At 37.5% G+C, this 144179-nt stretch overlaps 8 protein-coding genes across 28 annotated transcripts in view; 5 read left to right on the plus strand and 3 right to left on the minus strand.

Annotated features, from left to right (window-relative positions):
* tcf12 (transcription factor 12) overlaps positions 1–4013 on the minus strand; it is a 118664-nt gene extending 114651 nt beyond the window's left edge. The window contains exons 1-3 of one of the 5 annotated variants that reach the window (XM_081359012.1): positions 3745–4013; positions 2736–2828; positions 1434–1506 (exon numbers count right to left, since the gene is read on the minus strand). In XM_081359012.1, the coding sequence (XP_081215138.1) occupies positions 1434–1506; positions 2736–2807 (145 nt within the window). In that variant the 5' untranslated portion in view covers positions 2808–2828; positions 3745–4013. Of the gene's footprint in view, positions 1–1433; positions 1507–2735; positions 2879–3744 lie in introns of those variants that run through there. The other 4 variants (XM_081359011.1, XM_081359014.1, XM_081359013.1 and 1 more) reach the window with 4 other exon arrangements.
* A 1473-nt stretch (positions 4014–5486) lies between these two features.
* Positions 5487–23626, plus strand: znf280d (zinc finger protein 280D). Of its 2 annotated transcripts, none has more exons than XM_081354782.1 (18): positions 5487–6062; positions 6675–6840; positions 6932–7158; positions 7434–7536; positions 10722–10949; positions 11646–11693; positions 11792–11877; positions 12971–13197; positions 15230–15387; positions 15991–16091; positions 16169–16315; positions 16888–17022; positions 17169–17380; positions 17782–17922; positions 18009–18071; positions 18179–18297; positions 18388–18415; positions 22559–23626. In XM_081354782.1, exons 2-18 carry the CDS (start codon positions 6675–6677, stop codon positions 22995–22997), a joined length of 2628 nt encoding a protein of 875 aa, XP_081210908.1. In that variant the 5' UTR covers positions 5487–6062; the 3' UTR covers positions 22998–23626. The 2 variants fall into 2 exon arrangements, with proteins under 2 accessions (XP_081210908.1, XP_081210907.1); XM_081354781.1 differs by having other exon boundaries at positions 5937–6062; positions 10719–10949.
* Positions 23627–25450: 1824 nt separating this feature from the next.
* Positions 25451–30173, plus strand: mtfmt (mitochondrial methionyl-tRNA formyltransferase). Of its 2 annotated transcripts, none has more exons than XM_081359594.1 (9): positions 25451–25950; positions 26048–26248; positions 26387–26509; positions 26612–26714; positions 27788–27863; positions 27991–28082; positions 28172–28250; positions 28924–29000; positions 29801–30173. In XM_081359594.1, the coding sequence occupies exons 1-9, from the start codon at positions 25751–25753 to the stop codon at positions 29996–29998; spliced, it is 1149 nt and encodes a 382-aa protein (XP_081215720.1). In that variant the 5' UTR covers positions 25451–25750; the 3' UTR covers positions 29999–30173. The 2 variants fall into 2 exon arrangements, with proteins under 2 accessions (XP_081215720.1, XP_081215721.1); XM_081359595.1 differs by having other exon boundaries at positions 25893–25963; positions 26062–26248.
* Positions 30174–30624: 451 nt separating this feature from the next.
* Positions 30625–64996, plus strand: ppip5k1a (diphosphoinositol pentakisphosphate kinase 1a). 7 transcript variants are annotated; one of them, XM_081359227.1, is made up of 31 exons: positions 30625–30728; positions 35956–36439; positions 37419–37614; positions 38593–38683; positions 38800–38885; positions 39362–39516; positions 41230–41331; positions 41483–41644; positions 41775–41896; positions 42029–42130; positions 42312–42398; positions 42492–42567; positions 45149–45258; positions 45808–45893; positions 45981–46106; positions 48611–48732; positions 48825–49007; positions 49118–49259; positions 49373–49596; positions 51660–51787; positions 51883–51997; positions 52738–52845; positions 53010–53123; positions 53257–53397; positions 53544–53637; positions 54482–54607; positions 58852–58911; positions 59491–59670; positions 61521–61658; positions 61812–61925; positions 62565–64996. In XM_081359227.1, exons 2-31 carry the CDS (start codon positions 36290–36292, stop codon positions 63140–63142), a joined length of 4218 nt encoding a protein of 1405 aa, XP_081215353.1. In that variant the 5' UTR covers positions 30625–30728; positions 35956–36289; the 3' UTR covers positions 63143–64996. The 7 variants fall into 7 exon arrangements, with proteins under 7 accessions (XP_081215353.1, XP_081215351.1, XP_081215354.1 ...); XM_081359225.1 differs by having other exon boundaries at positions 45808–46106; XM_081359228.1 differs by lacking the exon at positions 58852–58911.
* Positions 64997–67395: 2399 nt separating this feature from the next.
* On the minus strand, positions 67396–78485 carry map1aa (microtubule-associated protein 1Aa). The gene is made up of 5 exons (XM_081350176.1): positions 78350–78485; positions 71220–78228; positions 70882–71114; positions 70481–70677; positions 67396–68087 (listed from the first exon to the last, which is right to left on the minus strand). Exons 2-4 carry the CDS (start codon positions 78076–78078, stop codon positions 70522–70524), a joined length of 7248 nt encoding a protein of 2415 aa, XP_081206302.1. The 5' UTR covers positions 78079–78228; positions 78350–78485; the 3' UTR covers positions 67396–68087; positions 70481–70521.
* A 22207-nt stretch (positions 78486–100692) lies between these two features.
* Positions 100693–133026, plus strand: tp53bp1 (tumor protein p53 binding protein, 1). 9 transcript variants are annotated; one of them, XM_081359885.1, is made up of 29 exons: positions 100723–100852; positions 104103–104240; positions 104332–104410; positions 104496–104577; positions 104677–104738; positions 105158–105271; positions 105380–105434; positions 105718–105878; positions 105980–106106; positions 106269–106357; positions 106437–106636; positions 107009–108296; positions 108397–108513; positions 108662–108862; positions 111126–111192; positions 111447–111530; positions 119194–119485; positions 119592–119651; positions 119840–119989; positions 121156–121376; positions 121647–121793; positions 122075–122463; positions 126103–126294; positions 127177–127359; positions 127922–128110; positions 129886–129980; positions 130063–130259; positions 131202–131338; positions 132749–133026. In XM_081359885.1, exons 5-29 carry the CDS (start codon positions 104693–104695, stop codon positions 132928–132930), a joined length of 4983 nt encoding a protein of 1660 aa, XP_081216011.1. In that variant the 5' UTR covers positions 100723–100852; positions 104103–104240; positions 104332–104410; positions 104496–104577; positions 104677–104692; the 3' UTR covers positions 132931–133026. The 9 variants fall into 9 exon arrangements, with proteins under 9 accessions (XP_081216013.1, XP_081216011.1, XP_081216006.1 ...); XM_081359880.1 differs by lacking the exon at positions 100723–100852 and adding an exon at positions 102242–102719 and having other exon boundaries at positions 104035–104240; XM_081359879.1 differs by lacking the exon at positions 100723–100852 and adding an exon at positions 102584–102719 and having other exon boundaries at positions 104035–104240; positions 105380–105485.
* Position 133027: 1 nt separating this feature from the next.
* On the minus strand, positions 133028–142399 carry tubgcp4 (tubulin gamma complex component 4). The gene is made up of 18 exons (XM_081359888.1): positions 142202–142399; positions 141740–141868; positions 141526–141648; positions 141388–141441; positions 140830–140886; positions 140651–140730; positions 140353–140554; positions 138340–138505; positions 138129–138253; positions 136075–136125; positions 135889–135994; positions 135686–135793; positions 135452–135596; positions 135189–135366; positions 134140–134274; positions 133941–134057; positions 133379–133518; positions 133028–133301 (listed from the first exon to the last, which is right to left on the minus strand). The coding sequence occupies exons 1-18, from the start codon at positions 142277–142279 to the stop codon at positions 133289–133291; spliced, it is 2007 nt and encodes a 668-aa protein (XP_081216014.1). The 5' UTR covers positions 142280–142399; the 3' UTR covers positions 133028–133288.
* The window catches only part of cdkn2aip (CDKN2A interacting protein), a 4920-nt gene continuing 3127 nt past the window's right edge, over positions 142387–144179 (plus strand). Inside the window, exons 1-2 of the mRNA XM_081359889.1 lie at positions 142387–142516; positions 143032–143278. Of these exons, the coding sequence (XP_081216015.1) occupies positions 143034–143278 (245 nt within the window). The 5' untranslated portion in view covers positions 142387–142516; positions 143032–143033. The remainder of the gene's footprint in view (positions 142517–143031; positions 143279–144179) is intronic.

The raw sequence follows: 144179 nt of genomic DNA on the forward strand, positions 1-144179 counted from the left end.
TTCATTAGCCACTATAGAGAAATAGCAAGAAAAGTAACAAAACAGTAAAAATGCTTGTGCTAAAACCAGTGTGTTTATACTCAAGACAATACATTAAAATAATATGGTAAGAAATAGCAGTTTGCAATATTAAAGCATTATAAGAAGCTAAAAATAACTGGAAGCGGATGACACTGGAAGCCAGAAACACTCAATTAACAAATGCTTTTACGTTAAAAAGAAGGTGTATATTTCACATGATATAGTTCACCTGATAATCAGGAATGCCAAGTTATATTGAATTATCTAGCATATAGATGGATACAGCAAAATGGCTTCTCTGAAGCTTCACAAACACAGATCTCTGACAGTGCTTGAAATAACCCCACAGCGTTTCCAATCCATCTCTGAAACACTGCTGTTGAGTAAGTTGTGTCAGGAGCAACAAACAAACAAGAGATGTTTTTATCCCTTAAAAAACATCACAGCACATCAGAGCCAAAGACTGATTACAAGATCACATGTACGTAAACTTTTCATTTATTAAAAGGTTTACAAAAGCATCTTGCAGTCTCGGCTGTGCTGCTATTCAGTAATCCACTAAAAGTGTGTCCTCGATAGCAGCGGAGTGTAACAAGGGCTCTGCTTTGTTGCTTTACATAAAACAGGCATTGAGATTGAATAATGCTTGATTGTTTCCTCCTTCTACGGCACATTAGACAATAGATGATCTTTACAGCAACGTTTAGTCACCTATGACAGGATATATATATATATATATATATATATATATATATATATATATATATATATATATATATATATATATATATATAAACAGACTATCACATACATGCATCTGAACCTATAGAAAAGCTAGTGATCTGTCTGCTTAACTGTGTATACACACACACATACATATATATATATACAGTTCACTTATATAAGTTAGCTGCTCTATAAAGGATTAAAACAACTGAGCACTTAGTTTGGTAATGTGTGTAGGAGGCTGAAGAAGATATCACACTCATAAGAAACTAAGAAAAAAAAAAACACGTTTTGGTCAGCTTCAATTTTAGACAGAACTGCGTTTCACCTTTCATTCACAAGACGGTCAGAATTTAATGTGGAGTCCAAGGAGACAAAAACAAAAATCTATGCAATTTTAAAAAAGCAAAACACTGAACTACCAGCCATGACAAGTTAACAACAGTGGTGCCTTTCATTTCAGTGTAATTATAACAGTGGATGTATCTGATTTCAAAGACCATTACTGAACCCTTCTCTTACCTGCTTCTTATTAATCAAGACAAATCAAAATCAAAAACACCTTGGGATGAAATTCATCCCTATAATCAACAGCAACAAGACTTTACTGAGATTCAAGAGGAGGTGACTGGACAGTGTGAGAGGAAGACAATCTTTCATTAAAGGATTTCCACGGGAAGTCCTACCTGATGTGCTGAACTGGCTGCTCCCAAGAGTGGTCGGCCTGTTTTTCCCACTGTTTACAGGTGGAGAAAACATCTATGGGAAGACACATAAAAATGAAGTGGTACTAAAATTGCACAGAGTGTTTCATGTTTTAATGAATAAAGAATTTTATAGAATATTAAATATTTTATTGATCCCAAAGTAGCAATGTAATTCATGTGCAAATAACTAAGAGAATGTGTGCATATATATATATATATATATATATATATATATATATATATATATATATATGTGTATGTGTGTGTGTTTATGCATGTATGTGTATATATATATATATATATATATGTGTGTGTGTGCGTGTATGCATGCATGTATATATGAAGTGTTCAGATGCAAAAGCCTCTAAGTGTGCCATCTGAAATTTTCTTCTAGAATGATCATTTTTATCAAGCATTTATATTTAAGTTCAGTAATTTCACTTAAATGACAATCAATAGGTAATTGTCATTCCCATTTAAGTGAAATTACTGAACTTAAATAAACGAGCTTGATAAAAATTATCATTCTAGAAGAAAATTTCAGATGGCACTTAGAGGCTTTTGCATCTGAACTCTTCATACATGCATGCATACACATACACACACACACACACACACACACACACACACACACACACACACACATATATATATATATATATATATATATATATATATATGTATGTATGTATGTATGTATGTATAGTGGTTGACCGATATATCCCAAAGCCGATATATCGGCTGTGCATTTGTAGCCTGCATAAACACGTTATTACTGCGAGTGACGGTCGGTCCGTGCGAAGTGAGTGAATGCGAACGAGTCATATTCATGTCGTTTTCACTGTGTGCTGTATGTAAAAATAGTGTTACCTTGTCTTTATATGAAAAAAAATGATTACCATTGCGCACGAAATTACCAGATGGCTGAAGTTGCCCTGTTACAGTGTTTACTTCCTTTTTATTCACATATTCATATATTTTTAAACAATTACTTTATTTATGAAAAATACTGTAATATGATTGCAGATTCAAGAAGTTGCCATCTAAAGTATAAGCATGTTTATTTTAAGGATTTGTTTTCTAATTTATTTTTTAATTTATTAAAGTATATGCAAAAACTTGTAAAAAGTTGATTTTTATTTAATTTGGTGAAAAATAAAAATATAGGCTTTAGCTATATATAAAAAAAGTAATACTTGATATCTAATCATGCATATCTTAGAAGTGAGTGACTGAACGAATGGCAAAAGTTAGAAGTAAAATCATTGCTGAGTGTCTTACCGCGCTAAAATCCAGCAGATCACTCAGCTCCTTATCCGTCCCGATAGCGGCAATCCGCTGCTGAGGGTTCATCCTTACGATCCTTTACTAAATCTACAAAACACAAACATCATTCCCCTCAATCTGAGAGCCTGATGTGTGCTGAAGCTTCATGCTAGCCAGCACAGCTTATGCAAATGACATCGGTGAACATCCGCAGCTTGACATTTGCTAAACATCCCCACCTCCAGTCTTTAGCTTAACTTTGCGCTCTTCCAACGCCTTGGTACCAGGGCAATCGAAGGACCTGGTTGTCCTTGAATAAAACCCTATGTGTTATTCAAATAAATAGTAATAAAAAGCTCCTGAAGAGAGTCCCAAGCCCTCCTTTCCCCAGCTTCGTATATTGACAGCTTTAGACGAGGTTACGGCATTTCTGCCTGTTAATAATAGCAAGCGCGTGACATGAGGTGACACGGTGAAAAGAGGTTATATTTTAATGTAATAGAGCAGGCCTGATAAGGTTTATAGGATGACCAAACGTGGACATGTTGAGAAAGACGCTGCTCGATGGTGTCACACGCACAGAGAGAGAGAGACACACACACACATGGACCCGCAGCATCATTTTTCAACTGCATGCGTTTGATTCCTCAATGTAACTGTTAGCTATCAAAAGTCACGAGCTCATAATGAACGCACACGCGCTGTCAAAACATCTGCCGATACACACTTTTGTTGTTGTTGTGTTAAAGGAGAATGGTTACTTTACAAACAACGCTGCTGGCTGCTGTTGTTGTTTGCAAATTGCCAGTTACCTATTCATAATAATGGTGCGACCATGAAAAGATAAAGCGAAAATCGACCATAAGCACTAATTTTAACACGGACAATTAACAGCGCGATGTCAAGCTGAAGTGTTTAAGCGAATGCCGACCCCGTTCCCTTCATATCAGCTCCCGTTTTTTCTGCTATTCCAACTTCTTTCACCCAGTCCAAAACCCCTCGGAAAGTCTGTGCAATATTTTACCTTTTCTGCTGTCAAAATTCCAACTAGGGCGATCGGGTGTGCCGATGACGGCGAAGGTTTCCTTGTTTCGGGTCGGAAAGATAATGAAATCGGTATCTTTTGCGATTAAATTTGGCAAATATCCACTATGTAACTTGCGAGTTTCCCTTAGGCAGACATTTTTGCTTGGCGATAACCGAATCACAACAATGACGCTCGAAATTGTATCCTTCCACCAGAGCCGTAGACTTGAGCGTTCTTCAGCGGTGCGGATGAATATCGTGTGTGGCGAATCATACAACCTTGCTAGGGGAGTAAAGGACCACTGGAGCACCTCCTAAATTCAGTTTGGTTTACCACACAACTCCCTTTACATAAATGTCGGCTTTGTTTGGTGTGTGTATTATTAGTATTAGGAGAAATTGAGTATATTTGAAGCATGGAATACATAATTCCAGCTGCATTAAGTCAAGTGTTTCTGCAGGAAAAAGTGCAGCACACATGCTGAGGAGACCGTTTGAACTTGTGCTCACTTTTCCAAAACTATCTCGACATAGGGACATTCCCCCCTTTTAAACCTTATATAACTAGACCTAACTTTGATCACCACACTTTTTTTCTTCTATTCTTCATCATCTGAATTGGAATTCTATATGTGCCACAGCAGGCACAAGAACAACACAGTCAGCCACAATACAGGACTGGAACATCAAGAATAGGCTAGAGCAACAACATACGAAACTTATAAATAATACTGCAAGTGCAAAATATAGTATATAGCGTATATATGTTTGTTTCTGTTAAGTAGCCTATGATAAGTTATGATGTGACAAGTTATGGTCACATAGTTATGGTCACAAATTATAAAAAGTATGATTGTTTGCATTTTTATTGCTGTTTTTGTTGTTATTATTCATTTTTGGACTAGTGTGTTTTCTCAAATAGATTCTAAATAACTCTAATACTCTAATTTTCATTTTTAAAAATAAATTAATCTGCATACAATTTTTCCAACCATAATTGACTATTTAATACTGTTGTTTACATGTGAGAAGAAGAGGCATATTCAATCTGAGTAAATATGTAAAATGAAAAAACAGTCTTTCTGAGTTGAAGAGTAGCCTAATTAAACACTATAGAAAATGTGCTGTAAAACAAACAGCAACTCACTGCAAATAAATGGCAGATTCCTCAGTACTAACAGTGCATGACTTGAACTACGATAAATTATGATAGCTGTTTGTATGCTCTAAATTACAATGTGTTTAATATTTATTGCAAAATAATAATGGGATATTCACTGATATGCCTATCCAAAATATTGATATTGAGTAAAACTAGAAAGTATAGGCTACTTCATAAAGAACAGAGAACAGGGGGAAATTGTTTACGTCATTACGTACATCCAAACATTAACCAATTTTAATCAAGTTCATTCACAGATATTTAACTTTCAAGAAACTACTAAAAGAATGTCAGACCAATTGCCTATCCAGAACAAAAGGTGCACAGAGTTTGTCACTAAGCCGGAACAGCTTACTGTTGAGCTGTTTTTTTTTTGTTTTGTTTTTTTTTTTGTTTGTTTTTTTGGATCACCATCAAAAAAAAACAAAAAAAAAAAACTCAATTTCTTCTTAACTTTCTGAATGAAAGAACGAGATGTAGCCTATCATCTGTTGGTGATGATGACATTCATTGTTTATAAAGGGCATGCGTCCTCCTAGCCCATCACAATACTCATAGTGCCACCTGTTGGTCAAAACAAACAGAAGCGAGACAAGACTATAAAAGTTGCTATAGTAAAATTGAACTCTTACTTAATTATATTATCTTTATGATTCTGTTAAATCACCGTTTATTTGCTTCAAACTACTGTGTACGACACTTTTCTGACGTTATTCTAACATTAGTTGTTTTTAATGTAACATCCATTCGTTTCCTTGAAATATTTCGAAACTTTATTGTTAATTTTAGGATAACGTATCACGTTGCAAGTCTTAAAATCTAAAACTTACTCAAAGAACATGTTCATGTAGCCTAATAGCCTATACGTACGGCGAATGTCTTTGTTTTGGCCTAGTTTATATCGTCTGACTCATTCATGTAGTTGATATAGTTTAATTTCTTCTCAGCACACAATAACTTAATGTTCTGTATTTTTAATCTAAGACATTTCGAAGAGTTGAAAAAAGTCTAGGTTCTGTGGGAGACGTGAGCCTCTCGGTTTCTCAACAATAGCCCCTCTGATTTCCCATGAGTCTCTGCGCTTCATGCCGCGGTGAGCGTGTCTGTCTGAATCAACACTGATGTTGTTAGTACATTTTTCGAGATTTTAAAAGGTAAGTTTGAGTTTCGTTTTTTAATCTGCAATGTTTGCTTCTGTGTTATCATAAACCCAGTGAACATTTCCTGTGTGGCTTGCTGTTTCTCTATGCAGCCGCTTGCTATTTGTCTTGCTTTTAGCCTGTTAGCATCCAGACAGCCGACGACTTGCTTGCTAACAGATTTCTGAATAATGTGCTAAATAGAAAGTCTACGTGTGAACGTCTCTGATGTTTTAGCATTTGTGCACTTATTTCTTGATTGCATTTTGATTTTTAGTAATATCTGGGAGTGAAATTTTGGAAATCTGAATTAGCATTTTAGCCGGTCTGTGTCCGCAGTAACAGTCGATAACAATATCGTGCCTGCTAGAGGTGGATTACAGGTTTTGCACCACTATAATTGGGAATCTAAACTTTAAATTAATTAAGTTTAGATAACTATAGTCTGTGTGCAGCAAAGATAAATTGGTTTAACTCATAGCGTCTTAGTATTAGGCTCCTGGATTCTCAAGCATTAGCTGAGGTGTAATTGTGAATGTGCTGGTATGTTATAATGTATTTTGTCGGGAGTTGATGTGATTACGTTAACCACATAACATTGCCCTGATAATCTTTATTTCTTCTCAGATGTCTGAGCTGTTTATGGAATGTGAAGAGGAGGAGTTGGAGCCATGGCAGAAGGCAGTACCCGAAACCAATCTAATAGATCTGGTTGATGATGATGAGGATGATGATGAACCAATATTTGTCGGTGAAATCTGTAGCTCCAAGCCTGCGGCCAGTACAAGACCAGGTACAGCTCAATTTTGGGCATACTGACATGGACACCTCTGATCTGGTCTTGTCCTTGAGATGTTTAGCATTGTGTTCCTTGTGATCTTCAGGTGCTGTTAACCAACAGAACCAGCGAAATGTCCCGGTTCAAAACCCCTCGATGGTGGCAGCATCACAAAAGACTCCCCAAACCCTGCCGAACCCTGCAATGGTGGCTACAGGTCATACACTCATGGTCAGAGGCTCAGCCCCATCAGGTGGCAACCCCATCCTCATCCCTCTCAACACAACTCTAGGACCTCAAACAGCCCCTCAACCCATCATCATTAACAATCAGGTAACTCTTTGCTGATTTTTCTCAGGTAAAATCTATAATCTAAATCGATGATTTGCGCTGGACAAATGCTAAGCACAATTATAGAGTTGCTTTTATTCCATAGTAGCTGTAGGCTTCCACTCACTGAAGTTCATTTTTAGCAAATATTAATAATCATTCATGAATTTGAATTTATTGATGTGTTTTCATAGATTGGGCTGTTTGATCAGGATACTGAATCTTTCTTTATTTTTTTAAATCATTTCATTTTCATATGATCATTATCACTTTACCAGGGTTACATTGTGGCGTCACCACAGAATCTCAACAGCAACACCTCGTTCATCAGTTCTTTGGGGTCACAGTATCCACCAGGAACCACTTTCACTGTTGTGCCAGGTATAAATGTGTTTGTGTAGTTGTTTCTTTCACTCTACACTACTTGGGGGAGGGGGGGGGGACTCGTTTTTTTTTTTTTTGTGATATTGAAATTGGTGATCCAATTTATGAAAATCTATTATACAATATCACAAAAAAACAAATACTAGCATAACGAACATAAAATGTGACCAAATAATATAATTACAAGCATTAAGACAATTAAATTATAATAGAACAAAGACGCAAATAATCCTACCTGAAAAACTTAAAGCCCTAGATGGGCCTATAGAATCCATACATAAATTGTAATCAAATGTACAAAAAACAGTGCATAGTCTTCACTGTGTAAATTAAATGTAAATTTATTCTTATTAAAGTTACAAAAGTGATTCAGTCAAGGTCAATTGTTTGATTAAAGGCACACTATGCAAGATTTGTACCTTAATATAACAGCTTTGAAATCATATCGATGGTAAACAAACTCGTTGTAGGGCAATGCAGGTTTGAGCGGTGGCGCCCCGACAAATCTCGTGAGAATCATGACTTGCTTTACAGCACGACGTCACGTACGTACAACACATGAAGCAGCCTCTGTGGAAGACACACACATTTCAGACGTGAATCATGGCAGAGTCGACGAAGAAAATGAATAAAGCTGGGTCGGAAGAGTCAAGTAAAAAAAAAAACGACGGCTCTGCGTGAGTGGTATTTACAACAGTAACGTTAAATACAAGTACTCTATAGCGACTCTAGGGGTCGCTGTTTGAGAAAAACGGAAACTGCATAGTGTGCCTTTAAGATTGACACAGACAACAGCAGCCTAATATTCCTGCTGTCTGTCATTAATGTAATATACTGAAAAGCATGCATTTTCTTTCTCACCTGTTAACTTAAGACTTACTTGCAAAGATTGACATTTTGACATGTAAGTGTGTGTATTTGACCTTTCTAGCCCAATTAGGTGCCAAAAAGATGTCCGTTAAAAGGGTTAGTTCACCCAAAAGTGAAAATTCTGTCATTAATTACTCATCCTTATGTCGTTCCAAACCCGTAAGACTTTCATATATTTTTCAGAACACAAATCTTTTTGATGAAAACTGAGAGATTTATGTCCCTCCATTGACAGCTACGCAGTACTGTCACTACGCAGCAACTATCACTTGGATGCTTCAAAAAGTTCATGAAGAGCAGGGCTCAAAATTAACTTTTTTTAGTTGGTAGCACTCCCAACTTCAAAAAGTTAGGAGCACCCACTGAAAATGGAGCACCACAACAAAAATGTATATATTAAAAGATTTCTTTTATTTAAAAATAACACCACGTTTTGTAGAAAAATGAAAACGGTAGTGATGCACCAATCATGATTTTTCATGGCCGATTCAGGTTTTTTTTTTTACACGCAAATTTTTCAGTTCTGATACAGGTTGTCGTGTTTTTTTGTTTTTGTTTTTTAAAGAAAAAAAATGTTTATTTGCTCTAAAACATCTGTAGCCATTTGAAATTAGAGGCAACCACTGCAATCCATGAGCAGTTGTTTTTTATTTAAATTATATTGCATAATGTCAAGACTTAGAGCAAATACAGAATGGTCTGACTTTACCCTTGTGAAATTGTTACATAAGACACACCTGCACAAAACTTTACCAGACGGACTAAATTAAAGTCCCCATGAAATCAAAATTGACCCTATTTACTTTGTTAGCGCATATTACTAGTCTTGTGGTGAACAATTAATCCGTGCAAGAAAATATTAAAAAAAAAAAAAAATTTTTACCATGGTAATCTTTAATCAAAATCTGAAAATGCCCCTCCCCTCTGCATTGGAGGACCTTCTCTGATGACGTAGGTTTGAGGAATTGGTTTGGGCAACGCTTAACCACTCCCCTCAAACCGTTAGTATGCTATGAGCAGAGATGGAGAGGAGGAGCGCTAGAGTAAAACCCTGCCCTCTGTTCAATAATCCTTTTCACTGGGAAATACGTCATAACACTGGAGAAAAGTCGTTTGCAACTTCCGGTTCACGGGGACTTTAAAATGAAAATTCACTCTCTGACAGCAGGTGGCGCTTATGGAAAAGAAGCGCTACAGCGTTTATTTGGGTACTGCTGTAAACAAAGCAGTTGTGCTCAAGCACTACTTTATATGTAGATAAGAGGAAAAGAAAATGCCATCAAAACTATTCTGAAGACAGTCAGTTCACTTCAGAGATCTATTCATATAAACCCCCAGCCCAATTTAATATTATTATTTTTCTACCTATATTTCAAGCATTACAAACAGTGATCTTGCTGTGCCTGGTATTTTCTCTGTAGCGCGTCTGCGCTCTCTTTGTGTCCGTCTTCAGCGTGTCCCATCTCTGGCCTCTGTTAACGTCCTGTTAATAGACTTTGTATTATTTTGGTTTAGTTTTACGATCTCTTTCTGAACGTTTTGAAGCGTCAAAGTGGTAGTTGCGTAGCTGTCTATGGAGGGACAGAAAGCTCATTAAAATTGCATTAAAATATCTTCATTTGTATTCTGAAGATGAACAAATGTCTTTTTGTCTTTTGCATTTTAATTTTTGGGTGAACTAACCCTTTAATGATTTTGAAAAGGGTCTCTGACCTTAAATGTGATATTGGCCACATTTAAAAACAATGTGAACAGCCTCACAAAGATATCAGATCTGAGCATTAAATCAGAATTGAGCACTAAAAGTGATGATACACAGGGCAACTTTTTGAGCAATGTTGCTGTCATCGGGCAACCAGATGAGACACAGGGCCCACGACCAATCTAAATGATCCAGATAGAAATTTCTTGCCCATTTTCAATGGGAAAGTGCCCAAGCAACAATTGCTCGTCAAGATTACCCAGCAACATTGCTCAAAAAGTTGCCCTGTGTATCATCACCTTAAGGCTTGCTGTGTGAATGTAGCCGTATGCTCACCAAGATAAGAAATTGTTTGAAATATTGTGAAATTTGATTACAGTTTAAAATCTGTTTTCTATTTGAATATATTTTAAGATGTAATTTTGTGATGGTAATGCTGAAGTTTCAGCATCATCATTACTCCAGTCTTCAGTGAAACATTTCTTATTCTCAATGTTGAAAACAGTTGTGCTGCTTAATATTTTATGTGTGGAAACTGTGATACATTCAGAATGCTAATGAGGTGAATTGGTATGTGATTCTTTATTTTGTGTGTTTGTTTCCCAAGCAGCAGGTCAGCAGATAGTTTCACAGGTCAGTGCTGCACCAAAGCCAGGGGTAATTCACAGGCCTCAAGTGCAGCTCATCCAGGACAATGTGGTGACCTTGTCCAACGTACAAGCCCCAGCTAACCTTTCTTCTCAATCCCACACTACTTCAGTCTCTCAAAACACACCAGCCATCACCCCAATACTAGTTAAACAAAAAACGTTATCCCTGCAACCTGTGAACAGCAGAGGTAAGCCTGTGTGTTTGTCTGTCTGTGTGTTTGTCTGTCTGTGTGTTTGTCTGTCTGTGTGTTTGTCTGTCTGTGTGTTTGTCTGTCTGTGTGTTTGTCTGTCTGTGTGTTTGTCTGTCTGTGTGTTTGTCTGTCTGTGTGTTTGTCTGTCTGTGTGTTTGTCTGTCTGTGTGTTTGTCTGTCTGTGTGTTTTTCTGTCTGTGTGTTTGTCTGTCTGTGTGTTTGTCTGTCTGTGTGTTTTTCTGTCTGTGTGTTTTTCTGTCTGTGTGTTTGTCTGTCTGTGTGTTTGTCTGTCTGTGTGTTTGTCTGTCTGTGTGTTTGTCTGTCTGTGTCTGTTTGGAATACCGCTGTAAAAAGTTTTTCTAATGTCCTCTATCAGTGTTTCTTGGTTAGTGTTTTATTTATCAAAGTAAAAGGTTGTAACCAAGGTTTGAAATTACCATCCACCCTCCGTAACTTTTGGATGATTGAGCCACTGCAATTAAAAGTAACAACAAAATGGGATTTATTTGTTTTCCATGCACAATTCATTAAAAATACACCAAAAACAAAGAAAATTCAGAGGCCTTTTTAGGGGGTTTTTTGAAAGAGGAAGGTTGTGTGTGACAGGTTGTGTGTAGGAATTTTTTTTTTTTTTTTTTTTTTTTGGAGGATCGAAGCTTGACAGGATAGACATTTGTTTTTTATGACCCACAGATAATGGAACAAGGATAAATGACACCAACAACAGTGTGTCCAAAGGAGGTAAGCTTGACATAGATGGGTTTTTAGCCATTATGTATTACAGGATTTTCAGAAGCAACAATCTTTTCATCTTTTAATCTTTTTTCCTTCTTTGACAGCTGGAGAAAATGATTTTTCCTTCAGAAAGAAATGTCCCAGGTGTCAAAATATGTTTGGCTTTCAGCTTTTAAAAAGTCACATGAAGGTTGGTTTACCATCTTCTTTTGTTTCCTGTATTAACACCAGCTTTGAGTTAAATCAGGCTGAGCTACATCTAAATATTAACAACCGATTATGACATAGTTCACCCAAAAATGAAAATTGTCATCACCCTCATATCTTTCCAAATCCATAAGACGTTTGTTCATCTTTGGAACACAAATTAAGATATCTCTATGATTTTTCATCCATTAAAATGCCATTTAATCAACGATTTCAATATCCAAAAAGTTTATCATAAAAGTAATCCATATGAATGGAGCAGTTTAATCCAAGTGTTCTGACGAGACAAACACTTTATTTAATGAAGAGATTTAATTTAGGCTTTTATTCACATATAAACATTTGATCAATGCACATACATAGCGCTCATCAAATATGGTAAACAGAAGCTAAACCGTAGTTGCTTGATGTACAAGAACAAATAAAGCATGCATGTTTGAGCCTCTGATGACTGATTACATAGGAAAATTAAAAATGGCACCTAATATCAAATGTAGAGACAGATATACTTTATTGATCCCTCAAAGGAAATGCAGTGGGTGTTGGGTAAGGTACTCTAAAAAAGTAATTAATTACTAGCTACTTTTTTACGTCTTCAATGGTGTAATTAGATTAATGTACTGATTACTCTCTAAAAAGTATGCATTACTTTACTAATTACTTTCTAAATCCCATATCATCCTCGACCAGTTGAACAATACAAGGATAGACATAAAACTGTTCTTAATTCTATCAAATAAATAATATAAAAAAAAATTGCATAGATTAGTATTGAACTCACCAAAGTTTTTCAAGGGAGGTTACTTTAAAAACATACATTTTAACATTAGACGTTAAATTTTGATGTTATATCCATTATTATTTTACAGATAACTGTTTTATAGTCTATACAGTATTTAATGTTATTACATTTGAAGTAACTGTAAATAAATTACAAAAATAAGAGTAGTCCCTTACTTTATTGCAAGGGAAAATGAATTAAATTACAGTAATTAAATAATTTAGTAATTGATTACAACCAACACTATATGCAGTATTGAGACGTTATGACACTCTCCTTCCCCCCTTTTCTTCAGCTGTGCTGCCCTGAATTGTTGGATTCTGTGTTCCCCTCAACATCGAAGCCTGACAAACAAGCCAACTCACCGAAAGTCATTGAGACTGACAAAGGCAAAATGATCATGCTGGTTTCAGACTTCTACTATGGGAAATGTGAAGGGGATTCATCTCTGATTTCCAAGTTCAAGTCCAACACCACATTCAAATGCAACAGCTGTTTGAAAATGCTCAAGAACAATATAAGGTACTTGTTTGAATGTTAAAATAAAATAAAAACACCCATTATAACACCATTACATGTTATTGAAGAACCATCTGTAATCAGTCAGTGGCCAAGTCTGGTGCTGAGATGGTTGAACCTCTATAGACCTTAGTCCCGGTAGATGATATTTAATTTGTCACGCATGAAAACGTTTCAAGAAATCCTACGTTTTTTAAATCTGATTTCTTTGTATAATTGTTTTGGTCTGTGAGGGAACAATGTGACGCATGCGGCTTAGAGGGAACATTGCCCATGAGAGTCATTAGCTACAGGAGCCCAGAGATGGAGAGAGCAATAGTTGGAGAGAGAGGGAGAGACGGGGGGGAATCAGCCATTCTCAGACCCCATCACTGGATTCCCACTCAGATGGATGACATTATCAGACCCCCGTTCCCTCTAGGGGCCCCAGATGAATAATGGAAGGCAGTTTGGCTGCTATAAGAACTGTTCTTGTGATTAAATAACTTTACTCAGCCACGGCGTGAGAAAAGCCTCAGTAAGCTCCTTTTAATGGGGAGACGCGTTTGCAGCGCACCCCAAGTTCTGGCGGCGGGGGTCACAGTTCAGCCGTATAAAAATCCCTATTAGGGGAGCTGAGGTTGCAGAACGCGCTGACTGAAAAATTGGCTGCTCAACGTCAGGGCGCCAATGGCAGAGTGGAGAGAGGCAGCCTGAACAACACATCATTAAATAAAGAAGCAGAGCAGTATAATTGCTGGTATTATAATGGCTATTATGCACAGTTAGAACGTGAACTTTAAGTAGAATATTTGCTCATTTGTCTCTCGAAAACCCTTGGGAGCTCAAATGCTTCTTGAGTACACACGCACAGGCCTCGCACTGTTTAAAGGTGACTTTTAATAGCGTATGTTTGTAATTTGGCTAATTATATTTAACTGTGCATGAGTTTTATTTTGTATTCCCAATGGCGCTGAACATTAGCTACTTTAACTTTGGCATTTTCCCTTCCCTTCAGACGTATTTGATGAATTACGGTTTATGATGAGTGGATAGTTCATGTACTGCTCATTTGTATCTTTTAAATCCAGTGTAATCTGTAGACAAAGCTGGAATATGACCTGTTTCAAAAATAGGATGAGAACTTCGGTTGCAACATCTGAAACGGCATGTTTCGCGGAGGATGTAATGGGCCTATTTTTAGATGCTTTTTGAAAAAGCAAAAGGAAACTCCACTCCTGAGAGAGCAGACACTTTTGTGGTGGTTTACCTGTTTGAATGTTGTACATCTGTTTGACATTCACTTCCTTGCACATCAAAGGCTTTCCTGTTTAGTCGTCACACCTTTGTCAACGGCGGTCCCGCTTGTCAGACTGAGTTCTCCCCAGACAGCAGCTGTTTGTGGAGCAGGGCATTTACCCTAAAGAGTGTCATTAATGTCACAGGTTGCAGGTGTACCCAATGCCTTCTCACTCTTACTGTCTCTTGAGGCATCCTGCAAGCCAATTGTGGTTGCGAGTGTCACGCCTAGTGACTTTTTTTTTTTTTTTTTTTCAGAAATCTCTGCACACACACTTAGAATAAGAATGGAAGAGAGGTGACATACTTAATTGAAACTTGAAAGAAACAGTGTTGGACCATAATAGACTGAATTGGGTTTTATTTCATTGTTTGACTTTACTCCGTGAATGTGATTGTATATCTACAAGCTGTAGCTTCAGTTATTTTATTAGTCATTTAATGAGAGAACCATTAAACAATCACCATCCATAAACTGCATTTGCGGTATGTTGCTTGTGTTCGCTGAGCAAAATGCCAGGGTCATTGCCACTGTCAGTGATAATTTTCAATGTGTCAGAAGTTGCAGGGTTGACAGGACCAATAATTTAGCTGGGAGTTGGTCACCCGCTGAGAGATGTGGCCCTCTGATTCTTCAACGGCAATGTAAATCAAGGCCAGAGCTGAAAATCAGCTAGTAGGATTCTTTTATCTGGACCTCTCTCTTTGTAATGCCATCCTTTGCTCCTTGTCATCTGTTCTTTTCCCTCTCACTCAGGTTCATGAACCACATGAAACATCACCTGGAGTTGGAGAAGCAGAACAGTGAGAGCTGGGAGAGTCACACTACATGTCAGCACTGTTACCGGCAATATTCAACTCCCTTTCAACTACAGTGCCACATTGAGAGCGCCCACAGTCCCTTTGAGTCCACCAGTAAGTCACAACACTTTTAAGTGTTTTCCTTGTTAAGTTGGTGGTTCTTGGCCAGAATAAAGGCCAGTTCATATATCACAGATAAAGATAACATTTATAAGTATATTAGTATCCACACACCAACGCAAAGTGATTTCATTGAGAGCAGTCATCTGTGACGTTATAATAGTTGTGGTGTGGCTTTTCCTATTCTCATGGAATTAAGATTATGATTATTGAAACTTTGTGATCAGGCCTTAAGCCACAAAGTGGACCAGCCTGGCAATATGAGAGAAGGAAGTACTAGTCGTTTAGCTAACACTTGTGCTACAAAATGACATTTCTCCATCATTCTCTATTGCTGAATGAGAATGATAAAAACATAAAACAACAATTTCACACCAAATGTAGTATTTTGCACTAACAAAGCTATAAAAAAAACTACTTTCAAAAATCACATGTCACATAATTATTTTAAACCTTGAGTAGGAACTTTCCTGGAGGACTTGAGGTTAGGTTAAAATAGTCATTTAATGGTGTAATTGAAATGAGAATTTCACCAGAGGGGAATACTTTGATGGTTTTGATATATTTTAAGTGTAGTGATATCTTTTCTTTCCCCAGCCAACTGTAAAATATGTGAATTGGCTTTTGAGACGGAGCAAGTGCTTCTAGAGCACATGAGGGACAATCACAAACCTGGAGAGATGCCCTATGCCTGTCAGGTAAAGCTTCATCATTGCTCTTGTGTAATTTGTATTTCGAATACTTGGTTCTCACTTTGTTTTTGCTCTCTTTGAAGGTTTGTAACTACAGGTCCTCCTTCTTCTCTGATGTGGATAACCATTTCCGCACAGTTCATGAAAACACTAAAGACCTGCTTTGTCCCTTTTGCCTGAAAGTCCTTCGCAGTGGCCATATGTATATGCAACACTACATGAGACATCAAGTGAGTGTATAACCTCATATGTATGCTTCTATTTGCGTTTTGTATGGATATGGAAATGGATTTATTGCCTCCTTGTTTAATAATTTTTAAACCAAAGAGTGTGTGTATGAGTCTTTTTGACATCATCTGTCTCTTTGTCTGTGTATTTGGAGCTTGAGACTTCACTGACCTGAAGTCAGCACAATGTGCAACTCATTTGTGTGCTGCCCCATTGGCTCTCACTCTAAGGTTGGATTGATTTGGTTGTCTGCCGAACAACTTGGTGCAATATATAACAGGCTGACAGTAGCAGCCTACTCTATTCACCTTCCCTGTTTTTTCCCTTATGGGCTTCTCCCAGGCAACAGCAATACAGATTAACCACGAGTATTCGGCCAAGAGCAAGATTTGTAACCAAAACAATAGTACACCAAAAAAAAGTGCAATATTTTTACATGGTGTATAACCTTCAGAAAATTCTGATAGAATTTTTTAGCAATAAATCACATCAAAATTAAATTGACAATTTAATTCTTGAATGTAACTTAACACTTAACGTTTTATGTTCCGTGTTCTTTTATTGTATTTTCTAGAAAAAGGGGATTCAAAGATGTGGGAAGTGCAGATTAAATTTCCTCACCTACAAGGAAAAAGTGGAACACAAAACACACTTCCATAGAACCTATAGGAAGCCAAGAAACCTTGAAGGATTGCCTCCAGGAACCAAGGTCTGCTTGAAACCAAATCTTTTAAAATCGAAAGTTAAATAACTATAATATAGACTGTATAACATAAACAACATAGGCTAATCACAAATGATCTGGGATTATACTTTTCATTAGTCCTTCTCATTAGCATTATTTTATCTTTTTAGGTGACAATTCGGGCCTCAGTTTCTGGTGCACCAATGTGTTCTGATGTTTCAAGCAAATCCTACATCATACCCACAAGTCCTGAAACGGCCAAACAACCTGTCAGAACACCAGCAAACACAACCAAACCAAACTTAAATGGAGGAAGGGCAAAGACCACAAGCCAATTCAGCTTTAACCGAACCGTCCACAATAATGAGCTTAAACGTTTGAAGTGAGGATTCTTTAGCACAAAGTATACTTCAGTTTCAACACAAGCTCACGTCAATGCAGACAACAACTACAATATTGTTCAGTCTCTTCCATTTCTTAATTGAATGTGAAACAATGGTCCCGGCCAGTGTTGCCATCTTGTGGACCAACTATTTAGTGCAAAAAAAAATGAAGTCACATGCAAGATTAGAAAATGTGTGAACCGAAAAATCATGTACATACATGAACACTATGCTGATAATGAAATTTACGGCACGCGCACATACGCATACCCTAGCGTACTCGTAGCAACGGAAGTATAATAAATGTGTTATACGAAAATAGTCACAGCCTATATGTATGTTATGTATATGTTATGTTATATGTATGTAAAGTATGTTAATGAGTATTTATTCTTCACAGACTTCCAAGAGGAGGAAATAAGTGTGTCGAGTGTCTCTCAGAGGTTATGGACCCTTACGTTCATTATCCTTTATCGCTGAGGTGCACTATATGCAAGTTTAGATCAAGTTGCCAGAAGGCCTTCAGACAGCATATGGTCAGGTAAGGGGAAAACATGGTTGGATGAATGAACAATTCCAAATGAATGTGATCAGATCTTTAGCAGGTCTTTACCTTCTCAACTGCAGGTTTCACAGCATTTCTTCAAAAGTACGGTTTGGCAAAGCGAGGAAGGCTCCACGTGGTTTGCGGTACGTTTTGATCTATTTATATCACAGTTTACTGTGATGGAGGGGTTTATTTGTATTATGAACTTTGCTGAAAGTGAAGTGTTTTTTTGTTTGTTTTTTTGTTCAAGGAGTCTAACACTGGTGTGTCTCAAGTGTGACTTTCTGGCAGATGCCTCTGGCGCTGACCAGATGACCGAACATTTGCTCAGCAGGCCAAACCACTCCTGCCAGGTCATCATGGAGCCAGGTATGGCGCTCGACCCTCAACTCGCTGCAGAAATATTCTCTTTGTGATGTCAGATTGTCTTACTTGCATGCTATTTTCATTTCTTTATAGTTGCCAATGGAGGATCAGAAATAAACAGGTGAGAAAGTTGTTTGTATTATCAGCTGTTTATTGATATTAGTATTGTTTTTCAGTTGTTTATGGCATGTAATTAAGATGCATTACATTTTAAGGAATTCAAAATCTTGATTATTTTTAAAGCTTGTCCATTCAACCTTCTATAAACCACTCGCATATGCGACCAAATCGACTAAAAAATGTCTTTGATTAGCCAATGGCTTGTAAATTGTATAATTACAGTAGCCTGTAATTGAGTTAGAGGCAAAAAATAAGTTTAGTGCAAATATCATTTTTATTGTCTGCTGAGCTTTACGCACCGTCGCTTGGCTGAGAGTGCCCTGTCGCTTTCCCTCACACACACACACGCACTCACCATGAGAGAAAGAGAGCATATGCAGGGCTTGTTGACTGAACTGTCACTGTCCCGATCGGACCAGTGCTACGTCGTCATGAAAGTTGTATCATTTGCACACATTTTTAAGCGTGCATTTTTGTGCACAAACTGCACATCCGAAGTGCGCGCCCAGAAAGGTGCATCTTGACAGCACGTGAATACGGAATTAAGCTCTCTTTAAGGTCTTGTGACAACTTCACACAAAATTATGTCAAAATGCCCGTATTGGCAAGTATCCTAGTAAACATAGTCGTTTATTACTTAAGTGAACGTAAACAGTCGAGAAAGTGAACGCACTAGTACAGTATCGGTTTATTGGATCTGTGCATTGTCTTAGTGACAGCTGTTTTATTGTTAAAGGTGAACTAAGTAACTTTTACCTTAACCGAACAGCTTGGAATACTTGTATGACATTTTTCGGGTTGAATGGTGGTCGTCTCGCACCCCCCAAGCGCCTGTGAGCCGAAAAACCACCCTTGCAACTTTGGGCCGGATGTATCACGTGATATCAGGTCTCGCGATGTTACGAATTGCTTTACGGCAAAAAAATCTGCTAAAATTCTGTCATTGCGCTCCCTCACGCTATTCGAACCCGAATGAAGAAGACGTTTTAAAGAATGTCCCATCTGCTTTGATGTCGTTGATCTATAGCCTCTGGTATCTGAGAGTCGCCAATGAGTTTTTCGACAGTGTTGTCAAATATCTATTCCGAAGCTGTGGGGGGAGCTCTAGAGAGAAACCTGCGAGCAAAAAGCGAGAATACAGCGAAGAAATTCCCGAAACTGCATAGCCCTGCCAGAGAATGTCTAATAAGGCGAGAAGTTTCACTCTCAGTAAACTTCCGGCTTCTGAACTGGTTGCAGTTCCACTCTGGCTCCATATGAGGGCGCTCACAGGACGAGTGCAGAATGAATGGAGGTCTATGGCGCTATACACATCAAAATCCACTTTTCTCAGGATATAATTTTTTGTCTAGTAATATGAATGTTGTATTCGAAAGGGGATGCAAAGAAATTACATATTGCTGGGTGTTAGATTTTTTAGAGTCACTTATTTGCTTTAAAAAGTCTTATAAAGTGTCAATGACGTCATACACATCGTACGACCAGAGATACTGCTTCACGGCAATCCTTCAGTCACTCTGGTGCTTTCGCGCTCTGCACTTTCTTTTCTCTCGAGGCATCGACAACACAGCTGACACAGGTAAATACGCGTGCTAGAAGAGTTTTTGTTTTGTTTGTTTGTGGTCCCGCTGCGGATGACACGATGCCATCAAGCGGTATCTCTGGTCGTAATCAGTCCTTCACTGACCAATCAGCGTTCATTAGCAGAATGCTAGCGTGTTATGGGCAACAACAACTCAACCTGTAAGAAATCGAAAGGACATAAGTACTCGTTCATTCAACTTTCGACCTAAAACCCATGTTGAACTTGCAAAACCTACAATCAAATCTGAGATTTCTCAACCGCAATCGGATGAAAGAGACACATTTAGCCGTCTAGCCCCATAGACTCCCATTCATTTTGCACTCATGGACGTTCCACCAGAGTGGAACTACAACCAAAATTCGGTACAATAGGACTTAATAGGGAGTGGGAAGGCTCTCCGTAGACGGGCTGTTGCCCTGCTTTAACCAAACTACAGACTCGTTGCAAAAAATCACTCAAGGCTCTTGACTGAATAACTTTTTTTAACTGTAATAAGGATTCATCTATATTTAATTTAGACAGTGAAGACTATGCAGTGTTATTTTACATTTAAATACTAATCTAACTACCTGTAAAACCTGAAAAGCACTGCTTTTTTAATTAGCACCTTTGTTCTATTGTTTATTTATACTTATTAGATCATTTGTTCTTATTTGATTACAGACTGTTTACTTGACTTTAATAGTGTTTGAAATTTCTATTTTATACTTCTATATATATTATGTTAAATTTTTACATTCTTCTTGCATTCCATGTAAAAAGTCTGGCAACTAAAATAAAAAATATACTAGCCAGTGACGACTCGAGCTTCAGTGCGTCCGTAGAGGGTTGCCGTTTTAAAAAGTTAGTGGTGTTTTTCTCAACGTTCTTATGCTCTAATTGTTATACGCATGATGTATTGGTGTACAATGACACCGTATGCTTATTTGTATTTTTGTTAAATGTAGAGGTTAGAGCTGTGAAAAGAGGAGAGTAAAAATAGACTGGGAAGTGTAGCTTGCCTGATTGAGACAAATTACCTTTTCTGATGAAACAGGGGTATGAATACAGACCCCCCTGACCTATGAATTGTTTAGAAATATCATTTATTATAAAAAATTATCTCTATTTTTTCATTGGTGTAATTGGGATGCCTATTAAGTGGTATCCGGGTGAGCTTACTTAAATTTAAATAGGAGTTTTGCTGTTAATTAAAGCTGAAGAACACATTGTTATATTCACACAGATAAATTCTTATAAGTGACTGTGAAAGGGAAGTGGGAGAATATATGTTTTAAAAAAAAAATTCTGTCTCTTTCTAATGGAAAAGAATCAATTTCAAAACGGAAGAATCACTTAGTCATTACTTAGACATAAATAAGTCTTTAAAACCCAGTGTAGTTTGGTCAGTTGAGTGTATGACTTAATTTAATGATTTCTGTCATTAACATTTTTCCTCCCAAAATATATATAAAAAAGAATTTGGTTGCTCCCAGTTCTCATTTCTGTTATGCCAGGGAAATAAATTTAATACTGTAATGCAAAGGGGAATTTTTTTTTTTTCATTGCACTGACAGTCTAATGAGAATCACAATTGAGAATTATGGGAATTACAAATAACAAATAAAGGGATACTCCGCTTTTTTTGGAAATAGGCTCATTTTACAACTCCCCCAGAGTTAAACAGTTGAGTTTTACCGTTTTCGAATCCATTCAGCCGAACTCCGGGTCTGGCGGTACCACTTTTAGCATAGCTTAGCATAGATCATTGAATCAGACAAGACCATTAGCATCTCTCTCACCTGAAAATAGGTCTATGGGTCTAATAGGTTAGACAAACTTAGTCCCGGTCACTTTGGAAGTTACCGAGCTGGGGACTATTTTCAGGCGCTGCGTCATATCATTACGCCTGCTGGACTCATGGTACGGCAGCAAAGTTTTTTGATTATTACGCAGGAATAAGAGTATAGTTCCTAGCCATATCAGCCTAGAAAATCGCAACTTTTCATTTTCCGTCCGTCTTAGTACACGATGTAACTACAGAAGAGTCAAGTTTTAAATAGGAAAAATATCGAAACTCTTTGGTCATTTTTTTTAGAGAGATGCTAATGGTCTTGTCTGATTCAATGATGTATGCTAAGCTATGCTAAAAGTGGTACCGCCAGACCCGGAGTTCGGCTGAATGGATTTGAAAACGGTAAAACTCAACTGTTTAACTCTGGGGGAGTTGTAAAATGAGCCTATTTCCATAAAAAGTGGAATATCCCTTTAAAAAAGAAAACCTTCAAATGAATTGCAGTAATAAAAATGTAGGGGATAACCGTCATGAAAATTTCACAAAAGCTACAAATCTTACAAATGATCCTAAAATCATTCTTAATTGTATTAATACAATATTTATTTTTTTTCTGAATTTTGTGGTGAATTATGATCGTTTTGTGGCCCTCTTTATTGTAACTAAAAAACTGATAATATTTTGTATCAGTCAGGTGATATTACAGCTCATAATTCTTAATGGAGCATTGCCACTCTGTTCATGTTCCTGTGCTTTTCTGTTTTTTTTTGCACCTCATAATTCAGGTCACTGGAAACCCACGATGACTCCAAACAACTCCTTCCCATTAAATCAGATACTGAGGCTATAGATGAGACCGAACCCATTGAGATCAGTGATGTACAAGCTATACCAAACGAGGACAACGTAACGGAGGATGCGTCAGAGGTTCTTGGAGCTGACAAAAGTGAACCAGACGAGGTGAAGGATGACGAGAAAGGGGCCACGCTCGATGTGTCAGAGGAGGAATCCCCCAAGAGCCTTTCCCCTCACTCACCCACTAAGGCTCCCGTCAGCCCCATTTCTGCCCTCCCAGGTGAAGGTGGCATAACCCCCACTGATTTCCTTTGTAAAACGGATGGAATTGATTCTGTTAACACAGACTCGCAACTGGAACCTCTCACTCCTTCCAAGGTCCTTGAGGACGATGCCACCGAGAACCCGCAAGTGGAAATGGATGGTTAACTGCAACAAACAAGACTGAGAATCCCCTGAAACAGCGCAAGACTCTAGACGCAGCAGAGTTTCTCGCTGACTCGCTCTCCATCTCCCCCTTTTTTTTATATAAAATATGCATTAATAGGAACTTTTTTTTTTCCTGGACCCAAAATAAGGTGAAATCAATACTGTGCTAAACCATGACTTTGAAATCTTATACTGTACGAGTACAATATTACTGTACTTAGGATTGTAAAGAAGCGCCCTCTAGATTGAAACTGAGTTGTGAAGGCAGCAATGTGAATGTTCTTCTCTACATATGATTTTTTTTTTTTAGTCCTTCTGTCCGCAGTTGTGGTGTCCATTTGGACTCTACAGATGATCACGCAAAACAGAGACACAAAACTAATGAACTTGGAGCTGATTCCCACATCTGCCTTTCCAAAGGACAAACAAGTTCAGCAATTTATCAGTATACTGTATTTAGGAATTATAAAAATGCGTCCTGATATTTTTTTTTAGACTGTGTTTGTGTATTGTTATATGTACTTGATCTGGATAGGACTCTGCATTGGGAACCATTTCTCCTATTGATTGAGACTGAAAACATTGTAGAAATTAATTTGTCTTAATCGGTATTAAACTTTTATAACATATTCACTAGAGTTCTGCTATGATTCACAGTATTATCTCAGCCTTTCTACTGGAGACAATTTCTTGTTTTCTCGTAAGGGCTTGATTTGGTGAAGAGCACCCTCTTGTGGATTCATGCTATGTAATTCAATAAACAATAGTGATGAGAAGACTCGTTGATGCGAATCGGTTCTTTTGAAGTCCTTTCCAAAGAACCGGTCAAAAAAAGATTCAGTGATTCTTTGATCTCGTGCGCTCTGTTCGAGTCCATATTACAGGTTTTTTGTTTTGTTTTTACCGTCCTTGATCCTCGCTATTATTGTATGTTTTCGGATATCTCTTTTATTTAAAACTGAGAGGTAGAAGCTAAGTGAAACATACAAAATGTGCAGTGCTGGGGAGGCTCTCCCCTATTCCTAAAATGTACCCTTAACCACATGTAGGCGCATTTTGTTCCCAGAGTACGTTTTTTTTTTACCTAAATATAATTTTCAGTGTTGTTTAAACAACACAGAAGCTGTTTAAGTACCCATTGAAGTTTTGTTGTTTTTATTATGATAGCTATTATTATTATCCTTTTCTATAAGTTAGTGTGCTCCAAAACAATAAATGACAAAACTACGTTTAGAAGATACATGCATTCAGTATTTACATCCTTCATCAATACGGATAAACAATTTTTATGACATAATTCATTGGTTCATTCTCACCCAAACTTCTTGTATCAGTCAGAAATACGAGTCATGGCACCGCTTTTCGGTTGTGGCTGTGGGTGTCCCCATCAGTTCGGTTCGGTTCGATCGTTCAGACCGGTTTTGTGAACCGATTCATCAAAAAGATCCCATTTAAAAACAAAACGCATTTTCACCTCACCGTTGTTAAAAAATAATAATTAATAAAAACAACACCATTGTTGTTTTTTGGAACAATAGAATATTGTTTACATAAATCATTATTTTTTGAACGATGGTATTTAAATAACATCTATTGTTAATCAACTGATGGATGATGGATCAGCTGGAACTTTCCAGAAAATGTTATTTTGGAGCTTCGTAAAATGAATATAATGTTGTATTAATTCAATGCCATTCCTAGTGGTACAAAAACTATATTGAAAGGAGTGCAAACCTATAGTACTATTTCTTTGTAACACTTCTATTTCAATTGAAGGTATTTTAATTACTGATGACAAATTATTCAATAACCACTTTGTTCGCAATCATATTAACAGAAAATCTATTCCAGCTCTTCTTTCAAATGGATGGCGTTATATAAAGTTAATTGGAGTCTGAAACAAATATCTATTAACAAACAATATAAAATAAGTCACATTTAAAATATTACATAAATGCTACACTAGTAATTTAAAACATTGAAAATAAATTCACTTTCTGTGATGTAGAAGAGGCTATTGTACATCTTTTTTGTGAATGTGTTTGAGTTAAAGCATTTTTAAACAATTTATGTGGCTATTAAAAAAAATTATTAACACCTTTAATAATTTTTGTCTTTATCACAACTACAATTCTCATAATTCAGTTGTTAATCTGATCATGATACTTGGCTATTTTTTTTATTCACAAATGCAATTTTTGGGGTAAGATCCCGCTACTGTTGACTATAATTCCTATTTTTGTCTTTTTATGTATTTTTTTATTGTTCCTGTTACGTATTTCATTTTCATTTTGGGGCATTAATAAATAAAACGCTCATCACGAAAGAACAATAACAACTTTATATACACAGTCTGTTTTTTTTTTTTTATTTTGAAGTACAAAAAAATCGCTAGTTACGCAAATGTTGTAATTAAAATAGCTTTCATAAACGCACAATATGTCTTTTTACATGGAAAACCGTAGCGGAAATGACGTTAACGTCAACATGGCGACGCACACATACGCCTGTGGTGTGTACATGTAGCGCTTTACAGTAACCTTGTAACTGTCATCTACTGGTTTGCGAAAACGTATTAGTATTATAAACATAATTAGGACACGTTATTGTGGGAAATGTCAACACTATCTCGACTGAAGGTGGCATTAAATGTTAGAATGACTCTGCGTGCTTATCCGTAGAGGAGTGATGGTTTCGTATTTTGCTAGCTGTTAAAGATATGTTTAGTCATTTATGAAAACTTATATCAGAGTATGTGGAGCCTAAACTATTTAAAAGTCATTGATCGGGGACGTTTGCTGTCTCAAGGGCTTTGTAGCAACTGCATCACACGTCTTAGAAACGAGTCTTTTGTAACTCAAATACAATCTGCTTCAAAACCACCCTGGAGAGTATTGTTTTTTGGAAGTGATGATTTTGCACTGGAATCATTGAAACGGCTTCATGTGTCTCGGTAATGATGTCCAGTTTTTTTTTTTATTGCATTGCTATTTTTGCTAATAACCATATTTCATTATTTATGTTATTAGTTTGCTTTTCTTTTTTTTTAGAGATGACTCAAAAGCTGAAATCATAGATTCACTTGAGGTGGTGACGCTGTCCAGAGATACTCCAGTCAGAAAGTACGCAGAGCAGAACAGACTTCCACTTCACCAATGGCCAGATGTGGACTTCAGCGCCCAGTTTGATGTTGGTGTGGTGGTGTCATTTGGCTGTTTAATCAAGGAGAACGTCATCAATAAAATGCCACAGTAAGTAATGAGAATTCAGGGAAAGCGCATGACTTAATCGAATGGTTGGATTGTCTGTAGTCATTGTGTGCTGTTTTAACAGCATGATCTAACCTCATAAAACATGATAATTTATGATTGTTGTTGTTTTTTCCTCAGTGGGATCCTGAATGTGCACCCTAGTCTGTTGCCACGCTGGCGGGGACCTGCTCCAGTCTTTCATACGATTTTACATGGTGACAGTGTCACAGGAGTGACTATCATGCAAATAAGACCAAAGAGGTAAATACCATGTGCAATAATTGTTCATGGCAGGACAAATATGAAAGTTACATAAAAGATGCTTAATATTTCTTGTATTTTATGGCTTTTATTTCATATCAGATTTGATGTGGGCCCTATTCTTCAGCAAGAGCTGTATGAGATTCCAAAGAACTGCACTGCGGATGAGCTTGGAGCTACCTTGGCGGTTGTGGGCTCCAGAATGGTAATTTCCACCGCTTAACGTGTTTTAGTTTCCGTAATTAAAAATATCTTGTGTTTGTAGTATATAGTAGAAGTATAATTTGTGTTCATCAAGATTAAAAATATCTTTACTCAGCAAAGACCCAATAAATTGATCAAAAGTGACAGTAAATACATTTATAATGCTACAAAAAAATTCTACAAAATGCTGTTCTTTTGAACTTTCTATTCATCAAACAATTCTGAAAAGAGCAAATCAGCATATTAAAATGATTTTTGAAGGATCATGTCATGTGACTCTGAAGACTGGAGTAATGGCTATTACGAATGTTGCTCTGCCATCACAAAATTACATTTTACAATATATTCAAATTGCAAACATATGTGACCCTGGACCACAAAAACCAGTCACATGGGTCAATTTTCTGAAATTGAGATGTATACATCATCTGAAAGTTGAATAAATAAGCTTTCCATTGATGTATGGTTTGTTAGGATAGGACAATATTTGGTTGAGATACAACTATAAAAAAAAAAAAAAAACGAAACATTGAGAAAATCGCCTTTAAAGTTGTCCATTTATGTTCGCGATTGTGCTGCATTCACTCACAAAAATAAATGTTTTATATATTTACAGTAGGAAATTTACAAAATATCTTCATATTTTTGGCATAAAAGAAAAATCGATAAATTTGACCCATACAATGTATTGTTGGCCATTGCCACAAACATACCTGTGTGACGTCATGTGACCCAGGGTCACATATTTTAAATTGTAATAATATTTCACAATATTGTCTGTTGATTACTGTATTTATGATTAATTATATTCAGCCTTGGTGAGCATACGTGACTTATTTCAGACCCAAAACTTTTGAACGGTAGTGTACATTGCATTCATATATCAGTTTTTGCATTTCCGTGGAAACAACTCTGCTAGCTTTATGCTCTACTGTTTGAGCTGCAGGAATGATAAACTTATGTACAATTTGCCATGAGATTTGGTTATTCACTCTGCTTTTGCAACAATAACACTGTTTGGCATTGATTCACATAAATACTTTTAAAACTTCGGTCTCATATTTAAATCAACAGTTGATGGACACTCTAAAACATCTTCCAGAGAGGATAGCAAACAGAAAGGAGCAACCTAAGGAGGGGGCGTCGTTTGGTAAGTGTGTTTAAAAGGCAATGTCCAAAACTGAGCGTCAGCAAATTCTAAAGCACTAAGATCACTGTGTGAGTAATGTTAAATCAAATGAAATGCATGAAACAACCATCTATATTACTGTCCTTAGCCCCCAAAATCAGTTCCAGAATGGCCTGGATAATATGGGAAGAGCACAGCTGTGACTACATTGATCGGCTGTTTCGAGCTATTGGATATCGGGTAGGATTAAAGAGATCCTAAGAAACATATACATTTACATCAGTTGCTTTAATAAACGTTAAATAGTTTTTTTTTTTTTCCTCTATCAGATTCCTTTGAAAACAATGTGGATGGGCAATCCCGTCAAACTTCTAGACTTTGTTGGCAAATGCAACGTGTTATTTACAGGTAACCAGAGTTGCTTATTTGATGATTTTGTAGTCTTGGCCGTGACTGTGCGTTTTCACACCTGGCTCGTTTAGAGGTTTTGTTTTGGAAATATGGCACGTTTTCTCCCTTATTTCGGTTCGTTTAGGTATATGCTGTATGGACACGACAGTTGCATTCAGATACGCACTAAAATAATTGGTCCAGGATTGTCTGAATGAGTTGGTCTTGGCCAGATTGAAAACTCTGGAGCGGTTCTCTTGTGGTGAGAAAGCAATCTAACCCATCAGACCAACAAACCAAGTTGTATAATAATTACTTTTTGCAATTGAAAACCAAGAACCTCTTCGTCTTAAAATGTCATTGTTCTCCTCCAAAACAGCTGTACTGTTTACAATTTATGTAATTTAATTTATATGTATCTTGATGGATGAACACTATGAGCATAATTCCAGAACATGAACAGGTGCACTTACACCAATGAAAGGTTTTACGCACATGTGACTTGCACGAACACATTTTGGGTACGCTGTTGCCTTCCAAAATCGAAATTAAACCAAGGAGATAATGAGAGATTGTAGCAATTTAAGTCTCTGTTTCGGAACAAAGCAAACAATCTACAGGTTTGAAAATGCCATAACTAACTGGAAAGAGTAATGTAAGGGATCACACTTTCTTTCACCTTTCTTTGCAGCTGCTCCATGTTTATCTGCAGTACCAGGGTCTGTCCATTATCAGAAAGAATCCAATATCCTACTCGTTCGCTGCAAGGTATGCACACTGAGTTTGGAAATGTTACTACACACACACTCACACACACACACACACACACACACACACACACACACACACACACACACACACACACACACACACACACACACACACACACACAAACATACACACAGGTGTCCACTGGCACAGAAGAAATACACTTAAAGTGCCCCTATTATGGTTTTTCGCATATTCCCTTTCATGCAGTGTGTAATATAGCTGTTTGTGAATGTAAACGTTCTGCAAAGTTGTAAAGTTGAAAGTGCACACTAAATAAATTTGTCTCCCAAAAGAAAGAATCGACTCTGAACTGCCAATGCAAGTCGTTTTTCATTCGAATCCTACTGCTTTACGGTTCTACGTCACTAGAAGATTAATTTGCATAATGCCCTCTTATGTTGTACGTTGCCCACCTGCGAACAACTTGCCCTCAAATGTCATTTTAGTTAACACACGGGGGATTCGCAAAAGCTTTGCTCTAGAAAGATGGGTCAGTACCCAGTTTATTTGGACCAGCTTGCTCCTCAGAATCACAACCAAAGTTTTTTTTAATCTAATATATGTATTATTTCAACCCATTTCCAATTGCATTGGTTTTAGCTTTAGTTAACAACTTGACCAGCCCTCAAATGTCATTTTAGTTAACACACGCGTGATCACACAATCAATCGTTATATCAAAAGAACAGTGTAACCATTCAACCAGGCATAGGTTTGCCCACATTTACTGTAAGGTTGACATTATTTAACAATTAGCACTATGTTGTCTGTCTGTCTTTTTCTCCACATCATTTTTAGGATGGCTGGGTTGGATTCAAAGCTGTAAACTTCAAGAAAAGACTGTCAGCATCAGATTTTTTTAATGGATATCTACATCAGAGCGTGCTGAGGAAATCTCCCTCCTCAAACACCTGTCTGTTCCAGAGTTATAAAGACACTCGTTTGTCAGGAGGACAGGACAATAATATGCTTCTGCAGAATAACACTTCACTTTGAAGCGTGGCTCGATTGCAATCACGGAATGAATAATCACATATAAACAACACTGTAATGTCATTGAAAACATTTTTGTCTGTTTTAAGACAATGTTGTATTTAGTAATTGGCTGTATGTTTGCTGGTCGTGACGTGAACGAATGTGAATACAATAAAGTTATTTTTGAGATGTTAAATTGAATGGTTGTTCTAATTGATTCATATTCACTGACCAGCTACACAATAATTTTATGATAGTTTTTGATCTAAAATACTAGATAGAAGATATTTTGAATAATTATCGTAACCAGATAGTTGACGGTCACTATTGACTTCCATATAGTAGGAAAAAAAATATACTATGGAAGTCAATGGCTACCGTCAACCTTCTGGTTACCGACATTCTTAAAAATAACTTATTTTGTGTTCAACAAATGAAAGAAACTCATAGAGGTTTGGAACAACTTGAGGGTGAGTAAATGATGACAGAATGTAAAAAAAAAAAAAATTGGGCGAACTATCCCTATTCCAAAACTTAAGGCGCAGTAAAGTCCCGCTGCTGCCACCACGTAAGTCCCGCCCTTTTATCGCCTCACAAGTAAAGCAACGGAGGTCTGTTTGCAAATCCTGCTCTCTCATTGGCTGAAAGCATTTGTTTATTTTTGCGTCCGAAGTAAAGTTCGGTTTCATTTACAACCTGTCAAATCCGAGGACAGCTGTGAAACCATCAACACCGCCTCGCATTTCACGTAGTAAGTCATCACTGGAAAATGCAGTTTATGTCCGCATTATTGCATGAAACTAAAGAGCTTTAATGTAGCCGAAAATTAGCTTCCTTTGTCATTCAATTTTCACAATAGCTGAAGAAAAGTGTCTTGTTTACGTTGAGCTAACGAATAGCCGTGTTGCTAGCTAGCGAGCCCACACAACCTACTTACGTCTTCTCTTACATATTTATAAATGGAAACCTGTAAGAAATTATATAAAGTGTATTTCTCCCCCGTTGTTCTGTTTGGGGTTTCATTACGCTGTAATTCTATGTTATGTTATGTTTGTTCGCTCATGTCATTTTAATGGGAAATTCATTGCAATGTTCATTGGTATACAGCTTTGAAACCGTTACCTAGTAACCTGATACGTAGACTGGGCTGTCACCGTTATACATGTGTAATACTATGTTTTCAGATATTAGCCAAACACGCTTTACATGTGTAATGTGAAATTCCATAGACTTTGACCTTCCCCATAAACCGATCAACATACGTGTAACCTAGTAATCAATAGTTGTAGATAGCATATAGGATGTGTTCTGTAGAAAAAACAGCTTATGCAGAGCTTATGGCCAAGTTATGTTAGAATTCCTCAAGCAATTGAACAGGTGTAGGCTAAATAGGGGATTTTGAGCGTCTAATACTTCTGACCGTCTAATACGTTGCGCAGCTGATGGATAATCGTGTTAAGTATGGAACCAGCTTTACCCAAAATAAAATGTATGGCAAGAATGGATTCAAACTGGACAATCGATTCATTTATATTCCCAAGTATCTTGATGCATGCCTCTGGAAAATTGGAAGCTTTTTCAAACTATTCTGAATCTTGTAGTCTTGAAGTGTGTTGTTATGAGGTTTCCTGCACATTTATTGTACTTATTAGATCTAACTATTTTACAGGATTATTCAACTGGTCAGAATTGTTCAGGCTTGCTACCACCTTCATCATGTTACCTAGGCTAGTTGATTCAGTTAAAAAATGTATGACTTGACAGCATTTCAGTCAAATGAGATTGGGGTGTGGGGGTGTCTCTTTAACCAATTTAAAGATTATTTTATATTATTCAGTGTAGATGTTTGTCAGTCAGCTGACGTGAAGGGTTGATTTTGCAGTGTGGTTGGTTACAGTGGCACAAATGTATTTAAAATATCTGAGAACAGAGCTCTGTGGTTAGTCTGGACTGAAGAATCTGCTGACGTGAGGGCAGGAGCTGTAACATGATAATTAAGCAATATGACACAGGCAGAAGTGCTGTTGTTTTGAATATTTAAAAAATCCAGTTCATATATGAGTCAAAACCTGCTAATGGGTAGTTAAATGTAACCAATCAGAGAGGCGGTATTAACATTAAAGCTACACTGTGTAGGATTTTCTCCCATCTAGCGGTGAAATTGTTTATGACTACCAACTGAATATTACTTTCCAGCCCCTCCCATTCCGAGGGCGTTTTAACTCCTACGGTGGCCGTATTATTTCAAATCTGCCGGCAGTCGCGAGTAATCTCCCCCTCGCATTCGTCACGGTGCCACTGAGTGTAAAAACGCGAAAGGCGAAGCTTGAATTTCCAGGTATGTCCCTCTTTGGCTAATGTATTTTCAAGATGGAGGCGCAACATGGCTGCCGCCATTCGAGCGACTCGCTCGTATGTATTCTAAATGGCAGATTCTACGCTTACGAGAATACTTGATTAGTTGGTAGAAGTAATTACACATTAATGAGCACATACAATTTTGAAAGACCAAAATGTTTTTTTGCTAAGAATCAACTTAAAAAATTACACAGTGTAGCTTTAAGTGGCATGGCATCTTATGCACAGAAGCCATTGGCACATATGATTATACATATTGGCCGCTATGATTAGTGGCACATCCGGTGACACATCCGGTTGTCAATGTCACGTGCCACTAAAACTTATGACAAGTGCCGATGGATTGCGTCATGTGCCACTGACGTTAGGCTTGTTCGACTTGAACAGGTGTTGTGCCGAATTTCGACCCCCGCCAAATTATTACCCCCGTAGTATTGGTAGGTTTAGGATTAGTTGTGGGGGAGGGGTTAGGATTAGGGGTGGGGTTAGGATTAGGCAATCAGGTACTGACTTCAATGAGGGGGGTAATAATTTGTCAGGGGGTCGAAATTCGGCACAACACCGGTTCAAGTCGAACAAAGCTATTGTTACAGATCATGTTACAGTATGTTGTAGCATCTCCAATTACCTATAGTGACACATGTCGCTGTCTGCTGGAGCATTATGTAAATGGTGTAGTTTACGCTCTTAACGGCAGAATGACATTTACTTGTTTTTGCTACCGTCAATTAAAGTGATCATATCTCTTCGGAAGACTTGGATTAAACCGCTCTACTCATATTAGGGCTGTGCAGTGCAACATATGTCGCACATGTTGCTAAACAAATGTTTTGGGCGATGAATAAATTTACCACAGTAGCACGCCTGCGATACAATTGTATAAGACCGAGCTGCTTGTTTTTGTGTTTGTGTATGAGGTTTATCTAGGGCTGCACGCAGGGGCGTAGTTTGTGGGGGGGTTGGGGGGGAGATAACCCCCTCAATATTTAAATCTATGCATTACAACCCCCCCCAATATTTATACCACGATCACATGAAAAATATGCAGACCCAAACTTCAACCCCCCCAATGTTCAAACCAAATCTACGCCCTTGGCTGCACGATTAACCGAAATTAAACCGTAAGGCTGTAATTGTTTAAATAAAGAAATATATGCACAGCGTGTTTCATGGTGAAAGGGCAGCACTAGGATCAGAGCGGATCGATAAATATTCTTTATTCTTATGAAAATACCCAAAATGTCTAGAAGAACACAGATAAACCATATGTTGCCGCAATTGTATGTTTAATGTCTTCATGTATTGTCTGTCAAAACGTCTCTGTCTGCGTTTTATTCAGCTGCTGCTGCAGCAATAGCTGGATGCCTTTGTCCATAAAAAGGATTTCCTGGAATGTCATAAGTTTTATGACTTTATGGTCTGTGGCCGGTTGCATAAAATGCTTAGACTAATCATCATTAGTTAGTCATGAAATTTTTTTCTTCGAAACCCAGGTCTTAACTTTTTAATTCAGAATCTGAAAAGTTAGACTGATTATCCCTAATTAACTGCTTGTTCCACAGCAGGGGTTCAATCTTCAGCTGGCTGGCAGGAGCTGACACTGGCATGTCACGTGACCTGGCTGGCAGCTGCCAGTCTTATTCTGGCATATCACGTGATCTGTCAGTGGCTGGCTAGCTGTCTGGCACTCTGCCTTTGGGAAGTTTCAGAAACCATTGATTTTTAGCAGTTCTGTGTTCCTTCCTCTCTAGCTCATTTATTAGCCTATGCATCTGTTGATATGATTATGTTCTTTTGCATGATTGGCGTTTTAGAGAATTTTATCCCAATTAAACCAGTCAAATGGCCGTGATCAGACTGGCAGCTTACTGACGCTTTGCTGGACGCTCAATCTAGTCACCCGCGGATGAACTGCGAGTACAATGCATTGTCTGTCACTCTTGCTGTAAGAAAATGCTCAAAACAATGACAAAGATTCATGTTATTGGGATTATTCATGTTTTAATAAGCCACTCGGCATCTACATTATTACACAACTTTTTACACAACGATTAAAATCGTCACAACTCGTGACAGTGTCAATACAAATTAGATTAATTTCCTTAGAATGAGAGGCAGGCAACAGTAACGACAGTAAGCAACCAGTCGTGATCAGGGCCATTTGACTGCTTTAATTGGGATAAAATTATCTAAAACATCAATAAATCTAAAGAATAAATGCATGAGATTACATTCATAACAAGAAAACAATGTATTTCCTTACAGCGAGAGTGACAGACAACGCGTTCTACTCGCAGTTCAGCCACGCTGACTGGAGCGCCCAGCAAAGCGTCAGTAAGCTGCCAGTCTGATCACGGCCATTTGACTGGTTTAATTTTGGATACAATTCTCTAAAACGCCAATCATGCAAAAGAACATAATCATATCAACAGATGCATAATAAATGAGCTAGAGAGGGAGGAATACAAAACACAAAAACTGCTAAAAATCAATGGTTTCTGAAACTTGCCAAAGGCAGACTGCCAGACAACTAGCCAGCTCCTGCCAGCCAGCTGAAGATTGAACCCCCACTCGCTTGTTGGTCAGACTAGTTCTTAAGACAGTCTTAAGTGAGTGTTTATGTTTATTTATGCAACTGGCCCTGGGTTGGTTTCACGGACAGGGTTTAGATCAAACCAGGATTAGGCCTTTGTTCAATTAGGACATTTAAGTAGCTTTTTTAAACATGCCTTTGAAAAATAACATTACTGGTGTGCATCTTGAGACAAAACAATGGCACTGACATATTTTAAGATACGTCATTGCAAGTTGCTTTCAGTTCAGACAGTTCAAACATGCATTTTATTCTAGGACTAGCTTAAGCCTTGTCTGTGAAACCAGGCATGTGAGTCTCATTTGTGGACTTTCTGTGCGAGGGTGCCCTCCGGCAATGAGTATGAATGAAACAGGCATTACATTACTGTGTACTCACTGATTATAAAAACACCTTATTTTGGGTAAAAAAAATAGTAAAGAAAGAAATGATGTGCGAATCCATACGTTTTCTCAAATGTAGAGAAGTGTACATTGTAGTTTTTTCTCTCTTGGTGGATGCATTAGATTTCCTGACAAAAATGTAGAAATTACCGTCACAGATTTTTATCATTACAGTAATTTTATATTTATAAAAAAACCTTAGACCTTTCTTATGATTTATAGTTATAGGCCCCCTACGTGTTAACAGGTCACTCTGTAGTTTTCTGTAAAATAAAGGTTTTCTGTGAAATATAATGATAATAATCATTATTATTATTCTATTATATTTATTCTTAAATACTCTTATTTTGTAGTATTTTATTGCATTTTGTTTTTACTTGTGGTTGTTTTCAGAGATGATAACAGATGTTTTCTACTTGTTCTATAATTGTGCCAAAAAAAAAGTATATCAGAATTTTAATTTTCGGGTGAACTATCCCTGTAATTGAATAAGGTGACCATCATACAATCGACTTTGAGCTAATACAAACATCAGCTCTCTCACAGAGATTTAATGTGTGCACCAAATGACTGGATCACTTATTGATCAAGCCTGTTTGTTTGTTTGTTTGTTTGTTTGTTTGTTTGTTTGTTTATTTTTGTAGGAAAGAAGATGCTGTATTTCATAAGCATGGAGACACATAAAGAAAGATCCCTTCTCAAAGATCTCTGAAAAACATCAACATTAGGAAGAATGAATTTGTGTTATCAGTCCATCACTTCACATCCTTCCCTATAACTATTTACGTGCATTTTGGCAGGCCTCATTCAGCCTCCCCTCCACCTCATTAACTCACACTCACACACTCTGCCGGTGACACCACCACTGCTCCTGCAGGCTGGGGACGGAGCTGGTCTGGCCACGCACCCCTCCAGCTCTGCGTGTTGGCGTGAGATGGCGCGGCAGGAAGCAGAGGGTCGCTGCTGCTGTGGACTGTAATGTCAGAGCCCAGCAGCCCCGGTGAGAGCCAGCGCAGCGCTCCCAGATTCTTCGTGGGCTGCGCGGAGGATGAGAGCGAAGGCCTGGACGACTACGCCAGCATGAGGACAGACATGGATCTGTACGAAGACGACCTGGAGGATGATTCGGTACGGATGGTTTTCAACTGGTCTAATGGAGAGGTTTTGCCTTCATGTACCTGGGGATTTAATAGTTTGAGAACAAAAGCATATTTTCTATGTAACATTAAAGACTTCTTTGAAGACTCTTAGCCATAGAAGCAGGAATTATGGTAGCAACACATCGGACATCAAATATTTGATCTTTGGTTCCCCATTACCAACTGAAATAAAATGTAGACTAGAGTTTACTGAAAGTATCCCTTTTTTAAGATGTTACCACATGTACATGCTTATCTGAGGACATTTTTCAGATTTTTGCCCCAAAACTTGGGTTTTCTTTTTGTGTGAAGAATTATGAAAGTGTTATTTTTCTTATCTCATTTCTTATTTTGCACCATCTCAGTTACCAGTTTTACTTTTTATTCTGAAGCGGAAACATGCTTCCATGTCCACCTTATTTTGCAACGCAAAAAGTTAGCTATTCTTTTCGAATGTGCAAGTATGGGGTTGGTTGGAATTTTTTATTTTTTTTTATTTTTTTTTAGAGTTCTCTTATACTCACCAAGGCTTCATTTATCAAAAATATAGAAACAACTGTAATATTATAAAATATCATTATAATTTAAAATAACTTGGGGGTTTGGAATAGAAATTAAGTTAATGCATCCTTTAGATCAAGTTAAAGCATCCTTGCTGAATAATGTATACATTTCTTTAAAACATTTTTTATTTTTACAGTTTGAACTGCTTCCTTTTACCACATTAAGTTTATTGCTTGAGATGCCTAATTCTTTTTTTTATAATTTTAAACATTTTATGTTTTAGTATTTTACATATTTGTATATTTCAGAGGTTTTTTTGTTTTTCAGTATGTTTCAAGTAATTCCTGTAATTATTTATGAACTTTTGAAAACAATTTAGTTTTTTTCTATCGTCAGTAGTACATATAACGAAGTATGTTTAGGTAGATGTATATCTCATTTAAATCCTTGTTTTGTTTTTTTAGCCTCCAGAGTGTCAGATCGTGGTGGGGATTTGCTGTATGATGAAGAAATCTAAGTCCAAACCCATGACTCAGATCTTGGAACGTCTTTGCAAGTTTGAGTACATCACAGTGGTCATCTTTCCAGAGGACGTCATACTCAATGAGCCGGTGGAAAAGTGGCCACTCTGTGACTGCCTGATCTCATTTCACTCTAAAGGTATGTTTTGTGTCTGTGCCCTTTTGAGCTGGTTGTAGATAAGGTTTCTCTTGAAGTATCAAAGGGACGGTTCGGAGTAATTTCAACCTAGGGTCCTTTGCACCATGACCTCGAGCCAAACATCCCCCCAGAAGCTTTTTTTCCATTGGTCGAACATTATTAAAGTTAGAGCTTATTTAGAGATATCAGCCGAATGGCTTAGTGTAGGCGCTAATGGATCCAAGGTTGTATCTCGTAAATTACCCCACTAATAAAGCCCAGAATGGTACCAAACTTATACAGAAGTACAAGTAGGTTATGTACTCATACAACGAGGCATTGGAAAGTTTGTAAGTACATCAGGAGTTTATTTAAATAACACTTGCCTGATGGCTTATGCTACCGCTACCGGGGTAATTCACGAGATACGTCCTTGGATCCATTAGCGCCTGCACTAAGCCATTCGGCTGATATCTCTAAATAAGCTCTAACTTTAATAATGTTCGACCAAGGGAAAAAAAGCTTCTGGTGGGGTGTTTGGCTCGAGGTCATGGTGCAAAGGACCCTAGGTTGAAATTACTCCGAACCGTCCCTTTAACCACTCAATGAAGCAACTTTTTCTGGGGTCTCCTGTTAAGTTACCTAACGTTATTGCATCATTAGCTAATCTAATGAGACCAAAAATGTGCGGTCACTAGTGAATTTTTGCATACAAAAAGCTCTGTTGTCAATACAAAAAATGTGCGATCACATTAGCAAATTTTTGCATACAAAAAGGTCCTTTTAGATCATTAATTCCTATTAAATTGACTGGAATCTGCCCACAAAAAATAGCAAAACATCAGAAATTGTGACCACATCTTAAGTCTATTTCTTTGGTATATAAATATACCTGATAAACAGTCTACACATTTGTTTACCAGTGTGTTGTGTCTTTGACAAGTCATTTTTATATTCGCATGCCCATAATGCCTACAGTAATATTTTCTCTTGAATTAGGATTCCCCCTGGATAAGGCAGTGAGTTACGCAAAGCTCCGTAACCCGCTGCTCATCAATGATCTTAATATGCAGTATTACATACAGGATAGGTATAACCATATTTTTCATTAACCACAGTTTTGCATATCTCATATTTGCATACATTTCAGCATCCTGTATTATACCCGAATAAGGCTTTTTATGTCCTTTGTTAATAATATTTTAGGAGGGAGGTGTATCGTATCCTGCAGGAGGAGGGGATAGATCTGCCACGCTATGCCGTTTTAAACCGTGACCCTGACAAACCTGATGGTCAGTCAAAGCTTTTTTTTTGAGGATCTAAAGTTTTGTTTTCCTGATATCTTTTTAAAGAGTTATCTTTTGTTATTTGCTTGCTTATTTCTTCATGATCCAACAGTGAAGTAGAAATATTAGCAAAGTGTCCTGCTTTGTCTCTGCACTGATTTATTTTAGTCTCTGAGTAAATATAGTCCCTCATGTAGAGCAATTTTAAGTGTTTCACAGGCCAAGGATACAAATATTGCTCTGAAGTCCATGATGTGACCATCTGGCATCCACTGAGCCGTTATGTTCTTGGCAGCTATGACAGTTCCCTGAGGACCTGAATAAATTTATTCTGCTCTAAAACAAATGACACTCAAAGTGCTATATTTACCCAGCTATAAATCCACATTACAGTCCTGTCTCAGATGATGACTGTGTTATCTGTCGATCTGCTCAGATATTGTTTCTATTCACTGGAACTTTTCTTTCCTGTTTTGACACAGAGTGTAACCTGGTTGAGGGAGAAGACCAAGTTGAAGTTAACGGCGAAGTCTTTCTAAAACCATTCGTAGAGAAGCCTGTTTCTGCCGAGGACCATAATGTGTACATCTATTACCCAACTTCAGCTGGGGGAGGCAGCCAACGCCTCTTCAGGAAGGTCTTTTTGCAGTGGCTGCCTATTATCTATTCCATAGAGCTTGAGCTGCATCCGCTCAGTCATACAAGCACAGCAAACGGAGAAGAACATGCTGACATTTGTTTTAGCCTTCCCCGTCAGCTGTGTTAAAAAAAGACATAATTGCAGAGTTTATCCTACAGTCTATGTTGGGGAGCAACTAGTAACACTACTCAGTTTGTTTTAGTAGCTCATTTATTCATTCATTTAAAACAACTGATTTACCAAGCAGAGTTATAGCGTGCTGCAGGAAAGTCCTAAAACCTGGAAACGAGTCAGCATTATTTTAACTTCCAGTTCCATTGTCCTGAAGTCAATGGGTTTTTGGTTAAATGCCTAAATTAAGGTTTGTGGTTAACACAAGCTTGGATATTTTCACGTTTTATTTTACAACATAATATATCAGTATGCAATATAGCACCTTTTGTGATTTTGTTTTTAAGCTTTTATGTATTCTTTTACCCTTTTACGTATCTTGAAAAAGGCAGAATATTATCATGCTGAACAGGAAAACCCATCTACTGATTGGTCAGCTTTTACAGCCTCATTGTGGTTATATTTGCGATCTTATCTACTATAACTACTATAGCTCAAATTTGAAATAAATGAAAAGTGATGGCTTTGAAGTTGTGTGACTGTGGTGTTATATAATTATAGCCTACCTGTAGCTTTTTACTTTTGGCAAATATATTTAGGTGTCAAAATTCATAAAAGTAATTTGGGAATATTATCTTGATTAACAAAGCGTTTAAGAATCATAAACTTTTGTTGGTAACAGAGCTTATTTTCTAAAGCTAATAGAACAACCCTTTTGGCTTTTTGCTTAGGAAACCGAATAACGCTAATTTATGAGTTGGCCAACAAAATTACATCATCCCTGGAGCACTCTTGCCCTGTAGTTGTCCCTGAATTTTACATATTCTTTTTTGTTGCAAATTAAATGGTTAAAGCTTAAGTGTTTAACTACTTTATTATCCCAGTTAAATACGCTGGGATATTTATAAGCAAGCCACCTGCATGTTAACTCCCTGAAAAGTTTTACAGTGTGGCTCTATCAAAACCTCACTCTGTTTTTTGAGCATCTCGACCAGCCTGACACAGTAACACTGGCCCAGCTAATGCCATGAGTTTGGGACAGAACAATCTGTTTTTTCAACCAATACCAGATGGGGGAATGTTCATGAACCTTATTGAAAAGCAACTACTTCATTTGGTATCACTAGTGTCACAAAAATTACACTTTACTTCAGCTTTAAATTCAGATGTTTATTTGGTTCAGTTATATAAATCGGGCTGTATTTTAGTTTTATCAATTGTATTTAATATAAATGTATGTGTTTGAGTTTGTTACTGTTACCTTAATTGTGATGCTCATTGTGTTGCCAATTAAATACTGCTGTCTTTTAAATAAATTGTATATTCTTGTAAATTAAAACAAAAACGCCCCTCAAAATAGCTTAAATACTAGTTATTGTTTTGTAACTTGTAGTGTATAGTTTTGTAACTTTACTGGAGTTTATTTTCTTAGAATTATGAGCAGCTTTTAACTTTGTTAGCTATGTTCAAAGTAGTTTTACTAGAACTGCCTACAGTGATATAAACTATAGTTTAATAGAAAAACTGTGTACAAAACTGTTAATATGTTGCACGATGGCAAAATTGTAACATTTGAGTGTGAATGTGTCTCTGTTTCAGATTGGGAGCAGAAGTAGTGTTTACTCTCCAGAGAGCAGTGTGAGGAAAACTGGCTCCTATATCTATGAAGAGTTCATGCCAACCGATGGAACAGATGTGAAGGTGCTAAATAATTTACCTTCTTTTCTACTCAGCATTACCCTGTTGCTCTTGATCTATATAGAGCATAGTTCTGCTTTCTTGTGTGTTTGTTTCATTTGTACATTTTTAGAGAAGCAGCAACATTCTTTTGTGCGTGTTTGTTTTGTTACAGGTGTACACAGTTGGGCCAGATTACGCTCACGCAGAAGCTCGCAAGTCCCCTGCACTTGACGGGAAAGTTGAGCGAGACAGTGAAGGCAAAGAAATCCGCTACCCAGTCATGCTCACTGCCATGGAGAAGCTTGTGGCCCGTAAAGTGTGTTTGGCATTCAAGGTCAGCTGCTCGTTTCTTGGTTTCAAGAATGAAATTATGAATGTACAAGAAAGAATTTGCAGACTGAAAATGTTTCAAGGGTTTAACCTGTTCATGCTGATTTTGTTCTCAAATACTTTTTACACTGTAGCAAACAGTGTGTGGATTCGACCTCCTCCGAGCCAACGGCCACTCGTATGTGTGTGATGTCAATGGATTTAGCTTTGTGAAGAATTCCATGAAATACTATGACGACTGTGCTAAGATCCTGGGGTAAAGCCTAATGAGATTAAGATAAAGATCTTTATCATCAGATAAAGATTCAAAATCTTTGTATTTCAAACATATTAACATATAGTTGCAAAATTGCACAACAGGATGAGTTTGGCTTGTTCTTTCTTTCAGAAATATTGTGATGAGGGAGCTGGCTCCTCAGTTCCAGATCCCGTGGTCCATACCTACAGAGGCAGAGGACATTCCTATTGTACCCACTACATCAGGCACCATGTGCGTATCACATGCTACACTTATATCTTGCCATTTGACTTGACAGTAAAATTCATCTTTCCACTTGATTTTTTTATTTTTTTTGGTCTAATGCAACAACATTCATATATTTTTAAGGTGTCCACTCTTAAGTTAACTATTATGATATTGCATCAAAATGACTTTTTTTCTTCTTCGCTAGGATGGAGCTGCGCTGCGTAATAGCTGTGATCCGTCATGGAGATCGTACACCAAAGCAGAAGATGAAGATGGAAGTGCGGAATCCCATGTGTGTTCTTGCCACCTGCTTAATAGACTTAATCACTTAAAGCATTACTGATATCAAAATGGCAAAAATATGGTGCTTTTTCCTTTCTTCTAGGTTTTTTGAGCTTTTTGAGAAATATGGTGGATATAAAACGGGCAAGCTGAAGCTAAAGAAACCCAAACAACTCCAGGTAACAATTTTTATTTATTCATTTAAAAAAAAATATATACATTTATTAAACATGTTCTAACTTTAAAACAGAAACACTCAATCACAATAAAAAATCTGCTGAAGTAATAATGAGCACATTTATCCTAGGTCACTAAAAGTAAAAAATTTATAAATAAGATAATAAAGTAAAAATAAATAAATACACTAAATACATAACTGCAGTGCAATACAAGTTTAAAACCATTATGTTCTCACTTGGGGCACATGAATGGGAAAACCCTTCTGCAGAATAGTTGACACTATAAAACTGGACTGGCTGACCATTAACTAGACAATTTGAATATTAATTCCATCAACATCTTGTGCCATCCCGATATAGTCAAAGTCTTGTCACTTGTCCAAATGTTTTTCCTAGCTGCAAAAGATTTTACAGTCTTTTTTTCTTTTGATAAAATCGAAGCTTTATCAGGCAAACCAAGAATCAAAAATAAAGGCTCCAATACCAACTCCTCAAATATATTACTCATTTCAGAAACTATCTTGGCCCAATATATCCCTGGTAACAATTTTGTAAATTCTTTTATTATTATTATTATAGATTTTATTTTTTATATTTTGGTTGAATTTGTCAACCTTATTACATTCTCAACCTTATTGACCCCCTAGAACTTATTAATTTATGGGCACTAGAACTTATCGTAATCTATGGGCACTGCTGTTTTCTGTAAATTAAAAAAATAAACTAAAATAATCATAATTAAAAATAAAATAATTGCATTGTGAAAATTCTAAGAATTACATAATTTCACTCTTATTCCTAAACTTAAGAATAAGTGTGATTCATAAAGGTTCCTAAGTGTCAAGACTAGGTCTCAGCTCCTAAATTATTTAAGAGTGCTGGAGAGGTATCCTAACCTAATTAGGAGTAACAAGACGGCAGCAGAGAGGAGAAGGCCACGCACCTTTCAACAAAAATATTATGTATGGGAGTTAAATAAAGACGGAGTTGATCATCAAGATATTCTTTTTGTAACTAACCTTTAAGAAATTTTATAGCAATGAAATGAAATTAAATGAAAGTAATAATTACATTTTTGGCGACTGGAAAAATGCAGCAGTGCAGATGACTCTGAGCTCATCATTCCACAGTAAGCAGGGTCTGAAATAGCACTATTGTGAAACTGACCACACCAAACATACAGTAGTGGCCAAAAGTGATGTGCTTTTACAATTCAGATTGTTTCAAACCAGATTTACATTGATTACAAAAAAGTTAGTTTTGGCTGTACAGCAGCTCTAGAAGAAAATAGTGTCATTGTCCAGCTTAAGTACGTTCAGTGTTGATTAATTTCCATTGTAAAAATCATCAGTAATCTATCTATTTATTTATTTATTTATTTCTATTTATTCACTCTAGAGAAAACAGTCATGTCATCGTCCAGCTCAGTTCAGTTCTCAGACAATGGTGTCAATGCAGGCAGATCAATAATATTGTTGACAAAAAAGGACAAACTACAGCTGCAGGTTTTAGAAAAACTAAAAAGCTCACAGGAGAAGATCATACATTGTCTGCAACATAGTCAGTTATTAATATTTCATTCTCCTCTCTTGTTTTTTCATGTGTCCATAATTTCTTTGTATGATAGCCTGGCTAAAAAATATTTCTACAGTTTGACAGTTATGTCTTCATTTTGGCCACTCATTGACTTTCCAACTGATCTTCAAATCTTGCAGCAAAATCAAGCCACTTTTATGAGGATTGCAAGCTTCCCTGAGTTGTTGAATCCACTGATGGAACTCATGTTTGCATCATTGCTCCAACTGTAAATCAGCAGACATCTATCAATAGAAAAGGATTCTACAGCATCAATGCTAATTTGCGATAATTTTGCACAATGCAAAACAATTTTTTAAAAATAAATTTAAGTATTAAAGTTTCCATGTCTTAATTAAATGATTTTATTATAATTACATTAAATGATTAGTGTCATGCTGCGGTGACCTCACCCTTGCAGGCAAACTATTGGCTTATAAAGTGGTTGAGGGCAGCCATTTTGAGTTGACATCATTGTAGTCCTTAGTTCACAGCACTTAAGTGCCACTTCAGTCAGCACTTAAGAATCAGTCTTCGACTTTACTGAAAGTTGCTTTTAGCTTCTTTATAAAAGTGTCCTACTCTTAGAGAAGTCCTACTTTTTACTAAGAATTTTTTGACACTTTGACACAGACTATTCTCAAGAGCATTTCTTAGAAGTTTTATACATACGGGCCCAGGTCTACAATCAAACTTTTAAAATTAGACTTGCTCATATATTGAGGTTTTCCAAGACTCTGGGAATCCTGGTGCTTCAAAGGGGGGAAAAAAGGGTTTTGAGGGGGTAAATTAAAATAAGAAACACGATTTTGGCTCATTTTAAACTTATTTCAATACCTGTTTTTTAATACCTTATTTGACATAATTTTAAGTCATCTTGAGGCCCCCTTGGAAGTTTGCTGAGCCCTCATAGTGGGCCCCTGGCCCGCTGTTTGAGAACAACTCATTTAAACCTTGAATTTATTGTTAAAACCTGCTGTGCTACTCCATATCTGTGTTTCCACAGGAAGTTCTGGACATTACTAGGACACTCTTGGCAGATATAGGACAGCATACTGACTGTGAAGTTGAAGAGAAGAAGTCCAAGCTTGAACAACTGAAGACCGTTCTAGAAATGTACGTTAATGTAAGATGTTAACTGGGCCATGCAAACTGGCACACTTGCAGTCTTCCTTGGTGGCCTCCTTTTAAGTCTTTTGACACGACATATTTTCCAGACACAAGCTTTACTAGCTCGGGTGTTATATAAAACAATACGTTAATTTCCATCATATTCTTAACAGATGCTTTCTTTAAGAAAAATACAATAATATTTCTAGTGTATTAAAAGAGATATATATGTAACATGTCTTAAAGGAGATTCAGTTGAAGGATGTTGTAAATGAACACTATGTTCAGTGATATTCCCAACATGCAGTATTTTTAGAATCTCAGTATTAAGTTTTGTCCTATGACACAATGAAATCGCAGTGTCCCCTTTCACAACTCTTGACAAGCATCACTCATAGATGCACTGGATGGATTTCTGAGCAGCTGTTCTGGCAGGTGCTTCTGGCTATGTTAATATAGATGTCAGTCAAGAACAGGGAAGTGGAAAGTAAACTTCTTTGGGGCCTGTAGATACCCTAATTACATTGTCCCTGATCTGTTCTATTTTTTTTACAGGTATGGTCATTTCTCTGGAATCAATAGGAAAGTGCAGCTAACCTACCTTCCTCATGGACAGCCCAAAACATCCAGTGAGGAGGAAGGTACGAGGATTGTTGATCAAGAAACTCAGTTGTGTTTGGCTTTAATCATGTCATGCATTGTGGTGCTGCTGTTTGTGTTTTGTGCAGATACCCGTAAGGAAGGCGCCTCTATACTGCTGGTGCTGAAGTGGGGGGGGGAGCTGACTCCAGCAGGCAGAGTTCAGGCTGAAGAACTCGGCAGGGCTTTCCGCTGCATGTATCCTGGAGGTCAAGGTGGAAAAAAACAACCTCCTGTTTGTCTGTCACTTAGGAGCCCTATTTTAACGATCTAAGCCAGGGGTCGGCAACCTATGGCAGCCGTGCCAACACTGGCATGCTGAGGGTTAATCGCTGGCACTTGAGCAAAAGTGAGAGAGATGTATGTATTTCATTCAGATAAAGTACCTCGTACCTGCATACAGATCTGCATTTTGAGGTAATCATTCCTCATAGTAACACAGCTTGTTATATTAAGGTAGGAGTTATATATACTATTAAAGTGTAAGAATTAAAATAATAAAAAGCGTGCCGCGCGACCACTACGCATCACCTGCACACAAGTTACTGACTGACAGCTTTGCAGCTTGTCCCGTTATACATAGTCAATGCTATAAATTCAGTATAGATATTCAGTATTGAGTCCTTATTAAATATTCCACACACATCGAAATGAATGTGTTGCATTGTGGTAACATCGTTCATGTGTACCTGGTCACTTCATGTGTTTTTTCTGATTGGATAGCTCCCATTAATTAAAAGACTGAAAGAGAGATTTTTTTTTTTCGCATTCCAGATGAAACTGGACAAACTGCATCTGGTTGTTGAAGCTACAAATGTAGATTTTACTCGTCCTAAAATGGCAAAAAATAAACATGCGATAGAGTTTTATAACGGCTCCCGGTATCCAGATATGACAGCACTGCAGCAGTGTTGCCGCAGAGAAGTAGTTGAGCATCTTTTCAGCAAGCCTACGTGCAAACTGCCACAAATGAAACAAAGTTTAAATGACAATTTTCTTTACTTTAGACCAGGTTTCAGTTGCCTCAAAATAACAACGTACCAACAATGCGCCTGAACACACCTTGTTTTCAGACCAGCACACAAATGGGCGCAAATGCATTTGCTATTTAAACAGCGTGGCGCAGGACACGTTGAAAATGATAACTGCGTCGGCTGAAACTAGCAAAAGACACTTGCGTCGCGCCTGGCACTGCGTTGGTGTGTTTGATCAGTGTTGAGAACCCCTTTAGATGTTATTTTTCTAGAGTCCACAAATCTGATGCTTTCAGCACCTTATTACACCTTTCTAATCCAACATTATACCTAAATCTAACTGATTAACATTCATATTAATGACGGTGACTCAATATCGGATGACATTTTCAGTCATTCAGTCATCTACAAACATTATATAATGGTTAATAAATCAGTACTTGGTGAACTTTCAAATATGAATATATTAACCATAGTTAAATAACTGACTTACAGTTGAGTAATGAATAATTAAACTAAAATGTAATGCACATAGAGTGCTGCAAAGTCCTAAAACCAGGAAATGATCATTTAGGAACTTTAGGAACTTTCATTGTCCAGAGGTCAATGGACTTTTTGGTTTTTGGTTAAATGTCTGTGGTTAACACAAGCTCAGGATTTGTTTCACATTTTATTCTATGACATAAAAATACTATATCAGTTATACCCCACTCGTGAATTCTTCTAGCTTTTATGTATCTTGAAAAAGGCAGTTGATGTCATGCAACTGTGGTGAAGTTCTTAATAGCTTAACTTCAGCTGCTGCAGATTGTATTTAAGCTTCAATATTCATAAACATGTTCATTTGTGAAGATTATCTTGATTGACAAAATGTGTAAGAATTATAAACTTTTGTCACAGAGCTTATTTTCTGCAATAATCCAAAAGCTAATGGATGTTGAGGAAACCAGAGTGATGCAAACCTCTGGGTTGGCCTACAAAAATGCAGCACTCTATTAACCAAAGATCTGTGAAGCGTTTATTCTAAGATCCTTGAAGTTTATAAAATGTAAGGTTTTAGTAAGTGTTACCCAATTTTGGGATAAAACCCAGTGCCTCATCAGCAGTCTTCGTATTATATGCTTCCCATTTCCCTGTTTGTTCTTAGCTATAATTTCTGCTTATTTTCTGTGCAGCAGTATTTTTTTTATTTCTTTCACACCATAGAAGTGTCACAAAACCATATTGTTCATATGACTATGCTGTAAGTCTTCTGATACTTTTGTTTGAGGAACAGACTTACATTTTAACTACTGTTCACTGATAATCTTTCATTCTTCCTTATCTTGCAAATTAGATTTGCATTTACCTTTTGCTTACTGATTGGTTGTGTAATATGGAACAACCAATGGTGTTTACTTTCAGTGACATCAAACTTGGTTCAATGTGTCTGAGGTTGCCAAATTTGAGTGAATGAGATTTTACAGCAAAATAACCTTTTGGACATGTTAACTTTGACCTGTTAACCTTCAGACTTAATAATAGTAGTGTTTAACCCTGTTCTTAGAGACCCACTATCCTGCAGTTTCATTCCAGCCTTCTCCAACACCCATGCCTCTAATTGACAGTTAAGACCTTGATTATGGTTGGAGATAAACCCTGGAAAGACAGTGGGTTTTCAGGAACAGGGTTGATTACCCTTGTTCTATATGGCTATTTAGTCTCACCAAGTTTTTCTCTGTGAATGTTATGTTCTTGACTTATAGGGGATTACGCTGGCTTTCCAGGCTGTGGCCTGCTCAGGTTACACAGCACCTACCGGCATGACCTCAAGATCTATGCCTCGGATGAGGGCAGGGTGCAAATGACTGCTGCTGCATTTGCAAAGGTCCTCAGCCACAACAAATACAGGTCTTCTAAGGTTTAAAGATATAAAGTTATCAGAGGATGTTAACCTGGTGTTGGTTGTCTGCCTCGCAGGGTCTCTTGGCACTGGAAGGGGAACTGACACCCATCCTGGTCCAGATGGTGAAGAGTGCAAATATGAACGGCCTGCTGGATAACGATATTGACTCCCTCAGCGGCTGTCAGCAGAGGGTTAAGGCCAGACTTCATGAGATCATGCAGAAAGATCAAATCTTCACAGAAGAAGACTTTGACAGGGTAAATCAGAGCGTCAAACATCTTTTGAACTATGGGGTGTATTTCAGTCCCTCCGCTGACTTGATATGAAAAGCACATCTGTGTCCACTTCATCTCTTTTGTTTCTCCAGCTGGCTCCAACATGCAGCAGCTCTCTGGTGAACTCTATGAAGGCTGTGGAGAATCCAGTGAGTATGTGTGATCAAGTCTACACCCTTGTCCAGAGCCTCACCTCACAGATCCGCAAAAGACTTGAAGACCCCAAATCAGCAGGTGATTGCTCTGTGCTCACATAAAAAAAGACTGAAAAGAAAAGCGCACTTTAAAAGGCCATACAGATAAACTTGATACAACCTGAGTAAATGAGTTTGAGTTGCCTCTCTCAGATTTACAGCTGTACCACAGCGAGACACTGGAGATGATGCTGCAGCGCTGGTCTAAGTTGGAACGGGACTTCCGCATGAAGAGCGGCCGCTACGACATCAGCAAGATTCCTGACATTTATGACTGTGTTAAGTATGACGTGCAGCACAACAGCTCCCTGGGCCTGGAGGACACAGGCGAACTCTTCAAGCTCTCTCGAGCTCTAGCCGACATTGTCATACCTCAGGTGTGTGAGGAAATCTGTATGTCTTGCCCTTAGATAAAGTTTATTTTTCTTCATTTGCTTATGTGAATAGGGCTTGTCAGAAAACAAGTATTTCACTAGATATTTTCACGAGCATTAGCTATTACTTTCTTCAAGAAAAAATGTTTATTTAAATTCTTTATTCACATATCACCCAGCCCTCGATACCACAACACAAAGTTAACAAAAAGTAAAACTAAATCTAAAAAATGATTGTTAAACCCTTATAAGTACTTCTTGACTTCTAACAGCCAGTATCATTGTTTTTTAAATATTTTGAATTAGAATTTATATTTGTAATTTATGTTTTCATTTTAATTTTCGCTAAAGTTTTAGTTTATATAGGTTATTTTATTTTTAAATAGGTCTATATAGGTTTTATTTTAGTACTTTAACTTAAACTAACTGTAAATAAGAAATGTTGCCTTAAAATTAAGTTAGTTCTGAAGGCAAAAGTGGGTCCAACCTCTGAATCTATTTTATTGTATTTCAGTTTTAATATATTTTTTATTTATTTTTTCAAGAAATTTAAATTGTTTTTATTTTTGTTTTGTTTTTTAGTTTTAGTTAACAATATAAACCTTGCCAACAGCAGTAGAATTGAGCTACTTATCTTGTTGAATGGGAGTCGTATCGACTTGCTACAAAATAGTGATACTCTTGTGTACTGTAATCTAGTCTTCTAGGTAATAAAAGATTATTTATTTTTTGTTATACCATGGTCTCCATGAATACTCAAATATGATTGGCTGGAAGGTGTGCAAAAAAACATTTAATGCACAGGTATTTCCAAGTCAGTTTAATCACTATTCTATATTAATGTGCCGTTTTCATTGAAGAGCACACACAAACGTCACTCGCACACAGAGAGCAAAGATCGCGCTGCGCACACAGAAATATTCAGCAGCACAGAAACTTGCCAACACTGGCCTGTGACTTTTAGTAATAAAATAGCTTCGCTACTGAATCGCCACATTATATTTCTCAGCAAAGTGGGGGTTACATCGCTATTCTGAAGTAATTAAACTCACAGCTTCGTTGTAAAAAGAGAGAGACACTGAACAGATGCTGGTACGAATCTCTCTCTCTCTCTCTCTCTCTCTCTCTCTCTCTCTCTCTCTCTCTCTCTCTCTCTCTCTCTCTCTCTCTCTCTCTCTCTCGATAATTCAAATAAATGCTATAATTCATTCATTCAAAATCAATAGATGTAATCTTACGCACTACTTTATCTCTGTGTCTGATTCAAAGTGGCTGAATGCTAAATCTAATGAACCACAACTGCCGAAAATTCAGCAATTTGACCCTTTCGGTCAAATATTGTGCTGCAAACATCAGTAACTTTAAAGGGTTAGTTCACCCAAAAATTAAAATTCAGTCATAATTACTCACCCTCATGTTGTTCCAACCCCGTAAGACTTTCGTTCATCTTCGGAACACAAATTAAGATATTTTTGATTAAATCTGAGAGCTGACTCACTCCTCCATAGGCTTCTCTGTAACTGAAACTTGCCGGCCCAGAAAGTTAGTAAAGACAATGTTTAAAATAGTCCAAGTGACTACAGTGGCTCAACCACAAGTTTATCAAGTGACGAGAATACTAAAAACTAAAATAACGACTTTATTCAGCTATTCATTTTCTTCTGTGTGGGCCTCTGAGTGAGTTCACGTAGTGTAACAGCGGTTGTGTTCCCAAAGATGAACGAAAGTCTTACGGGGTTGGAACAACACGAAGGGTGAGTAATTAAAGACAAAATTTTCAATTTTGGGTGAACTAACCTTTTATGTTGTCAGTGCTTGCATATGATCATATGGTATAAACAGGATAATCCACGGTTAGTTGTTAAAACGATTTGAATGCACTTTGTAGAGGCATCAGGCGGTTCTTTGCCTCCACGTCATGCATTAAAATCGTTTAATGCACAGCTAACCGTGGATTATCCCTTGTTTTTTTGGGGGTTTTTTTAAACACCTCTACCCAGTACAAAGCCAGGATCTGCTATTGTACATCTGATTGTAAACTACTTTTTTTTTAATTTATTTTTTAGGAGTATGGCATTAATAACGTGGAAAAGCTGGATATTGCATATGCCTACTGTCTGCCTTTAGTAAAGAAAATTCTACTGGACCTTCAGAGGACACATGAGGACGAGTCTGTAAACAAGCTGCATCCTCTGTGAGTGCCCTGTTTTTTACTCTCATCTCTCCTTTTTCTTTTATTTGGTCTCTCCTATTGACCATAAGAGATTTGTCCATATCTTTGTATCCCAGATACTCACGTGGTGTGCTGTCACCAGGCAGGCATGTCCGAACTCGGCTGTATTTCACGAGTGAGAGTCACGTCCACTCCCTGCTTAGCATCTTCCGTTATGGCGGCCTATTGGATGTAAGTATTATATTATAAAGTGAAATGACGAGGAAAATAGAGAATCGAAGTGACACCTGTCTACTGTCTTTCATGACTATGCTTAACACATGTAAAAAGTGCACTTTGTAATATTGCCAAATTACGTTTTTAATTAGTATGCTTTATTAATCTTTTGTTGTGCTTTCAACGAAGTACAATTATTTTGATATGTTGATATATTAAAGCACATACAAAGTACTTGATTATAATTTGTAAACTGTATTGTGTTATTCAGTATTTAATTTAAAGTTAACATTTTTAATTTACTGAATTGCAACTTCATTATTAGAGATAATATTCAGCTAGAGATGCACTGGTCGACCGGCCATAAATTAGCTTTGGCAGAAAACGGATACAAAGAGGACAACACAGATGTGCCAACAGAGCAAATTTTGCACCAGGCACAACAAGCTATGCTTGAAATAATAAAGGAAGAAAAACATAAATATTGTATTGGGGGTGGGGGTTTATATGATTGTATCGCTAAAGGGAACTTACTGTCTTCAGAAAAGTTTCGATGGTATTTATTTTCCTCTTACCTCTGTATAAAGTAGTTTTTATAGCGCAGCTCTGATTTGTGTACAGTGGTACCCAAAGAAACCGCTGCTGTTCCAGTACAAATGCAGAAAAATAAGAGAGAACAAGAACACTTTTTTTTTTAGCAAGAACCTTTGATTGTGGTTTCAGTTAAATGTTAAAGGATACATATGATGTTTCAGGAGGAGAAGGACCAGCAGTGGAAGAGAGCCATGGATTATCTAAGTGCAGTGTCTGAGCTCAACTACATGACCCAGATCGTCATTATGCTCTACGAAGACAACAACAAGGTACATCCTGCTCTCACTGTCTGTTCTACTCAACTGAGGTACAGAATAAACATAAGTGAACTGTCATAACTGAGCTGTCCAATGTTTTATTTGAGTAAGGACTGTGTAGTCTCAAAAGAGTTCTTTCAAAGAAATGTGACAGTTGTGATGTTGTGTTAACTCAGGACCCATCCTCTGAAGAGCGCTTCCATGTGGAACTGCATTTCAGCCCTGGGGTCAAAGTATCTGAGGAGGAGAGCGCTCCGATGGGATTTGGTTTCCGTCCAGCCTCTGCTGAAGTATACAGACTTTCATTTGTTACATTTTCTCATCATGTATTGGATTAGGTTGTTGTTCAGCTAATAAATTGTTATTAAATAAAAAATTGTTCAGCAGAATTTTCCATGTCTGTGTTTGTGTGTGTTGACATAGAATGACCAAAAGCAAACAGACCCTGGTAGTTTGGAAAATCTTGCACGAGATGAACCCGACCGCGCCTTGCCCCTTTCGGAGGCCATCAGCACCCAAAGGAAATCCCCTCTGATCCGGAATCGCAAGACTGGCTCCATGGAGGTATCACAGCCGCCATCACACTCAATAAACCTACTATGCCAACCATTGTACAGTGTGCTTTGTAAATCTCTGTGGTGTCAAATTGACTGAATCTGGCTGGGTTTTATGTACCATAATTCAACAGTTCTATTTGTGTCTGTGCACAGGTCCTATCGGAAAGCTCATCCTCTAAAGGGGGAAGCTATCGCCTCTTCCCCTCCTGCTCACGTCAGTCTCCAGAGATGAAGCAGAGCGGATTAGGTTGGTATCATGTGTCTGTCTCAGTCAACCTCAACAACTGCTGTTTATCTCTTCTCCCTGACAGGAACACACCCTCTCAATCCAAGGCAACACTATATTGCATGTTATTTCGGGTGTAAAAGCCATTAGCTGACCACTTGCATAGACGTTACCTAGGAAATTGGTGGATACACACTTCAGATCCAGACAGAGACGGAGTTTGTTGCATGATGGTGGGATGCTGCTGTTAATTTTTAGACATTTTGGATTAATCATTCTGCGTTTTGCTGTAGACTATTTAAACTGTTTTAAATAAATTAGTGCTTTATTTAGTGCTGTAATCTGTGATGACCGTTTAGTTGGCTTTTTATACGCCTATGAAAGAAAGTGCCTTGATTTTGCTGCAATTTTAGAAGTTAAAAATTTTGCATGGTAAAAAAAACATATTTGACAAGGGTGAAAATTAGCAAAATAATCCTGCATGCAGTCCAACATATTTCATACCTAACTATCTGTAGATTTGAAGTTAATTTGTGTAATCTACTATCAATGACGTGAACACTAATGTTCACTAATATCATACTGATCTACTGTTTTGCTAAGGTTTTTTTTGTGATCATAATTGCTCCTAATTGATATAATGTATATACTTTCCCTGACCAGAACATTGCTTCTGTCTTTTGTTCATTAGATTTCGCTCTACTAGCCTGTCATTGATGTAAGCCAAACCATAATGGTTTTGGCATGAGTCATATATTAAGATTTTATAGTCCTCTCACTCCCTCTGCAGTAACTGCTGTGTTTTGATTAATAAGTGCATGTGGTTGGTGTGCACACTAATTCCGTGATCTAACCCCCTCTGCAGGCTCTCAGTGCGCTGGTCTCTTCAGCACCACCGTCCTGGGGGGCTCCTCTAGTGCCCCCAACCTTCAGGACTACGCACGCACACACCGCAAAAAATTCTCCTCAGGCAGTTTGACCTATAAAGACGGTATGTGCTCAGTCCAGCTCCTTCTCTCACAGAGATAATAAAAGAGTTTACAATACAGGAAATCTAGGTAAAGGGCACTTCCTGTAAAGTTTAGGATTAAGAACTCTCGTTACATCAGGTCCTGATGGTGTATCACACATCTCGCTGTCATACTCACCATTTCACATCAGGTTCATGTTCATGGTCTTGAATGTGTGGTGTTTAAAAGCTCATGGAGTCTGCTGTGTCATTTATTGTCTTTCTGAAATTGTCTTTTGTTTCTTGTCACTTATCATTTTTTGTGAGCAGTGTTTTATTCTTGACATCATTTAAATGGAAGCACATATTTTTATGTACCGTTGCAGGAATCCAAAAAAGTTTGAAGCAAAAACATGGTAAGAATGTAGATTTAGTGAACGGCAAACTATTACCCATTAAATTGGTGTTGAAATTATTACTAAATTTGATAAATGATTCAGTGCTCTTTGGAGTGCTCTTACATACCGATTCCTTCCAGAATGTTCAGTTTTTACGCTCCTGGTGAAACACTTTGTCCACAAGGTGTCAGTGTCACATTGTTTGGCATTCTCCCCGTTTCAGTTCCCATTTCCTGTGTCCTGTTTTCTTTACTGCCGTTTTGCAGTTCTAACTTTACTTTCTCATTTGTTACTATTGTATACATGAGCCTGTTCATTTATCCTTATTAGCTTCATTTTAAACCTCTGGCTGGTCTCTAGGACTGGCTGGTCATTCCCTAGTTTCTTTGTCTTCACTGTTGTGTGTGGTTGTGTCCTGTGAAGGCATTGCTGTTACGCTACAGGCTCTCAGAGCTGCTTAAATGACATAGGTAAGGGGTTGATCTGACCGTCTCAAGCTTTTCATGCTTCTGTCCACCATTTTGTTTGTTCAGAGAGATGACGTCTGATAAGATGGCATCTGTATTTATAGTAGAGAAGTGCCCATAAAGTGACAAGCCCAAAATATTACTGTAGCTATAAAGCGTTATAAATAGATCCACTCATTCACTGTGGCGACTCTGTGAAGACAATTAAGCAGATAAAGCAGATCTGTCTTCTTATTGTCATTTTCTTTTTTCTTTTTTTACTTAAATAGGAATAGCCTCAGTTGAACCCATCTGTGAGATTAACATCTTCCTCGTAATATGAAACATTCTCACTCTTTAGCTAAAAGTCTAAATCACATTGAGACACTAACCGCTGCTCTTCCTGCTTCCTGTCCCAGTGTTTCTGAGTCTGTATCCTGCTGTAGTCACAGTAGAAACCCAGCCCTACTACACTCCTCACCCTACTATCCTTGACAGTCTCACACCTTCAGCTCTGTAACACCATCCCCATCCTATACCGGTGTACTGTAAAAATGGTAACTAGTGACCTTTTTTATTTCCTCAGAGTTGTTGTCTATGCCGGCAGTAAAGCGATTTTCTGTGTCGTTTGCAAAGCATCCGACTAATGGTACGTCTGCTTCTCTTCAAGTATATTTCCACTTTTTCTTTTTCTCCACCTCCCTTTGTTTTGCATGCCAATGGAAACCTCTTTTCATTTCGGAAATTTATGTTGCTTTTGTTTTCTTTCACGTGATTTCTGCCATCTTTTTAAACATTCAACAACCAGCCTCTTACCCTTTCCACATACACCACTATCGCTATCTGAAACCTCCTGCGGACAACTCTCACTCGCACCCAGTGACTCAATGTTAATCAGTTTACGATTGACTGTTTGTGTGGATGAGTTTAAGCACGTGTTTGTGTTTCCTGTGCTTGTATGTGCACAAGTCTGTGGGGCGGTGAGTGTAGTACGCTGCAAAAATATATCATGTTCTTATATCAGTATTTTTGTCTTGTTTTACATTTGGGAAGCAAAATTACATAAGATTCATTATGTTTGAACAGCAGTGTATGTCAGAGAGAATATATTGATTATTAAAAAATCAATTAGCAAATTCACTGAGAAAAATAAAGTGAGAATATATATATTCTCTGAAATCAAGTTGTAATATTTTGTACGATGTTGTAAAGTAATTGAATTTAGATTGTGATCATTTCTATGAAAACAATAGCAAAAATACTGAGATACTAAGATGATGATTTTTTTTTTTTTTTTTTAAGTGTACAATTATGAATAGATATTGAAGATAATGAATCTGAGCCACTACTGGACAGTACACTGGTGATTTAAACCTTTCCCCTGTTAGCTCTCGTGTTAGTGAACAGTGTTTTTCACTGTTTTGACAGGTTTTAATAGCAGACGGGGATTGTTCACTGGGAAGTGGTTCACCTGACACTCTTTTACCCCATTAATCTCCTCTCTTTTTTATGTGGTTGTGCACTGTAATTATGTTAAATGTTGTGAATGTTGAGTTATGAAGCCAAGGAGTATTTTACCCTGTTTCCCTTTGATTCTTCATGGGAGGCAGCTTAAAATCTCCGCGCTCTACATCTATAGTCCGTCTACAGAAAAAGAGGCCATTATATTTGGAAGTGCTAAAAACGACTAGCATTTCTTTCAAACTGAAATCTTCAGTTAATGAGAGTAAAATAACCTACCACACTTGCAGAAACAGATGAACTCCTAGCCAGTGTCTTTTGTGGTTCTCAACACTTAATTTATAGACACATGTGCTGTGCATAATCTGCATGTTTATGTTATGTTGGTTAGATGATATCAGTGTATTTCTCCCTCTGGAAAAGAATCGTCCTCCATATGTTGTGATCAAAAGGATGTCCGGAGATGTTGTCTAGCATAAACAAACCTGAATGGAGGTGATAACAAAGGTCAAGAACAATGCAAAAGAGCTGCTTGTAAACTGATGTGAATTACTGCAGTGTGTTATGTAGGTGTATTTGGACACAGTCCTGTATGTGTTCAGTACATCTCATGCAAAGCTTAAGATGGTCCCTGATCCACCTACACTATCCCATTCCCTGCCAGATCCCACACTCTCTACCCACCACACATTCCCAGCCATCCAGCTCTCGAAGCCTTTCACGTAGGAGCCTTTCGTCCAACCTAATTATGTCTCTGTAGTTAATAAGAAATACTCGTTTGCCTTCATGTCTCTGAAATGAGTGCACACTCTTTAGTAAAAACAAATTAAATTCATTCAGCCTAATTATTATACTTTTGTGTTTTCCCGGTAAGTGTGTAAATGTGGGTCAGGTGGGTATCAAATGTCACCACAAGGATAGTTAAACCTGCAATCTTCTACACTGTGGGCCCTTCCCAATGGTGCACATGATGAAACGGCTTATAAAGAGATTGTATAATGTTTTTAATTAAAATCCAAAAAGGCCGAAAGGTTTCTGTAACGAGTAGTGTTGGGTGTAGCAAATATAATTTACTGATTTACTATAAAAACAACTGAAGTAATTATAAAATGCACACTATGAACAAATGTGTGTTTGTGTTGGAACAATTGGTTATGATCTAATGACAAAGACTATGAACCTAATGAAACTCAAGTATGCATTCAGGCCGCTGAGCCTGATTTTCCATTGCCTCGGCTCGTAAAAAGATTCTTTATAAACCGATTCATTAGGAACATTTACAACAAAACTAAACAAAATCATTTTTGTAATATTTTTGAATTATTTAAATAAGTAGCAATTACAATTTTTAAATAATCAAATATTCAAATAGAATAGAAGGGGCATTTGTCTAACTATATTAGTAGCAATCAGGAACATTACCAACAATCTTTGTTAAATCAGTGGTCAGTAAAATTTTTTTAAATATGTTTTAAAATAAGTCTCTTATGCTCATCAAGGCTGCATTTATTTGGTCAAAAATACAGTAAAAACAGTAATATTATTGCAATATAAAAAACTGTTTTCTATTTTAATGTATTATAAAATGTAATTTGTTCCTTTGGTCCTTGTTCAAAGCTGAATTTTCAGCATCATTACTCCAGACTTCAGTGCCACGTGGTCCTTCAGAAATCATTCTAATATGGTGATTTGCTGCTGAAGACACGTTTATTATTAGTGTTGAAAACAGTTGTGCTGCTTACTAATTTTGCTGAAAGTTATATATTTCTCAGGATTTAAAGATTAATAGGAAGTTCAAACGAAACAGAAATCTTTAGTAATATTATAAATGTATTTACTGTCACTTTTGGTCAATTTAATGCATCCTTGCTGACCACAAAGTTTTTGTGTATATTTTTTTGTAATGATGTGACCTTCTCATGGTGTAGTAGTCTAGTCGGACTGTGATGTTTGACTCCACTGAGCACTGTATTCACTTCAGGCACACAGGATGACACTTCTGCTGTGGCGGTTTACCCACCTCTATGGTGGTCTGGCTCAGGTAATGATAGATCTTTATCCCACTGCGCAGCTTTAATCCAGTCAGGACGATTGATTTAATGGACTGGGCCTAACTACACAGTGTCTGTGTGCACGCTGAAGAACTCACAGTGTGAGGAAAAGTAGATCTGTTTAGAAGTTCTAGGTGTCAGTGTGGGAATGTAGACCATGTCTGTGTATAGCTTAGTAAGTTGTTCCTTGAATCCCTTGTGGTCTTGTGCCTTAAGCGATGAATGTTGACTCCAGGAGATGGTACTGTTTCCTTTGCACTCTCTGTGCATTGAACTGTACATTTTTTTGTGGATGAAGGCGGTGGACTACAACGGACTTAAGTGCTGCTGTGTGTTTGCTTAGGATTACCTGCTGGTGACCAGTTGCTCAGGCCCTTGTTTAGGTGTGTTTAAATGTGGAGGAGTGTCTATTAAACGCTGTCAGACCTATTGTGGGGAGTTGTTCTGATAGCATGCTAAGTAATGAAACGGTAATCTCTGTACCCATGAGGACCCCATGCCCTCACCCATCTGCTTTCCAACCCCTACTCCCCATTCTTCTCTTCCCTGCTTTGCCTCTTCTTCCTCAGAACCCCTGGAAGAGCAACAGGTAGCCCAGCTGCTGAGGCGCTTTTCCAACGACCCCAATATTGGCCACCCGTTCTGTTTGGACAGTGCTTTTGCCCACCACCTCCATCAATGCTCCTACCATCTCCGCCTCTTCCGCAACTGGTTAATCTCTGGCCAGGACCCACTAGAGTACCTCTACGGTCAGCCCTGCGGAGGTCGTACCGTGCCCTGCTGTGCCGTGACTGCAGTAATGGCCTCAGCTTTGCTCTAGCGCCTCTGCTGTTTGAAGCATGCTTGTGTTATTGGGGAAAGCAGCTTGCAGTGACACAGCTCTTGTTTTTTTTCTTTAACTTAATAAAGTTTATGTAGATAGTGAATATTTTTTAGGGCTATCAGGAAAATAAATTTTAAATAAATTATGATTAATCTTGTGCTTAATGTAAAATGGTTTAATTTGCTACGCTGTTTTCTTGTTAAAAATACAGTACCGTTCAAAAGTTTGGGGTCAGTAATATTTGTAAAAAAAAAAAATTAATACATTTATTCAGCAAGGGCACATTAAATTCAATTCAATTAAAGTGACAGTAAATATTTTTACATTGTTACAAATTGTTTCCAATTAAAAATAAATGCAGTTTTTTTCCTAGTCATTAAAGAAAATCATTATTTCAAATATTTTAAAATATTTCCAGAAAACTGGTATTTAAATGGTGATAATAAGTCACAATATTACTGTTTTTATTTATTTTTGATCAAATAAATGCAGCCATGGTGAACATACAGTAAGAGATGTCTTTCAGATACATAAAACAATCTTACCGACCCCAAACTTTTAAATGGTAGTGTAATGAAAATGAACTAATGAAAGGGAACTAAATAACATGCAAGAAATATTTTTCCACCAATGCGTAGGTGATATTTCAGATTTTTTTAAACCAATTCTTATTAATTCCACCATACAAAAGATTGTAATTGACTTTTGTTAACGCTTCCAGATGGATTGAATTAATAAATTAGCCCTTAAGAAGGTCACCTGTGCTGGTACTCTTGCAAGCTATTCAGACCAGCGTTTAGAAAGAGGACAGAACAGATTGAAACATGTTTTGATGTTGAGTTTAGCGCCGTTCAGAGAAGAGGACGGAGAAGCATTAGGAGTGATCTCTCGCTCTCGCTGCTGTTTGCTGGGGTGTGTTGTGTGGCAGACGCATGCCAGTGGCATCTGATTGCAACTGTGTCAGCTTACAGTCGCATCGACTCTCTGACGTATCAAAGTAACAGTTACAGTGACTGACTTGCATGATAGTGGCATATGATTTGAAAGAAAAAGGAATATTGTAAATTTCTGTTCAAAATGTGAGTTATTAATTTCCAAATTATTAATGTATTAAACTCTCAATAATTACTTAAATCGCTATTACTTCATACATAATCATACTCTTGCTTGTTTTTTATTTATATTCTCCATTTTCATAAGTAATAGTCAGAAGTGATGTTTTGTCATGAAATACATGTCTCCTTTTATTAAATTCATGCACCGATTACATGATGATCTGCAGGTGCAGTTCTCACATCCATTCCTGTTTTTATTCCCGTCTCTGCCAGCTCCCTCCTAATTTACGCGTGTTGCTTTCATCTACATATTGGTTTTTCCAACTAAAAGAAGTGCATAGAGACTAACAATTCATTAACAATGGAACTTTTTTGTTTTACTTGAAGTTTTGTGTGTGTGTGTGTGTGTGTGTGTGTGTGTATAGCTACATTTCTACCAGATTATGTATTAGTCTTCATTTTTGAATGTAGATTTAGATTTCCTATGTAATACTGTACGTACCAAGTCTTGAATGAATGGTAAGAGGATGAGGTGGGTTTGTTTGTGTGCATGTATGTCTGAATGTTTCCCGCCTGTGGTTCTGTCACTAACAAGGGTTTGGCAGTAGGTGGAATGACGATTGTCATTGGTTCAGTGGTTATAGACTGTTGAGTTTTTCTTGGGTGTACACTGATGTCTGAATAGAGGACTGTTTTCTCTCATCACTTCTCTCATCTGTAGGTTTTGAAGGCTGCTCCATGGTGCCCTCCATCTACCCCCTCGAGACCCTTCACAATTCGCTCTCACTAAAACAAGTCAACGAGTTCCTGACGGCCGTGTGTGAGAATGCAGGAGATTCCCACACCAGGACAACCAGAGGTGATGCCCATAACACCACTCTACATGGATTTAAGTAACCCAGAAAATGACTAATAATAACATGGCATACGTTTAGGTCACTCTCAATTCTTTTGATACTGTAATATAATGCACTTGTGTCCTAACTGTGTGCGCTTGTCTCCGCTTCTGTAGCTTTCTCAGCCATGTTTGACTCCCAGAATCAGCCCACAGGGGAATCTTACATGCCTCACAGAGTGTTGTCCTCCTCTGTTTCAATGCGCCAGCGCTCTGATCGGCCGCCCTGGTGTAAGTACTGCTACCCTAAGCTAATTCACATGGAGAATACTCTCAACACTCGGCATGGGACATTGATATTTGTTAACATTAAACCATCATATAAACATCTGGTTCATCCAACATATGTAACACATTGCAAGCTAAATTCATACATTTATGTTGGGATATAATTATGTAAGGTAACAGGGTTGGCAGTACACGACTGTGCTCACGATTTTGCTTTTTAGAATAAGGATTTACTGTTGATTTCTACAAATATACACTTTTCATTGATCAGTTCTTTACTATACAAAGTCACGGTAACAGTGCTGATTCTTTTTAATAATACAGTATGTCCACTAAAATCCAAAAAATATATAAATAGAAAGAATAAAGATAAATGCTAGCTTTTAATTTTCATATATCTTTAAATCAAACTGTGTATATTTTGCTAATACATCAAGGAGTAGTGAAAACAGGGGTTGAGCAGGCAAAAAAAGTAGAATAAAGTTACTGGATTTTTCTTGATGCATTTAAAAAAAAAAATCTATTTAATTAACACATAGTAAATAAACTATCATCTGAAGTCATTTTTTACACAAACAGCACCTGTTTTGCACAATAGACCAAATGGTGTGTGTGTGTGTGTGTGTGTGCTTCTCCATGCAGACAGCAGTGGTCCCTCAAGTACAGTGTCGAGCGCCGGCCCCTCTTCTCCCACCACGGCCGACACATCTCCTCGCTTCAGCTTCAGTGAGAAGATCACCCTCACGCCGCAGAGCAGCGAGGAGATCCACCCAATCCCTCACAACAACAGCCACTGTGTGTCTTCCACGTCTGAAACCAGCCTCCCCTCTGAAGACCCCCTCCCCTCCATACCATCTCCCATCCCGGAGAAACCCAGTGAAATAGAGGCGGACGGCACAGACTCTGCTGGCCAGTGTCTGACAGAGAGCCCCTGCCGTGATGAAGTGTCTGCGGATCCCACTCCTCCCTGCTCTCTCTTGGCAGACAGTCCGCTGACGGAGTCCTTTTGCGGGATGCCCGGCTCCCTGCCTGTGCTTCTGGAGCTCAGAGAGAGCAGCTCGGAGGCCGGCTCCAGCGCCCAGACCCCGCTCACGCCCGACGAGCCGGATGAGTTCTTTGATACACAGGAAACGGTGGATGTGTGGGGGGGGAGCCCGGGGACCCTGCCACACCCTGGGACGCCACTGGAGGTGGGAGCTCCACATGTGCCTGAGCCGTGAAGGAAACGCAGACCGGGCAGCTCCCACATATACGTGCGCCCTTCGTCCCATCCCAGCATGCTCTCGCTGTAGTGCCTCAGACCTTTATAAAGTCCCAAACAAGTCAAAGTGGGATTCGCCTACGTAATTTAAGGGAATAAATGGAGGCCCTCCCTGCGATTGTCACCTTTTGAACTCGAAGCTCGAATGCTCCCGTGAAAAATCGTAATAAACTCTCCATGTGTTTAATTCTGTAGTGTTATTCAGAGATGCTTCCCGTGTAAAGCATCACTCTAGTCCTACGGCCAGTGGGCAAACATAAGCTGTTAGACGCACTGAAACATTTTTACGTGCACATATTATCTTCCTTGTCTCCAAACGACTGCATTTTTTTTTCTTCATTAGCTGGTCTGGAAGATATTTTTCAAAGGGACGTGATATTTGATATTAGTTTGTGTTTGCTAAAGTACTTAGTCAAGCTCTTGAATAATGAACTTACACAGCTAAATGCATATTAAAGGGATGGTTCACCCAAAAACTCACTCTCATGTCGTTCCAAACCCATAAGACTGGCCCTTGACTCCTTTCTGGCCCTCCATTGGAAACTTTGATGCTTTAAAAAGGTCACAAAGACGTTGTAAAAGTAATCCATGTGTATGAATCGAGCGAATCAAGTCTTCTGAAGAAACGCGATCACTTTAAATGATGAACAGATTTAATTTAGGCATTTATTCACACTTAAACATTGATCAACACACATACATAGAGCACATCAAATTTGGTATACGGAAGCTCAAGCTGTATTTTCGTGAAATTTCATTGGTTCAAGCACGTTTGAGCTTCCATTTTCCATATTTGATGTGCTCTATGTATGTATATTAATCAATGTTTTTATTATGTTCATATTAAGAAATCATGCGTTTTCAGAATACTTGCCAATATTTCTTTTACTTTTTTTGAATATTTTTGAATATCAATATTTTGAACTTTACTTTCAATGGAGGGACATCTCTCAAGTTTAATTAAAAATTAAAAGTCCTATGGGTTTGGGACATGAGTTATTTTTTTAGTGAACTATTCCTTTAAATTGACGCTACCATTTTATTACTGTTTGCCAAAGCTTGCTATACCACTGTCATAATTTATTAAATCATTATAAAATACATATATATATTTAGTCTATATATATATATATTTATTGACTAATATGCAGCTTACTTTTAACAATGAGACTGCAGATGAGTAAGTCTCGTTTTTTTATATTTAGGTTTTTTATTTTTGTAAAACATACAGTGCTCTCGCGGTTTTAAACGAAATAGTGGTCTTCATTTCAACTACATTTCTCTCGCCTCACCTTTTTGACAAATGAAATACTTTTTTGTACCGTGACCCTCCTGTTTGAAATCAAATGAAGAGTGTCGTGCATCGAGATTACCATGACACACACACACAAAAAAAATGTTTTGTCTGCTTACTGTTTAAAAAAGAGAGAAAGATGCTGCTTTTCAGAAGCATATGCCGTACTGTTTTTCTTTTGATCTGAACCTGTTCAGGATAAAAACATTAAGTAAACCTTGGATAGTGGATAGGTGTTTACTGATCATGCAGAATGTGTGTGTAAAAGTAACTGACTGTAGGACCACTGAGCTTGCAAGACCTCTAGAATCTAGAGAAGAGCATTTCAGCGTCTGAATTATTCCACTCTGCTCAGAGTACAGCGAAGCACACTGAACCCACTGACAACTGTTTCTATAATCACTGACATATTAAAGCATCTGCCTCTGATAGATTCAACTCAAACGTGTCGTACTGTTGGTGCTGTATGCCGTCTGTGCTGTAGTATTAAATGCCACTTTGATTTACAGTGTTTCAAATAAAAATGGCATTGTCTACAGAAAACAATTGTCTTTTTATGTGTGAACTGCACTGATTAGATATAAAAACAAGCACCAGGTTTCTCTGTATTTAACAAGTGGACCTTATTTCACTTGAACCCACAAAAAATGCAAATTTTCCTCGCTAAGGTCTGGCATTTCCATATTTTCAATACTTAATTTACTGTCTCAATTGGTGTACACTTGCGTAAGCATCATTATCTCTAACTGTTATTCATCCTCGTTGGCATGACAGCGAGGTTCTTATCCTTCACCACCTGAAGGGTTTTACTTCTGTTTACCGCAACCAAAACACATCTTCAACAAGGCACAGTGAACAATCTTCATAGTATCACACATTAATAATACATCTGAATTCAAGTCCCACCAGCAAACAGAATCCAAAATGTATTTATTTCCATATGATTAGGATCACTGAACAGTAGGGCATTGTTGGCATTTCCCGCTGCTGTGCCAAGCACTGCTTTCTGTTTTCTTTAACACTGCTGTTGTTCATTTCCCTGCCTTTCTCTCAGAAACAGACAGGGAGGGGAAGAAGAGATAATAGGCATGTGACCCAGACAGTGATGTCATCGTCATGTGAATTCAGCTCGCTTTTTCGGGAGAGAGGCTGCTGTTCTTTCAAACCCTTGGGTCATGTTAATGTGTTAAAAATTCTAGAACGTTCTTTGCTTTAATATTATTCAAGCTGTTTACTGCAGTAAATGAATCAAAACGAGTCTTTTCAGGTTTAAAATCGAAATAAAGTATTCAATTAATCAATATTCAGTGTTTTATCTCAAACTCTATTGCATATATGTAAAATAAAATAATTAATTTTAAATAATTAAAATAATTTTTAACTAGTTGCCAAGGAAACATTAGTTTAACTTGGTCTTGATGTAGTACAATAACAAAAACTAGGCATTAAGAAAAAAAATTAATAAAAATGGCAAAAACTTACTCAAATTAAAACTAATTCAAAATATTGATAAAAACTATTATAGTATCTTGTACATACCGCTGTATAAAACTACATAATATTTGGCATATGCTCTTTTAATTTATTTTACTTAAAAGTAAATCCACATGCACTTTGTTCCGATGGTCCACTTGAAACATTCTACGGTTACACTTTATTTTAAGGTGTCTTTTGTTACACTGTAAGTATACACTTAAAGGGTTAGTTCACCCAAAAATTAAAATTAGGTCAGTAATTGCTCACCCTCATGTTGTTCCAACCCCGTAAGACTTTCGTTCATCTTCGGAACACAAATTAAGATATTTTTGATGAAATCTGAGCCATGTTTCACTCCTCCATAGGCTTCTCTGTAACTGAAACTTGCTGGCCCAGAAAAGTTATTAAAGAGATCGTTAATATAGTCCAAGTGACTACAGTGGCTCAATCTTAAGTATATCAAGCGACGAGAATACTTTTGTGCGCAAAAACAAACAAAAATAACGACTTTATTCCACTTTTCATTTCCTTCTCTCTGGGCCTCGAGTTTTTTCACGTAGTGTAATAGCGTAGCGCGTCTGTGTTTCACGTCACCACGTAGGCTAACTATTGGGCGACTCTGGTCATGTGTGATACGTGGTGATGTGAAACACAGACGCGCTACGCTTAAACACTTTGTAAAAAAACTCGAGGCCCAGAGAGAAGGAAATGAAAAGTGGAATAAAGTCGTTATTTTTGTTTGTTTTTGCGCACAAAAAGTATTCTCGTCGCTTTATAAACTTAAGATTGAGCCACTGGAGTCACTTGGACTATATTAACAATGTCTTTAATACATTTTCTGGGCCAGCAAGTTAAGGTGTCCATAAGCCTGCAGGAGGAGTGATCCAGCTCTCAGATTTCATCAAAAATATCTTAATTTGTGTTCCAAAGATGAACGAAAGTCTTACGGGGTTGGAACAACATGAGGGTGAGTAATTACTGACAGAATTTTCATTTTTGGGTGAACTAACCCTTTAAGTACTGAGTAATATTAACAAATTACATGTACTTTCTCTATAGGGTTAGGTTTAGTTTATGGTTAGTTGAATGTAATAATGCACAATTTATAGTTATTACAACTAACGTTACATGTAATATATGTAACAATGACATGGTAAAATAAAGTGTTACCCATTCTACTAACTGTAACTTTGCAACTACATGTCAACTAACTCTCATTAGAGTATTAGTAGACTGTAAGTTATAGGGTTAATAGAATAAGTTGACATGTAGTTGCAAAGTTACTTATAGTTAGTAGAATGTCTAAAGTGGACTATTGAAATAAAAGTGTTATTTTCATTGAAAATAACCGAAGTGTATACTCGCATTACATTTTCGTGGAAGACATTCCATGATTCTGACAGCTGACTCAAGGAAAGGCAAAAACTTGATGATATATTTTTCCATTAACATATTTTATTAGTGATTATCAGGTTTACCTTTCTACAACATATTTGTAGACACTCATTTAGAGAGCTTAAAGAAAGATACAGAGTATTGCACATAAAGAGAGAGAAAAATAAAAGCAAACGTAATGAAAACATGAAGAAAAAATGAAAAATAAATCCAAGTCTACATTTTCTTAACAACACTGCACGCTGGAAATGATAGCGCGGCCTGGTTATATGTGCCTTTCAGTACAATTATCATTTAAATATGTTTAAAATAGTACTTTATTTAATATAACTATGAACTATTACATACAAGTTCGAAATTAAGATCACATGCATTAAACAGCTAGGCTCAATGGAATGCTATATTTCAGTTTTGATTCTACTGAGATGGCGAACTCAACATTGCAACTAAGGGATGTTTGCACAGCACATCACGGCTATTTTATTTTTCAAACTTTTTCGAAACATATAGTCGTCATCTTCAAAAAATAAAATAAATAAATCACACAAGACACTTACAAATCTTGAATATAAAATGTGATCAGTGATCTAGTCACTTGATCTGGCAGTCTGCAGTCTGGTACTTGTATGCGTTTGTTTTGTTTTCTGTGGTACTGCGAAGTCACATCTGGGTTTCACCATGTCACGCAGAACATCTCTGCAGCACAGCCAAATAACCAGTAGCTCAAAAGTTACAGCACCTTAAAAACATTAGAGGCAAGCATTAACCGTGTATCCTCATACATTGTTCCTCAGAGAAATATAAAGGAGTGTGCTGAACCATACAGTATATGGACTTTTCTCCAATGATGAAGGTCAACAATCAAATCTTATAGACCAATAACAGAGACTATGTAAATCAGAATTGTAAAAACTAAAATGAATGAATATTAAAGATTCAATTTTGACCCAAATAGAACAAGAACAAAAACAAAAAAGTTCACACTTACAACCTTCCTTCTTTAATATAGGAATGAATTGAGCCAAGCACCTAAAAGCATAGCAGTGCTTAAATGCATGTTCAGGCTGTTACCTCGTGGTAATATACATGCAGTGCATACAGTACTTTTACAGAGTTTTCTATCCATTAGTCAATGATACAAGATCATTATTCCTTTCATCTTTGATCCCGCTCTGTGGCAAGAGCAGTAGTGTCATATGATCAGATATTTTTAAACCTTACATATTTAAAAATGCACAAAGAAAAATGTTTGCAATTCCGGGCGTATTATGACAGCATGTTTTCTCTCCATCACTGTTTATTGAGATACAAAACAAAAACAAAAAAAACTTAAAACTAAGTTTTAAAACTTAAAACTTAAAAAAAGAAAAGAAAGAGGGAACCTGTTGCATTCAAATTAAGTAAATCAACTTAAAGCGTAATTGAAAAAATTAAGTTGTGTGGAATTGTCAAGTTCGCATAACTTAATTTTTTAAATTACGCATTAAGTTTATTACTTAATAATTTTAAGGCAAAAGGTTCCTTCACTTTTTTTTAAGTCAAGTCAACTGATCACTTTTTACAGTGTAGTGAACTTGCCAGTCTTTGAATCAAGAAATTACTTTTTTATATTTTAAATGTCACCTATATCATCGTTTATTGATTACAAAACAACACCGGTTACAATAAAGGTTTATGTCTCATATAAAAGACACAATTTGCTTTGAATAACCTTAAACACACAATAACATTTTTGGAATAGGTTTAAGTGCAGTATCTGTAGCTCACTTCTGTCATATAACCCTACGCAAAAACATGGAAAAAACTTTCATACATAAGTGTATTCATTGAATACCATGCATTTCCATTGCCGGCAACTTTGGCTTGCATTTTCTCAGTCATCCTTTCTTACCATTCCTTTACATTAAGCAATTTTGTCTTATATACATTTTATAACTAATAGAAATCAAGGGGAAATCATTACAAGGTGATAAAGAATTTTCTTCAAAATCGGACGAAATTTGGAATAAAACATACTTCTTAATGTCATAAACACTAAAAATAATCATAAACTCTGTGAACATACACTTTGTACATCATTTAATGAGAAAATAAGATTTGACTCCAATACTTCCACTCTGTTATTTAGTGTTGACAATAAACCTACCATCTAAACATTATTCTTTATTCAATTGTGTTTCAGCATTCATTTACAAACAGAATTTTGTCCCGATCTAGTAGCAATCTTTAATTACTATCATTAATTTAACGTTGCTGATGTTGTCATTCTACTATACAAATTCAAAGTAAGGTCAGGAATGTAAAGTCATTTTGTGCAAAGCACATGAGTTGCAGCCCAACTACATGTCCAGCATATGCATTTTTATTCATTTATTTTTAAATCTCTTCATCTTTTTTGTTAACTAAATTCCTATTTGTGAAATACTAGCACCCAGGTATTTGTTAAACTCTGCTGAGCCTCAATTGCCATTCTGAATGTAGGTAGGTATCTGAATGTGGGAAACCTTGATTAATAGAAGATTATTTTACATGTAGAGTGTGTGTTTGTGCTATGTAAGAGGATGAAGCTATGATATATAAATCAGGGCCTCAAAGCAAAAGTTTCATTGAAATGAGAAAGTGTACATGATGAAAGCAGGGGTATCTAATCCAGTTGAGAAGCAGTATTTGGTGACTTTCTGGTGCTTTTGTTCAAAAATAAGTAAAGAGGTATACTTGTGCTTCAGTTAAATATCATTGTAAACAAGGCTATACAGTATATGTCAACTTTATTATTGTATTTAGCACACTCGTTTGGTAACCTTGTTTAGTATAAAACTATGACTGGTAATGTGACCATGAAAACTAGTTTAAACAAGTTTGGTCCAAAATCTAAGGGTTAAGAATTTTCAGCAAGAAATCTATTACCTTATGTATGTGTGTTTGTATGTATGTGTTATGCAACGTAAAGGGAAAAGCCACCCTGAAAAGTGAAGGCACGTCTTCCTTTTGTTCTCTTGCATTCTAGTAACTTTCATCACAGGAAATGATAATTTAGGTTTGGGGTTTTACGGCAATAGACAACATGTGCTGTTTTAAACCATGGGAAGTTAAAAATAAATTGAGTAAACTACAGTTAAGGCTGTAACGGACCATTTGAGAGTAAAGATGTGAACCTGGGAGCCATGTTGAATTTAGAACTCTATTTTGCAGGCAGGGAACGACTCGTCCTGCATCACAACTGTGCTGCTGCTGGCCAGGACCATGATTTTCAGCTCCTGTTGCTTCTCATGGGTCTGCTGATACCACTCACGGGTCACTTCTGTGTCATGAGTAGGTATCAATGTTACCTACAAATAGTACAGAATAAGAGTAAGACCAATAGTATAGCAAAGTACTAGTAATAGCACAGTGAGCTTCATTCATTGACCCCCCATTTACTGTATATGCATAGCATCCATAGAATATCCATCAAATTAATCAGCAAATTACAAACTTCCGATGCTGACATCTATAGAGAGACAAACAGAGAGACCAATTAACAAATATTATACCTGTAGATTGGATCCCCACTGTGCCTTTCCCTCTAGCAAGGCGTCTAGTACACTACGGCTCGGTTCTCCACTGCTGGAGTCGTTTCCACTCACTACATAATATGCAGAGCGAACACGTTTGAAAAACTCCTGGTCCACATTTTTAGCACTGCAGTGGTTGGGAATGTAGGCCAGATCCACATAGATAGGAGGACCAGGGGGCACAGCTGCACTGAATTTTGCAGAATTTGAACCTTTTAAGAAACAATTAAAATTCACAAAAATTAGCTGTCAGTGTAATGTTGGCAAACAAAACAACAGCTCATCTTGATCTGCATATAGAAGATGTTTGTTCATACCTGCACTGTTCTTAAGGCCATTGACAAGGCCTTTGCCTGTGTTGTGGCTTGACCTTGACAGATCATCATCCATGTCCTTCTTCCTAAGAGAGGTGGTGTGAGTGGAGGGCTCCTTGGATGGGGACTTCTTCCGCCTGGCATCAGTCTTCCGAGCAGGAGATGAGGACTTTGTTTTGCTTAATTTACGTAAACCCTTTGTTTTGGTATCTTTCTTGACTGGTTTGTCTGTTATGCTTGACAGAGCCTCGGGATCAACCATACATACATCAGGGTGAGGGGAATAGGGAGCAGGGTCCCTCATTGGTGACGGGAGGGGATCATGATTTTTATTAGGTGACGTAGATGAGTAGTGCTTCCCCCCATAAGCTCCAGATGATTTATCTACAGGCAGGTAATCTGCATCCTCATCAGAGTCATTATTTCTTTCCGCTGTGATCGATGGATACTCTTCCGTACCTGGTGGAACATCAGAATCTGACTGGGAATGCAACGGCTCACTGACAGAAGTTGGAGGGGTGTCCTCCCCACTGGCACTAATCCCGGCAGCCAAGGCTCCAGAGAAGTGTTGCAATTCACTGTCCTCGCCATGATGACTGTGAGAGTGGTGGCGAGGTTGTTTGTGGGATCTTGTCTTCCCACAAGGTTGCTGTTGATCAGATGCTTGGCTTCTCTGTTCCTCATTTTCTTCGTCACTTGAAAGTTGGCATAAGCTTGGGTTGATAAATGATGGAGATGTGTCTCCTCTCCTCTGCTTGTACTCACAGGAAGAATAGCCTGGGGAAGCTGTGGATGAATGTGGACGGATCCCAACATCTGTAGGATAGTCAGAGTCATCATCATGTCTGCTTGGATCGTCTGCATAATAAGAGGGTTGGAAAGGTTGATCTGTGGAGAGGGAAAGGGGACGGGCTGGGTGCTCTGGCTCAGTCTCTTCTTCTTCTTCATACTCATCTTCATGTCGATAGTGAGGTGGGGATGCCCCTGGGTAGATGTCTCGTTTCTGCTGCATTTCCCATTCACCTGGACCCTTAATTTTCTTTACATCAAATTCTTGGCATTTTGTCTCCGTTTTTGGTAAGCCTATCCCCAACTTGCTGGTTCCAGCAAAAGCCTCTGGTGCACTCAAACTAACTTCTGCAGGCCCATTTGTTGTGTCTGGTTTTCTGGCCTCAGGGAAAGAGGAAGGATATGAGGTAAGTGCATCTGGGATAGTGGCTCCCAAACTAGAAGATATGTCCTTTGTTATTGTCTCACCCAAGGAAAAGGTGGCATCTTTCTTGTCTGCTTGAGCTGTAAGTGCAGATCTTTGGTACTGAAGTTTATGTTGTTCAGTTTCGTACATATAATCATCCTCCTCTTCACTACTCTCTGTGTCTTCATAGTACTGTTTTTCAGGGCACTCAAATGTCAGTGTTGATGAAGCACCATACAGATCTTCAGGCATGGTGTCTTTCTGTGTGGTCGGAGGGATTGAGGAATAAGGTCCAGTTGCACCAAATTCAGCTTGTAATCTTGAGTCCTCGTCCCACTCCGGCTTGTAAAAGCACTGAGTTTGTGGGCCTTGATCTGAGATATTGCTTGTAGAATAAGCAGGATCTTTCTTATCACTTATACCAGCATGTGGAGGGAAAGGTTTGATCTCCTCAAAGGGTGATAATGGTGAGAATCTTGCAAGACTAGGGGTGGATTCGGCAGTAGTGGTTGCAGGAGTCAGTTTCTCGGACACTTCTAAATATTCATCCTTAGCCTGCCCTCCAGAACTGGAAAAGGGTGAATCAACAACTGGTGAATGTTCATCTTTGAAAGATGAGTACTCTATTCCAGTACAGGCTGGAGTCTCTAACTCATCCCCAAACTGGTGGCTAGTGGACAGAGATGCTGAAGCTGATGAAGAATGACTGTAAGAAGAGGAAGAAGAGTATGCTGTAGCTGACATAGTTGTGTAACCGATGCCCAATGAAACAGGGTCTGCTGTTTTTTTCTCTGCTGCATCTGGTGTCTTTTGTTTGTCAAACTCAATATCTTTGCCATCATAGTGAGTAGAGTATTTATCTTCAGCAGACTTTGTTGAGAGGGGCAAATATGACTTGACAAATTTATCATCATTTTCTACAAACTTATTTTGCTCACTTGAAGAATGTTCAAATCCAGAGGAGATTGTCATTTGACTTTTATTGGGAAAAGATGAGACATCACCTTTAGCAGTTTGAAATGAGTCCTTGGGGCCCTCATGGCTTAGAGTGGATTCAAACGTTGATGAACCTAGAGATTTCCCATAGGTTTCAGAGCCAAAGCTGTAGTCATTAGTAATGGTGTCTTTCTTTTCATCCTGGAATTGAGTAGGTACAGTGCTGATAGCACTAGTCAGTGGGCACTGGACATCTTTCTCTTGTCTGTCTTTGGCACCTTTTTCAGTATCACTATCACTTACATCCTCCTCCTCCTCCTCGTCATCATCTTCATCGTCCTCTTCATCCTCATCCTCTCCATCAGCGAACATCTTCATGTTTCCAGCTATTGCTTCTTTTGTGCTAAATGTAGATTGGCCTAACATAGAACTCGTACTTTTAGCACTGTAATCAGAGATGAAGCTGTCATCTGCATAATGGGCTGATTGTGATGCACCAACCTCTGCCATCCCACTGAAATCTGGCTTTTCAAATTTAACTGAAAAGGGGTCTCTCTCTGCTGAAGCAGGTGAGGTTTTCTCAATTGTCTTTTCTTCAATTTTATTTATTTTCTCAGAGAATGTTCCTTCAGGTTTATCTCTAAACTGTGGTGTCCCGTAGACACTTTGTGTTTCACTATATGAAGCTAATGATGTTTCCTTTGCATCTGATGCTTTAAAGTCAGACATTTTGCCAGTGGAAGATTCTAGGGAATCCTCCTTTTCTGTTTTCTTTAGAGTAACATCAGTATCATCAAAAGTGTGCTCAGCTGGCAGATTTGGAGAGTAGGAATCCACTGAACTTGATTTACTGTCATACACATCAGAATATGTAAAACTTTTCCCGACATAGGGTGTATCTTGCCTAACCACCCTCTCAAATTCCCCTTTGAGGCCTTTCTCACACTCTGGGAAGGTATATAAGTTGAAGTGGACACTTTTATCGCTGTCTTTAGAGATCACGTTTGGGTCATCTATCTCTGAAAATGACGCATCTTTTTTGCCTTGGTTTGCTGACATGGAATCTAACTTGTCCTGTGGTCCTTTTACGCTTGAGTAAGTACCATCCTCAGTTTCACTTTCATCTTCCTCTCCTGAGCTGAGCATCTGGGATTTGTGCTCATGGCCCAAGTAGGTCACATTTTGTGGTTTATCTTCCTTATCCACAGATTCTCTCTCATTTTCAAACAGCTTCTCCTCTTTTATGAGTGTTGCCTCATTGGAATATTCTTCATCAAGAAAAGTGCACTCCCTCTCCTCTATGTATTTAGCTTTACTACACACTTTAGAGCTTCCCTTTCCATAATAATCATCTTTCTCTTTATCTTCATCTTCATCCTCTTCAGAGTCACATATTGCAGTTTTAGTGCAAGAGAACCCCTTTCCAAAAGGGTCCACTTCATCATCAATTATTTTCACACTTTTCACACTTTCAGACGCTTTGTCAGCAGGAGCATCTTGGGTCATATACCTCTGAGAGTCAAAAGTCTCCTTGTCTAGTTTTTCATCTTTGTCCATAATCAGTGGCTTTTGTGACCTTTCCTCAGTGGGAGAGTAGCTACTGCTGGTCGGTCCTGATTGTGTAGGTGAGGCAAACCTCACAGTGCTGTCATCTGGGCTGAGGCATCTTTCTTCACTCTCTGAGATAATGCTCGTCTCTGAGGTGCAAGGCAAATTTGGTGAGAACGACAAACTTTTATCAGAGGCGCCCAATTTAGATTCATCCTTAGAGACTGAGAGTCCCTTTTCATCTTTTTCTTGTGTGCCAAAATACATCACAGGAGGAGAAATAGGCGCAGCCGATGAGGGAAAGGTATCAGAAGTTTTTTCAATGTCTTGGAGCATGGCGTAAGCAGATGCGTAACCCTCATGGATCTTTCCAAGTGGCATATCAACATTTGGTGTCTGATCCTCATCCTCTTCCTCATCCTCTTCATCCTCATAATTTGTGGGAACTGAAGCCTTCACTGTAGGTTCTGTTTCTGGCACAATGGGTAGATATTCCTCTGAAGGAGGTGATTTAAAACATTTGTCCTCCTCTAAGGAAGAAGTTGGAGATATAGTTCCAGCAGAGTGGAGGTACTCCTTTCCGTGAGTGGCATCTGTCTGTACGGACGATGGTATACTATTTATAGTATCTAAGAGTAAAGAGCTTTTTCCTGCATCTTCAGTAGGTGGTGCTGTCACAGATGCTATAGACTGATCTTCAGTAACAGATGTTGCAAAGGATGATAATTTGTCATATTCGGTGATGGAGGTGGCTGATGATATATGCTCCTCTTCAGCCAATGGAGCCGCAATTATATTGGATGCATAAGCTGACAGAACTGGCTCCTGGTCTACTGCAAAACCCTTTGATGAAAACTCAGAAGCAACAGATATGGTTGGTGGTTTCATGCCATGGATGGTGTCAAAAGTCCCTGGTTCATCAGGAACTGAGATGTCATAAGAGCCGACATCATATTGAAGATGTGGGATTCTCTCCTCTGTCTCCTCATTAATTTCCTCATCAGAGATGGTCTGCTCTGTCTCAGAGTAGCCTGGAATGGTCTCATCTTGGATGAAAGAAACATGCTCTGCAGCACCCAGCGGTTTGGCAGATTTAATGTCACTTTGTTTTGTCTCCCAGTCCTTTCCAAGTTTTTCTTTCCTAGCCTCATCTGACTTGTACTTGAGCTCCGTCTCATGAACTATATCCTCTGCTTCCTCTAGCTCTGCTTTCTCAATCACATCCTCATCTTCTTCACTTTCACACTTTTTGGGTTTCAATTCAAACTCTTTATCTTCTTTGGCATTTTCTTGCCATTTTTTACCTTCACCCATCTCCACAAAGTCAGATGTTTTAGCACTTTTCAGTTTTGTGGTATAGTCATCCTCGATGTCATCTTCTGTAGTAGCACATTCATCCTCAAATCTATCAGTGGCTTTAGAGGGGTGTTTATTTGTGTTTACTCCATATGGTACCATTTCCTCATGAGGGGACTCTGTCTCAACATCAGTTGTAGTTATTCCATCATCAGGAGATTCAATGTGAGGGACAACAGTGTCCACTGCAGACTGCAGATTTGGGAGTATTTTGCTCTCTTTGGGCTTGGAAAGCTCCTCTTCCAGTCGCAAGGCTTCAAAATCCTTGGTAAGATCCTCTGGGGAGGAGACTAAGGACCTATCACTCTCCCGTTTCACCACTGAAGCTTGTTTTGCAGCTGGCCTGTTTTCTTGCTCCTTTGCAGCTTTAGTTTTTTCTGTTTTAGGCTTCACTTGAACCTTTGCTTTGTTCAGAGTCTTCCTGACCTCAGGGGTGAAAGGCTTTAAGTCAGGTTTTGTGATTTTTCTCAACTCTGGCTTAATTTTTTCTTTTTCTTTTTTCTTCTCCTCTTTACTTTTGAGTTCTTTTTTAACTATGCCCTCTTTTTTTACATCTGTTTTTTCTTTCTTTGTGTCTATCTTTTCCTGATCCTTCTTTTCCTCCATCTTAGATGCCCTCTCCTTGATATGTTTTTTAGGAGATTTTTCTCTCTGTAGTTTCTTTTTCTCTTGCTTAAGTGAATCGGGTGACGCCGTCTTAGGTTTCAGTGGTTTTGGAGTTTTAACAGTCTCTTTCATTTTCTTCTCTTTCTTTTCAACTTTCAAGTTCTCCTTTACAGATTCACTTTTTGACTCAATATCTTCATTTGCCTCTTTCTTGCTCGCTTTTGTAGTGGAAGACATTTTAGTGGATGATTTTAGACTTTCTTTGCTATCAGTTCTCAGCTTCATTTTAGTTTGTTTAATCAGTGGAGGTGGAGCTCCAGATGACATGTCCTTTTGAGTGGCAACTGGATATCGCAAGAAATCGAGATGCCTCAGCTTTTCCAGCCCCTCAAATATTTTGTTTTGTGGGGCATTTCCAGGAAACAGTACTCTCACAATCTTTTCAGTTGGACTGGCAGGTACCCACACAACCAGAGCTGTCACTGATGTGAGGTAAGGGACAGAAATCTCAGCCTCTTTGCCATTGGACAGGACAATGCCAGTTTTAGCTTTACTATTACCAGCCCACTTCTGCATGAAGAATTGCATTTCCTTACTGTCCTTGAGAGGATTCAGAATATACATGTCTAGTTTGCCAACACCCAACTTGTGAAAGAGTGTTAAAGGCTCAATTGTGTTGCTTACAACTCTATATAGAGGCTCAGGTTTGATGCCTAGTTTGTGAAGGTACTGCAATGTAAGAGAGGCCTCCTCAATGCTCCTCTTTGCTTTCAGCGTGGATTCAGGCATCTTCAGCTTTTCTGGAACATTAAAGAACACAACACCAAGCTCTGGTGAGATCAGGTTTTTCATCCAGTCTCCATAGGTATTTGAACCACGGCTCTTCTCTTGCTCCTGCTCTGCGATTTTTCTCTGTAACAGTTCATTTATGCCAGGGAGATTATCTGCCCCTATATGGGTAAGGAGAACAGAATCAATCCTATCCAAATGTCTGACCAGCTTCCAGAAGCAAGACTTTCTGTCTGATCCACCATCAATCAAAATGTTAAAGCCATTGACAGCAAACAAAGCAGAGTCGCCCCGTCCTCCAGGAAAGATATAGCAGCATGGCTTGGACAACTTGAGGAACCCTCCTGAGGTTGGTGGTTCCAGGAGCTCAAAAGGAGAGGGAACATCCACTGTCTCAGAGACATATTCTGTGAACTCGCTCACACCTTCCATCTCAGGCAACACAGGCTCAGGGTTCAGTCTGTACTTCAGTAAGCTCTGGTCCTGTACGTACCCTAGGGAGCTCCAGCCCCCCTCTCCTTTACAGGACACAGTCAAACAGGCTTGCTGACCTGTGGACGGCTGGTTTAAGAGATCTTTAATCTACAAAGAAAGAAAGAAAAATGTTACTTAAAAGTTCAATTAAAAATAAAAATAAAAAAAGGAAATGCTTAAGTGCTGTGTGAAGTACTATGGGATTGGTAATGGTGCAATAGCTACTTACCCTACGACTTGAGAGAATGTCAGAGAAATTTTTCCAACCAAACACTCCACTTTGCAGGATAATGTCACCAGTCTGTTCAGTACTTTGCCCACTTAGGACCAATAACTTATGTCCTGCTGAGTCACAGAGCAGTGTTCTGAACTAGAAAAGAAAGATAATGCAACTATTGTTATATTTAAAGGCACAGTATGTAAGTTTCACTGCTAGAGGTTGCTTATTCAAAACAATAACAAAAGTGTAGCTTGATGACGCCATTAATAAGCGTGAAATCATGGGAGTTGTCGTCTTCACCTCCACAGCCAACAGATGGAAAGCAATCTGACGGGACTCAAGGAAGAAATCATGTTCATGGATGAGCTGATGTATTTGAGGCCCTGTTTACACCTAGTATTAAGATGCCGTTTAGTCGATCGGATCACAAGTGGACACCACTAAATACAGGTGCTAAAAACAGAGTCTAAAATGTTTTGCGCTTAACCACTTTCAACCACTTCTAGAGGTCCTTAACACGTAAACGTTACGGGAAGCGCGCTAACCTGGTAGGATTTAAAATTTGTCAGCTGAAGACCCAAGTTTGGTTTGAAGATGAGAAATGTACCAAGCACAATGTTCTTTCACCATTCCTGATTTCGAACATGCACTAGCAGCCTTCGGCGTGGTCTTGCAGCTATCAGAGGAGATATGACAGCTTCTGCTCTCTGTGTGTTTTTCCATCGTACATATGTAAATTGCGTGAGCTTATTTAGTCCATTACATCGAAAGATCTGAAAAAAAAAAACTATACATTTACCCACCCATAGACCCTCCCCTCAAAGAAATCAGGGCAGAAGTGGTTGAAAGTGGACAAAAGAGACGGATTAAAACACCAGATGTAAACGGGTATGTGTCTCCTTTGTCTACTTGTGATCTGATCGACCATAACGCATCTTAATACCAGGTGTAAACAGGGCCTAAGTTTTTTACGTTGCTGTTTTAATTATGCTTAGCCTATATGCCGCAGTCGGCTGCTGGCACTCCTTTCGTTTTGTTGTTTATGTCTATTACAATTAAAGTTACATTTAACATTTGCCAGTTCCCGCCTCCTTCCTCCTTGAACTTAAATTTTGTTGCAGTTACTTTTGATGACTTAAATTCACATTATTTTATTTCATTATAATGAAAAATTCAGCAAGTGCTGAATTATTACTCATACAGGCCACTTTATTTAATTAATTAAAATTGTGGGGTCAGAACAATCATACTAAAAATACTTTTGAGTATGTTAAAAGTTATGTTATATTGTTACTCTGTGCGTTCGCTCGTTGGCTGGTATGAGACTCTTGTTGCACATTGAAGTAAACTAGATTGATATTAGAATATCATATTAATAAAACCTAGAGGACTTGTGTTGCTAAACGGCATCCAATTAATTTTAAAGTATATTTTATGATAGAGAAAATGCATTACTGTTACTACAAATACAACTCTTTCTGATTATGCTATGTTAGCCAAGACAAAATTGTTGTCTTCGATGCATTGTACAAAACGTCACTTGTGGGAAATCAAGAAAACAAGAGATTCAAACAATAAGACTAACCGTGTTGAGCTATATAACAATGATTCGTTTTCTGTCGATAAAGGTATCCAAACAGTTGCTCACCCATCAAATAAAACACAATATATTTTAAAGCATCTGTGGTGTTTCCATGGCTTCTACGGAAGTAAAATCGAGGGTAAAACGGATATGACGTCATTGACAGGTGGAGCAATGAGAAGGGACGTTAAACTGGTTAAAATAGCTGATTTCTCTTGATTTAAACATTGTTGGTAACATTTGGGATAATGTAAGTACACAAGTCCACAAAATGTATAACACTGTGCTAGTGGTTTTTTGATATTTTAATGCAAAAATCTTACATATTGTGCCTTTAACAGTTTAACGGTATAATTGATATCTTAGATGAGTATGTGGCTGCATGCAAATAAAATGTTGAAAGAACTTGGAGAAAGAAAAAAAATGCTTTTTTACAATTACCTCTATAGCAATATTCTGCTCAGAAGGATTCACCAACACAACAGTCTCCAGGACATCACTCTTGTATTGCAAAAGTCTCTGTCCTAAAAGAAAATAATAATTTTTTTGAAAACAACGAATGTTTAAAAAAATTTTTTATTGACAATACAATTTATTTTGAAGAATTTTGCATCTGATATTGAGAAACATAAGAGATAAAGGTTGCACCCTACAAGAATGATGCAATTACTGCCTCCATGCATTTAATTACTGTTTTCCATTCATAGTCTCTTCCCGCTCCTGTGCAAGAATACACTAATCCTGTGAAAGCAGTCTTCTCAATTCCATTTAATCAAAACAATATTGCAAAGCTCCTGCAAGCAAATCTATTGGCTGTTGCCATGGGGATGGTGAGCTGGCTATTGCCGCCAGCTGCGTTACACTGACCCAGTCTTGGTGCTGCACGACGCATTGCAGCATTTCTGAAAAGGGTGAAAAAATCCTCTCTCTAGCTGAAAATGTAAATCCAGCATCGCACAGTTGAAACACATACACACAAAATATGTGACCCTGTGCATTATTAGGCTATAATAAGCACATAGCTCTCATTGGCTGTTTAAAACGTCACTGCTTTAGATCTTTCTATATGGTTTCTATAGGGTCACAGCAGTGAGATAGGAGCAAGGGCGTGTGGACTTAAATAGCACACTGAGGATTTGACTGGGCTCCGAGTCCTCACATACTCTCACTTCAAAAAGTTCATAAAGAGATCGTAAAACTAATCCATATGTATTGAGCGTTTTAGTCCACATTTTATAAAGAGCCTCAGTTGATTTATATGATAAACAGATTGAATTTTGGCTTTTAGTCACATATAAACATTCATCGACTCACACATCAGTTGTGGTAAACGGAAGCACAAGCATGTTCGCTTGATGTCCGAGAACCAATGAGGTTCATTCTCGTGTTACGCATGTTTGAGCTTCCTCAAGAACCAATGAGGTTCATTCTCGTTACGCATGTTTGAGCTTCCTCAAGAACCAATGAGGTTCATTCTCGTTACGCATGTTTGAGCTTCCTCAAGAACCAATGAGGTTCATTCTCGTGTTACGCATGTTTAAGCTTCCACAAGAACCAATGAGGTTCATTCTCGTGTTACGCATGTTTAAGCTTCCTCAAGAACCAATGAGGTTCATTCTCGTGTTACGCATGTTTGAGCTTCCACAAGAACCAATGAGGTTCATCCTCATGTTACGCATGTTTAAGCTTCCTCAAGAACCAATGAGGTTCATCCTCATGTTACACATGTTTAAGCTTTCTCAAGAACCAATGAGGTTCAATTTCAAGTTACGCATGTTTAAGCTTCCTCAAGAACCAATGAGGTTCAATTTCATGTTACGCATGTTAAAGCTTCCTCAAGAACCAATGAGGTTCAATTTCATGTTACGCATGTTTAAGCTTCCTCAAGAACCAATGAGGTTCATCCTCATGTCACGCATGTTTAAGCTTTCTCAAGAACCAATGAGGTTCAATTTCAAGTTACGCATGTTTAAGCTTCCTCAAGAACCAATGAGGTTCAATTTCATGTTACGCATGTTAAAGCTTCCTCAAGAACCAATGAGGTTCAATTTCATGTTACGCATGTTTAAGCTTCCTCAAGAACCAATGAGGTTCATCCTCATGTCACGCATGTTTAAGCTTTCTCAAGAACCAATGAGGTTCAACTTCATGTTACGCATGTTTAAGCTTCCTCAAGAACCAATGAGGTTCATCCTCATGTCACGCATGTTTAAGCTTCCTCAAGAACCAATGAGGTTCATTCTCGTGTTACGCATGTTTGAGCTTCCTCAAGAACCAATGAGGTTCATTCTCATGTTACGCATGTTTAAGCTTTCTCAAGAACCAATGAGGTTCAATTTCATGTTACGCATGTTTAAGCTTCCTCAAGAACCAATGAGGTTCATTCTCGTGTTACGCATGTTTAAGCTTCCTCAAGAACCAATGAGGTTCATTCTCATGTTACGCATGTTTGAGCTTCCTCAAGAACCAATGAGGTTCATTCTCATGTTACGCATGTTTAAGCTTTCTCAAGAACCAATGAGGTTCATTCTCGTGTTACGCATGTTTAAGCTTCCTCAAGAACCAATGAGGTTCAATTTCATGTTACGCATGTTTAAGCTTCCTCAAGAACCAATGAGGTTCATTCTCGTGTTACGCATGTTTAAGCTTCCTCAAGAACCAATGAGGTTCATTCTCATGTTACGCATGTTTGAGCTTCCTCAAGAACCAATGAGGTTCATTCTCATGTTACGCATGTTTAAGCTTTCTCAAGAACCAATGAGGTTCATTCTCGTGTTACGCATGTTTAAGCTTCCTCAAGAACCAATGAGGTTCAATTTCATGTTACGCATGTTTGAGCTTCCTCAAGAACCAATGAGGTTCATTCTTGTGTTACGCAGCATATTTGAGCTTCAGCAATTTGTTATCACATGTCAAGCAGGTTTAGTTGAAGCTTCTGTTTGTTCGCTGATCAATGTTTATATATGAATAAAAGCCTAAATTCAATCTGTTCATCATATAAATTGATTGAGTCTCTTTAGACAATTTGGACTTTCATTCATATGGATTAGTTTTACAATGTCTTTATGAACTTTTTGAAGCGTCAAAGTGGTAGTTGCGTAGCTGTCAATGGAGGGACAGAAAGCTCTCAGATTTCATCAAAAAGATCTTCATTTGTGTTCCGAAGATGAATGAAAGTCTTACGGGTTTGGAATGACATGAGGGTGAGTAATTAATGACCGAATTTAATTTTTTTTTTAAAGGCTATGATAAATTTACATTTTAAAGCATGTCTGGACAAACTCCCACAATAAAAAATAAATTTTGTCTAATCAAAAAATTAATGTAAGAGTGTGGATCAGATTATCTGGCAGATCACACAATGGACTCTGGATGGTAGCAGTGGACTAAAAATAGTGCTAACCCAGTTTAACCTTCAGACTCTAACAGCATCATTTCATTTTCAATGTTTATCTGAAAATGGAAACATTTTAAGGAATTGTAGCTTGTTATATTAAACTCCAAATAATTCAGGTCCATAGGTTGAAATTTGACTTTCAAGACATTTGACAACATTATGACATCCTTTCCTTCAGAACCAATAAGATGCTTTGGGACAGCTGTCAACATGACCTTCAGACGTGCTTTCGCTTTGAGATGGAGAACAGATAACATTATGAGAAGCTAAATCAGGCTGCATGGTCTCCTGTGACATTGAGCATACACACAACTTCACCTTACTACCATTCTGAAGAAATGCATTTGAAAAATTTTACTCTAATTCATGTCAGGATGTAGAAGTGTTTTGTGTTTTTATAAGAACATTATAGATTTTAGATTTTTATTTAGGACTCCTTTTTTTTCATTTACATTGAAATGATCTAATTTGTAAGTTAATAATAAATGGAACAAATTTGTTGTGAAGCAAACAATAAAATTAAGCTCTTTCCACAAACAAGCCAGCATGGGTTATTCTGTGAGTTATCGGCTTGCACTAAATAAGGGTAAGAATAGTCAAATAATCAGGCACTGGACATATGCTCTGTTTATTATGATCTGGATGATATGAAACTCTGTTATTTCAGTACCAGACAGTAAATAATTTGCCCATAGTTAATATACAAATATTATTTCAGAACAACTTATTTTCATAAGTGATTTATATTCACTTGAATCATGTACACAGTTACAGTAATATTTAGCAGCTCAGCAGATGGTTTCTAAAATTAGCTAATTCAGTGTCACTCAACTGAGAGTGTAAAACACAGACAAATGGGGTCAGATGTATTTTACACTTGCTAAGACTAATTTGGTAAAAGTCAAATGCAGATTTGACAACAATCCAGAGAAGATCTTTACTCTGTGCATTTTAAGCTTCACGAGCAATTTTGGCTTTTAGGATTAAATGATAAGCACAAGTTATCCAGGCGACTGACACGCTTTCACCAGCAAGAAATTAGTGGAACTGACTGATTGCCTCGCAGGCTTAAAGAGTTTTAAAGTCACACTTAATATCTGCCTTTGATGCCACCAAAATCTTTATTCCTAAATCACAAATGAGCTCATTTTGGAACAGTGACACATGCTTTTGTGTAAAAAGATTATCATTTCAAAGTAGATATGGCAATATGAGCGACATTCTGAGGTCTAATTTAGCTTTTCCACCAGATACTGACTATATTTTGCAACTATACTTGCAAGACTCTTCATTCATCGGGGAAAATGAGGTGTAAATGTGATCGCCTCGTGGCTGAATGTTTCAACACTTCATTATCATTTAAGTGAATCAAAAGTTTTTATATTTTAAAAATGTTCAGCTGTTGTTGGATCGTGACTATTTTAATCATGTCAAGTCCTTGAACACAACAGAGATAACTGTTAAACTTCTGTACGAGAGAAGTATTACAGCCAATGTTATCTCATTGCCCTGTCCTTGATCGCTGTTCAGCTGTCTCTGAATCACACTGTGTGTGATACGAAGAGACAAGAAGAGAGAGAGAGAGAGAGAGAGAGGAGGTGTGTAACACTTTTTAAAGCTTTATCTAGGGGTAGTGATTCAATAAGCAGCTGCAATCTTATTAAAGCCACTTAATCTTATAGCAGTGAAATTCTGAGCACTACATTGGAACTGGCCTTTGAAACCACTGCAACAAGTTTATCTCGATCAAATACTTGTTAACAAGCAAGGGAGACAGAGTCACCTTATAGAAAAGCAAGACAAGTGTTGAGCTCTCATTTGTATGTGCTCTTGCGGTGTAATGGACCCCATTACGCTGTAAACAGCTGAAGCGAATGAATGCGGGATATGAGTTGACTTAATACAAATGGCTCATTTAAATGCAATAAATGACTAAAAGGGATAAATTGTACAAAGCACAGAGGGGGCACTGGCCTTAAAGTGCCCATTCCGGAAAAGATTTGTTACGTGTAAATAAACTGAAAGCTTCAAGGCCCCATTTAAAATGATACAAAAATAACTTGCATCCATAATCGCTTTTGAGGATTAATGACCAGGGACAAAAAACAGTGCTTGTGCTTTCGGTCATGCCATGCTCTTTGAACAATAATGATAACACAGGTGTAAAGGACTGTTAAACAAACACACACACACACACACACACACGTTGTGTTTACATGTTTAATGGGGACTTTCCATAGACATAATTATTTTTATATTGTAACTGTATATTCTATCCCTTTACACTAACCCTGCCTCTAAACCTACCCATCACACAAAACTTTCTGCATTTTTACAATTTAAAAAAAAACATCACTGTTTTCCTCATGGGGACCAAAAAATGTCCCTGCAAGGACAAGGATTTCAGATATTGGCATCTTTGTGGGGATGTAGGCCACACACACAAACAGTCATTTGAAACGGGGCCAGGATGGTGCTGAAGTAAAATCCTTCTCTCCTTCCATCAATACATCTGACCTCACCGAAGCAAATGGCTGATAGCTTTTTTAAACAATCCACATCAGAGATTATCACAAGTTGCAATGTTTCAGTCACTGCCGTTCTAAACACAGGTAGCACTTATCTATATCAGCTCAACTGACATGTTATGAGCATATCAAACAAGATGAATACTGAAGACATTATTTTTATAACCATTTCACATGACAAATAGGTGTGTCCATAGGCCTATTCTGTCATCATTTACTCATCCTGGTCCAAACCTCTATGACTTTCTTCTATAAAACAAAAACAAACAAAAATATGCTAATGTTTTCCCAGTCTTTGTTTCCGTATGTGTTCCACAGTAATTCGCTCTTGAAACACTTTAGCAGTCTAAGCATGAGTAAACGATGACTGCTTTTTCAAGGTGAACTATCCCTTTTAGATTAAATTGTTTACAACGAGCAAATATCTCAGTCCATCACTCTGGTTCTGCTTCACAGAGATTCCTAATTAACTAATCTAAGAGATTTATGTCTGGCCTGTGGAATCGGCGCACTTTTTTTTTTTATCTCACGCGGTGACGCGTACTCGAGCGCGCGCGCGCTACAGTAACAGATTCCTCAGATGCCCTGCTGCATCCCATAATAATCAGAATCACAATTAAGATCTGGGTCACGGTGAAATAATAATGTGTTTCCACAAACTTGCATTTTTTTGTGGCGATTTCTGACAAAATCCGGATTCGTTAATGTTAGCAAAATGTAAATTCCGCAACTGTAGTGGCTTGAGAAAACGGGTTGAAATAGAAAACAAATCTAGCAAAAGTAAGGAAACAAATCATAAATAAAATGTAATTTTCTCCCTCATATTCTAGCTGAAATATTTCCCAAATGCAGTCGAAGATTTTTGCTCATCACCTTAGCATCTTAGATCCCTCGTACAGTGCGATCCTGTACTACTTCCATGCACTATCACTGATGGCATAATCGTACACGCTTTACAACAGCTTGGGTTTCTGCGACCTTTAGATAAATCCGTGAACAAGCCAAAAGCGATACAGACCTAGACAGTCAGTGTAAGCGGTTGACACGGTACTATATCAGCAATACTGCACATTTCATGAATGAATAACATCGGTCAGAGATCAAGATATTTGAACCATATAAGCCAATAATCAAACATCTGCAGAATTATATGACAGATTAGACCTACCGTTGCTGATGCTGAGCTGTGCGTATCGTACGTCGAGAGCGCGCACACAGACACGCGAGTGCGCGAGAGGGTGTGGGTGTGGCCTATGAGCCTGTATGCACTTGATGACACTTGATGATCACATTTACGTGATACATTTTTATGCCGCTTTAATTCGACCTTGTACATATGTGAGTGATTCTATAATTGCAGATACATTTTTTCTGCTTTTTCAAATGGTTATATTCTTAATTACTTTAATTATTTGTTACTCATTGTCATCACAAGATGTTACAGGCCATAACAATATAATATTTTCTGTAAAAGGTGTAAATCATGATATCTTGTTATCCGAATTAGTCAGTGTATTTTTTATCCATCATGTATCATTGTGTAATCAAAATATTTTATTTTACTTTACTTTTGGTAATATTTCATTTATTTTATTTATAAAAGCCCTCTATAGTAATTTCCCTAATTCTACAACATTAAATTGTTTAAAAATAACTTTTATCTTAAATGTGTGCCCATAAATCTTGGGTCAATTCTGTTACCGTACCATACTTTGCCTTTAAATTAGTGGAATTATCTCCCAAAACTATGTGAGATTCAGGAAATTGTCACTTTCCCTCACTGATAAGATCTGAAGCCCTGAAAGGTTTGTGTGCTCTCTCTGAGAAAATATTTTAATCTAAAAAGTTCTTGCATCAAGAGTTATTTTGTAAAACCTTAAAATTGTTACCACAATATCAAAAGGAAAACAGAATTTATCACTGATCACACAGTGGGTTGTTTAAACGTCTTTTAATCATGATTTCATTAGTGCCATGTGCTCTTAGCATTTATGCTAACAAGTGGAGTTTTTGGCTAAAAGGTTTAAAATGACAGTTTTACAGTCAATTGACAGTAGTCTGGAAGTAACTTGTTTGGCAAGCACTAACCAAATTATTAAAATTGAATGTTTTCAATGAGATACTGGAAATAATTTATGTTAGCGAACCGTTTTTTTTTTTTTTTGTTTGTTTTTTTTCTTACCTTTTTTGAAATGTAAAATGTATCTCCAATTATTGAATCACTTATATGACATTTATAAATTTACAGTGAACTGAGGTAAAGAGAGCTAAATTTGCTAATAACAGGTAAAAAATGGGTTCTGAGTTTGAGAAAGCACTTCAAGGCGTTCCACTTGACCTGTATTCACCCTTTACATCCAATAAATATTTTGAATCATGAAATGCCCTACCATGACCCATCCCAAGACTGGTCAGTTAAGTAACAACAATTTAAGCATCTTTGAGTACCCCTGAAAAGCTCTCTAAAATAAAATGTATTATTATTACAAAGATTCACCACTCTTAATTGAATTTACTGCCATTATTCTAGTGTTGGCTTATTACATTTTGCTACCTGTTCAATAATACAGTAATAATAATAATAAACAAATACTGGACTCTTGGTCATCTTGAAGATCAAAACACAATCCAAAAATCTCTCTCGAGACTAGGTTAGGAGTTTACACATTAAAATCTGACATTTTTTCCTACCGTCTAATAAATCACTTTCAAGATTGTAGTTCTAGCTCTGCATATCAAGATGCCCTGCATTTCATTTTTTTTAAATTCTATAACAATATTGTTTATGTTCAACATGAACATAAGCAATCTCTATTTTTCAGCCTATAGGTGCTGTAATTGTCAAGAATGACAAGGATGGGCCATTTAGCAGTTTACGTACAGCTGATCCCAGACCGACAGCTGCAGGGCAAGACTGCCAAAACCTGCCCCGTTAACTGCACTCCATCAGCATTCTCTCGCAGACAGTCCGCCTGACTCTGACCACCTCTCTGACAGTGAGCCAGCGCAGACTTGTGTTTACAGTAGGAGTGTGAGGACACTGTCCAATCTGGAGATTATTGTAATATTCAAACTGCGCTAAAAACAAAAAAAATCATGATTTAGCTAATTCCATTTGAAACATGGTTTTAATAGAGGGATTGAGTTTTTAATAGCCGGAGGTGATGAACGCGTCTAGCTGCTACAAAAAGGGTTTGCATTTGTTAAATCAAATTTAAATTGATGCTATTACAAGATTATAAATAGACACTTCCAGACATATCCTAAGCAACTGTTCAAAGCAGCAGCCTGGCTGCCGCACCCTTGCTGCTAGACAGCCTGTGTCCATCTCTTGAATTATCTCAGTTATTTGATCCATTCAATACACTCCCAAGATAAAAGCTTGCTCTTGTAAAATTGGTGATGCATTAGCACATTACCACAGGGTTAAAGCCTCCTCTGTAGAATTTTGCAGCAGAAAAATGTAGATGGAAAGCTTGATTTTTCCTGCTTCTGTAAGCACGTCAGATGTCTTCCTATGGTCAAGATTCTTTACAGACTCTATTTTAATGCTCTACTACACCCTAGCAGTAGGGAATCATGGTTTTGCTTACTACAACAATAACCCCCCCAGTTTTGCTAAGACCTGGGCGTGGGCTCAGGTTTCACTGTGGTGTGTGTGTGGTGCAAGATCCAGCCCTGCAATCAATGTCACCATCAAGCAGACTGGAGTCGCCTGAGCACGAGAAGCATGCTGACGTACAGTGTTCATGTGCAGACTGCAGGGGTATAAAAGAGCAGAATCAATAGCCCATCCTGAATTATTAATCAACACACCAGACCAATGTAAAAGCCCTCTCTGCTTCGGCTTCATAAGTGGAGAGATTTATACTTTTACACTTTTGTCTAAGACAAGATTTGCATTTTCCGTGCTAACGTTGAGGTGAGATAATCACAAATCAACACTTCACTTAACAGCTCAAGTTTCAGGGCTGTTTGTGAAAAAAAGTTCAATGGTGTGTAGTTTCCCAAGATTAGATTGAGCAGTTTTTAGCATTTTATTTCAAAATAAAATCCTCAACTGTGAATGAGAACTAATTACATTTAAACTCTTATTAGATATCATATAATAAGATGAAATTTTCATAAACAAATGTAAAAGCTATTGAATTAGGTTTGAGAATGGCGTCTCCTCGTCTTCTGTCAGAGTGAGTTGCAGTTGCTCCTCTGATGATATAGACTCATCACTCATTTTTCTCCGCCCTGTCAATTTCCTCTGTTTATTGATTTAATTATGCTCTGAGCATCACATAGAAACTCATGCAATTAAGTCCCAACTGCACATTTGGAGGCTTTTACAACCAAACTTGCTGAACATAAGGGCTATTACAGCAGCGAGCTGTGGTGGGAGTCATTAACGTGCGGCGTGTTGCTGAAAAATCTAAATGAATTGAACAATGCCCGAGACAGCTGGGGCCATGGTGACCATTCCAGCCTCCTCCCTGCTGCCTCTGGGGAGGTAAAGGGATCTCTAATGATTGTTCAAGGACCCATCCATCTGTGTTGGTTGTAAAATCCCTGGCTGAAGTTTCAGGTGGCAACAGCACATATGGGAATAGCAACACATATGGGAATTCTAGATTGCACTTTCATCATAATATTTATTTCAAAGTCAATGCAGTAATTTTATCATTTATATATATATATATAAATATATATATACATATTATATACATGATAAATACATATAAGTATTTATATGTATAAATATAAACGTGACCCTGGACCACAAAACCATGGGTCAGTTTTTTAAAAAATTTAGATATATGCATCATCTGAAAGCAGAATAAATACGCTATCCATTGATGTATGGTTTGTTAAGATAGGATACTATTTGGCTGAGATACAACTATTTGAACATCTGGAATCTGAGGGTGCAAAAAAAATCGGAACATTGAGAAAATCGCCTTTAAAGTTGTCCATTTATGTTCGCGATTGTGCTGCATTCACTCACAAAAATAAATGTTTTATATATTTACGGTAGGAAATTTACAAAATATCTTCATGAAACATGATTTTTACTTAATATTCTAATGATTTTTGGCATAAAAGAAAAATCTATCATTTTGACCTATACAATGTATTGTTGGCTATTGCCACAAATATACCTGTGCGACTTGTGACTGGTTTTGTGATCCAGGGTCACATATAAATATATATGTATATATACATATAAATATAGGTGAATTCAAGTGATTGGGAGACTTTTTGCAATTGAGATTCACCCCTATCTTTTGTCTAATAACCATCTGAATTAGTCTAAAAATACCTCATCCATCCATCCATCTATCTATCTATGGCATATTTTTATTCATTCATCTATTAGGATGCATTTTCTTCTAAAAGATCAGTCAGAACTGCTCTTATTCATGTGCTTAACACCTTGCATTAACTAAAAGTCATTTGGTTTTGTGCTCTGACATTTCCAAGCAGTCAGCCATGATGACACTGCACTCACATCCTGATCAGTATTCCAAGCACAGCTGCAGGAGTGGCAGCCCATCCGAACCGAGCATGCTCAGTCCTCATCCATCATCTTCCACCGCTGCCTAAAACAAAGCAAGCCATTTTTGTACAGAACAGAGCAGCAGAGTGACTGGCACCTGACAGAGCCCAAGGTGAAGTGTGTGGAGTGAGAAGAGGAGCTGCTCCCCTGATCTCATTACTGAAAGAGTTTATTCACACGTCTCCCTTTCAGTTTCTGTCTCAAATGCACCGCAAACAAAACTAGCAAGTCTGTCTGCACATATGATGGCGGGACTAATACATCTCCCCACTGACATGAAAAACATTTTCATATTTTTTGAGAATATGGACATTATGATAAGCATCTATGGAATAATGGAATGTATGGGAGAAATTAAACCCTTTAAATGTCATGTGGGTGGTGAAACACTAAATGACGTGCTTTTGGGTGCAACAGTTTTTCAGTAGTATTTTTGTAAAGCACCTGTGGGATGGGCATGCCTTTTATGGTTTGTTAGATAACTGGATGTAATATCCACCTTGTAAGCCAGTTATCAATATGGGAATTCATTATTGATAGATGTTAGTTTCGCTGTGTGCACTAGCAGAAAAATCCACAGCTTACAAAGACGACGACTTGTCACTGTCAAAAAAGGCAGACCCGCATGTAAAAACAAAGAACATCTTGTTTTCAAGACTCTCTGCTGAAAAGGCTGCAGCTTTTGCCTGTAAGCCAGAATTAGAGGTAATAGTAGTAGACAGGAGTAGTTCACAGGGTCAGTCCACTTCTGGACCAGATCAAACTCTGTTGAATGGAGCAGGGGTTCTGTCATGGAAATTCACTGAATCCCATATGAATGAGCCAGATTTACAATCTATAGAAACTACCTTTCCTATTTAGCCAACAGAATACCCAGCTGAAAGCTTTCAAAAGAAGACAATCCTCTTTTGTACTTCAGTGTGGTTTTCTGTCAAAAGTTATCATGTACAGATTCAAATACGCTTCGTTTGATGTTTAGTTCAGGTTCCTCAGGAAGGAAAATAAATGACCCAGTCAACAATGTGAAAAAAATGACCTGATTTGTTCAGCTTGTCGGAAATCACAGATGACATAAACATCATCGGTTTATGCTCCATTTCCCAGTGTTGTTTTTGCTGAAATAAACCTCAAATAGTACAAAATAAAAATATCCCAAACAAAAAAAGTCAAAAATGTTGGAAGTTTGAAATAAGTTTTAAATTAAAGTACTAAAATGATTAAAAACAAAACTGAAATAAAACTAAGTTAAAGCTAAATAGAAAAATATGTAGGCTATATAAAAAAACAGAAACACGATGACCCGAAAAAGAAAAGGAAAAAAAACTGAATATAAAAATAGAAGTAAAATATTATTAAATATTATAAAACGGTTAGTTCGAATCCTTGATTCTGATTGGTCAATAGCTGTGTTTTACCGCTTCACCCGATGGTTCTATGTATCACTACACAACACCCTTAGCAACCACTCTTAGCAACTTAAACATATAGCATGTTTTTAAGTTATTTAATGAAAATTGACGTAATTTGAAATCTGAGACTTTGTTTCATATCAATAGTAACAAAGCACAAAAATTATTGCGATGTATTGGATGGGATGCGCTCTACAATGTTCCACTCATTCCTCAACTGAAAACAGTATGACTAGCCTAATTGATTCTTGGGGTTTAAGAATCGATATCAGTTCGTAAAAATGAGAATTGATTAAAATCGAGAAATTTATATTTTTTACTCAGCCCTAATAAATAATACAAAAATGACAGTGCTGATTCCTGTACCCCATATGTGGGAGAGCTTTCTCAGTGTGCTTAGTTCATTCAGACTTGTAGCAACACTAATTCGTTCACCTCTGCTCTAACGCCCAAGTTCAAACAGTATTTGGCCCCACTAAGTTTCCTTGGTCCCAAATACTGTTTGAACTTGTCTTTTTGAAGTTGACGGACCATATAGAGATCAGTGGATTGGCACTTTGTTGGCTCTCTACAAAGTCTGCCCTTGAGAGTGAGAAAAAGCCTTTCTGGCTTCAGAGCATTTTTGTCTCTCAGTAGTGGTGGAGCATTATATCACTTTATGTCCTGCCCTTATTCAGACTGCTAATTGCATCTTTCACTTGAGTGCACACAGCAGAATAGCTTTTCCCCCTCACAGGGCTTGGGGAAATCATTAAAACAAAGGTTGTCTTAACAATAACTTAATAGGCAACTGTTAGTAAAATTTATTTTATCAGCAGTGTTATTTTAGCATCATTGAGATGCAACATTTGAAACGGCTCTTGTATTTCGCATGTTAATTTTAATTAAAGATTTAGTAATTTTGTCATTTTTATTAGTTAAAAAAAATGTCTTTATAGTTTTTTATTTGAATTAGTTATTTTAGTACATCAAGGCCCGGTTTCACAGACAAGGTTTAGATTAAGCCAGGATTAGGCCTTAGTTCAATTTTATAAACATTACTGGTGTGCATCTTGAGAGAAAACAATGGCACTGACATATTTTAAGATATGCAAGTTGCTTTCTGTTATACCATGGTCTGGGTGAATACTCGATTCTGATTGGCTGCAGGGTGTCCATTAAAAAGTGATAGAGGACACCTAGTAAATAAACCGTCAGGCGTAACCAGGGAAACCAAGTTATTGTTTGTAAAAACTTTAGATTTCGATTGTAAAACTAATTAAAATATAAACTAATGTTTTAAAAATGTGTTATTTGGCAAGTGACCATGGTATAAGCGGGTAAATGCCCTTCGAGGTGTCCATTGTCAGGCATTAATGGACTTCGGTTCACGCCTCGCAATGGACACCTCGTCGGGCATTAACCCTTACTTAAAACAGCTCAAACATGCATTTTAGTCTGGGACTAGCTTAAGCCTTAATTGTCTGTGAAACCAGGGACAAGCATAACATTTGTTTTATGGTTTTAGTAACAGTACTCTTTAAGTAGCCTACAGCTGCATTAGCCCTTGAACAATTTCAAGCATGTTATGGATCGGTGGGAATATAGTTTTAAAAGACACTGAAATAACAATTAACCATTTGTGTCTTTTCTTCTAACCAAGTTCTCTCCTCTTTGATGGGAGTCAGTCAACTATAAGTGATACTGATTTCATCTTAGTTCTTGTAACCAGGTGGTGCTCAAATCCTTTAATAATGTTGTGAAACCCGTTGAACCTGTTGTTTGAATTCTTTGAGATAGGTCTGCTGGAGTTTCACGACCAGGGGTAATTTTCTGTATTTGTCTTCAGATGTTGGGTGTATCCTTCTCTTTTATTCCTTTGATCTAAAGATGTCACCTCTGAATATTATTAGCTCATAGCCAGGGGTAAGTTTCTGTATTGTCTTTAGATGCTTTTGTTTTAGTGATCAGTTCTAAGGCTGTGTGTAAGGACCACACCTTTAAGGACTGCCCACCAAAAGCCTATAAAATACAATGCTCCTTCATTCAGACTTGATGACTGCAGCTTCCAACAGCTCGTTCTCAATAAAGAATCCCGCTGAAGATACAACCGAGTCTCCTGGTCTTGGATTCCGAGTTTCCTCAATACCCAGATTCTCTTGCATTTAAACCTCAGCATGGCGCTGAAATGGTTAAATCATCCCACCTGCAAGCACTCTGATCTACACCCATAAGCCCATTATAGACTTCACTATACACTGATAGGGACTCGCATGGATTGCTTCTCTTGTGAACAGAAAGAGGAGGAAATCATTTGGAAGATATATTATTTAAGATATCATCATCAATACATAAAGAAGGAGGGACTGATGATTAATTAATGCAGCGATAGATAGCGAGTCAGCAGTCACATTTGAGGAACCATATGGTTGGAGGCCGGCTAACAGGGAATTTAGATTGCAGCCATGACATACATCGTCTCAGAATGGAGAGATTAAGAAAGACAAGGGAAATTATAGGTGACAAAACAAGGAGTGATAAGAGTGACCATGCAATCATGTGCTTGCGAGTATGCGTGCGGGTGCTGGGATGACACGTCGCAGAGGAAGTAAATTTAGATTTAATGCTTTATCCTCTTTAGCTTCATATCTGCTGATGGTTGCAGTGTGCAGCATAGCATGATGTTATCAGCTGTGCTGCTCAGAAATGCCAACACTTTAGATACACTGTCAGAAATAGAGGTACAGTAGGAGTCCATTTCTGTCCCCCAAGGTACAATCTACACTAACGTACCCCATAGGGCTTATTATTGGACATATATGTACCTTTTTGAGGGTCAAAAAGCATTAAAAGGTACAACAGCCTCAGTGACAAGCCATTGTACCCCTAAAGGTACAATTATGTACTTTATTTTCTGAGAGTGTACAGACAGACAGAATATAACAAACGTTATGTGCTTTATAATAGATACATAATGTTTATGTTTTTTTTAGTTAACTACATACTAAAAAAATATATTTTTATAACTCAAGTCCAAATATTATCAGCCTATCATTTATTCTTCTTCATACTTAGAGCTTGTAATATAATATACAAGTTGAGCATATATTTAAAGTGAAACTATCAAGTTGTCCTGCAGTCCTGGGAGTGGGAGTGTCGCTATAATGTGTCTCTACAAAGCTTCACGCTTTCGATTCTAGTGGAACAATATTCATTGGCGGAGAAGAGATATACAAACTAACTGCTGACATGCGGATCTCAGTCTTGCTTAATTATGAATTATGAACATCCTTGAAGCACAAGAACAGATACCATGGGCAAAAAACATCCACCACACACTCCAAAATGCATGTACTCTGCTGAACAATTCACACCATACAAATGTCGATCCTGCAAACAGAGCCACACTGACTTGAAAGTAGAATATTTATGAGGGAATTAAACGAGGTGCAATAAACAAACGCACTCCAACAATGCGCATTAACAGAATGCAGCCATTTCATTGGCTGCGAGAGCTCCGGTGGGTTTGGCAGGGCCTTGCATCAATGCAATCTAATCTTTCTCCATGTGATTTCACATAACTGTTGTTTCACACTCACCTTCTCATAATCTATTAGCTGTCAAATGTCAGGAAGCTTCCTGCTTTCACAAATACTGTGATTCTGGCAGAGCAAACAGAATCTGAATCTCACAACATCAAAGGCTTCTTAAAAATATTCGGTTTTGTATGATAAAAAAAAAAAAAACATGGCTATCGGACATTACATGCTGTTTGTTAAATAATAAAATTCATTTTTAGAATTTCCCCCCAAAAAAGTTTTTTTTTTTCCCCCACAACAATTCTTAAAAGCTCATACATCATCTTTCTGAAACTTTAATAACTGACCTTTCACCTCTGACGAGAACTGGGCAGAGTGTCTTGCTTCAAAGAGCTTCAGTTCCTCGTTCAAGTCACAAATGGTCAAATCAATATCCCACGACAGAATCCCTGTTAGACGCACATTTATTAAATCAACAGAACACACTGATAAAATATCTACAATTTTATACAGAGATTTCAAATTTATCATTGATATAACTTCTAAAAAATACATAATGATATCATGTGATATGCATACATGTACATTGTAAAACAAATCTGTGAAATTTACTGTAAAAAAACAGCAGCTGTAGTTGCCAGAAATGTATCGTAAAAATACGGTAGCAAGATTTGTACATTTATTGTAAAGAATAAGGTTGTACAGATCTGACCTAAATTTAAGGTATGTCATTAACTGATATAATGTTATTTTTTTAAGTACTAATGTCTGTTTTGTACCTTTGTAATACACTGAAACCACCAAAAACAGGTGGTGATGATAAAAATGTCACATGATGAATCAATGTTCATCACAAGCACCTTTTCCATAAGATGAGGAAGTGCTAATATAGTGTCATTCACACAAACACTGAACAGCATCATGGTAGCACAAGACACCAAAATAATGCAATAAACATCAGTTTAACAACATTAGATGTAACATTAAACTATATTGTACAATACTGATAGGACAAAAAAGACTAAGAAGAAATACCTTTTATTTATAGGCACCTATACCGTACAACATAAAAGTAAATCAGTAAAATACAAAGCTATGCAAAAAGACAGACAAACAGATCAAACATACAATCAACAAATCAAACAATCAAATCACTAAAAGCTATTCTAAACAGATACGTTTTAATCTGAGCTTTGAAAAAGGGAAATTGAATCCAACTGGCGAATGTGCAACGGTAAAGAATTCCATAATTTTGGCGCTGCACAACTGAAAGCCCTCCCACCACATGTAGATGATCTTAACGAACGTGAAGGAGTATAAAAATGAGAGCTAGATAAGAGCCAAATTATGAAGAGCTTTGTCAATGTGTCAGGGAATGTCAATTTTCAAATTATACATTTTTACAAATTATACAACAAACTTCAAATTTAACAGTATTTTACTGTAAAATGACATTAAATGTAAAGTTAGATCTATTCAGTGTATATAGTGGATATAAGGATATAGTGGATATAAGGAAACTTACTGTTAACCAAATAACAGCTTTTTACCGTAGCTTTTTACATTCTTTAACCGTTAAAATAATCTCAATTTTTTATTTTTTTTTACAGTGGATGCTCAGTTATTAACAGCTGTTCATGCGGTTCTGCATTAGTCTATGTGTGACTACTGAACTCTTCATGCTGACCCATAGGTATAGAAAACCTAAAAGTTGTCGACTCACCCCGTTTAATGTGTTCTTTCACTGAATCTAGCTGGTGATCTGTTGAAATTTCTCCGACCACAATGAGAATGTAGTGTCGCTTCTGGCAGAAAGGAGGACCGACACAGCGCTGCTGTCCAGGGTGCTGAATAATATCCCGCTTCTCCTGAGGACCTATCGCAGCATCTCCGAGCGGCATTTCCATGGCAACCGGATCTGGAGCTGAGGGAGTTCTTGCATTTCCATGACAACTGCAGCCTCCAGCCCACTCAGGGGGCGGGATAAGAGGAGGAGCAGGGAGAGTGGCTCGGAAAACACGGCCTGCTATTGGATAACGGCTGCCAACAAATGCCTACATGACAACTTTGCTATCCTATCAATACTGTATTCTGAGACACCTGGGAGAAAGAGTTGTTTACGCTTCATCTGCAAATGACTGCAAAAGAATCAGAGTAAATTGATGTTATTGAGTCAAGATTTGTGACACAATCCTTACAGAGCATGCATATACTTTATCGTGATGACAACTTGTAACACAACGAGACGAGTGTAATGCTCGTCAGTGTTTTTTGAGTAATTGAAATATATCCTGGTCTTTAGTCCGGCAGCTGTTTAGGATTAGAAAAATAAAACAAAGGAACAAATATGCCAATTCTCGCTACTGTAACTTTAATGTCATTATTAATCTTAAGATTTGAGTTTTGTAATTCACACATGATATATGATCCAAAGATTATTTTCCATAAATGCATAATGAATGACACATGCAAATGACTGTGTGCAATGCTTATCCATTGCAGATGAAATTTAATCTTCTCACAGGGTTTAGTGGTTTGTGTTAGTATGGCTTTTTACTGGCTGATATCTGATGTATAACATTTCTAGTCATGAGTCAGCATTCTTTAAGAGGTTTACTGCAAAGTCCTTATTGCAGGCACTGGAACACGAGGAGAAGGATTGTATACTGCCCTCTGCTGTTTATTTCAACGCACAAACATTACATGGCGTTCGCTTGTTAGGGGTTAGGACCCATTTTATGCGGAAAAAAAAACACACAGACACGAAACCAATACTTTCTTAAGATAACATAATCAATGTTCCAGAAAGCTTGAGAGTGAACCATCCAAAAATTGAAATATGCCTTTAAATGAGATCAGATACTTTGTCCAAAATCAACATCAATATGTAAGTAATCTAGCAAATATAGGCTACATAGATGTGCACGTTTAAATACACACACACACACACACACACACACACACACACACACACACACACACACACACACACACACACACACACACACACACACACACACGTTGTGTTTTCATGTTTTATGGGGACTACATAGACATAATGTTTTTTATACTGTACAAACTGTAGGCCTATATTCTGTCCCCCCCTACACTAACCCTATACTCCTAAACCTACCCATCACACAAAACTTTCTGCATTTTTACATTTTCAAAAAAACATCACATGATTTACAAGCTGTTTTCCTCATGGGGACCAAAAATGTCCCCACAAGGACAAAGATTTTGGATATTGCCAACTTTGTGTATAATGTAGAGTTTACCAGGACACACACACTTTAAATTTGTATTGATATTGTACATTTCAAGTGGCAGCTTCCCTTAATTTAATTTAATTCTTTTTTTTTTTTTAAACCAGTGTTTGTATTATTTCCAAAAGTTCAAAAATCTCTTCAGCTACAATAATCTTGATATTTTGGACAAAGCAAATTTCTGATCTCATTTGTTATTTCCATTTTTTGATGGGTCACTGTCAAACTGGAAATCTTCTTGAGTTATTTTTAAAAAAAATGTTTTTTTTTTTTTTTTAATCACACTCATATAGTACTGATCAGCTTTCTGGAGTGCTCTTGATATCATTTACTATCGATTAAGTCATAGCTCCTTCAGTGTTGGATTTGGTTTCAGTTTTGAAGCACTTCTTGTCTTGGCAGTGCTTCTTTGGTTGTTGTAATATAGATATAGTTAAGTAACACGTTTCTATATTATTTGAGTGTTTTGTATTAGTAGTCATAATGTCAGCTGCCACCAATGACATGTACATCCCACCCTGGCCACGTCTGTGAAAAGAATATTTTCTTAAAGAAATATTTTCTTAAAGATTTATGCATAGAGACCCGATTGATAGGCTTGTTCATCTTTGCTCCTCACTGATGGTCCTAATGTGTGTCCACTTACACAAATCTCTTCACACACTTCACCCCTGGTTTGCTTTGACAGTTTATTGACCCTTATTGTCATCTTTTGTAGATGATCACTGCATTTGGCTAATCTGAACATTGTGTATTCTCATCTACATGGTCATTACCAGTAATGTGACCTGTGTGTCATAATGTTGTTTGGTGTCTGCTAAAAACAAACGCATTTATTTCTTAACATTCACTGTTTTACACACACACACACACACACACACACACACACACACACACACACACACACACACACACACACAAAAACTTTAACCATGAAATGTAATGTTAGTGTTTCATTTTGGATAATTTGGAGCTTTCAAAGGCAAATTAAAAATATAACAGACACGTTAACATATGTAAGTCCCTAAAATAACAATATCGTTTGGCTCTATTATATTCCTATGCGTTTAGAAATATCTTAGTTCCTATTAATTACCATGCGCGCGCATATCAAAAGATGCCAAGGCACCGTCAAGTGACACCCATGTGTCCCACACACACCCCATCATCTTCATAGAGATAATCGACTCGCACAACCTTTCCTTTTCTTCCTGCTTTCTTCCAGAAACAGACAAGTCCGCGGGTTTGCACAGGATCAGTTTCTCAGGTAATAGACTGGTTTTTGTAAGCTGTCGCCATCGCTGTGACTTGCATTTTGTGTTTCCAGCGCGATGCTTTCTGACCGGTGGACGAAGTGATTTAATAAGCTGTTATAAAGGCGTTGTTAGTCTAATATAACAAAGGTTCCCAGTCAGACAGTGTGAGCACATCATGTCGACAGGATAAACGCGTCGTTTGTTGTTTGCATTACCAGATGCCTTCGAGCGAGAGACGACAGGGAATGATAGCTGTCATGTGCTTGTTAAGAAATGTGGTGTTTGGGGGATACGTAGCTAAAAATATTATTTGGAAAATGTCTCTAAGCCTGTAGTAAGCAGCCATCAATCATTGGTATCGACATTATGTCATCTTGTGTGTTTGCAGCCGCTAAACCAATGAAATGCATGATGCGATGTAACACAACACATGTTCAACACAGAGCTGAAGCGGGTTTATGGGTCATTATGTGAACTGGTGGCGATTTAAACACTGTCAGACAAACACTTTGCTTATTATGCCATTACAAACTAAAACAATACATTTTAAGATACCCTGGAATGTAGTTATGACAGGGTTGACATTTTTTACAGTTTATAAATTGCTCAATTTAGCGAATAAACTACAAGGTAAAGAAGCACCTTGTAGTTAATTCACTAAATTGAGCAGTTTTAATAAATTGATATTTCTACATATTTTCAATGATCAGTTGTTTACTATACAAAATCATGGTGTTCAACGTGAAAAAAAAAATACAAGGACGATCACTAGCAATTGAAAAACATTGTAGCCTATAATCATATAGCTAATTAGCAAGACTTGTATGAAAATAGTATGTAGTTTTTATAGCCTACATTATTTTGATTAAAAGCAAACAAAAAAAGCACTGGCTAATAAAGCAAGAAGAAATTGAACAAAAAAACAAAACATTTGAGAACAGACCAGAAAAAGGCATCTTCATGACGTAAAAATTTTGTTGATGTATTTACAAAGACATCTAGTGACATATAGGCCTAGTAAAAAATAACCAATTCATTGAGAAAGTTATTTTTGAAACATGTGTGGGCCATTTTTTTTTTTTTTACAACGATCCTTGAAAATAAATGAGATGGTTTTCACAGACCTAAAGATAAAGAACTAGCTCCCATGTTATTTACCTGAGTTTGTTTAATTTATTAATATAGATATTATTATTATTATTATTGGCTATGTAATAATATCAGCTTAAAGCTGATGTCAGATCAAACAATAATGACGCAATTTATCAACTTGTGAGTTAAATCAAACCACTCAAGATACTAGCTTTTTATTGTTAAAATATGTTTAGCTAAATATTATAGCCACTGATTAAGTTCTAGGTTGATATTTGTGTCTTATTGAGTGGGACTCTGCTTTTAGTGGGCGTGTTTTGATGTATTGTCTTGCGATGTATCAATGGCGGTCGGATAAATGACTGGTGTAAGTTGCAGCAAGGCCCTTATGTTAAGAAACCCCTTAATAATACACTTACAATTATAAGCGAGTTTTTCTTAACTTAAGGACTTTGCAGCTGGAGAATGGTAAATAATACACGGCGAGAACACACGAGGCCTTTAAACATCTGCGCAGTTCCAGTTTCTTCTTATCTGTAGTCAGACTACAGAACCCCGCCTCAAGCTTCTCTCTCAGCCAATCAAAACAGGTATTCTAGCCGTTCGGTTGAGACAAGAACTTTTGTAACCAATCAACGGCGAGAATTCCTGCAGGGGTTTTGCCGCGAAGTAAAAGCTTTCGCTAAGGTTAGGCTGCTAAAAGTATGCAGAACTACTGTATATGCATGCCCTGCACAATGTTACGCGTTCGCTGAGATGGATTAACACCTACCAGGGATCCAGCCAGTAAGATCACAATTTTCTTCCGCTGTGTTTTACAGGAAGGGCTGATTTCTTTCCAGGCTATAGCTGCAATGTCTGCTAGGTTCATGCTGCATGCTTCTCCATGAAAAAGCTGTGGAAAGGCTTTTCATGGGAAAATGCGCTGTGTAATTAATTCACATTTGTGTCGATTTGAGTTTTAGTAAATCGTTCGTGCATTTCCTTGCGTTCCTTTAGTAAATAGTAACGTTAGTAGTTTTGCATTGATTGTACTCTTGAAATTGTTTGCATCGACTTTACTTTGGGGGTTTTACTCTCGACGTTTCGTGCCGTCAGCATGCAGGCAGGATATCTCGAGATTAAAGATCTTAATTTCTATAAATTAAACTGTGTTTTTTTTGTGTAAAATACATTGGTAAGCGTCTAAGACACACGAAAGTACATTAAACACTCAAACACCTTAATGTGCAGACTAATCATGTATTTGGTATTTGCTAATCATGTTTTACAGATAGAAATAAACAATACTTTGGAAATGTCATCAAAATACCGCACAATCTCATGGGGTGACTCCATGCACACATTCTCTAAAGAAAAGCTGTTTTATTCTACGTGGAGCGACTCGCCCCCTTATGGGCGCCGCCATGTTTACACCACGTGACCAGACACAATTACAAATTTTTTTTAAATGAAACCAATTCATGACCAAAACAACGGAAGTCAGGACAGTACTAAATTACTCAATATTTTGACACAGAGGAGTATATCTTTTTGTCTTTCTGCTTTGTTTTTTAAAGTATTTGAAACTTTAAAAATCATTTCACAAAAATCATTAAAGGGTTATTAGTTCAATCAAAAATAAAAATTCTGTCATCATTTACTCACTCTCATGTTGTTCCAACCTGTATGAATTTATTTTTCTGTTGAACACAAAATAAGATATTTTGAAGAATGATGGTAACCAGACAGTTAGCTATTGACTTCCATAGTAGGAATAAAAATACTACGGAAGTCAATGGCTACTGTCTGGTTACCATCATTCTTCAAAATATCTTCTTTTGTGTTCAACAGAAAAAATAAACTGATTTGGAAACAGATTTAGAACAACTTGAGGGTGAGTAAATAACAAAATATTCATTTTTGGGTTCATTACCAACTTTTCTTGCTAAAAGTTGAGTTGCTTCTATTAATAACAATAATAGTCATTTATGAAGTTAATATACAAACAAACACATGACCCTATCTAGTTTAAATTAGGAAGTCATATTTACTTATTTCAGTCAGTTTAATTTGAAGTCATCTCTATACTAACCCTCCTCTTTAATCTCTGTGTATGTAGACGTCTGCTAACCCTGTCCCATCCTTATGGATCCTGGTGAGAGTGATCTTGATTCAAGTTTTCCTCAGACAGAAAACCCCTGCCTCATAGTAGAGGACTCCCAGCCTGACAGTGTGGCCTTGGAGGACGATCCTGACACCAGCTACCGTGCCCTGCTCGCCCGTCGCCTCTCTAACCTGCAGCCCACTTCACAAAGCCCAGTGCTGGTGAGGCATCACAGGCAGTAGTGTGATCTTGAAGTTTATTATTTTTCATAAAAACTCTGAAAGTTGATAGTGAGTCACCATGTCTTTGCAGGAGCTGATTTCTTCCCCTACTAAAAGTCATTTACAAACTGACAGTCCAATTGATAAGAGTGACAATACAGCCCACTCGGGTAAGTTTATTACTTCATGGACCAAAACGTTCAATTATTATTTGTTTACAATACATACTGACAAAGGGTTTTTGATTTGTTTCAGACAATTTGCAGCCTAACCTGGGTCCAGCGGCTACAGAGCATAGTCAAGTTTTTGAAGTTTGCCCTCTTCCTGTTTCAAAAAGGTACTAAAAATATGAAGCTTTTACATTTTCCAAGCAGTTTATCTAAAAATCTTTAATGTTTGTTTTATATGCTATCTGTGTTTGTAATTGTTCATGCAGAAGTGTTACAGAGCACATGGAGTCTGAGGCGAACTCCACCACAAACTGTACAGAGGCGCATGGTAAGATGTCGAACAATGTATGCATGTCAAGTGTTATTTTAGTATTATTTGTATACTATTATATTTATTGATAGTATTTATTCGTTTATTTTTATATACTCCGTTTAAAAAAAAAAAATCTTTGTGCTTTTGTCATTTTTATTAGTTTTTTAAATATTTATTTTTAGCTTTAATTTATTTTATTTTTAGTAATTTTTGTACTTTAACTTATTACAGTTTGTTACCAGGGCAACATTTCTAATTTTCATTTTTAAAAGTTATGTTTTTTTATCTAATATTTATGTTTTATTTCAATTACTTTATTTTAATGGTTTTAGTTTTAGCATGTTTCAGGTTAGTGTCACCATGGCCATTAACGTCAGAGTATGCTTCCTTATGCTTGGCAGAATAAATGAATGATTGTGTTGATCTGATCACAGAGATGTCTCAGTTCGGTCTTTTGGAGCTGTCGGAGAGCCAGGGTGTCTTTGAGGAAGATGAGCGGGATGGAGCTCCTGCATGTCAAAAAGATGTACAGAAGCCAGCCAGCCAATGTATGTTAAAATTTTGCTGCAACCACTTGATCTGCTGCCCATTAGTCTTTTCAAGTTCTCAAAAAGTTTTTTTTTTTTTTAATGGGTTGTTTTAATTTTCTTTGTCAGGTGGATTGAAGAGTTCAGAAAGGACATCATCCAATCAGGATGGAAATTCTGCAGGGCAAGAGTTTATTTTCAAAAGCAGTACTGCTGCACAATTAATCGAAAACAAGCAAGTTTATGATTATGGCTTCTGTGATTAACTAATTGTGAAAAGTATCACACTTTTTTGTTGTGCGCATTAATGCATTGCTGAATCAGAGGCTTTAAATTAGTTTTCAGTAAGTCTGGGAAAGTTGTAAGCAGTATGGGAAATATCAAGGGACACCCCCCCCCCCCAATGATAACTTGCCTTTCTATGTTTTTCAGTTTGACATTTTCTAATTTTCCTGATGATATTGTAGGTCAGAGGTCAGTTCAAGCTGTCCTTCGAAGCCTCGGGACGGGGAAAGCAGAAAGCTCAGTATTCAGGCTATATTACACTCTCAATTACCTGACAGTCAAGAAGATGAAGAAGATGTGCTTGTTTCCTCTCAGGATGATATGTTTGAAAAGGAGAGAAATGGTGTGTAGACTCGAATTATTCCATTTTTTGTTTTCATTATGTGTTCTTGCTTAATTATGGTTTTTGATTTGTTTATTGTTGAATCGTGTTCACTATAACAGGCACCAAGGCAGACAGTAGCGTTTCAGCGACCTTCAAAGAACACTTTCCAACATCCACACCTGCACATAGTCTTCGCTTGCTTCATCTGTCTGGACAGGGGACACTTGTACAGGAGAGTCTTTCACAGTAAGTGGTTAATCTTAGCATGATTTATTGGTAAAATTAAGAAGAGTATTGATTAATGACATGATATTCTAATGTCTGATATAGCATATTATGCTACATAATCTCATGTTTGTGAAAAAAAGTGAATTATGGTGTTCAGTAATTGCCCATTTTCCTTAACAGGCAATCTGTTGACTTTGTGGCTGCCACTCAGGACCATTTAAGCCAAACGCCTTACATTGTCCCAAATTCACCCACAGAAAAAGAGCAAAGTAAGTGGTTGTCACATACAGATAAGGCTTATGTGATGTAAATGTTTTTTTAAATGCATTCCTAAATTATTCCATTTAGATGATAATGAAGCTGCTGAATCCCCAATGGACACATCAGTCCCCCCTGATGACCAGCCGCAAGGCAGAGAGGAGGAGCCGATGGACATGGACCCTTGCCCCAAACCACAACCCACTGCCTCCACTCCAGTGTCCCAGAATACCCCTGGATTTGTTCTGGAGAAAAGCCTCTCTGTCCCCAGCCAGCCTGAATTCTCACATGTAAGCATCAGACTAAAGGTGCGGTCGCACTGACCGTTGTTTGGCTAATTTTGCGGTGAAATCCAGCCATTTCAATAGGAATCCACACAATTGGGAATTTCACAGTGAGGGCGAAAGTTTCCCCCACACAGGTTTCACAACGGGTTCAAGTTGGTCATGTGGATTTGCCAGGTTGACCAACAGAAAGCTAGTTGATTTGAAAGTTTATCTTGTGTGATCTGTGCTTTACACAAGTAGACAATGGACCTATTTTGCAGAAATTTCATTAATATGACCGCAACTTAACTTTGTGTTTAGTCTGTAAAGTTTCAATTAAATATCTCTTACACATTCTTTTGTTTACAATATACTTTCCATGTTTTCTCAATGTAGGACGTGTTTATTTCCACTCCAAGCCTTGAGCCTGGAAACAATAGTCAAGGGACTGAGAGCTCAAAGAGGAAATTGTCTCAACAAAACAGCCCATCAGCAACCGAGTCAGCGTCGCCCAAGCAGAGCGGCCCAGCGGAGCAGCTAAAAAAGTCTTCAATCAGCTTTGCACAACCCTCCGAGGGTACCGGGTGCTTTCAGTTGGAACTCGACAGTGAAAACAGCAGTTTTACTCAGAAGACACAGTTGTTCGTTGTGGAGGAGGATAGCCAAGCCACTCAGATTGAGGGAGAGGAAGGAACTGCTGATGCTGACAAGAGTCACTCGGGCCCTAAACACCATTCCCAAACTGCAAGCAAGAATGGTATGGATGCTGATCCCGGTAAAACATCAAATTCTCAAAGTCTTTCCAAGGTGCCTGACTCAAAAAGTACAAGTGCTTTACCTGAAAAAACAGAAGACTGCAACCCCTCTCAAAAGCTCTCGCAGGCTGTTAATATAGGAAACCAGAATATAAGTGCTACTCCAGGTGCGACTCCGTCCCAGCTTTCTGTCGGTGCAGACTGTGTTTCAGACACCCCTAATTCACCGCAGACGAGTAAAACCACAGCCGCTGGCTGTTCTGAAGTCTCACCATCAGCTGATAGACCTGCAACCCCTGTTCCTGTCCCCCAACAGTCTCAGTCAGTCTTGACTGTGTCGTCCCAAAAGAACACAGAGAATGAAGAAGAACATGCCAGTCAAAGCAAGAGACTCAGTCAACCCATGACACACAGCCACAGTGTTACTACAGACAGTGTTAGAAATACTGAAGTGGAGGAGCGGATGGATGAAGGTGAGATCCAGAAGACTGTGAAGGTTGATGACACTGGAATCAACCTGGCTTTGTCTCAGAGTGAGGTGCCTTCTCCAGAACCCATGGAGGAGGAGAATGGGGAGAAGGAGAAGGAGACGTCCCAGTGTGTACCCAGCAGAGATCAGCACTCCTCCAGCAAAGAGGAGTCCTTCAGCGTCATGGTGCTTGAAGAGAGCCAGAGGGTCTCTCAGGAGAAAGTAAAGGTTGGGAGGTCACAGCCGTTCATAAGCTCCTCGCAACCTGTGAGAGGCTCCGTGCAGGACAAACGTGAGGCCGCGGCAAAGATCTCAGGGTCTCAGCCATTGGGATCTACTGAGGTTTCACCTTTACAGCTTGAGAGAACCAAGTCCCAGAGCACAAAGCCCAGTGATTCAGGACAGCACAAAGTGAACTCTGATAATGCATCCAACAAAAGTCTGAGCGACAGCTCGGGAGGTGGGATTAAGCTGCAAACAAATGATCTATTCTCCCTGTTGATTATGTAACCTGCCTTCAGTAAATCCAACTAGCTGTTTTCTTTTCCTTTCCTGTCCAGAGCTTCCGTTTCACTTTACATTGCCCAAAGAGGGTGAGCTGATCCGCCCGGCAGTGAGTGCAACTCCTCCACAGATTAGTCAGCTGAAAAAGACACCGAGGCACAGCACTCCTATTGGTGGGTGTCCCCTTCTTTTCGTTGCATAACATTTGGATAGATGTGTTTAAACATCAATATGCTGAGCTGATGCTGCACACCCCTCCCTCTTAACTTCCGTGTTCTTGTTGTGTTTTCGTTTTCTTCATGCCCTTCTGATGTTTTGCAGAGATGACCTCGTTCTCAGAGCCGTCAGAGGCAGACGTTACCAGGGAGACGACAATGGCAGCCAGTGAGATTTCGGTAGAGGAGAGCAGAGAGGGTGAAGAGCCTGCTGCAGTGGAGCAAGATGGGAAACTGAGTCTCAGGATGAAACTGGTGACCCCGGTGGAGGAGGGCAGCTCGGGCTCAGAACATTTCAGCCTGCAGAGTAAAAGCCATTTTTTGTTGTTCTTATATTTTATTTCCTGACACATTGACGTTTTCACTAGGACTGTGGGATATGGCAAAAAAATTAAATCTTGATATTTTTTTTTTTTTTTTTTTTTTTTTTCAGAACTGTTAACCGATTCACAATTTCAATTCTTTTAATGTTTAACTAGTCGACTTAAAAACTGAACTACAATAAGATTAAAGTAACATTCTCTTTATTAACGATCTGGTTAAATTTTCTATTTCAAGTGCACCACACCTGAAGTGATCAACATTAAATGTAAAACAAATGACTTATTTGTTAAATAACTTTGCAGAAAATATGCATGAAATATGAAGGCAAATATTGAACAAACTTATCTTAAACATATCCTATATACTCAGAAATAATATAAAATAAAAAATGATGAATATTTCTTAGCCAAAGAGGAATAGCAATAAATAACACCAGTATTAGGCTATTTTTAAAGCAAATGTTTTGTAAAAACAGAAAATAACAGCAACATAACATACAGTAGTAGTACTTTACAGGTTTTTGCGTTCCATTGCCCTATTTTTATGTTTGGCGGATGTGTTTGGCTGTTGCACTCGTGTCTTTTAATATAGTTAATATCACACAAAGAGTGCAAGTTTTTTTCTCCGAATATCAGCATGATTACAAATGTTATATTGATTTCATACAGCAGTTCAATAAACAATAGGTCAACATTCAGTGATTCACAGTTTAGACACAATATTGTCTGTTTTTGCTCTATTTCGCCACCGAAAATAGTTCCAAACAAAGCCACAGGACTGTTTTGCGTCTCTAAGCAACACAAGGCAGCGATAATTTGTGGTTGAAAAGACTGTACATGCACTGCACATGCTGATGCTTGATGCGAAACAGCCATGGTAATAGACAAAGCGGACTAGTTGTCATTTAGAAATAAGACTGGGTGTTTGAATCGAGACTGCAATCTTTTAACGATTAATCGTGCAGCTATAGTTGAAACTCAATGACTCAGTCATTAACTGTGACTTGCAGCCTGCCACCTACTGGTGGTTTTTAATTTCACATTTAAAGTGTCTTCATGTTTTACAAATCATTACAATTCATTTCAAAATATCAATATTCAATGTTTTATGTTTAAAACCTCAAAACATTATTTAGGTATTTGTAACTGCGGATTAAAAGCGTTCATGTCCCCTCTGAGCTGCATTAAACAGTCTGTGTAAATGCATCTAAATGCCACTTCAGATGCAGCTTCTGTATTTCCTCTGCATTGCAAAGATGAATTTTGTTGGTACTTCATTTGATTGGTAACAACAGCCCTATTGTGGTTTATTATTATTATTATTATTAGTAGTAGTAGTAGTAGGACTCTTTTTATTGATTAAATGTAAGAATTTGACACAAAAGATGATGCTTACATTTTAATTAGGTTAAAAAAAAAGCCCATAAAAGCTAAAAATCAATTTAAAACTTTGGATGAAGTAGATTGGAAAAGATCATTTCTGTCTCTGCTGCGAACTAACCATCACAAACTTTACAAACAAAAACTTTAAAGATTTAGCTGTCCACGGCAGTCCTAACCCTGCCAAGGTACCGACACAATAAACGCACTCAGCAAAATATATCATCGATAAAATCCCAAAAAATATCAAGATATAATTTTTTGTCAATACTGCACACCTCTACTTCTCAAACCAAAAGCACATTATTATCATTAATTATAATTATGAATTTTAATTATATTGTTTTATATTTGTATTATTTATTTATGTTTGATATTTTAATGGCTTATTTTAGAACATAACAATATAAAATATAATAAAACAAAAAATATATTATAATAAGATATAATTTGTGTGTTACGTATTTTAGTTTCTGTTATTTAAAACAGAATTAATTCATTACATCTGAACATTATATAACGGTTTTAAATAATTAAAACAAATATAAAATATATAATTAATAATATATAAACTATAATTTATTATAATATATAATATTTTATTTGAATAATATATAAACTATTTTATTATAATATATAATCTTTATTTGTATTATTTCATTTATTTGTATATTATATTTTTATTTATATATACAATACATTTTTTAAATCTTTGTTTTTATTATTTAAATCATGGTTATATACTGTTCAGATGTAATGAATTAATTCTAAGGTATTTTTGATGTAGTATAAAGTCAGTAAATACTGGTTCTGTTTTTAAGTGGTCTACAGCTTAACCCATCAAGCTTGATTTTAATGCTTCCCCAGAACCACCATTAACAGATGAGGAAGGATCTGTCTCCAAGGCTACCACTGTTGCCATGGCTGTAACCAGGTAACCTGCAGTGGTTGCTATGCAGAAGCTTATCAGTGGGATGTATTCATTTTTCGGCTGTCACTCACAGCTCCTGATTCACTGACTTACTCTTTTTAACACATTTGCAGTGCAGATCCTTAATAATGCCTCGACACTAGGCTTCATTTCATTAAAATACTGGACAAAACTGCAGATTTTAGTGTTCACTGTTGTTCATGATGTGGGATATTTCCCTGTTTTTTTGTTTTTTGTTTTCTCTTTCTGTCGTTTAGTCCTTCTGTGTTTAGTCGTGTTCGGGAGGCCCACAGGCAGGTCCAGGTAGAGGATCATGCAGAGTCCAGTGATCCTCCACTCAGGTACTGCACTACTCTGAAATGAGAATTATGTCACTTTTAAATCACCTCTTGCTGTTCATTAGAGATAAAAGTTGTTTATGCAGTACAAAGTAGTGTCATGCTGGTTTGCCAGGTATTTTGAATTATATGCTCTCACAATGAGCATTTGTGACTGAAAATTATGGTGTGCGAATGCAAAAAAATGATTTTGATGCACTATGCGAGTGACATCTGACCACTGATCAAAGCATGTTATACCATCAGAATATTGTTGTTGTTATTAATCCCTAATGGATGTTGTGTGCAGTGTAGAAAGCCCTGTTAATTATAACGTCAAGTCAAGTCAGTCAAGTCAAGTTTATTTATATAGCGCTTTTCACAACACAGGTTGTATCAAAGCAGCTTCACAGTAATAAATTAGAACAATACATCAATGTTTGTTTCTAGTGGAACGTCTACGTTCGGTAATGCTGATCAATAGTATCGTTGATTGATTAATTAAATTAAATATCCCCAAATATCCCCAACTGAGCAAGCCAAAGGCAACAGTGGCAAGGAACCGAAAAACTCCATCAGGTGACCTAATGGAGAAAAAAAAAACCTTGGGAGAACCCGGGCTCAGTCGGGGGCCAGTTCTCCTCTGGCGTTTATGAACTAGAGGTCGGATTTAACTGTAGAATTAAAAGTATTATATGAATGCCTGGCTGAAGAGATGCGTCTTTAATCTAGTTTTAAACTGGGAGAGCGAGTCTGAGCAACGAACAGTATCCGGAAGACTATTCCAGAGTTTTGGTGCTAAATGTGAAAATGCTTTCCCTCCTTTGGTGGACCTAGATATCCTAGGTATGACCAAAAGCCTCGAATTTAGTGACCTTAAAGAGCGCGATGGATTATAGGGCGATAGAAGATCCGTTAAATAGACTGGAGCTAAGCCGTTTAGGGCTTTATAAGTCAGTAGCAATACCTTGTAATTAATACGGGACTTTATAGGTAACCAATGTAGGGATGATAAAATCGGTGTTATATGATCATATTTTCTTGATCTAGTTAGAACTCTAGCGGCGGCATTTTGGACTAACTGTAGCTTGTTTATTGAGGATGCAGGACAACCGGCTAATAACGCATTACAGTAATCTAGTCTCGAGGTCATGAATGCATGAACTAACTTTTCTGCGTCAGAAACTGATAGCATATTACGTAGCTTAGCAATGTTTCTAAGGTGGAAAAAGGCTGTTCTTGTAACATATGAAATATGATTTTCAAAAGACAGGTTGCAGTCTAATATAACACCCAGGTCTTTTACTGTAGAGGATGAAGTAACAGGACATCCTACTATGTTAAAGTTGTATTGTAAGAGGTTTTGTGGGTGGTTTTTTGAACCGATAAGTAGTACCTCTGTCTTGTCTGGATTTAATAAAAGAAAATTATGCGTCATCCAATCTTTTATATCTTTAACACACTCTGTCAATTTGGATAATTTAGCGTTTTCATCTGGCCGTGATGAAATATAGATTTGAGTGTCATCAGCATAACAATGGAAACTAATTCCATGTTTCCTTATAATATTTCCAAGTGGTAGCATATATATTGAGAATAATAGAGGGCCTAACACAGATCCCTGCGGCACTCCATAGTTTACTGGAGTTATGATAGATTTTTCTCCATTTAAATAAACAAAATGGTAGCGGTCAGATAAATACGATCTAAACCAGCTTAATGCTTGTCCTTGAACACCAGTATAATTTTGTAGTCGATCTAAGAGTATTGTATGATCTATAGCAGTGGTTTTCAAACTTTTTCAAGAGCGACCCTTTTTTTTTTTTTTTAAATTGACGCGACCCATAGGCCTATATAGGCCCTTTCTTAAGCCTTTTGTTAACAACCGCTTTTGATGATGCACGTGCAGTGGCTTATCCGTGACGCGATCGCAACGCAAAGTTGATTCTGCACTCTTTTGATCTATAGCTAAAGCTACAGGGATACTAATTAACCGGGTAACCATTAACCATTGTAAGAATTTTAACCAATTAATATAGCCTACTATCGTTTGCTGTATGCTTAATATTCCACAACAAATCCTTTAAATTTAATTATATTCAGAACAGAACAAGAATGAAAAAAATATATATAAACAAGCCAAAGCGAAATAATTTAAAGCGAAAGTGAAAGTAAGCGGCGTTGGGCTCATGTAGCCTAACTCTCTCATTCGAATACATTTTTTTTTCCATATTCGCGATTTATTTGGATGCTAAACTATTATTTATTATAGGCTTCTAAGAAAAAATGAAAATGATTATCCCCCCAAATTTTAAATATTTATTAGGCTTCAAAAAATATAAAAACTTTAATTTAAGTGAACTTAAAACAAACCTTACATAAACCCATTATAAATGTCATTACCTGCCTTTCCTGTCTAACAGGTATGCAATATACAGAAATTGAATAAGGTTATCAAAACATTCTGCACTGCATAAATTATAAACTAAATATAGATAAATCCTTATTAAAGCTACAAACATTCTTTAGTCAAGAGCAGTTAGTAATTTTCTCAGAGAATTAGCTGCTGCCACTTTAGGACCAGCCACAGCTGACGATCTCACGCATCCCATTCTCTCACTACTCTTTACTTTAATTTAAGATTTAATTTAACTCGTTTAAGACTGTTCTTGTGAGGATACTCGACAAAACGGACATTTTGGCATGTGTGTTGTTCGTTCTAGCGCGAAAGAGAACTTGATACTGGCGCGCGTCTATCTGTGGGTTTGTGTTTGTGTTTGTGTGTGTCAGGATCACTGACAGCGCGTTCTCTTTTGTCTTGTCGCGCATGAAAAAGCATTTGCATGAATAAGAGCGGGATAATATAACGATAGCTTAGTCACCTGTTGTTGTTTCTGGCGTTTCATCGCCTGTGCCGCAACCGCGATACCACGGAGGAGCATGTCGATGCGCACGCGTCCGCGCCCGGGAACATCGTGTGCACACTATATAAACAAATAGCAAACGGGATTTTGGATTTTGAAAAGTGGGGAGGACATGTCCCCATAAGAAGTTACGCTCGGGGTCTTCTTTGTACTTCACTCACGTTCCAATATCGATCCCTCTTCAGAAAATCACCCTCTTCAGATGCGCAAAAATGTGCTTTGTAACATCACAGTGGAGCGGTGCTTACGCTGAATGGCACGAATTGTAGGCTATATTGACTATTTAAACAGAGCCGTGTAATTTTTATGTGAGGTTGACCATTTTATTTTGATAATGAACCGGCTGCGATGTCAAGATTGCAGTGCTGGAATATGTTGTGTGCGTGTGAGGCGCCACCGGCACGATGGAATCATAGAAATACTCCGTTATTTTGTTCAGGACATCATTTGAAACTGAAGTATTTATTTATATTTGTGTACACTCGCAATAAAACACAACATTGTGCTTTTGTAAAATAAAGAAAACAAACAAACTGCCGTCTCGGTTTCCTTTCCGTCAACTTTGTTTGTGAGGCAGCGCGCCTTCCAGAAATGAACCAAACTCAGCAGTATGCTGTCAGTTTTTTCTTTCGTTTTATTAATCTATTAATTGTTTAAATAGCCATGTTGCGTGTGTTTCTTTTACATAGGCTTATAGACTATGATTTTATGAAAACAAATTTAGTTTTTTAATTTAATTATATTTTCCTTAAATCATCCTGGCGACCCATTTTTTAAGTCTCGCGACCCACCCGAGGGTCGCGACCCAGGGTTTGAAAACCACTGATCTATAGTATCGAACGCAGCACTAAGATCAAGTAAAACTAATATTGAGATACAGCCTTGGTCAGAAGCTAAAAGTAAATCATTTGTGATTTTAACGAGCGCAGTTTCAGTGCTATGATGCGGCCTGAATCCAGACTGAAACTTTTCATAGGTGTCATTTTCTTGTAAGAAAGAGCCCAGTTGAGCGGACACAACTTTTTCTAGTATTTTAGACATAAAAGGAAGATTTGAAATGGGTCTATAATTTACTAGATTATTCGGATCTAATTGTGGTTTCTTAATGAGAGGTTTTATAACTGCCAGTTTAAATGTTTTTGGAACATAACCTAAAGATAAAGACGAGTTAATAATATTGAGGAGAGGCTCTTCCACTACAGGTAACACTTCTTTCAATAGCTTAGTTGGTATAGGATCTAGTAAACATGTTGTTGTTTTAGATGAAGTAAAAAGTTTATTTAACTCTTTTTGTTCTATAGTGGTGAAGCACTGTAATTGTTCTTGCGGCGTGATAATTGAGGCTGAATTATAAGGCGCGATTGAGGATTGAACGTTTACAATTGTGGTTCTGATGTTTTCTATTTTCTCAGTGAAGAACTTCATGAAATCATTACTACTAAACTGTAATGGAATACTTTGTTCAGGAGACATCTGTTTATTTGTTAGTCTCGCCACGGTGTTAAATAAGAACTTAGGATTGTTATGGTTGTTTTCTATTAGTTTGCGTAGTGATGCTCAGTGTGCCTTTAAGGCATAGTGCATCAATACATATTGCAAAATAGATCATTTAAATTGAGAGTGGGGGTCTGCGAGGAGTCACAGGGAATGAATTGAGAACCACACCTTTTGTGTTGTCAAAAATATAATGGGTGAAGCGCCGCGCAGGGCTCTTTGAGCTTGTGTTTTCAGGTTGCAAATAATGCTTGCAATGCAATGAAATCTGTTGTCAACAGTAGAGAAGCTATAATGTCTATCTGAGGTTCTCCTCCAAAATTCAAGGCCTGTGGTTTAATGGTTAAATATAAGAAGACGGCCATGAATATTTGTATTATAATTTTACTGTTCCTCTGTAAAATAATAATTACGTATATAAATATTAAACAGTAAATTTATTTTACAGTAGGATTATTATAGTAATATATTTTATAAATTTGTTTAATGTTTATAATTTATTCAAATAAAACAGTATAATAATCATTAGTATAGTAATATTGAGCTATATAATGTAGAGTCCTTGTGGACAGTAAAATGGGCAGTAAATCATAATTTAAGGCTTATAATATAATATAAATATTATTTAAAAATGTTTTTTCTCTGCATATTTATCACTCCTGATGAGTTTACATCCCTGTTTCAGTCGTACTGTTGCTAATATTCATTAGCAAGATAAACTACCAAGTATTATACCATGGTCTGGGTGAATACTCGATTCTGATTGGCTGCAGGGTGTCCATTAAAAAGTGATAATGTACACCTAGGAAAGGCGTCCCGTCAATTTGCCTGATGACAGTTCTAAATGATTGCGCTGGCTCAAACTCTGATCAACTGCTGCGGTCTGGTCGCTGTGGCCACGTTGCTTGGCAACGCCTGTATACGGGAGATATTAAATAGTGCGCTCGACTTAATAAATAAAAACCCTCACGATTTTTGCTCTAAAACACATTAAACTATTATTTATTGATTAAATATTTCTTTCTTTCGTAAGTGACCATGGTATAAGCGGGTTAATGCCCTTCGAGGTGTCCATTGTCAGGTATTAATGGACATCGCTGCGCGTCGGACGGTTCACGCCTCGCCGTCGTCCATTAATATCTGATAATGGACACCTCGAAGGGCATTAACCCTTACTTATATGTTAGGCATTATATAATGTTTGTTACTTACTAATGAAAATGATCATTAGTGAAAGTGTAATCAATATATATTTGTTGATCAGATGTTCATAAGGAGATCAGTGCTGCTGTTGGAGGGGTATTTGTGCTCCTAAACAGTGTAAGCCTAAAGCCCTTTCTCAAGTCTCTAGAGTAGACTCTGCATAGGAATAGTCTTTGGCACAACTGACCTTGAATTCTTTTTTGTTGAGGTTATAAATAGATTTCCCCTGGTGTTGGATATCTTTAGGAACTTAAAGTAGGTTTGATAGTGGCACTCCTGCCTGGTCAGGGCTGTAAAGAGCCGTACAACAGAGCATGACCCATTTCCAATGCTCAAGGTTGGGATGCTTTTTGTTTTGTTTTGTCCTTTGTCTTTGGCCTGTGTTCCTTAAGGTGTTCATCTGGTGATCTTAGATTCTTGTTAAGAAACCATCAGTTGATTTGAACATTATCATTATGTTATTGTGTAAGCCTGCACAATTAATTGAAATAAAACTGAAATCATGATATTGCCTTTTAATTGCAAAGGTGGCATTTAATTAAGTAAGGGATAACCGCTCGACACGTAGCGGAGCATATACCCAAAGGTCATTTGCCAGCATTGACAACTTAAAGCTGTTATTGATGTTTGCAGTGCAATATTTGACCGGAAGGGTAATCATGACTGTTATTTTCATCAGAATCAGACACAGAGATAAAGTAGCGCATACGATTACATTTATTTGAATGAATGAATTATATTATTTATGTGAATGAATTAGGGGTGGGCGGTATGACCAAAATTCTGTTTCACGGTATGACTCATTTTATTTCACGGTAACTATATATTTCACGATATAGTTATTTATATATGTAGTTATTCTCGAAAAATCGTCAAAAAGGGCTTTGTATAATAAATAAACCCAAATACTTTAGAAATGAAAAGTACTTCACCTTGTTTGATTTTTTTTTTTTTCTTTTTCTTTTTTTTGGTAAATTATTTCTTTGGTAAACTATTTTGATAGCTAAATATAGTAACAAAACACTGTCATCAACTTTTAGATGAACTCCCCCCAACTGATTGATATTAAATACAACTCATAGGTGCAATTCAACTTTAAATAAAGTGTTGCTGAATCATTTTTTAATAAGTCTCATGTTATTGCTTTACTTCTTCAATCAGTTTATAATATCTGAATATTTTATATTGATCTATTCTATTCATAATAAGTTAGTTACTTCCTTTTAATTTTGTTGGATATTAGTAATACTAGTTATGGTTAAATGTGTTCCCCGGTACATTTTTGAAAACAGCGCATTAATATAGAATACTGATTAAACTGACTTGGAAATGCATTAAACAGTGTTATTGCACACCTTCCAGCCAATCAGAATCGAGTGTTCAGACAGCCCATGGTATAAATAAATATATTATGTGCTGTGTTTTTTAGAGTGAAGTGCAGCACTGTGTTCTTTTACACAAGGAGCTCATGATCCATTGTTTTCAGTGTCTCAGAGCGGCTCGGTTTGCAGTAAATGCTGCTCTACGCAAACTCTATCTCTGCATCTGAGAGTTTGGGTTGCAGGTGGTACAACAAACCACCTTCCCAAACTTGTAAAGCTTGATAGTTTAACGTTTGAAAATGAAAAAAAATTAAGACAGCCATAAATATCAGTATTGTAATTTTACAGTTCTGTAAAAAATCTTTTTCTTAAATTCTCAACTATATTTTACTGTGAAATATTACAAAAGCAATATTTCTTATTTTATTACATTTTTATATATTAATAATAATAATTATTATATATTATCATTATTATTTTATAGTCATATTGATATATAATCATTTTGGTCAAATTGTGCAGCCCTACAAACAAACAAGCAAACAGCATTTATTCATTTTTTATCATGAAAAATTGCAGTTGTTTTTTTTGGGCAGCCATATTATTGTGCAAGTCGCTTATAAGTCAATATGTTGTTCTTGTCTATCGCTAAGTGAAACATTAAAATGATTAAAGTCATTTGCACTGTAAAGTAAACAAATTTACTTTGGCCTTCACTTGCTTTTCTTTCCACTTCTCCAACAGGCAACCAAGCCAACTGTTCAGTCCCACCAACACTAATGACTCAGGACTGTCTCCCAACCGCCCAAAAGAGACAGCGGGCAGCAGATCCTCCGGCCGAGTCACTGAAGCTGTATCTCTGCATCCTGGTGGCACGGGAGCCAACTCTGAACCTCTGGTCAGTGGTCTGTCCTCCCCTGCCAGGGAACAAGAGGTCCTCAGCACTTCTGACAAACCTCGAACACCTGTCCGACAGAAAGCCGTGTCACAGCAAACTAGTGTGGATATTAGCTCGACTACAAGCCCACCCAGAAAAGTAAGAAAGTGGTTGGTTTATTGTAGGATACATTTAATGATAAAGCACTTTAATATGTGCCATATGTCATTTTTCTCTTTTGCCTTTGTCTCTTTTGGTTTGTCAGAAAGCTGTGTCTCAGCAAACTAGTTTTGATCTGTCTGGACCACATAACCTGTCTGGAAGGGTAAGAGTCTTCACTAAATGGTTATAATGTTTTTTTGTGTAAACATGTTAGGCATTACAAAGGAAAAACAAAAACAATCCTGCACATTGTCATAGCTTCTAAGAAATCCAGTATTATTTAAATATTAAATTATTAAATAAAGACGTAGCTTTTTAGATGTATCTTCAAGTTTGATCTCACTCTTATAGGGGGAACCAAGCACACCCACCAGAACCCAGTCAGGTCCCTCATTGCGCAGACATGTTCGCACCATCCAGGAAGTTCGAACAACGGTCACTCGCACCATTACAGATGTCTACTATGAAGATGGCAGAGAAGTTGACCGCAAGGTTACCCAGGTAAGATGAATTGCCTTGGTTAAAACTGAACTGATCTAGAGAAAATAATTTTGGTTCAGGCATGATTCATTTATTCCATGAGCAAAAGTTTCTTATAATTGAGAGGTTACTGGGTAGTATTTGGATTTGTGATCTCACCATGACAGCACCAATGAGGCGACCAGGGACCAGATTCACATAAATCCTCGTAAGAGGTTCATAAGAATGTTCATAAGTACAATTCTTGAAAAAGGTTCTCAAATATTTTCTTAAGAAATCTTTTTTTTTGTACCATAATAACGATAAATATACACACTCTTTCCAACTTGATGGGAGTCCAGCGCTTCCTGTTATGTTTTTTAATGTGTATAATACAGCTAATGCAACTTACTTCAATATAATTATAGTCGTGTTAGGATGATATATCACTTCTTAACACGATTATAAGGCCGTCTAGAGTAAGTGCTTTTTGCGTACGTGTGGTTTCAGTTGTTCCTATATTTTTTCATTCATTTTGAATACATTTTATTACGAAATTTTGGGTGAATTGTGATTTTTTTTTTTTTTTTTTTTTTTTTTTTTTTAGTATGAACATATATGAACATATAGTTCTATTCCGTAGACAACAGTGTGTATCTCTGAACTATAAAGTACTTCTGTGATAATATGAATTATTTTTGTGTAACAGAAATAATGATACTGTGTGGTTGAAAAGACTGTGAAGCTGTTTCATAGCTATACATGATGACTGCTTTCTCTGGGTCAGCGGCAGCACAAACAGATTTGAATTGTCTGGTGTGATTTTGTCAAAGGTTTTATAGACCCAGGCGAATTGTTGCCATTTTGAAATGAGATTGCTTGGGTATTTGAATTCGAGATTGCGATCTTTTAATGATTGATCGTGCAGCTCTAATTTTATTCTAGAATGTTTCGCGATTCCGGCCACAGCTGCGTGTAAAATGAAGCTACTGATATAGCTGGAGTCATGATATTAAACATATTTGAGAATTGCTTTTAATTTCTTTAGGGGGTAAAAATGTTTAATGAGAAAAATATTACTGAATGAACCTTCAATGATTGGTTCTCAGTCTCAGTCCTATGAATGGCTTGTCAAAAAAAAACATTGACAAAGGTCTTAAGGACAGATTAAGCTGTTAAACAAACCTCTTCTGTATGTTTTCTCCAAGGAGTCAGAGGAACCCGTGGTGGACCGCTGCGTCATAGATAATGACATCTCCCCATCCCGCACAGGAAGCTCAATGACATCAGGAGACCTGGCTGATGTCAGTTCACTCTCCTCAAAGGCCCCATCACACCACAGCTCCAGTGGGATAAGCAGCGGGGGCTTGGGCCCCATCAGAATGCCAGATTTCCTCATGCCCGCCAGCCGAGGGGCCAAATCTGGCCGGTAAGAAGTTGTTCTGTTTCCGTTTCTGTCACTAACACTCTGCGGTTAACACACCAATCTCGGAAACGGTCACACTTGTATGGCAGTAGTTGCGTAGAATGTCTTGCATGCATGTGATTGTCAGAATGTTTCCTTCAAGCATGTTCACACTTTCTTGTTATTAGACACGGTTTGATTTTAGTACCCCCTCATGGCTGCTGCTCCCATGCACATTTGGTTGAGGGCGTTTCAGCTGAGCGCATCCTCTCCTTGTGTGTGTTTGAACCCCAGGTGGGGCGGGCGGCAGCAGCCGAGGACCCACACTGTGGTGGTGGGGTCAGAGGTGACGGATGCACGGGGGTCTCGGGTCACCACCCAGCTGAGCCCCCGTGGCCGTGCCCGGCGAGGAAGGCCTCCTTCCCGCGGCCCGCTGTCCAGGTGAGGTGCTCCTGGGTAGGCTGCCAGGGTCCAAGACACTGTTTGTACCAACAGTTAGCCACTAATTTATAGCCACTTCATAAAACCACTGTTTTTAATCATCTTGCATGAACTCTTGCTCTTTTCCCCCAAAATGTCTCAGATAGTAGTATTAACTTTGCTCTTCCTTTGTGGATCATGGACATGCGCTCTGTTAGTTTACATATTTAATGGATGCTCATGGTGTCACAATTTTCTTATTTTTATTGCTCTCTCCATCCCCTGCTAATACTGGCTCTCAGAGGTGGCAGGACAGGGCAGAGAGGTGGTGCCCATGGCCAGGGTGCATCATCCTCAGAAGAGGAGCCCTTTGCCCAAAGACATGTCCAAGCGCCAGGCAGCCCAGTTGAGCCCAGTGCTACGAGCCACTCTGACTCTCTCAACACCACCTCCCCGGACAACAGCACTGGGTCCAGCAGCTTTGTTGGGTTGCGTGTGCTGGCCAAGTGGTCATCCAACTCTTATTTCTATTCTGGGAGTATCACTCGAGACCTGGGAGAGAACCATTTCCGCCTTCTATTCGATGACAACCAGGAATGTGAAGTGCAAGGAAAGGACATCTTGCTCTGCGACCCCATTCCTCTGGAGACGGAGGTCACTGCCTTGACAGAAGAGGAGTACTTCAATATCGGTAAGCAGGACTAAAAATGATTATGAACCATTACATTTATACCATTATGTATTCATATACTATATTTTCAGGTTTTTCAGATAGGTCTAACAGTAGTTTTTAGGTACAGTGTAAAATAACACTGCATAGTCTCCACTGTATAAATTAAATAAAGATTAATCTTTATTAAAGTCACAAAAGTTATTTAGTCAATAGCAGAGGGTGATTTGTTTAAAAAAAATCCTTTGTCTTGTTTAATTGACATTAAAAACGACAACAGGAATATTAGACTGCTGTCACTTTAAGACCTAATGCACGGATCCAGTACACTGATACACATGCATTGTCTTTCTCGACGGTTTATGTACACTTGAGACACTCTGTTTACTAGGATGCTCGCGAAGACAGGCATGTAAATGAACCCAATTTAGTATTCGCGCGCTGTCTGAGACACGTGTTTCCGTGTGCCGATTGTGCGGTTGAATGTTTAAATTGGCTAGGCTTAAAAACGCGTGCAGTTGATAAACTTTCGTGACAGTGCAGTTCTGGCCCGATGTTGTGACGCTTTGGGGAGCCAGAATGTACCCAGACAGGAGATTTATATGATCCAGGTGGCAGCTCTATCAGCGGTGTCTCCTTCGCTTGGAACTGTGATGTCAGCAATAGACTTACTTACTAACATTTGATTGGACAGCTCCTCTCACGTTGTCTACATATCTCTCTGACTGTCTGTCATTCTATCTTGTCTTTCTGCCGATGTATCTATTTTTGGCCATCTATCTATCTGTCCATCTATGTCCCTCTATCTTTATGTCTGTCTGTCTCTCTGTCTTTCTTTGTCTAAATATGTGTCTGTCTGTCTCATGCTATCTATCCTTATTTTTGTTTGTCTGCCGTTAAATATCTTTGTCTGTCTTAGGCTCTATATCTTTGCCTATCTGTCTGTCTCTCTGTCTTTGTCTGTCATTCTATCTTTGTATCTGTCTATCTTTCTTCCTGTTGTTTTATTTATCTTTGTCTCTGGAATCTTATGTGTAACATCATATTAGATCCGTACATTAGGTCTTAATATAATAAACCCGCATCTGTCTGTGTTAAAGGGTTAGTTCACCCAAAAATGAAAATTCTGTCAGTAATTGCTCACCCTCATGTTGTTCCAACCGCGTAAGACTTTCGTTCATCTTTGGAACACAAATTAAGATATTTTTGATGAAATCTGAGAGCTGGATCACTCCTCCTGCAGGCTTATGGACACCTTAACTTGCTGGCCCGAAAATGTATTAAAGACATTGTTAATATAGTCCAAGTGACTCCAGTGGCTCAATCTTAAGTTTATAAAGCGACGAGAATACTTTTTGTGCGCAAAAACAAACAAAAATAACGACTTTATTCCACTTTTCATTTCCTTCTCTCTGGACCTTGAGTTTTTTTTACATAGTGTAATAGCGCAGCGCGTCTGTGTTTCACGTCACCACGCATCACACATGACCAGAGTCGCCCAATAGTGAGCCTATGTGGTGACGTGAAACACAGACGCGCTGCGCTATTACACTACGTAAAAAGACTCGAGGTCCAGAGAGAAGGAAATGAAAAGTGGAATAAAGTCGTTATTTTTGTTTGTTTTTGCGCACAAAAAGTATTCTCGTCGCTTTATAAACTTAAGATTGAGCCACTGGAGTCACTTGGACTATATTAACAATGTCTTTAATACATTTTCTGGGCCAGCAAGTTATAGTGTCCATAAGCCTGCAGGAGGAGTGATCCAGCTCTCAGATTTCATCAAAAATATCTTAATTTGTGTTCCGAAGATGAACAAAAGTCTTACGGGGTTGGAACAACATGAGGGTGAGTAATTACTGACAGAATTTTCATTTTTGGGTGAACTAACCCTTTAATAATGTTAATCAAACAAAAGAAAAGATGGAATCACTCACTGCTCTTGATCAAATAACTGTAGCTTTAATAATAATGTATTTATTTATAATTAAAGGGATATTTCACCGCTGGAAAGATGAATGTGTATTTAATTGTGCAATTGGGTCATTTATGCAGTAGAAATGTGAAATTATTTTAGAAGTTGGTGCCTTCTAGTCTGAGAAAAGCCAGAAAATGTATTTTTGGCTCATGTGGATGAAAGACAACAACTCCCAGAATGCACTTGCTTCGCTGCGCTACGAGGCCACTCCCAAGCCACGCCTACCGGTTACAGAGGGCAGTATCGGAAGAAATTATACAACTAGGCCACTAGTTGACTGAAAAAAAGATGCCGTTTTATCATGAGATCCCACCCCCTATGGGCGGGATGAAAACATGCGTAACTAGCTCCTACTACTGGCTGTAGTCTTCTGTAGTCTTCTTCTCTTGCGTCATCTGAGTTTTTTTTCCAGACACACAATATAGAAATCTCTCGTCTCAGGGGGACATGAGGGAGGGAAGCAGGTCATTCGAAAATAGTACCAGGTTTCTACTGATACAAAGCTTAAAGGAGAACTCCGGTCAATTTTAACATTGACCTTTTTTTGTAAATTTGGAGTGCTGTCAATACAGAGAACAACGACAAAAATCGGTGTTGCCTACACCGTGTTATCCTCTTTTTAAAATTTGCACCCTGTTGACTTCAATGGGGCAAGTACTAAACCTGCTTTTAGCCTCTTAACATCCTTGATGTGTCATTACAAGTGCACAGGTCATGTGAGTGATTCCTTCAGAGTGATCACGGGTGAATCTGACTACAGTAGATGTGAAAGATATTAATAAAAATGATGTTATTTCAGCCAGCGCACATACCTGTGTTTACATCCTGTTTTCGGTCGAAGTCCATAGTAATCGATTGTCGAGTTCACGCACATAGGTTTAGTTACCTATGATCACGCACATGAACTCGGCAATCGACTACTTTGGACTTCAACCGAAAACAGGATGTAAACACAGGTATGTGCGCTGGCTGAAATAACATCATTTTTATACATATCTTTCACATCTACTGCAGTCAGATTCACCCGTGATCACTCTGAAGGAATCACTCACATGACCTGTGCACTTGTAATGACACATCAAGGATGTTAAGAGGCTAAAAGCAGGTTTAAAACTTGCCCCATTGAAGTCAACAGGGGGCACATTTTTAAAAGAGGATAACACGGTGTAGGCAACACCGATTTTTGTCGTTGTTCTCTGTACTGACAGCACTCCAAATTGACAAAAAAATGAGCTCAATGTTAAAAATTGACCGGAGTTCTCCTTTAATGCTAATCGGTGAAGTATCCCTTTAATACACAAAAGACTATGCAGTGACTCTTTTTGATTTGAATATTAAAATTCGGTATTAGTTCTTACTTGAATGCGTCTGTTAAATGGATATAAAATGAAAAAATGTGAAGCACTGGTAATTACATTAGTTTATTTCTTATATTGTGTTTTTAATAACAAAGATAAAAATAACAAAAATAACTATTATAATATACTAATACTATAATATTGTGATAATATAATAATTATCATTAATAAAAGACTTGGAGGAAAAGATGCATTTTGATGCTTCAAGAATCACTCTAAAATCAAATCGTTGCTCTCTGATTCGTAATCGTGTGGCAAGTGAAGATTCACACCTCTGCTTACTATAATCTTTATTTTTCTGTGCTTTTCTGTGTCTCTGGTGACCAGGTTTGGTGAAAGGTCACAAGACTCAAGACTCTGAGTTCCTTTACTGTGTGGAGAAAGATGGTCAGAGTAAGTGGTACAGCAGAACATCTGTGATTCTCAGCATGGAGCAAGGCAGCCGCCTGAGGGAGCAGTATGGACTGGGGCCCTACGAACCATCGACACCACAAACCATGGCATCTGATATCAGCCTTGGTGAGTCTTCAGCTGGACTGTTCTGGACACAAACATCTAAGATAATTTAATGGGTAACACTTTACAATAAGGTTCATTAGTTAACTACCTTAGTTAACAGATTATAGGCAAAATTGTGTTTAGACGAGCCCCCACTTTGTTACTACTGGCTCTCAAAAAGTTAAGAATGAATTTGACATTTATTAATCTTAGTTAATATTAATTTCAGCATTTACTAATACGTTATTAAAATCAAAGGTTGTATTTGTTAACATTGTGAACTAACATGAACAAACAATGAACAGCTGTATTTTTATTAACTAACATTAACAAAGATTAATAAATACTGTAACAAATGTTTTGCTCATTGTTAGTTCATGTTAGTTATACCATGGTCTGGGTGAATACTCGATTCTGATTGGCTGCAGGGTGTCCGTTAAAAAGTGATAATGTACACCTAAATAAACCGTCAGGCGTAACCAAGGAAACCAAGTTATTGTTTGTAACTTGTAACTTTAGATTTCGATTGTAAAACTAATGTTTTAAAAATGTGTTATTTGGCAAGTGACCATGGTATAAGCGGGTTAATACCCTTCGAGGTGTCCATTGTCAGGTATTAATGGACTTCGGCGGAGTCCTCCGCTGCGCGTCGGACGGTTCACGCCTCGCCGTCGTCCATTAATACCTGATAATGGACACCTCGTCGGGCATTAACCCTTACTTAATACATTAACTAATGTTTACTAATGAACCTTACTGTAAAGTGTTACCATATAATGAAATTCTTGCAATTTACTAACTCATCCATAGCCAAACTTTGACAAATCTCTTTGTAGCACACTCTGAAACAGCACTAGTTTTGTTACATTTGGTACATTGGTTACAGTGTCATTTTGTCCTCAGATAACCTGGTAGAAGGAAAGCGGAGACGCAGAATGAACTCAAGTGGAGCAGGGACACCTACCCGCAGCTCCAGCAACAGCCCGAGAAACCCAGGGCCTTCTGGGAAACGAAAGCTCATCAGTGGCACAGAGGACGAAAGGACTCCTGCGAAGAGAGGACGCAGGGGGGGAGGGGCCAGAGTGGGTACGATGCCCCTTGCAGACAGACTTTATTAATTCAACAATATGGAGCAAAGCATTTGCTTCATTTTAGCAGAATGTTTTATTATGTGCCTGATTTTATCGCCTAATTTGGTCTTTTTCTGTTACGGTTTTAGCAACATTTTATTCATTTTAATGTCTATGAAATTATGTTTTACATAATCTGTAAATGTATTTTTAAATGAACTCAAACATATGAAAATGAAAAACCAAATGAGTGCCTTTTTCCTCAGTGTTGTCGTTCTTGAATGTAACCGTCTGGTTTTACAATATAAAACGTCTGATAAACCACATGAAGATGTGATCAAATACTGCTTTTGATGTTTAATGGAGTGCAGATCTCCAGCTCTAAACAGCAACTGGTATGTGGCATAAGATGTATTTTTACTTTTGTGTTGGTGAGCACTCAACAGGGTAGATGGGAGTGGTGTTTGTTTTTAATTCCTCACAGTTCATTATCTCCTATGGGCTCTCTTTGTTAAACACCCAGTCTCGACAGTCAGGTTCAAAGTAGTGTTTTCATTGTTTCTGTTTTACTTCAACAGGGCAGCGTCTTGCTGCTTGTAACACATCTGGGAGTGGCGTAGACCTGCCCCCTGACCCCAATGACCTGGTGGCGACACATGGACCTCTGCCTGAAAACTCCTCTCTCTTCATGGGATTTGTCTTCATGCTGACAGCATCCTCTGAAAGCGACAGAGACTCCGATCACCAGACCAGAGATGAGGATGAAGGTGAGGGGTTAGAACAAACAAGCGTTCATTGTTTATAAGGCTCTGTTATTTTGCTGGTAATATAAAATGAAGCATCATACAGCATGAAGTAGTATCTGCGTTTACATGAACCCTATTAATCCGATTGTAATCGGACTAGTAGCACAGTCGGAATAACCACGTCAGTCGGAATGAATTGGCCAAATTTCATTCGGATTGTTGGTTTAAACCTTTTCTAATCTGTTCGATAGGACATGTAGACACTTGATCGGATTGGAAACCGAAACTGGAAAGTACTGCGCATGTACAATGACGTAGAAATGCCGTTATGACGTTGTGGTTAAATATAGTGTCATAAATGACTATCATGTCAGTCTACAATTCTCCTTGAAGCGTCAAGTGCTGCAGAAGAATGTCGTCCCAGCATTCCTTGCTTCGGACTCTCATCTGTAAGATGCCTTGATTGGGCCACGGGAAGGGGCATTTGTTATAAAATATTAATTCTGCTTTTTAAAACAGAAAAGGATGATGTGACAGCGGCGTGAAACTCTGTATTCGTGCAGTGTCAAACATGTCAAAAGATTCAGTTCCATTTTGAATCCAAACACGCACATCAACCTGATCATGTTATTTAGCGTTCATGTAAACACTATTGTTCGGATTCATCAGTGAAATCATTCTGAACAAAACGTGTTTATGTAAACGTAGCTAATTTGCTAATAATTTTAAGGCATTGCTGTTTATTATGTATTATGGAACGTGGGGAAAAACGGATTGGTTATTTTTAACTAGAATTTGCAGTACGATTATACACTACCATTCTAAAGCTTGGGGTCAAAAAAGATTTTCTTTTTTGGAAAGACATTTATACTTTGATTCAGCGAGGATAAATTGATCAAAAGTGTAAATACATTCAGAATGTTACAAAAGTTGAACTTTCTATTCATCAAAGAATCCTGAAAAAAACAGATATCACGGTTTCCACAAACATATTAAGCAGCGTAACAAATGTTTCTTGAGCACCAAATCAGCATATTAGAATGATTTCTGGAGGATAATATGACACGACTGGAGAAAACATTCAAATGGTAGTGTGTGTGTAAAGTGTTTTATTCACGATAAAACACAGCTATGACCGCTTTACCCAACGGTTCTGTGTATCACTATACAACACTCTTAGCAATGTAAACATGTTTGTTCTCATTGATATTGTTCATTGAAGCTTACTGTATTTTGTAGAGTAGAATATTGTGAGAGAGAGATTGAGCGAGCGAGTGTCTTGCCTGCATTTAGATACAGCATTTTCGTTCAGGTCAGTCCTTTGTTCTTAATAAAAAATCAGTTTGAATGTCCACTGCGATATCTTGTCCGTTTAACAGTTAATGGGTTTTCCTCTGCCCTGACTGACAGCACTTGTCTTGATCCTCTGTGTTCACTGCAAGTTTCAGTCTTTTCACTATAAAAGTCTTCTCTACTGACTGACTCACTCATAAAGACAGTCTTTGCTGCCATCTAATGACATAATAATGTAACTTCTGTTGCCGTTCACGTTTTTTTTTCCAGCAGAAGAAAGGCTTTTAGTGATTTTACTTCATGAAAGTTGCATTGATACATATTTTATGGCTTTAATATTTGTATTGTGTGGTAATCGTTTTATAAAAGCTTATGTACTCGAGGCTAGTGCTGTTTCATGAATAAATCACAGCTTCGCGTTGTGCTTACATGTATACTGTATATCTAGTCCAGAACCTTTTGTTTTGTATTGGACTGTGATGATGTAGTTTGTCTCTTGCTAGACTGTGTGCTGAGAGCCGCATATAACAAGCTCTATACAGTGAGACAGCTGGAGGCGGGAGGAGGAATGATCCTGCTTGATTTTAATGAAGAACAGGTGAGCTCATATATTTCAAACAGCTCCTCTCTCTCATACAAGAGCTGCATGTTTTATGTTCGTGTGTTTTCTGCATCGTCAGTGTAAAGCAGCCTATCAGAGCTTGCTGATTGCCGACCAGCACTGTCGGACCAGGAAGTACCTGCTGTGTGTGGCAGGTGGAGTTCCCTGTGTGTCTCAGATGTGGGTGAAGGACTGCTGCCAGGAGAAAAAGCTGCTCAACTACAGGAACTACCTACTTCCTGCTGGTGTGGGGCCAGAGGGATGCATTGTGGAGTGGTAAGAGCTTGTCTTGTTTGGATGAGACAGTCTTTATATAGCACAATTAAAACAACACATGAGCTTTTCATAACTATGCGATACTGACAGCAATAAATCACATAAACTGTTAGTCATTGGTTAAAAGCCATGATTTTAAACTCATAAACTGTAGTAGCGGCTCTGATATAGCTACTATTCCAAAGTTTGGGAGCTATAGCAAATGCACAATCTCCTCTTTGTTTTAATCTAGATTAATTCTAGCCTTTAACTAGTGTATTTCAGCGTTCTTTGATACTCAGTCAGGAGATCCAGAGATAAGATGGCGTGAGACCATTCAAGGACTTGTGTACCAGTAAGAGAATAATGCCAAGACACCTGAGAGAGTAACTGATTGTAGAAAGAGAAATTTCTTAAAACTGAACCAAGTCAGTACTGAATTTCACACATTCCTTCTTAATGTTTTTTGAACTGCTCATGCATTTACTGTCACCATTAAATAATATAAATAAGATAATTCCTACACAGCTGTAGACAACACTGCCCTTTGTGTATGACTAAACTGTCATGTCCTAAATGATAGGAAAAATTGACTGGAAATCTAATCGAATTCAGACTGAAAAGCTTTAAAAATCTTTTAAACTCACTTATAGGGATTATTGGACTTGTTTATTTCTCTATTGATCTGAATATATAATTGTATAATTGTTTTATCCATTGTTCTTTTATATGTATGTATATGTGTTGTGATATTTTGCTTTGAGTTTGAGAAAGGCACATTCGTTTTTATCACTTATGGACTTGATTTGGATTGGCTTTGTAAAATCCAGATTCCTTTTTATTTTTTTATCAGACTACAAACAATTTTTGTTGTTGTTGAATACATTACATTTTTTGCTGGCTGCCTTAGGTGCTTGAATTTTCTTTTGTGATCAAGTGTTTTCTTGTGTTCCCTGTCCTCAGGCATCCTCGTGGGAACCCTTTTAAAGCACTGAAGGTGATGCTGATATCTGAAGATCGTGTGGATCTGTGGACCTCTTTGCTTTCCATGGGTGGTGCAGCAAAAGTTCATCACCATAAAGAAAATCAAGACATTTCTGGTGGGTAACGGTACCTTTAGCTCATTAGCAAACTGTAGATGCAGCTTTAAAGGTACGCTATGTAACTTTTGGCACTCTAGTGGTTAATAAACAAAACTGCATGTGTCTTGTGGAAGAACATTGTAGCTGGAGTTACTTTTCTGTTCTTGTACATGACGAGTCACGCAGGTACTGGGCTACTCCTCGGCATTTGTCGTCCCGCCAGGTCTAAAATAGTCCCAATAGAAACTTAATATAGGCGTATCATAGTGATTCAGGACAAGGTTATTTTCGTTAACGAAAACTGAAACTAAGACTAAATCTATTGGTTAAAAAACAATAAACTAAAACTAAACAAAACTAACAACAGTTACTGAAAAACTAAATAAATAATCGTTTTTGTTAGCAATAAGCTCTCATCCTGTATCGGAAAAGCACGTTTTTCCATTGGACTGCGCTACTTTATTTTAAATGTTTGAGCGTTGCGCTCGAGTCTCGCCTACGTCTTTTTTCCGTTTTTCTCAGCTGAACCAGCCCTTCGCAGAAATGGCCAAATAAGTATTTCCATCATGTCTAGACCTTATGCAAATACAGCTGTACCCTTAATTCCATGTAAGATAACCATCTTATGTGAAACTTAACAAGATACCACACTGAGCAGAAAACAGAGAAAAACAAATAGCATGTCTAGCCCACAAGTAATATTTGTCAGAGTAGAAGTAAACTAAATGTCTGGTCTGAATAGAACACATGAATATGACTATAACTATGAGTAAATGATTTTAAAAGATGCAATAGACAAAAAAACATAAATGGATCAATACAAGAATAATGTTTGAAAGGATTAATCATAGAAATAACCATAAAAGAATAATCATGGAAAGTGGAAGTGTTCTGTTAACTCTGCTAAACTATAGTTACTAAAACTGAAACTAAACATAAAAACTAAAATAGAAATGTGTTCACAAAATAAAAACTAAACTAAAACTAACAAACCATTAATGAAACTAACTAAAACTTAACTTAAATATAGCCTATAGGAAATTTGAAAATATTAAAATAAATACCAATTTGCAAACCTATAATAACCTTGATTCAGGATAAGACAAAAACATGGTTTGAAAGATGGATTCATGATATAATCGCTCATTATATTCTTCCTCATCCTTTAACCTAGAGTCCGCTCTTCCGATCATGGCATGCTATTTTGCATTAGCGCACTGTTTGGGTGTAATTTGCTGAACAGTGCGCTCGACCGTGCAAAATGGCATGCCATGACCCAAAGAGCGGACTCTGCACTTCTGATGTACTCGCTCATTAAATTTTGAACAAAAGCTACATAGTGTACCTTTTAAGTATGCGCAAAAAACTGGTGGCAAAGTGATTAGAAAAGCATATGGAATAACGTGATGTCAATTTTGTGATTAACAGACATTACAAACATGAAGTTAGACCTGGCAGTGACAGCATCTGCACGTGCCTCTGAGGAGCTGAAACGTGTGGCGCCGGACATGCCTGTCGTCTCTCTGGAGTGGCTGATTCAGAGCTTGATCTGTGGAAAGTGCCTCAGCTATGACAGCAATTCTGAATTCTGTCACAACCCGTCTACGTAAACCACCGTCGTCTCGCGTGTCTTTTAAATGTCCTCTGTTTTAGTGCATGCATTTTACTGTACATAGTTTTTATGAAATAAAGAAATCGTGATTGTTTCACTTGTCGGTTTTATTTCATAACAGAGATTACAAAGCACATGGTATTTACAGATTTTAAGTGTTCATGTCAAGGAATAGTTTTACTTTTTGTAAAATGGCATAGGGGTAGTTGAGAGTACGGTAAAAGCAGGACACAAGCAGTGACATTGACAAGAGCCCTATCATATATTAATTTAATGCACAAATCAACTATTGTATTGGGCATGTTTTAAGATGCACCATTGTGTGAGGTTTGCCTCTGAGATCTTCAAGCTCCACTTTACAGGCCAAAACTGCAGGACAATGAACAACACGTTAAATTTTTGCATGAATCAGCTGACTAAAGCACTGCATCATCACTCATGCCTACCTTCCCAGCGTGCCTCCTGCCTGTGTGTAGTATTTGTTGTAGTCTAGTCGTAACAGCAGCTGCGCCAAGTCAGAGTTTATCTGGTGGTTCCGAACGCTGGAAAGAATCTTGAAGAGCAGGAACGACTGACGACTAAATCCCTGGGAAGTAAAAGTACAGCAATATCTATCAAAGCCCATTTCTGCCACATTAAAAACATGTTGGTAAATCATAATTTCATGACAAAGTCTTGATTTGGAAGATTTTGAAATGATTACAGATGGAAGAATTTATGGAAGCCCATTTCTACCACAAGAAGAAAACTAGTAAATCATAATTATTTTTTATTTCATTTAATTCTGACTATTTCACTTATCTCAATTTCAACTCATAATTGACTTCAACTCAATTTCAACTGGTCATAATTCTGACTGTCAAATTCAGATCTTTATCTCAATTTAGATTTATGATTTACCAAAACATGATTTTTTCCCCCTTATGTGGCAGAAATTGACTTTCATAAATACGCATAAAATCTTGCATTAGGAATAATTTCAAAATCAATTCACACAAGCAAAGCTACCTTCACAAGAATATCCAGCTGGGCTGTTCCTCTTTCATCCAGAGGCCCAAGATTCTGACTGACCAGGGAACAAAAGTTGTGACACAGGTCCAGAATTTCATTCAAACAGTGAAACACCTGGGAGAGAAATAAAGTGAATATTTAACCAGAAGTAGAACACAGAATCTGGGATACACATAGATTTGTTCTGGACACTCACAGGCTTGAGCAATATGAAAGACTGTGCGAGAAGATTGCTGAGGAAATGGTCATGGGCCAATCGAATGCTCTCGAAGTCTCGTGTGGAGTTGATCTGTTGTAAGAGCTGCGAAAACTGAGACTCCAGAACGTCCACCTGAAGAACAATGCAAAATAATTCTATTAAAATATATTCATTGTTCTTCAGCTTGGTCTCAGTTTGCATACTAAACAACAAACAGTATGCGTAGAGAGCATTAGTATGTTAAAAATATTATTTAGTGTCCAGATGGTACACTGTCTCTGGTGAATCTGTGTGCATGTAAACAAAATCTTAAAATATGTCAGTCCCATTGTTTTGTTTGTTTTTGTCTCAAGATGCACACCAGTAATGTTTTTTTTTTAGTCACATTTATAAAATCTACTTCAATTTCCTAATTGAATGAAGCCCTAATCCTGGTTTAATCTAAACCCTGTCTGTGAAACCGGGCCATGGAAGTTTTTAAATGGATAAACCAAATATATTTTGTAATTGTTTTCATTATTTTATCTATCATCATGTTAATAGGGGATATTCATTATAAAGATGCAATGTTGACATCTTAATAGGTCCCGATAGTGGTACTGACCTATTAGTATGCATGTACACTTGGGGGAATCAGTAAAAAAAACGAATACTTCAGCAAAGAAACATCAAATTGATCAAACTGACAGTAAAAGACCTTCATAATGTTACAAAAGATTTCTATTTCAAATAAATGCTGTTCTTTTATAAGCAGCACACCTGTTTTCATCATTGATAATAATAAGAAATGTTTCTTGAGCATCAAATCATCATATTAGAATGATTTCTGAAGGATCATGTGAGGATCACTGAGTAATGATGCTGAAAATTCTGCCTTGCCATCACAGGAATAAAATGATATAATAATATTTTTGTATATAAATTAAATGCAGCTTCAGTCAACAGACTTATTTCAAAAACATATATTTTTTTTCTATTGACCTTTAAACAGTAGCGCAAGTTTTTTCACATCATCAGCAAAATAGCCAAAGAGATCAAGTTGTAACCTGAAGGTAATACTGAAGGTTGTCCACTAGGAAGGCCATATGGTTGCGGAGTCTCCATTTAACTGCATCCGTCTGGTTTGATTTAAGATGTTTGCGCTGCATCTGCAGGGCCCAGCAGTGCTGCAGCTCGGACTGGACACGACGCACACTCAGCAGGTAACGAAACACTACATTATACCTGAAATGAAGCAAGGGTTAACCGCCGTGGTGTTCATACAGTTGCTTAATGGAATTTAAATGGCCAATATAAAACAACGGCTTACTTCTCCAACACAGCAGGAGTGAAAAGAATATGCAGGGGCCATTGAACCTTGTAAGCCAATCCCAGCGCAGCCCAGCCAGTGGGCGGAGCCTCACGAGGAGAACTCTCCTGTGGAGGAGTGGTGCCCTCTCGACTCCCAGAAGCCTCTGCGAGCGTAATTATACAATTATGTAAAGTATTTAATATGCAGACAAAGGGTTGGTTAGGGCTAAAAATGCTAGTCGTTAGGCAATACCTTTGCTTTCTTTCCCTTGGTAGTCTATAGTGAGATGCAGGAGAGGCAAAAGATTGTCATCGTCTAACAGCACTTTATGAGCTGCTTGCTGAAATGCCACATTGACATCTGAAACAAAAATAGCAAAATCAGAGGAATAATGAAGAGGATGGAAGATTTTGAAGAGGGTGATTTCATGCGTTATAAGAAAAATGAATCAATACCGTGTTCAGTAACAGCAGATGGTGGGGTTTTCAGCATATGCTGAGCAAGGTCAATGAAGACTTGGTACAGTTCACCTCGCCCCAACAAGTAAAAGTCCTTTATGATCTAAAACAGCAACAACTCATTCATTGTGAAAGCAAAAGTGCGCCAGCAAAAGCGTACCATCAACAAATCGCTCCGTTTACCTTAAGCTGCCCCAAAAGATCAGATTCCTCTACCATCAAAGTCCATAAGTGCTACAAGAAAAGACAAACACAATTTCATCTGGACACCAACTGATATTTTGTAGAGCTATTAGTGCGGGTGCATTTTTCACCTTGAAGAAAAGTTACATTTTGACGTTTCAAAATGTAACTGTTACATTGTACAAGTTTCCGTGAATTTTCCAGGCCTGAAATCACAATGTTAAAATTTCCTGATATTTCCACGTTTTCCATGACTGGAGGAGCTCTGCTATTGATCTAATCATCTTTTAGATTCTCTTTACTAATACAATACACTATATTTTCAAAATTTAAATTTCAAACCATTTTGGTAACACTTTATAATTAGGTTCCATTTGTTAACATTAGTTAACTATTAGTTAATAGGAACAATAAAAATAATTCTTAAAGCATTTATTAACATTTTTAATGTTAATTTCAACATTTAATAATACATTGTTAAATTCGAAAGTTTTGATTTTGATTTGAATTAAGTTTCATGTTAGCTCAGATCCATTATAAATATTAACTAACATTAACAAAGATTAAGAAATACTGTAACAGATGTATTGCTCAGTGTTAGTTCATTCATTAATCCATTTGTTAACTAATGGGACCTTATGGTAGTGTTACCTAATTTTTTTTCACATTACTGAAACACTTTTTCAGCTGCATTGGTTCCGGAAGTATTTTTTCCATTCATTTCTCCCATAGGGATTTAAAAAAAGTCTTTGTTAAAGAGTTATACGTCGTGAATCAAGCCAATCAGTTATGAGGTGAATCATAACATTAAAAACTTTGATTTGAAAATAATGATTCTTATGAAAATAATGTCAAAATTGCTTAAAATGGGCTTCATTCATCTTGTGAAATATGACCCAGAGATGTTATAGACATGTTTCTAGGGCTGGACCCCAATATTCGAATATTTGTTCGGTGGGTTGGTATTTGATTTGAAAATTTGACATTCGAATATTCGGGTTTTTTTTGTTTTTTTTTGCACACCTGGCATCCCCCTCGAAACGGTTCTCATTCGCGCTTGAATGTTTAACACTATAAAATCTGGTGAAATACAATACTCTTTTTTACAATTATCTTATATAGCCCATTTTTAATAGGATGGACAATTGAAGGAAACCAACCTCGTACTTAATAAATATATTTGCTTCTTCTTGGCCTACTAAAGTGTTCCTGCAACGGGAGTGTTCTCTGGCTAGAGCGCAGAACAGCGGAGTTTGTATGGACAGAAGTGCATGCCTGAGCTTGTATTTAAGCTGCGTTGCTTTGACATTGTGGAAAATAGAATAATAGAAACAAAATGTATTAGCCTTTTTACCCGTGATTATCAATCTAAATTAATCTCGTTTTTAATTTAACTTAATTTAGTTTTTCTTTATTTAGATTTCTTTTTTCTTTATTTAAATTTAGTTTTTTCTTTATTTTAATTTTGTTTTTCTTTATTTAAATTGTGTTTTCTCTTTATTTAAATCTACCCTTTACTGTGTCAGTAATTTGTTAGTCAGAAAAATATTAGACTACCTTAAAAGTATTGCTTAAGTTAACAGACCTGTGTGTGTGTGTGTGTGTGTGTGTGTGTGTGTGTGTGTGTGTGTGTTTATATCACTAGTGCAGTGTCCGTTGTCGGAGCATATAAGCCCTGCCAATGTGAGGCGCGCCGTTTCCCGCTCGCATTGTTCTGTAGTTTACTAAAGTTTATTAATTCTGAATGTGTTGCGTCTGGCATGTCCATCTATATTGCACCAAATGCGATACATTTGAGATGCAAATCACTGCACTCCCTTTTGAAGTCGATTGGATGAACTCGAAATAATCAAAATGCAAACAGACAGACAGACAGAGATTCCTGTCTTTATTAGAAAGAAGAATGTGTTCTGCACCCTCTCTCTGAAGCTTCGAATATTCGATGTTCATTACTACCGAAGCTTCGAAGCTCAAAAAATGGTATTCGGACCAGCCCTACATGTTTCACATTTTGGGATTCAGCCTTTAAAAACCAATTTAGTTCCTGGACCAACCTCAGCAACTGTGCTCCGAATGCCATCCACAAGATTCTCAAAGTCCACCAGACTAAAGAGAGGCTGCTGTTTGAGTCTGTGGAGCTCAGCCGCAAACATGTCCTCCTGATGCTTCAGAATAGACCCTGAGCAACCACATGAGGGCAGCGTTACGAAACAAAACCACCACGAACACACCTGAACAACAGATGCAAAACGCTCATTCACTCACCAGCTCGGGATGGACTCTGGTTGTGGTTTTCAAACATTTGCACTGACTCTCCAACAAAGAGGATTTTTTCAGCTACTCGAACAGGGATGTATGAGGGAAGCATCTCCACACGCAAGGAGAACTGCTGCAGAGAAGGTGCGAGCATGTTCTCTTCCTCGATCAGTCTCTACAGCGGGACAGTAATGAACAGAAAATGTAGAAATTGTTATAATAAATCACAGCCAGTAAAAAAAAATGCTAAAAGTCTATTCATGCACAAGCCGACAGAGTTTGGCTGGTTAGTAACTACACCATTCCGCTGTCAATCTTTTTCTATTGATGGCTGTTTAAAGGCAGCTGTGTATTTTGATTATGTTTTTAAAAAAACAACAACAACAACAACAACATAAAAATACTAAATATTTCATCACATTATAGTAGATGTTTTGCCAGGGAGCATCTATTTTATAAGTGTGAAGTGGATACATTTTAAAATGCTTTGCAAAAATCAGCGTTTGTAACAAACCTTAAAGAACTGTTAATGTTTTACATCCAGAAAAAGCTTATAATGTTAATTAATGCTGTTTTATTATTATTTATATTTATTGAATAATTTACTTTTTTTAATGAAAAAAATATGTAAAAACAAATTTGGTAATACTTTACAATAAGGTTCCATTGGTTAACGTTGGTTAATGCATAAACTAACAATGAGTAATACATTTGTTAGTGTTACTCTGTATGTGTTTGTTTAGGTCCATCCTTGCGCATCTGCGTCTCATTGTCTGCGCTTCTTGATTGAGTATAAAAGGACGCTGAAGCGGAGCATGGTAGGGAAGAGGAAATATTCACTGGCAAACAAGCTTTTATTTGCATTGTGAATTAATTTTGTTTCTTGTTTCTCCATTATGATACGTGTTCATTTTGTTTTCCTAATAAATATTTAACCATCGCATTTTGGTTTCATGTGTCCTTTTATTGTTGCTTACCCCTTCTTTTGATGAATTTAAAGAAATAAAAATATGAACAGATACAGCTTTTGATTTTAATTATGTAGTAGTAAATGTTGTTAGTTAACTAATGTTAACAGATGGAACCTTATTGTAAAGTGTAACCAAAATTTTAAATGAAAATTGATCATATTAATTTAATATAAAATATTAAATAGAAATATATATTTTTACATAAATACATTGCTAAGATAAAAATTCATCATTATAGATGTTTTGCTGGGGGCTGTTTGGAGGGTTTTTTTGGGAAAAAATATTTGTGTAAAGAAAACTTTTATATGACAATATATTAAATTGATTAAAATGTATAAAATAATAAATACAAATATTCTTAAAAAAAAAAAAAAAAACGAGGCATTGCTAAGAAAAATGTGATCATTGTTTGTGGTGCAGCCATTGAAAATATTCTCAGGACTAGTAAAAAAAAAAAAAACGTAACTATTGGGCCAGTAGAAAAAAATCTGCATCCTTCCATGCGTTCATTTATATGGACGTTTGCGTTTAGAGCCTGAGAATTCAGACACATGACCCAGCCTGAATCACTCAATCTCAGGAAGTGCTGTTCAGTTATTTAGGCCGCATTTACACTGCAGGTCTTGATTGCCCAATATCCGATTTTTTTTAAGACTAGCTTACATCTTCTTTTAAAAGTGACCCATATTCAATATTTGCATTTACACTGTAAACTTGGCGAAAAAAGGTCAGCAAAATACGGGTTGAGCTTTCGTCCTTCATTGCGTCATTAAACAAGGTCATGTGATCGAGGTCGGTGTCCACCTGTTGAAGTCATTCACCACTGTGGCATCATGTATGACTCGCACTGACAGGGGAATATCCAATCTGTCCGCTTACACGGCAGACGCAAATGCATGTTCTGATTCACATCAGATTTATTTCCACATATGAATGAGAAAATCCATGTGCTTTTTTCCTGCTTACACATTCGTGGGTCATATCCAATCTGTAAAAAATCGGAATTGGGTCACTTGAACCATGTAGAGTAAATGCATCCTCAGTCGCTCACCAAATCCTGCAGCTCACGGAGCTGTTTTCCACTCAGCCCTCCGATACCCAGGTCCTCCTCCTCTTCCTCCTGTGCAGCTGTGGCTCCGCCAGCACTGGGACCCTGCTTGACAAAGAACTCCTCACTCTGATCCAGCAGCAACCCGTGCAGCATCCACGCAGCCAGCTGCTTATACATCACGCCATGGCACACTGCAAGAATCCTGCGAAACAGACACTACCATTAGAGCAGTAAAAATAGAATTATGTGTCTTACGTTCAAGCATTAGGGGTTTTTAGAAGGGTTTTTGAGAGCTCACTTCTCTAAGGCCGTCCTGACAGGAGGCAGTCCTCCGCAGCTGTGCTTGTACACAGACTCTAGGATCTGGCAGCCATGAATCTGTTGAAACAAGAAGAAAGTTTCAGAAGGTTATTATTTCCAACCATGCACTCTTCTAATCATTTACCGCAATCAGGTGGCACTCATCTAGTTACCAACCTTCTGAGACTTGATGGTCTCCACAACAACCATCACAGATGGGAAGAGAAGCTGAAACTGAACAACAGAATAAACTGCAAGTTAGACATATACTCAACGTCCGTATTAAAAATATGGGACTTAGTTGGATTTATGTAATGAATTAAACCACTGCATGCACTACCGTTCAAAAGTTTGGGGTCAGGTAGATTTTTAAAAATCTTTTATGCTCACAAAAGCTACTTTTATTAAATCAAAAATACAAAAAATCTAATGAAATGTTATCACTTTGTTGGCAAAGCTTAATTTTCAGCAGCCGTTACTTATTGATGATAATTTTTTCCCAGAATTTTTTTATTATAAATAACAGCATTTATTTGAAACAGATTTATTTGTTGTAACTTTATAACCTAAACGTCTTTACCGTCATTTAATGCATCCTTGCTGAATAAAAGTATTAATTTCCTTAAATACAACTATAGAAAAAAATCTTACTGACCCCAAACTTGTGAACGGTAGTGTAAGATAATTCCACATATTTCAGTGGATCAGGTGTAAAAAGTCAAGTTTTCTCTTTACCTGTTCCAGCATGTAGTTTACATGAGAAATAGAGAGGTGTGGATCACCAAGAAACTGTAAGAAAAAAATTAAATTGTTTAATATTATATGCAAATATGGACCTAAAAGCACTTCAAATGTAAACTCCAAATGTACAACCTCTTTTTCAAGGTCCAGTAAAGCCTGTCGATAGGGCTGCAGCATAGAGTTCAGCCCAGTGCAGAACGCACGCAGATAAATGCCATGAAGCCCAGACTGACTCGGCTGGCTGGAGTAGTGCTCCTGTGAGACATGGAGAAGAAACCACACTTCTGCCTCAATCTGATCATGTCCTTGACGCACAATCAATGCATGAAGAATATGATCTGATTACCTGTTGGTGGACGTGACCCGTGTGTTGCTCTATGAATTCTGTGAAGCGCACATAGTCAGTGCCCATTTTACAGAGCCGATTGAGGACACTGGTTTCACTGGGGTGGAGGAATGGAAGGTCCTGGGACACCTGTGATTAACAACACTTGATGCAACTTATTTTATACTGGCATACCAACAAAGTACAGCTTTTTTGACATGGTATTTTTGAAATGAAATTACCATGTCTGGGGCATGCATGCACCATTGTAATACCTTTTTATGGAGTATCTTACCGTGGTATTCTAGATATTCAACGTAAATAATGCATTGCAACATTAAGGGATATTTTTTTTATAAATGTATTTATAAATGTGAAACAAAAACTACTGACATGTTTCCGTACAGCCATGATGCAAATTATTCATTCTGTAATAGAGACATATTATTAAATGCATCACTGACAGAATACTGTATAAAATACCTGTAATCCATTCCGTTTATTCCAAGTGAATATGGTCCCAGGATATCCACTGAGAGCCAGAAGCAACTCATGGATCATTTTACCGACACTGTTATTCAAATAGCGTATTCAAATAAAACAAACGATAATAAAAAATACAGGTAATACGTTCTCATCATTATTTTGCAGTGCACCGCCAAAACCCCGTCGCACGTTGATGACGCAAATCTCGAGCGCGACAGGGGAAGTGCTCAGACAGCTGCACAATCACATTTAACATTATATTTTTACTACATACAGCTGATGAGGACTTGTCTGCGGATAATATAGTTAGAGGTAAAGCTTGTTTATGTTCTCTTAACGATCTGTTGCATTTTTATTGTGTGTTTTGCCGTTTCATTATTTTACATACTGATTGGCCCTTGCGACTGCTTGGACTCTTATGAAATAAAATTGAAGTTGAGATAGGAGTCATTAAATCCATACAGGATGAGCAAAGTGGTCATTTAAATGCATTACTAAAATGCTTCAGTAATTGTATCGTGATAACCTGCTAAAAAATAATCTGTGCGATCTTGTATGAAAACAAGCCTTAAACTACAGTGAATTTAACACTGAGCACTCTTACCTAATGAATAGCCTATACATACTGATGTTTATGTATGAGCTGTTCTGTCTGTCAGCAGATTTAGTATCTTGCCAACCACTGATGAACTGTTTGTTTGTTTGTCTGTCTCTGGGAAACATGCCTAGAATTCCAGCCCTCCTCATGGCCTTTGAACCTGCTGTGTGGGACACTTGCTTTTTATGGACTTCTCAAAGTAACTTTTGATTGTTTTACATGTTTTCAGTGATGGCGGCGGGGACTGGAGCAGATATCGTCTCTGAGTTCCTCGGTCAGAATCCACACCTGGTGAACTGGGTGGAATCTTTAAGAGGATATTGTGAGACAAATAAACAATGGCATGCAAGGAGAGAGTTTGTCCTGCGCAATATGGAGGCTTTTCCTACTATCCAACCTGGGACCCCAAGTCCTACTTTAGACAGACTGCTGTCTCTGTCTATGGTTTGGGCCAACCACGTGTTTTTGGGCTGTCGGTAATTGTCATTTTATCATGGACTTTGTTCATTTGTTGTTGATTTCATGAACATAAAAAGCATTTCGTATAACATCAGTTCTAAACGGGTCAGTGACATTTATCTCATTTTGCCAGATCTATTCATTTACACTGAAATATGCTACCCGAAAGTTTGGGTTTATTTATTTATTCATTTATTTAAATTAATATTTTAATTTAGCAAAGATGTAAATGAAAAATGTTCAAAAATTAGTGTAAACACCTTTATAATGGTATGAGAGATCTAATAAATTGTCTTCTTTTGAAATTTATATTCATTAAAGAATCCTGAAAAACATTTTTTCAAGCTTTTTCACACAAATATTAAGCAGCACAACTGTTTTCAACATGGATAATAATAAGAAAGAAGTAATAGCTACTGCATTGAAATGGCTACAATTCTACTTTGCCATCATAGGAATACATTACATTTTTGAATATGATAACTATATTATTTTAAATTGTAAATATTTTTTATTTTACTGTATTTTTGAGCCTTGTTTTTTCGACCCTAGACTTTTAACGGTAGTGTACAATACATACATAAAATGGCTTTGAATAAATCTCTTCTGTGCTAAGCATATTTTACATTTTCTATATTAAAATTAATTTTCATGTTATTTGGGGAGACATAAAGTAGAAAATGTGAATGTGATAGAACTGTTCTGATATTATAATGAAGGTTAAAAGAATGAAATTCTTGAAAGGAAAACATAGTCTGGTGTAATTGTTATTATTATCTAAATTAAATTATCATTGGGGCATTTTTGTTACTAGTAATATTAATATTTAAAAAACACCTACCAAATGAAAGTCACATCACACTTCTAATACATTTCTAATATTGTCAGATGTGTTTTAAACTTGAACTTTTCCTTTTT

Source organism: Scardinius erythrophthalmus (assembly GCF_964197995.2).
Source record: "Scardinius erythrophthalmus genome assembly, chromosome: 2".
Taxonomy (NCBI): domain Eukaryota; kingdom Metazoa; phylum Chordata; class Actinopteri; order Cypriniformes; family Leuciscidae; genus Scardinius; species Scardinius erythrophthalmus.

Excerpts from the sequence above, each read along its gene's own strand:
- znf280d (XM_081354781.1), top strand. The coding sequence starts at position 6,675 with ATGTCTGAGCTGTTTATGGAATGTGAAGAGGAGGAGTTGGAGCCATGG. Across the intron at positions 6,841-6,931 it reads TGCGGCCAGTACAAGACCAG|GTGCTGTTAACCAACAGAAC; the intron begins GTACAGCTCAAT and ends TGTGATCTTCAG. Across the intron at positions 11,694-11,791 it reads CAACAGTGTGTCCAAAGGAG|CTGGAGAAAATGATTTTTCC; the intron begins GTAAGCTTGACA and ends CTTCTTTGACAG.
- tp53bp1 (XM_081359879.1), top strand. The coding sequence starts at position 104,061 with ATGGATCCTGGTGAGAGTGATCTTGATTCAAGTTTTCCTCAGACAGAA. Across the intron at positions 111,531-119,193 it reads TCCAGTGATCCTCCACTCAG|GCAACCAAGCCAACTGTTCA; the intron begins GTACTGCACTAC and ends CTTCTCCAACAG. Across the intron at positions 128,111-129,885 it reads GACCAGAGATGAGGATGAAG|ACTGTGTGCTGAGAGCCGCA; the intron begins GTGAGGGGTTAG and ends GTCTCTTGCTAG.
- map1aa (XM_081350176.1), bottom strand. The coding sequence starts at position 78,078 with ATGGAAGGTGTGAGCGAGTTCACAGAATATGTCTCTGAGACAGTGGAT. Across the intron at positions 71,115-71,219 it reads TGGCCTTAAGAACAGTGCAG|GTTCAAATTCTGCAAAATTC; the intron begins GTATGAACAAAC and ends GTTTCTTAAAAG. Across the intron at positions 70,678-70,881 it reads AGTGGGGATCCAATCTACAG|GTAACATTGATACCTACTCA; the intron begins GTATAATATTTG and ends TACTATTTGTAG.
- ppip5k1a (XM_081359225.1), top strand. The coding sequence starts at position 36,290 with ATGTCAGAGCCCAGCAGCCCCGGTGAGAGCCAGCGCAGCGCTCCCAGA. Across the intron at positions 48,733-48,824 it reads CTGCTGCTGCATTTGCAAAG|GGTCTCTTGGCACTGGAAGG; the intron begins GTCCTCAGCCAC and ends TCTGCCTCGCAG. Across the intron at positions 49,597-51,659 it reads CCGACATTGTCATACCTCAG|GAGTATGGCATTAATAACGT; the intron begins GTGTGTGAGGAA and ends TTTATTTTTTAG.
- mtfmt (XM_081359594.1), top strand. The coding sequence starts at position 25,751 with ATGTGGAGCCTAAACTATTTAAAAGTCATTGATCGGGGACGTTTGCTG. Across the intron at positions 26,249-26,386 it reads GTCATCAATAAAATGCCACA|TGGGATCCTGAATGTGCACC; the intron begins GTAAGTAATGAG and ends TTTTTTCCTCAG. Across the intron at positions 29,001-29,800 it reads TCCTACTCGTTCGCTGCAAG|GATGGCTGGGTTGGATTCAA; the intron begins GTATGCACACTG and ends CATCATTTTTAG.
- tubgcp4 (XM_081359888.1), bottom strand. The coding sequence starts at position 142,279 with ATGATCCATGAGTTGCTTCTGGCTCTCAGTGGATATCCTGGGACCATA. Across the intron at positions 140,555-140,650 it reads GTCAGGACGGCCTTAGAGAA|GATTCTTGCAGTGTGCCATG; the intron begins GTGAGCTCTCAA and ends TCTGTTTCGCAG. Across the intron at positions 135,794-135,888 it reads ATCTGCTGTTACTGAACACG|ATGTCAATGTGGCATTTCAG; the intron begins GTATTGATTCAT and ends TTTTTGTTTCAG.